The sequence below is a fragment of the Pelecanus crispus genome, chromosome 16, assembly GCF_030463565.1.
Source record: "Pelecanus crispus isolate bPelCri1 chromosome 16, bPelCri1.pri, whole genome shotgun sequence".
Lineage (NCBI taxonomy): Eukaryota > Metazoa > Chordata > Aves > Pelecaniformes > Pelecanidae > Pelecanus > Pelecanus crispus.
In genome coordinates, this window is record NC_134658.1 from 9,284,269 (window position 1) to 9,422,149 (window position 137,881).

Genomic DNA, 137,881 nt, shown 5'->3' on the forward strand with positions numbered 1-137,881 from the left:
AACGTCTGTCAGAGCTGGGGTGGACAGGACCTGGAGCAGGGAGAGGGGTGAGATGGCACCCTGGGGTCCTTCCCTTCCCTGGTTTTGAAATTCTTGGACTCTCCCTTGCTTTTTCCCACCCAGAAGCTGGCCTTGCCTGCAACACGCGACTGGGCGCTGCCGAGTCCCGCCTTATCCAGGCAGGCAAGTCCCATTTTCCAAGAACTTCCACTGGCTTGAAATAATAGAAACAGAATGAAAATAAGGCTTTAGGGATAACTCTTCCAGCTCCTGCAAAGAGCAGAAAGTTGGTAGAGAACAAGGCAAAATGGTTCCCAACTCATGTCAACACTCGGCTGAGACCTCACCGGAGCTTGGCTTCGCCTCCCGCTCTTGCTGGCAGGCTGCTTCCCAGCCCGCTTGGCTTGCTCCTGCCAAAGGGAAAGGAAGGAACTTGGAAAGCAAAAGTGGACATGCTCCCTGGGCCGGCGTGCCGGGGGAAGCTCCTGAGAAAGGTCTGCTCGGGTTTATTGCTTTCAGTGCACGGCCTGAGCTGTGCGGAGCTAATACTGCTCATTAGAAAAGACATTAAAACATGAATTACAAATGACTGCGGAGTTCCGCAAATGTCGCTTCCATCGAACTGTTATTCATTTATTGATTTGTATTAAACAAGTAGATAAGTACTTAATCTGAACAGCAACAGCGCTCTCATCATAAAGTGAATTAGCGTTTAAAGTGTGTCTGGCTCATTAGCAGACTCACTGCACTTTGTCACTGTTTCCAGGACTGCCAGCCAAACCTTTTAATTATAGGCATCCTCGGTAAAGCTCATCAGCTGAGCTCCCCCAGGCTGCAGGACCGGGCAGAGTTGCAGCGGAGCCGCAACCTGCTTCGCCCGGCTCCTCCAGTGCAGGTTTCCTCGGGGAGCACAGAAGTCTGGGGGGGACACAGCCCCTCCGTCTCCGCAGCCGCCTGAGGCCCCAGGGCAGCTCGGCGGGGTCACAGCCCGTGATTTCGGGCAGCTGTGCTCGTGGGGCTGGAGCAGGGGGTGCCTGGGGGCGTGGGGGCCAGGGCAAGCTCTGCCTCCCCCTCCGCTGCCTGCGCGGGGGCTGCTGTTGGGCTGCTCACTCGGGGGGCCGGTCACCCTCCGACCCACGCTGTTGTTTTCCAGCTCTGCTGCCACAGGCCCTGTTTATCAGCAGCTGCCACAGGGCTGGTGGCTTCGACACCTCCGACCTGCGCTCCGTGCAGACAATCGTGGCTGATTGCCACTCATGCCCGAAACCGTGCAGCCGCGATTACTCCCAATAGCCGGAAAATGAGAACGGGAGCCTCGGCGGTGCTGGTGCTTCCGGCCAGTGAGAAACCGTCAGACCTACAACTTCTTGTATTTAACGACTCAAGAGCAGAGGCGAGTTCAGGAGGCGAAGCTGAAACTCCCTCGCATCCCCCAGACCCTCTGCTGTGGCTTGTCTTTCCCTCAGCTTTCTGCAGCAAGATGGCAAAAGCTCCTTGTCACCCGCCCCAGACCTGGGAAACTCTGGGTGCACGTGACCCTCATGGGGGCCTCTGCTCCCCCCTTTTACATTTGACATTCTGCAAAATTACCAATCTTACAGTCAGCTCATATTTAGCCCAAAATTGCCAGTTCATAGATAAACAAACTTATTGTTAAAAACCCTGATGCCAACACACACATTCTTTCAACATTTTTTCTTAAAGAGGTAAAACTTTTTTCCAGTGGTTTTCAAACACCATGAAATTCAAATCAATAACTTGAAAATGAAATTGCCCTCAAACTGATTATAAACAAAAATTAACCTGGCCAAACTGCTTCTACTGAAGGTGGAATTGGGGCACCTTGTAGCTTGCCATGGAAATAGTGCCCAGGCCATGTGTCAGTAATTAGCTTAACGAAGTGTGAGATGCCAATATAAGGAAACAGCCAGGGAGAAGCCTTCTTGCTTTGTTTTGTTTTGTAGCTTCTCCATTCCAGCAGTCCCTGGATGGATTTGTGGCCTCTCACCCCCCCATCCTGGGGAGGCTGCGCAGGTGCCGTCGGGCTCCCTGCCTGTGGCTCTGCAGGGGGATGCTCCGGGCACGCCGAGCTGCTCCCCTGCTGCTCTCTGCTCCCCTGGATCAAACACCTCTGTGGCACCGGGGCTGGTGGAGGTGGTGTGAGCACGGCTCAGGCTGGCAGAAAGGCCACAATAAGGAGGCAGGAGAATTGTAAGTAGTTTAAAAAGGTAATTAAGACTTTGGACAACTTTCTTACTACAGGTGGGAACTAATATTGATAATGTTCTTCCTGGGCTATTCTCATGTGAAAGGAATTGCTGCAGAAAAGCAACTGAGCAGCATATTAAAAAAAAAATCCATTCTCATCATCCCCTTTCACATCCCATCTCCCTTCCCAGGGCACCTCCTCTCCTTCCTTCACCTACCAACAAACAGACAGTTTAGCTCTAATTACATAGGACAAGCATTAAAGTCAGGAGCTGCGAGGCCAGCGCAATGGATGGGCGGGATGTTCCCCTGCACCCTGGCGCTGTGTCCCACCACGTGGGGCGGGGAGCAGTCTGGGCTGATTTACTTTAGATTTCAGCTGGGAGTAAATTGGAAGACATGAATCATCTTGACGCCTACGCTCCTGAGATGGATTACCTGGCTTGGCAGCTTGTTCCTCTCTTTCCACAGGCTTGCTTTCTTCTTCCTTTCAGTGAAAAAGTTTTGTTTCCCAGACACAGGAGGGTTCCCACTCTGTGCCCGTGCCCTGGCATGCCTGGCAGCCCTGTGCTGCTCTCTGGCTGCTCCCATGGCCAGGCTGGACCGGCAGCTGCCAGCAGCGTCGGGCGATTCCCCGGCTGCCCGCAGCTCTGCGAGGGACTTGCCCTGCCAGGCTGGCCAGCGAGCAGGCTGGCTGGGAGCTGGTGTTCCCCTCCAAACCCAGCCCTGGGCCCCCCCTTTCATCTGGGGGTCATAAATAGCTTGGGCCTGAGATAGTGCTGATTAGCTCTGTCTCCCACATTAGTGGGTGTAAAGTGCTCATGACCTCTTTCTGCCCAGGCTGCTGTGGGTTCCCCAAACAGCTCCTCAGCACATCCCTTCCCAAGCTCTTCCTCCTAGGAATTGCCTCTTCTTTCATGACGTGGAGCTGAGAGTTGCTATGTGCAAGGAGCAAGCTCCTGCCTGGGGCTGGGCTGCTGCCACCCCTCGTTAACAAGTGACTTTTGCCGCCTCAGTTGGTCACCCTGTGGAAACCAGAGCTGGAAGCACACAAATAATGCTGCTCCGTATTTTATTCACTGGGCAGAGGGACTCTGTCCCACTGATCCCTGCTGCTCTGGCAAAGGGCAGCATGCCCGAGATAAATGCCCAGCTAGCTCACTTGTGTGATGCTGCAAGGCAGGACTTGCAGCCCCTGCTCTGGCCCAGCAGGGCTATATCGATGGTTAAATACATCCAGACACCTTGCCACCTTAAAGAATTCAGCACTTCACCCCACAAATTACGTGCAAAGCAGGCAAATAAGCCCCATCCCCATTTTGCGGTGATTGCAGCAATCAGAGTCCAACTCTGACTTGCTCCCAGGGGCTGTAAATCTTGAACTCTGCAGGCACAGCCCCCAGGTTGGTAACGAGTGATTAGCCTTAATTCCACCTCTTCCTCTTTTTTTAAGATGGTTCATCTGGAGCCCCCCACAGTGTTGCTAACCACACCGCTAATCACGGCCCCGTGCAGGAGCAGTGCAGTTGCCCGGGCGATGCATGGGGCGGGTGGCAGCATCACTGCCCTTCTGCTCCTGCTCAGCTGCCTTCTTCCTCTCCACCTTTGTCTCCTTTTTGTTGCCAGCTTAACTTCTGCTGGAACTGATTTTTTTCTTGGTGGGAGGGGATCTGGAAGCAGAGGGAAATCTGGGGAAGGAAGCAGCACCTTCCTGAAGGGTGTCCAGAGGAGCCCTGCACGAGCTGCCAGCCTGGGGCAGGTACATTTTGGGAGCCAACCTCTCCTGCCCCTGGCAGCATCTGAGCCCTGACTTAGGACTTTCCAGCTCTGCCCCGAAGCTGACGTCCCCAGACATCATCCTTGCTATTCCCCAGTGTTTCTACCTGGTCTGTGGGGCTCTGAAGCCTGTCTGAGGAATGTGAGGTAGGATGCAGATTTGTTTGCATTTATTTTTTTAAGAGGTGGTGAATTTTCAAGAGCAGCCTTGCTTCCTCTCCTCCTCTCCATCCCTTTCTCCAGCTCCCTTTGAACAAATCATTCCTTTTGCAGAGTCCCGTTGTTTAATTTTTCCAAGTGCTGAGTCTCAACCTCCTGTTAATTGGTTTTGCCCGTCATTTGTGCATTCTGTTAAATGAGAAAATGCCACACATAAAATTTTAATTTTGAAAGCAGTCTTGTTTGTTTTATATTGAAATTACCCACGCTGCTCCAGCCTGCAGAAACAGACGCTTTCTCATTTCATTAAAAACTCTTTGTGATGATAAAAAGCAGCAGAAACGAGATAAAAAAGTGGTGTTTCCTTAAAGGCACATGAAAGTGAGAGAGATAAATCCCGTGTATTGTAGGGGATCAAATCCAACGCAAGGCTGCAAAGCGCGGATACTGGCGAGGAGGCTGGGCTGGCGGCCGGCAGCGCGGCGACAGCTCCTCTCCCAGGACGATGCGGGCTCTGCCTGGCCTGGCCTCCGCCACGCACCCGCTGCTTCGGTCGGGGGACCCGCTGCAAAGCACCTGGGGGCCGTGGGTGCCTCCGGCCGTGTCCCTGGCCCTGCTGTCCCCTCCTGGCAAGCAGGCGTGCTGATGGAGGGAGACTGGTCCCTTTGCCCAGGTGCGAGGGCACGCGGTGAGCCCTGCTGAGGGCTGGCACCGTGAAACCATCGCCACGGCCTCAGGTCAGTCCCGAAGCTGCTCTGCCGTTGCACAGGCGAGGGTGAAATTGGTGCCCAAAGCGAGAAGGGCAGAGGGGACGTTTGCTGCTTGGCAAGTGGATACAGGGCAGAGGGACCGGCACCTTCCTTTCCAGCCCCGGCTTTTCAGACGTGGTCTGAGAGCACCCACAGCCGATCTAAGCAGCTTCTCGGGCAGGACATTCAGAAGAACCGAAGCCCTCGGCAGTCCCAGCCCGGCCACTCTCTACCAGCTGCTGGTCATGGCAAAGCTCCCTGTCATTGCCCACTTTGCTGTCCCTCGCTCTGGAGCAAGTCTTGTGACGGTGGTGTATAGAGCGCTGGGCAAAAGGGGGCTTAGGCCAGTCAGGGTTCCTGAGCACTGGGGATTGTTCACTGATCTGTTGGGGTTTTAGTGCTCCCATATTTATTCTACCCAATGGGACCTGGAAATCAGTGCAAATGAAGAACAAACTTCCAGCTTCACACTTCATTGACTCACTCCCCCCCATCCCTTAACATCAAAGTGAGATTTTTTTTTTATTTCTTGAGTTAAAATATTCTTTAGCAGTTGCTGAATTGCTATTCAGCTTTACTGATTTTTTCCACCCACTGCCATTTTAAAGGTCATTTAATTATTATTACAAAGAATTACAGAAAGACAGAGAATTGTCTAAATGCCTTAAGCTGCAACAGGTTATTAGCGTGGATTTTTTTTTTTATAGTCATGTTAAATGGATTAGTGTTTGCAGCTTTGCGCTGAGCACAGCTCGGAAGCCTTCGCACCAGCCTGCACCGTCCCACTCGTGGGTCCGCGGTAGCGCAGGGGCTGCCCTGCCGCGGGAAGGGATGTCTCCTGCTCCCTGCAAAAAATGTTTGAAGGCATCTCTCTGGGGATGGCAGGCCGGGATGTCTCCCGCTCCCTGCAAGCAATGTTTGAAGGCATCTCCCTGGGGGCTGCGGGCCGGGTGTCCCGGGCCGCCGGCTGCAGCAAGACCAGGGCGCAGCCCCTCGCCACCGCGCCGGCCCTGCCGAAGCTCCGGGGCTGCAACGCGCGGCTCAGCCCTCTAGGTGGGAGCCTGGGAGCGCGAATCGGGCGCTGGAGCCCCGCCGGGACCCCCCGGGACCCCGCGCTGGGGCGGCGCTGGGGGGTCCCGGGGGCCGGGGCTGAGCACCGGGCCCTCCCCGCAGCGCCCTCGGTGCGGCCGGGCCGCCGTCCCCCGAAGGGCCGGATTGTGCAGGCGGGTGTGACACGGGCCCCCCTGGGCCCCCCCGCGCCCCTCGTCCCGCCCGTGCCCCCCGCTCCCGCCGGGAAGCGCTGGGCCGGCTCCGCGCCCCCCGCAGGGAGACCCCCCCGGATCGTCGCCGTGCGGGTGCAATGACAGCAGCACCCAGGAACCGCGACTGCTGGCGAGCACGACGTCTCCTTAGAGATTTCCCTGAGGAAGCTGGAGCCTTTCCCAAGCAAGGCGTTAGGCTAGACCGCCGGGTTAACGCCGCGAATGCTGCTTGAGGAGCCGTTGCGTGCGCAGGCTTTTCCCTTCGTTGCAGCAGCACGTTAATGAGCAGAATCGCTGCTAAAGCAAACCTAAACGGAAACTGAAAGCCAGCCTTCTCTTTTCATGAAAACACGCTTTTTACCAAAAAGCAGTTATTGCTGGTAAACAGTCAGCTTCCCACCCTTCACAGGAACGCTGGGCATAGGTCGGGAAGGATGCGCTGCTCCGTCAAGTCTGCAAATAGGCAGGGTAGCAAACAGGAGCGTGGGAGAGGCACACCAGATTTATTTTCTGCTTTAAGCAATTGGAAGTTGTTAGTATTTACTGTGCAGAGAATTCAAGATTATAAACCAAAGGAAATACTTCCATTTCTGCGCATAAGGCTGGACAGACAAGCCCAGAAATGCAACACACGTTTATCAGCATGACTGGAAGCTGGGCCTTAGCCTCTCAAAAACCTACTTTCTGTATCATACCGTGCTTTTCATCCCAAATGCTCATTCCATGAAGCTGGGGACAATCAGTCAGAAAGGTTGGACTAAACTGTAAAACCTTGTTCAGTCCTCTAGGTGGAAGGCTGAGAAAACAAATCTAATTATTAGAAAAGGGGTAGTTTGTCCCAAAGAGCAAAACTAAAAGTGCAAACGCTTCTTTGCTCTCTTCACTTGATGTCAGACGTGAATCAGGCGTGTGGGTTGGGAGGACATTGTTGAAGGCTTGCAAGGTCTTAACTGAAATAGTCTGACAAACAGCCCTCAGATCCCACGTGCTTTTCCTGAATATTGTGTCTCCCGAGTCTTCTGCTCCAGATGCTGTTTTGCAATAAATGCATCACTCCTTTTGTACGCTGTTGTGTAAAAGTGGAAAGACAGGCTGGGGCCTGGCTGTGCTCTCCCGCTGTGGTACATCAGCAGGACTGAACAGACCAGGATCGGGGCTGGGCAGCGCAGGAGGTGGCAGGGGCCCAAGCCGCCGGCCGCAGCATCCCGAGCGCAGTGCTGTGCCAGGGGGAGCTCCCCGTGCCCCAGGTGCCCCAGAAACCCGCAGCTCCCCAGGAGCAGCCAGAGCCCAGCGCAGCTGGAGGCTGCTCCAGCTCCACACCAGTGCGGCACTCCTCGCGCCGGGGAAATCCCCAGCCAAAGGTAACGAAAGCGCGGTCTTGCCGCATGGAGACGGGCTGCTCTAATAGCAGTGTAAGTGAGGGAGAGGCCGGCCCTGTTTGCACTGCTGCATTGCGCGCATTGCACAGCTGCTGCGAGGTGTGCGAAACACGGAGCTATCCTCTGGTACCAGACAGAGTCCTTGTCTGCGCTCGCGGCCCTCTGCCAAACACTGGGTACGAGCTTTGCCACTGCTCCGTGGGCCAGTTAACACTTCTCTACAATTAGCCTGAGCAGGTAGGAAACCACCTCTCGGCCCCTGCCTGCCGGCTCTGCCGGCTGCCACGCTGACACAGGCTGAGTCATATCAGATCGGCAAACGGAGCGGCTCCCGCTGCCACTGACATCATGGGAGCCGCGAGGGGAGAGCTGTGCACTCTGTTTGTCTTTCTGCGCCGGTGACACACATCCGTCTCGTGGGAGGGCTTTGGGGCAGCCAGTGCTGTCCCACATTGCGCAGGCAGGCAGCGGCCCCCGTGTCTGGGGTCCGCGCTGACCCCACTGTCCCGGCCGGGAGAAAGAGGAAATGAGAGTTTCCTGACCGGCAATGTGCGCTGAGCTCGGTGCCTGGTGGAGCTGGGAATCCTGTTCCATGCAGCTTTAACAGGAGCACTGGGGAGACCCAACCTGTGTCCTGAGGGGCTCACAATGAGCCCACTTAGCACAAGAACTCCCAAAGTTGCTGTCAAGGAGTTTGTAGACTTCAGTGGGGCTCATAAGGGAAGGACTGGAGATGTCCTTCCCTGACCTTCTGGGTGCCTAGAGCTATTCCCAGGTGGACGGTCTTCCCTGTAATGCTCCCGCTGCACGGTGGCACCACCAGCGTGTGAAGCGGCTCGGGACTGGCCTGTTGGAGAGCGGCTGCTGGCACCTCTGCCCTCGGCTGAGGGAGCTGAGAGCACGTCCCTGTGATTCAGCGAGAGGTTCCTGCTCGCAGGGCTGGAGATGCAACAACAAACCACAGAGCAGACAGCACAGGGGGATGCGTGTCCCTTAGCTCAGGAAGCGTTTGATACCTCTGTTTTTTGCTACACGTCTCCGTTCATCCCGGAGACATGCCTACAGATGACTAACAGCTATGAGCCACGACACCGTGCTGTCTCAGCGCCTCGCTGCGAAGCCAGCCTTGCTGACCCGGCTCGCTCCCAGCCCACGTGCTGAGCTGGGGCCTGACGCCACCGCATGCCTGCACGCCGGAGACACACGACTGCCACGAGGCTGCAACGGGTACCGGGGCTCTCCCTTGGGACCTGCAGGGATCTCAGCCCTGGGCGGTTTTGGAGGCTTTGTCCTCTTCCTTGACACGTGCAGGGAAAGAGCAAACACGTCTCCCTTCTCCCTGCAGAGCGAGGGGCATCCCTAGCCAGCTCCTCGGGGGGCTGGGGCTCCGGAGGTGCAGCTGTGCCATCTCCCCTCTGCATGCCCAGAGCGTAGGCACGGTGGGCTCTGCATCCCCCGCCCCGAGGCGAGGTCCGCTCCATAGGATCCTCCACCATCCCTGGAGGGGAAGAGCAGGAGAGCTCCCAGCACTGCTGCCCTCGGCTCAGGCATGCTCTGCTTTCAGCTCCTTAGAACAAAAACTCTCTGCTTCCCAGATGGATGTGACTTCTCAAGAGGTATTTGCTCAGCAATAGGCATAAATCCTCTGCTCCTCACATTGCTCTGGGTGGGATAAACTATTCTGTGACTGTCTATTTAAACATCTTATGTTAATACCATTAAATGTTTGTTCAACTTATTCTTTCAGCGCTGAAGTAGTGAACGCTCTCAGGCATGTCAGAGTACAGCAAATCTGTGGCTACAGATGCTGCATCTAAACAGAACTTGGGTGGAGCAGGCAGCGATGTTTCTGGAGAAGGGGACAGCTGATATTTTCCGGCAGAGGGGCCGTGACTGGAAAGGGCTTAGTGAAACGGTAAATAGCTGCTGTCACAGACACTTGCGTAACTGCTTGGTTTTCCCCATCATTATTTATTAGTTGAGTCTCTTGCTTCTCTCTGCTTTTGACTCTGCTGTGGTAAAGCCAAGGTTACCTGGTAAGCCAGGAACGCTGCTTTGGAAAGGAGAGGGTGCTACCTGAGTGGAAATGCTCTGGGTACTTCTGTTAAACACGTCTGCTGGGACAGGGTGGTCACAGCAGGGAGAAATCACCCAGATATTGAGTCACTGATGCATCCTGAGCAGGGGCAGCGGGACCAATCCTCCCTGGCCTTGGTGCAGAGATGTGGGGGAACCTCTTTCCCAGGCCCAGCCAAGCCCTTTCCTTGCTGCCAGGCTGGTCGGCGACAGGGTTTCTTGGGAGCTGGCACCAGCCATGGTTTGTCAGTGTCTTGCTGGTGCGCGGGTTTACCTTTCACGGAAGACTTCAGGAGACGCACGCTGAGCTGCAGAGCCCTCGGGTGGGACAGACGGGGAGGATTCATTTTGCGGCTCCCTTGCAGGGTACCTGTCTCACCGTCCCTGGCTGGTCAGCTGAGCCCTCGCGCTCGTGCAGCACCGTGTGCTGCGTCTGAGACAGCCCAGGCAACGGTAAGGCTTCTGCAGTCTCTGTCCCTTCAACCCTCAACAATAACAGATTTATATTCAAAAAGGCCTTGAAAAGATGGCTCTTTCCTTAACAGAAGCACAATAGAAAAAAATAGTCAGGGTGTGCCCGATCCATCTGTCACTGAGGAAATAAGCCAGTCCACCTATAACTTAACGCCATCATTCACTAAGACCAAAGGTAGAGATCACGGCCGCTTACTCGGAGTAGTACCTAAGGCCATGTGTAGTCAGGCACACAGGCAGTCGCAGTGACAGCCAAATAAATTACTCTGGCACCGTCCCTCGGGAGCGTGTGCTCTCCTCCAGAGCAAGCGATCGCCTCTGAAACACATCTACTCTGCAAGGAGCCCTCAGGCTACACAGGGAGTAAGTTACTCTGCAGAGTGCTCATGAGGCTCTCCTTAAAAGCCAGGAAATAAGTTCAAGAGAGAATATTTCCGAGAAAAATCAGTCTATTTGTCTGCAGCTGCAAAGGAATCCCACAGTCGGGGATGAAGGCGGCACTGGGAAGACAGCTAGCAATGTGACGAGCACTGTGGGCAGACAGGCTCGAAACGTGAGTCAGTAAGTTCTGCAAATCCTTGTTCAGCTTCTACTCTAGTTCTCCCTTGCTACATTCTCCTTTTTCCTGAGAAGACCTGAGCTACCTTTTCCCCCCTTGAATCACTACGGCATATAGCACCGGGTTGGGAGGCCAAGAGCTCTTGCCCAGCGCGCGTGCACAGGAGCGGAGCTGGCCTGCGAGAGTGCCCTTCCCACTGGTGCCTCCGCTGGGCACGCTTCCAAAGCGGAGCAATGCGTCAGCTGATGGGTTCTCACTCTGCAACCAGCTATGATGCTGCCATCAGAGATGTCTTTATTGAAGCAAGCAAGAGAAGCAGATGGTGTCTCAGTCAGCATCTCCATAAATGTGAGTGGTTGCAGCTATAAAAGCAAGCTGCTATAAAGGGATGTTGCTAAGCTTTCCTTCCAGCATTATTGCTCAGCTTTCCTCATGAGGCATGGTGATCCTCTTCCAAAGAAAAGGCATAAATCATCACTTGTTTTTTTCTTTTAATTCCTGGATGTGCTGAGTACTGTGTAATAAATTATACTGCTCACTGTAAAAGAAAATTCAGATGCGGCTCTGCCAGCCTTTTGAATCCCGATGTCGCAAGTGATGGGAAGACTCAATCCACCTGGTATTGTTCACATCACCCAGAAGCACATGCTGGTAAGTGCAGTGAGACAAGCCATTAGGTCACTCTGCAGATGAACAGGGGATTTAGGATGCCAAACCTGTCGGGATCGCACAGATCCCAAGACAGCCAGCCCCAGCCCCTCCCAGAGAGGCTGTAGCCATGAGCCGAAGCTCTGAGCAGGTGCGGGTACCTGCCCCTCGTTGCTCGGGGCTTGTCTATGCAGCACTCTTAACAAAGTTAAATTGAAGTAACGAAATCTAAAGTGGATTAAAGAGCATTAAAATTCTGCATAAAACCCTCATTCAGAATTAAAGTGGCCTTAATTCAGTTTAATTTACTCCCAAATGTACTAAATAAGGCCATTTAAATTGTCCTTAATTAACATAAGTGGTCCCATATAGGCATTTATAAATGAGGTTTAATTAGCCCATTTTTAAAAGCGAGTCAGCTGCCTTGAGCTTCCGTAGGTAGGCATGCCAGGTCCACGGCCACTTTGCTGACAAGGCTCCTGACGGAGGCTGGTTAGCGATAGTTTTGTAGCGTTGGCATCTCTTCCCAAGGAACTGGCACAAGGCCGGCTTCTTCCCCACCAGCAGATAATAAGATCCTTGAATACCACCTATTTTGCCTGCATTAAATGTACGAGTGGGAGATGAAAGGCTTTGCCAGAGGACAACCTCTTCCTTTAAAATCTGGGACATGGGAGTGGTAATCCCTAGAAAAATCCCTAGAAAAATGTGATGTCAGGATTTTGCGAGACTTGTTCATCAGCAAGGAGCCAGGCTGGAGGAAAGCCCTGCTGTACACGGAGTCAGCAGAGAACTGGAAGGAGACGGAGGGCTGGGAGCGACCGAGCCCATCCCCGGGACAGGCGTCCTGCTATCACGGACCGCCTCGCCGTCACTGCTGCCCCCAGATGCTTTTGCCCCTTTTTTGCTTACCAGAAGCCCCGACTGAGGAAGACAACCCTTGGGCAGCACGAGACACGCTGCTGGCTGCCCTTGCTCCCCAGCCTGGAGCGGCTGGGCACATCCTGTGGTCTGGCATCTGGCCGTGCCCGCCCGCCGCCCTCCCCCTCGCTCTCACAAGTTCTCCTCAGGAAAGGCCCCGTGCCTGCGTGTGCTGTGGAGGGGATTTCCACCTCTTTCCTGTGGGCGCGGATATCTCGCAGCAGGACAGAGGCGCAAGCGCCGCTCGGCAGCCCAGCGGTGCCTGCGGCCGGCCTGTCCCGTGGCAGAAAGGGGATGATGCAGCCGCCCAACTGCCGGCACAGGGCTGCCTCCTGCTCAGCCCCGCCAGACCCCGGCCGAGCCGCCCCAACAAGCCCGGCTGGGCAGCTCGGCCCAGGCACCGGGTCTGCATCCCCCGGCACGCCGTCCGACCCCACCAGCCCAGCAGAAAGTCAGATCGCCGTGGGACGAGGGCCTGACCGCTGGTGCACAACAGGAAAGCTCAGCTGTGCAAGGCGCCTTTACCAAAACTAAATGGTGTTCGTGGGCGCCTGGATGTGGAAGCAGAGTGTCCAAGTTGGAAAGCACTTCTGCAAAGCGCCGTGGAGGTGCTCAGGTCCCTTATGAAATCCATGGAATGGGTATTGGCATGTCTCCGGCAGACTTGGTGCTGTTTAGGCTCCCCTGAATATGGCTGCCTTCCCTCAGACTGATCCCGTGTTCTGCAGCTCCGCCGGCGCTCCCCGCTCCAGGACAACTCACTGCTCCAAACTCAACGGCAGTGTGCTGTTGCGGTGGTGGTTTTCTGCAGGGTGCCGTTCCCCGGGCCGTGCTTTTACTGAAGGCCGCCTGGATGACAGCCCCGGGTGAGCAGAGGCGGGCAGGGGCCTTCGGGCGTGTTTGGAGGAAGCCGGACGGCAGCTGGTTCCCGGAAAGCGCCGCGAAGGCGGCGCAGCGGCAGCCACGCCGCGTGGGGTCCGGGGCCCAGCCGAGCAGCTGGTCGACGACTCTCCAGGCTGGTTTGCAGTCAGAGTTTAACCGCAATACCTCCTCCTCTGTGCTGTGGAGTGGAACGGGTTAATACGCTTTCAAATCACATCAATTGAGAGCTGGTTTCTTGCTCTGGAACTGAGAAGCCGTGCGAGCCTTTCTCACCGGCAGGCAGAGGCGGCGGCACTGCGGGACAGCTCTGCTCTTCCAGCCCCTCTCCCCGTGCAGGGGACCTTTCGTGTGCCTCGGGGAAGAAGTGGGGTCTCCCGCCTTGTACTGCCTTGTACGGGGTACTGACGGGCCTCGGTGCGCCCGTGGTCCTGGCAGAGGCTTTGTTCTGCAAATCCTCATATCCTCAGAAGCTGAAGCCTCCACAACAGCCCTTGCAATGCCAAACAATTGAAGCAAACTTTCTCTTCAAAGCAGTTTGCAAATGCAAATGCAGAAAAAAAAAAAAAAAATCAAAAGTAACCACTGAGAGTTTTGGGGTGTGGGCAGCATACGACCCCTTTTGACTTTTAGGGTGGAGAAGCCAACAGACCTTCTCTCTATCCCGGCTTCTCTTTTTAGCAAATCAAAACAGGCAGCATGCAGTTGCTGTCACTGCTTTGCATAAATCAGAAGATCCAGCTTTGTGGCTCTTACTTGGGGTATTTCCTATAAAAAGCACATCTGTGGCCATACTTTTTGGTGCAATAGGCTTTAGCCTGGAAGCAAAAGCACACAAACAATGCTAAATTCATGCTGACTGGAGTAGATTCCAAGGGAAAGAAGAGATGGGAAAGCACCTACTTAAGTACTGACTAAGGATATTATCTCTGATCTGAATCTAGCCTCTGTGTGTGTGTTACTGTTGAGTACACAGTGCGGTTTCAGACACGGCCAGAGACAAAAAAAAATTATTGTTTCAGGGTAACCACAAGGAAGATGAATGCAAATGTATTCCTGTAACTGGGAGAGTTCCCTTGCTCTTAAGTTGGGCTCTGGTACATGGCCTCAGGGAAGCAAATTTGCAACTACCTTCATTAAATTGTTTAGGAATGATTAATCAGAAGTCAGAGATGTAAAATTTTTGCACATTGTGAAACGTTGGTTCAATTCCTGCAGTTACGTACGGTCTGTAAGGGTGGCTTTAGCGAACAGTCAGGGGACAGGTACTGGTGGTTGATAGATGCTTCCTGTCGGCTCTTATCTCCTCGAAAAGCCGGGCTGATAAGCCTCCACCGGCTGAATCACAGCCACCTGCATCACATCGGGATGAAAGTGGTGCAAGAGTCGTGTGTCAGAGATTCCAGCCTCCTGCGCGGTGCGCACCCGGCGTGCAGCCTGCGCGGGCACCCTCCGGGCTGGTCCCCGCCGGCGCAGGAGAGGCCACCACGGCAGGAGATGGTGCGAGCACCCCGACCGCGCTCTGCCGTGTCCGTCCATCAGGCGATTTCAGCGTCGCCGTATGCTGTGTCCAAGCACCGGCTGCTGGGAGCGCAGCTCATACGGAACGTAAAAATACGCAGAGCACCGTTGCCGACGGGCCTGAGGCTTGCGACGGTGCATTCACACATTCCTTCTGCCTGAAGCGGCCTACAGCTTGAGCTCGGCTTAAACAGCCGCGGTGCATTCTCAGCGGCTCCTCGGTGACTGCAGGTCAATTGGCCTCGGAGCTGAAGCCTCCACAACAGCCCTTGCAATGCCAAACAATTGAAGCAGGACCCACCGTCCCCTGCCCGCTGTCCCGCCTCCCTCCCGGGCCGGTGCCAGCTTGCCGGTCTCCTCTGCTTTCCAGCTGGGCGCTGGGAGCGCCGGGGCTGGAGCGATGCTCTCCCGCCAGCTCCCAGGCCAAGGCCTGGGCTGTAACGCGGTGCGGGGCTGCACGCTGGCACCGCCTGGCCCCACACGGCTCCGGAGATGCGCTCCCGGGAAGCACCAAGCTCGTGTTTCGGAGCTCTGGGACTCGATCAGCGTTTGACATCCACCTCTGATGGTGTGGGGGAAGTAAAAAAGGGCCAGGCCCCGAGTTTCAATGTTTTTAACCTCAGAGTGACAGCAGCCAAGGACAAGCTGGAAAAGCCTCTGCGGAACCAGCTTCTCCACGGCATCGACCTCCTTGATGGAGGATTCGCCGCCTGCGCGAGCTGGGGGCTCTGCGCCGGCTCCTGCGCCCGCAGCCGGGGGTCGCGCAGCCCGAAGGCCGCGGGTCGCGCAGCGGGAGCCCGGGCTGTCCCCGCAGCGGAGCAGGAAGCAGAAGGCAGCATCTACCTACGGAGCGCGCTTGTGGGGCACATCTGCCCGCAGCGCAGCGATTTGCACACACCCAGGTGTCTGCAGCAGGGCCCTGGCCCGCATCTGCCGGGGTTACCGCAGGGGAGGCACCGGCGGGGCTGGGCGGGGGCCAGAGGCAACCGCAGGGGCCGGGGACGCGGCTCGGCCCGGCTCGGCTCGCCCGGCTCGGCTCGGCTCGGCTCGCCCGGCCCGGCCCGGCTCGCCCGGCGGCGCAGGCCCGGCCCGGCCCGCGGAGCCGCAGGCCCGGCGGCAGGGCCCGAGGCGAGGCCGCACGGCGGGGCCGGGCCGGGCGGGGCGGGGCGGGGCGGACCGGGAAGCAGCCGCCGCTCCGCCCCCGCCCGCTCTGCCCTTCCGCCTTGGCGCGGCGCTCTCGGGGCCCGGTATAAAGCGGCGGCGGCCGCCGCCCGCCCCGCTCCGGCCCCATGGAGACGCAGCGGCGGCCCGTCGGCGGCAGGCCGGTAAGGGGGCGCGGACGGGCGGCTTCGGGGCGGGGGCCGGCGGAGGGGGGCCCGCGGAGGGGGGCCCGGCGGAGGGGGGCCCGGGGCCGCTGCTAACGCCCGTCTTGGCCCGCAGGTCCGGGCCGTGAGCGGAGGCCGGGAGTCCCCCGCGGGGAGCCATGAGCGCGGGCAGCGGCTCCTCCGTCCCGGGCTGGCCTGAGGCGCGCCCGGCCGCCAGCCCGCCGGCGTCCCGGCTCGGAGAGAGGATGAGCGGCAGAGAGCCGAGCCGCGGCCCGGGCCCGGGCGGCCTGCCCGGCGCGGAGCCGCCCGAGGAGGCGGGGGGCCCCGGGCGGGAGCCCTGCGACAGCGCCGAGATGCAGCTGAAGGTGGACTTCTTCCGCAAGCTGGGCTACTCCTCGGAGGAGATCCACGTCGTGCTGCAGAAGCTGGGCCTGAACGCCGACACCAACACGGTGCTGGGGGAGCTGGTGAAGCACGGCCCGGCCGAGCGGGAGAGCGGCGAGGCCCCGCCGGAGGCCAAGGAGGCCCCGCTGGTCCCGCGGGGGGGGGGCGCCAACAAGACCCCCGCGCCGGCCCCGGCCCCGGAGGAGACGGAGAGCGAGAACCTGAAGCCCATCGTTATCGATGGCAGCAACGTGGCCATGAGGTGTGCGGGGGCTCTGGGTGGGCGCGGCGGGCGCTCGGGCGCTGTCGGCACTTGCCGCGGTGGCCCGGTGGGTTTGCCTGACCTCTGGCTCTGAGGCGCGCCGAGCGCCCGGAGTCCGAAAAACTCGGGGGGGTTTGCACTGCAAACAGCTACTGCTGGGTGCCCTGGTAGCGGCTGCTAATATTTTCCAAGGCACCTCACCAGCGCGCATAGCTCTTGCGAGGATGAGCATCGCGTTTGCAGGTGCAGCCTGCCTCGGTGGCCCCTCCCGCCCCGGGGCTCTGCCAGCCCATAGCCAGTGGGCACAGGGCTCCGACGAGAGCGGGTGTGCTTGCTGGCAAATAAAGACATTTCCTTCTAGCTTATGAGGAGGGTACTGAGGATACGTTGTCCTCTTACCTAATGGCTTTATGTAAGTTTCTGTAGCAGGAAGTTGCTCAATAAATAATTGCAGGTTTAATTAGAGAAGACTTTATAATACGGAGCTGTCTCCTGCATTGGAGACCAGTCTCCAAATTGTGACTCTTGTACCTTGGTTAAATTTCCGTACAATGTAGAGAACGGATGGGATGCCAAAGGGGGACTCTAGCAGATGGTGTCACCAAGGCAGGGCTGCGACTCGCCCTCGGCGTCCCAGGTGTTCTGGTGCTGATGGCGCAGGTCCTGTCGGGTACCGCAACCGGAGGCAGCCCGCGAAGCCGCCTGGGTTGGAACGGTAACTTGGGAGCGCAGGAGCCCTCATATCCCCCGAGCACCCAGAATCTCTGGGCTGGGGATTTAGTGGCCTGATGTCCCTCCTTTCACCTTGGCTTTTGCTCCCCACGATGGTGAGCGTTGCCTGCCCCAACCCCTGGTGCTGCGCTCCCCACCTCTACACGGCGGGGTCTGGGCTCCATTAATTTAATGCACCAGGTTTCCGAATTGGGCTTCGTCATTGCCGTTCAAAAGCAGGCCTCCTTCTCTGTGTGTTAGCTTAATAGATCTTGTAATGCGTGTCTGTGTACACAGACCTTTTTATAAAAATCAACAACCAACAGGGTGCACACAGAGCTGCTGCATGCATTACTGTAGACTTTGTCTAAGGTGAAAGTGCTGAGTGGAGATACGTTTGCAGGTGTGGTTTTCTCTAAGCTGTGGTTGACAGTTCTGAGAACAGGACTGAGAAAAGATGGGGTACAGTCTGCTGTGTGACCGACGAACAGAGCCTGTGAATCCCAGGGCGAATAAGGAATTCTGATGGCAACCAAGCGGGCCCAGAGAATAAAAGATGTGACCTGGGCATCTGCAGGAGGGCACAGTCCTGTTGCTGTGGCTCTCCAGCAGCTGTGCAGCCACTTGAGGAAAATGGCCCATTGTGAGACCTGGGCTGATAAGCGTGACTCTTGCAGTGAAGTTTACCTTAGGTAAGTGCTCAGGCTTAAGCGACAGAATTGGTTGTGTTTTGTGAATGAGGAGCCTCTTACCTATGAGAGTTATCCCAAAAAGTGCAGGAGAGATCACAGCAAGTGTGACTCAGGGCAGGCCAGGCAGTAGAACGCTGACGATAGGACAAGAGTTTGACATGAGAAAAGCAGTCTGGCTTTTTTTAAGCAATTTGCTAGAAGGGGAATTCCATTCTGAAACTTCCTGTATTGATGGTGTGATGTTCCCTGCTGATTCATTTGCAGTGTGTACAGCGGCCTCCCTGAACAGCTCTTGACAAACATATGCAAATCATAGTGGAAATTAGCTTTTACTTCCTTCTAAGGGAATTTTTTCTTGGCTGCTGCCAAATCAGATCAGCCCAACTAGCTACCTTCTGTAGATTTGAGATTGGTAGCAGGGACTCAAAAAATCTCTGCTTTTCTCATTTATCTCTAAAATACTGTAGTAGCCTGTATCTGGCTATCTGTAGCAAACCCAGTCTGACACTGGAGAAAACTTTTAGAGCATCTTTCTTCTGATTGTTAATGTCAGCCTTTCTGCAACTTGGGATTCTTAATGAAGATGTGTTAGGCGTCTCTTTAGGTGTTAGTTTTGGTGTTAAAGGTGTAGTTCTTACAGAAGAATAATTTTGGTCCAACTCTTCCGCTTTCTTAATAGCTTCAGAGAAGGGTGAGGACAGGAGGAGAAACGAAGTTTCTTTCTAGTGGTACGGCTGTACTACAGTAACAGCACTTCTTGGCAGTGCCTCTGCTGGGGTGTAAGGTCTTCAGTAATTACTTCATGGAGGAGTTCACTAGCATGCCAGGTGGTGGTGGGAGTGGAAATGACATTCAAGTGTAAATGGGAGGAGTTGGATTTGGGGTGGGGTAGTGCCCAGGTGGGGAAAATCTTACTGAATTACCAGACCAGTTATCTTCAGTGTAGTATATCTTACCAGAGTGTCATCCTGCAACGCAGGCTGTTAGGTTCCCCAGAATGACAAATTGGGCAGTAATACAGAAATGTTGAAAGTTTGCCAGAACCATTATCAACAGAAGAGCTGATTACACTGTAAATACTGGCACTCGTAAGCCGGGAGTGGTAGTTTCCTCTTAGAGGTTCTGGAAACTTATTGGTGTGACCTAATGAATAGCTAAGCAGCAGCTTTTTGCGTTGGTATGTAGCTTCTGATGCTGTTGTCAAACTTTGTTCTGAAACTGCCAAGTGCTGTTAAGACATTCAGCACTGATCCTGCTAGCAGGAAGTGTTGCTGTTTTGTGCAAATAGTGCGTTTGTAACTGACTTTCTGGGCCATAATATAATGAAGAAGCATCTTTCATCAGTGATGATGTCCTTGAGTACATAAAATGTCGTTGTCCTTAACGTTACAAGCAAAACACCTAGTGAGGGTACAGTTTACACTGGCAGAGGTTAGCCACTGGTGCTAGCTGGCAGCACAGGACAAAGGGTGTTCAAGATCACATTGTACTCGGGGCTAAAAATAAAGATCAAGAGTCCAGAGCTGAAGCAAGGGCTCTGTTTCAGAGCAGCTGCAACAGTTATGGCTGCTTTCTCCCTCCCACTGAGGATTTAGGTATTTATTGGTATACTGAGGTGCTAAAAGCAGCAGTAATTCTGCGAAGAACTTAGTGCTGCTATTTACACGAGATGAGCAACACACACTGATTGTGCTACTCTAGCACTTCTTCACTCAGGGTTGTCTGAATTGCTGGACCCGTTGGCTTAGTGTATTGCCTGACTACTCTGTACATAACCTGAATATTGAAATTCTTTATTTTCTTCTTTGATGCAGCCATGGAAATAAAGAAGTGTTCTCCTGCCGAGGTATCCTTCTGGCTGTCCAGTGGTTTTGGGACAGGGGACACAAGGATATTACAGTCTTTGTGCCATCTTGGAGGAAGGAGCAGCCACGACCAGATGTACTTATAACAGGTGTGGAAATATGAAAACCAAAAGTAGCTTTTCAGGCTTACTGCTTTGTCACTTAACAAGCTTGCAAAGTTCTTGCTAGTTAGTAATTAACTTATGAATGGAAGATCTAAGTAAGATCCAGTAAGCTGAGCTGACCAGTGAGAATTAGTCATTAACTTCTCCCCTAAGCAAGTTGTTGCCTGGATCAGTTGGAATAATTCAGAGAACAAAGAATGTAATGCTACTCTGCTTCCTAACTTCTTGTCTTATTACTTGCATTTTTCTCCTCTTTCAGGGACACATCTTCATGCTATGTATTTGGCTGTGACGTATGTGACACTGTAGACTGTACAGAATTTCTACATGCTAAAAGTTAAAACTTGGTAGGAGTTTAGTCAGAATTATTCAATTTGAGGGGAGTTTGCTCTGAACTTGCAAACAGCTGAGATTTGTAAGTAACTCTACTCAGAAATCTATGCATGTAGTATGGCGCTACAAAAGATACTAGCCTGCCAGTCTTAAATGCAAATCACACTTTGCATGCAAAGGATTATGTGGATGGGAGTTACTGTATTACAGCAGCCTTTGTGGTGTGCTCTGAGTGTTCTTGGGTGCCATGCAGGCACCGTGGCTAGGAATCCACCTCTGACAGACTGATGGGTAGTATAGGAAAAGAGATGAGAATACAGGCTGGGTTGTGGAGAGGTGAAATGACTTTACATGAATTCTGTCATTTATTTATGATGTTACTTTATCTGTGTGAAGGCTTTTGGGCTGTGTAAGTGTGTTCACAGTTGTGTTTGTTCCAGACCAGTACATTCTCCGTGACCTTGAGAAGAAGAAAATCCTGGTCTTCACTCCTTCCAGGCGGGTTGGAGGCAAGCGTGTTGTCTGTTATGATGATCGATTCATTGTGAAACTGGCACACGAGTCTGATGGCATTGTGGTTTCTAATGATACTTATCGGGACCTGCAGAACGAGCGTCCTGAGTGGAAGAAATTCATTGAGGAGCGTCTGCTGATGTATTCCTTTGTCAACGACAAGTATGTTCCCATTCTTCCTTTGTTTTTAAAAAAGATCTGTGTGAGCATGCTGTCTTCGTTTTAATGAAGCAATGGCAAGTGATGCATGAAAAGAACTTAATGCTGGTACAGAATGGAAAAAAAATCCTCTAGACATTTTTTTTGGTAGAAGGAAGTGTGGTGGGAAGAACTGCCCAGCTGTGGTGACATACAAAGGCGTAAAGAATCAGTCATCTTGATAGCTGTCCATGGTTTGGAGCCAGGAGTTTGGTAGTGGAGTTCCTAGGAGAGCTCCAGCACTTCATTTCCTCACAGGACAGTCATTAGCAGGCCCAGCATCAAGTGCTAATTCTGGTCACCAACAGAGCACAAAACCCTTCCGTGCCTGAAGGGAAGCACTTCATGCCAGTCTTTACTAGGTGACATGTCACTGCAATGAAATGTGGAAGCTTTTTAGGGCTCAGGTGGCTTTTAACCTTCAATGAAATGGGAGACTTCTAGAAGAAATGAAACCCTGACCCAAGAAAGTGAACTGCTCCTGATTGAGATTTATTTTTCTTTAGGTTTATGCCTCCAGATGATCCCTTAGGGCGACATGGCCCCAGCCTGGATAACTTTCTCAGAAAGAAACCTGTGGTGCCAGAACACAAGAAACAACAGTGCCCTTACGGTAAGACCTGCCTTCTAAACGTGAAGGCTGAGGTATCTGTGCAAGTGTAATTCATGCATTTAGTAAAATTCAGCTGGTCATTCCATGCTCTGCCTTTCCTTGCAGGGAAGAAATGCACTTACGGAATTAAGTGTAAATTCTACCACCCTGAACGGATCAATCAGCCCCAGCGCTCGTTAGCTGATGAACTCCGAGCCAATGCAAGGTTGTCTCCTACCAGAAGTGCCAGTGCCAAGGAGGAGAAAAAGGGCAAAAGAGGTTCCCAGGCAGAGCTCTTGTGCTCTGTGTCCACAGAGTGTGATAAAAGCTCTTTGCAGAAGGTCTCTGCAGAGAGGAAAAGCTTGACCCACAAAGCCAAGCCCAGTGATGTTCCGCTTCAGGTCAAAGGCTCTGTGTCAGGCAGTGTCCCTCCTAGCAGTGGGAGCCACAGGTCCTCTGACAGGTACCAGCAGCCTCATATGGACTCTCTGTCTTACATCTCTCAGGAGCATCTCGACTCAGGCATTGGGTCTTTGGAGAACCAACTGTCTGACATGTGGCCTTACAGATCCACCAGTCACTGTGATCATTCCCATGCTGATCAGGTGGCAGTTTGCACCTGCGGTAGTCAGAGACCTGTCTACCCGCATTCTCCCAGCTTAGAGCAAAATGGTCTGGTCTCTTACAAGCATGGTTCCCATAAATCTTCTTCCTCTGGTGCTAGCTTCTTGCAGTATAGTCCTGAGATGTCTCACTCGGGACTGCCTCACTCTTTCTCAGGCTATGGAGTACCTGTACACCCAGCTAATGCTGGGCAATATAGTCTGCCTAATGAGTATGATGCCCCTCCACCCCATTCTCGCGAGTACTGGTCTGAACCGTACCAGATGCCACCTCCTCAAGTGAGATCTACCAGCGTGCGAGATCCTCGTTCAGTGCAGAGGGCCCCAGGGCCGACGTATGGGGACTCCTGCCAGTGGGCTGTCCCTGACCAGTTCGCAGAGGAGCGGGCCAATGTGCATGTCAAGCTGTGTGGCATATTCCATCCCCATTTAGTTGATGCTGTGATGAGCCGTTTCCCTCGCCTTCTGGATCCCCAGAGGCTAGCTGCAGAGATACTAACGTACAAGTCTCAGAACCCAGGTGTATGAGGCAGATGCTGAGGGCAGCCAGGCATGTGAAAGGCTTGAGGGGCAGTGTTTGCGCTCTGTAGCTGCCGTAGATGCCTTCTGAGGGCTCCTCCTTCTTCTTGGAAGTACCAGGCTCCAGCTGGAGGCTGCGTACCACATGTGGTGTGCTCACAGCAAATCCTGCTTTAGACGTGACAGTGTGCTGCTCTTGGAAAGGCAGCCTAGGGTCCCCTCTGCCCCAGAGAATGTTGAAGAAGCTCTGGGTGCTGACCAGAAGAGGCTGCAGCTTCAGGATTTTTCCTTTGGGGTTGCATGGAGAGTCAGGCACACCCTAAATTCCTGCAGTTGTTCAGAACCGAATGTGACCTTACTCCTCCCATTAGCTTCAGTTTTGGGATGGCTTAGTGCATTATATAGGGAGGGGAGGACTCAGGGGGCCTTGTGAAAGATAAGGGGTTTGGGGTGTGGTGTGTGTTTTGGTTTTTTGCAGTGGTGTGAGGCATATTTGTGAAGACTGAAATGCATTGTCAAGGCTGTTCTTAGGTCTTAGCTAAGCCTCTTTACAAAAATCTGCGGAAAATGTTGAGATTATAAATCTAGTATGAAGCTAGGTTTAGCTGACTTTAATTTGGTTTTATTGGTGCACTTCTCTAATGATGCTCTCTATACCCCTCCCACTTAAACTTACCTTCCTGAAACAAGGTAGTTCTCCAGTATGTACCACAAGTGCTTAGCAAGCGGCTCAGCTTCCCGAAATAAGAGGAGCTAGGAGTGCAACCCCTTCTCAGAATGAGAGGCCTGACACTGCTCCGAAGCTGCATGCGAGTTGTGTGTTTGGCATTTGCTGAAAAATGCAGTTGTCAGAACACGTGGATGACCACGCTGTTGATGCTGCTCTAGAACATTAACCTTGGCTGGTAACCTGTCTTAGGCTATCTCTGTGCAACACTGACAAGGAGGATTTATGATGTTGTGCCTTTTGTCTTCAGACAGCAATAGTTTTGAGCATTCAGTAAAACAGCTGTAGTCATGTCTGGACTGCTGCCAGTACTGTTCCTGAGGATTCCTTAATATTTTTCTCTGTAAAGCTGTTGCTTCATCTTCCTTCTTACTCATACTTTCCTGTCCCCTTCAGCTTCGTCAAACTATAGCAGTATCCAAAAATATAGAATAAGACTTATTTGGTAAGACTGTTCCCCTTTCGTTCTCTCTTACTCTGTAAGATGTTTTTTACTGTAGATACTGTAACAGATTTTAAATATGCAAAACCAATTGCTGTAGTAATTGGTTCTGGTCCTGGAATTTCATTGTGCTTAGAATGCAAAGATGTTTCTTGCACTTGCAGGCCAGAAGCAGTTGATTTGTTGATACACATTGTATCTGTGGTTTTTGTTATGTTTTTTAAATATGTCCATCTTGTGGTTAAACCAAGGCTGTGGAGTGGCAAATTGTGAAGGGGAGAGTGGAATACAGCTGTTTCTGAGAACCCTCTTCAGGAAGGGTCTTGTCTGTTGCTGTTCTTCCCTCTGACTGTCTAAGGCGTGACCTACCCAGACTGGCACCATGTGCCGTAGAACCCACAGGGACACAGAAACCTGTATACCTGGTTAATTATGATACATTACGAACTAGTAATGTTTCATGTTAGTAAGCAAAATGCTTCTTAATTTTAAGTAACCTGATACTTTGCATATTTGTAAATTACAGGAAAAATGGTTTTTAATGTTATTGTCCAGCAACTTGCTGCTTGATGCTGTTTTTAATTAGTACTATTCTTGACTCAGCCATTGTGTTGTTACTTGGCGTGGTGTTTTTTGTTTTTCTGGCGGAATGCTGATATATGCTTCTTCTCTTGCAATCAGAAGGATTAACATTTTATACTCACAAGCTGACATTTTACTGAACTTTCTGTATCATTATGCAGTATTTAGTTTATGTACTGAATGGAGGCAGCCATGTGAAAGCCATGGCAAAGTAAGAATGTGTGTTATATAAATAAAAACTGCTGAGTTGAATTCTTTGGTCTCTGGTGGCTTTTTGGAAGACCATTCAACATTTCGTCTGGCTTCCCAGGAAAGTCAGAGAAATTGTCCTTCCTCCCTGGCGTTCCTCTGACAGTCTTAGATCTCCATACACACTCTCATGGCAGCAACAGTCTGATGGCTGGATATTGACAGGCTTGTTAATTGATGCAGTGTGATGGGTCAAAAAAACCCAAATTGCTCCAAATTGCCATAGCAGATAATAGCGTGTCCAGTGTTTACTGTTCATTTGGCGTTACTGAGGCTGGCTCAGAGGGGCACGCTGGCAGCCGAGGCGTGATGAGGCAGCGGGGTGCTGGCATGTGGCTCGAACTGCAGTATGAGAACTGGATGTCTCAGGTGCTAAACAGCATGATCCTAATTATTTTGGAATAAGTAGTGTGGGCTGTGCTTCAGTTTTAATGGCCAGTTCCACAGTACAGTCTGGAAATACATGCATGTTTTACCCAGTTACGTAGCACATCTGTGCCAGATGCTGAGTATGATAATATGCTAACTGTAACATGTCAAGACTTTGCTCTAAAGTTTTGTTATGAACTGGGAAGGAAATGCAGTAGGAATATCAATGCTTGCATTTCTGTATAAGAATATGCCCGTCCCACCTGCTGTACTGCAGTACAGCATGCTCTTATCTGACCTGTTAAATAACTTAATGGTCTTTATTCAAACTTGTGCTCTTAAACTAATACAGGGCAATGGCTATTCCTAGTTAATAAAAAACAAGGAAAGCAGGTGCTCCTGGAGATAGTGCTTTGTTTCAAAAGACAAATCTGAAACCTGAACCTGACAGTCTGAAAGGTCATTTATGGGCTGTGGGAGAGGAGCTCTCCTGGGGCTGGCATCTGGAGTGACAGTAAGCTTGTGCGGCTCTGCATGTGTGATGGCTAGGGTCTGGGCAGGGCATTAGCGATCTGTGATAGACTCGATCAGATCTTTTAACCAGGTGAAGACTTTTCTGCTGTTGGTAGTGGGGTCTGTAGTTGAAAAATGCTGCAGGATTTTAAGGCTGCTCTTCCAGTAAAATACCTTAATAGATTATTTTAGTTTTGCAGGATGGGGGAGGGTAGCGTTTATTTTTATTTCTGTCAAAGCTGGACTGATACAACTAAAGGAATTGGTGCAGAAGCACAGAGGTTCATTGCCATAAGCAGGGAGGGAAGAGCTGGTGGTGACTTGGTTTGGTTATGAAGCTAACTTTTCTATTGCAGTGACAGTCCTGGTGGCACACAGAGCAATTTGGGAGGGTCAGTCCCTAACACAAATCTGGTCAAAATTATTCCCACAAACTGCTGCTGTGCATGCTGCCATGCCACCCAGAAAACCCAGTGGAAATCCAGCTGCTGCTTCTCTGAATTCTCTCATTCTCTCGCACAAGGCTTTTGCTTGAGTGAACCTGCGCGTCCTGCCCGTGGAGCATCCTCTGTGTTTGAGCGTAAGTACTGCTTCCTCGTGTGCCCCGCATCCCGGTGGGCCCGTTCCCTGTGCTCCTCAGGAGCTTGGGAAACCTGGGGAATGCTCTTTGGGACTGTCACTGCTGAATATGTTTTCCCCCCGCACAATCGTCGACACCGAGTCAGAGGAGCCGCCTATCCACACGCTGCAGCCTGCTGCGCTCGGGCAGGCTCTCGCTGTGCTGTTACTGTGGAATATTCAAGATGCATCCTGTGGCTTACCGCTTCCTTGGGGTGCATCGGCAGGGAGGACCTGTCATGACTGCTGTGCGTTTGCATTGTGCTTCTTATCCTTCTAAAATAGGTTAGATCTTCTTGTCGGCTTACTGAATTAAGGAGGTCACACACAGGCACCCTGTTGAAAGTTTCCCTAACTTCAGTGGGGTTGCCCTGCCTTCACCCTGTTGGCCTTGTGCAGTTGGTAAAGCCTCGTGCCGAGCCCCGCAGGAGGCTGGCTCCTCTCTGAGCAGCTTTTCCTACCCTGACAGGGTAAGGAATCGCTGCTGTTCTCCTTGAAAGGGGGAGCTCCCAGGCTGAGCTGGAGAATGGGGTGCAGAAGGCTCCTGAAAAGTGTCAGGGCACAACCATGGGAAAGAGAAGGAGAACTGCTGAGAGAACACAAGGCTGTTTGCGTTGGCCAGCGGGGCCAACAGGAGCTGGCTGAATGGCTGTGAGCTCTGCGAAACAAGTCTGGTGAGCCCATCCATCGCTGTTTCCTTCTAAATCAAGCGTGCCATCCTTCACCCTCCAGCAGCGGTCGAGTCATTCTCGCTGTCATCTGTGGTGTTTCCTGCTCGAGCCGGGTGCCTGCTGTCAGCAGGAGGGGATCGCTGTGGCTGCATCCTTCTTGAAAGCACAAGGCAGTGTGAAGGGAACCAAGGAGGGTGGGTTGGGGTAGATAAAACTCTCTTGGTGTGAAAGCAAAGCAGCTGAGTGGAGGTGCTTGCAAAGAGGAATGAGGGGTCCACCAGTGTGTTTTGGGGGTAGAGGAGAACAGTCTGCTCTTTGCCTTCCCAGTTGTGCTAGAAATAGATGGAAAAGGTAATAAATGTCATCCACTGCACAACAGAAGGATGAACAGGCAGAGGAAGAGCCCTCCTTCAGAAGTCGGTGCTACAGGGTATCTTGACTTTGTGGGTGGCTTTTGTTTTTTTACATCAATACTCAGAAGAGGGAAGGAAAAAATGGGAAGCTGTGCTGTGGCAGAGGTCAGGGTAGAGTGCTGGATTCTCATATCTCCTTCCCCTGTGCTGGGCGATGAGGGAGGAAGGGCCCTGGGTGGGGTTGCAGCCCCCTGCTCCCAGCCCGGCGGGACCAGGCCCCCGGTGTCCGCGGGGCCCCAGCCTGCTCGCCAGGGTCTGCTCACCTCTCCTCTGCGCCAGCTGCCTTGTGCCCTTCTTGCTCGCTGAACTTTTGTCTGAACCCATCTGGTTCCCTCCCATCGGGGGATTTCCAGGATGTGGCTAGCTCAACTCTTAACATTTTTAAGGCGTTTCCAGAGGCAGGAATCTGACCCAAGGCTCCTGTACGGGCCGTGGGAAAGGAGCTGCTATGTAATGGAAGGACACGCGTGTGCGGCGTCACGTGGGGGGCTGCGGCAATGCCACCCATCCGGGGCAGGCCACCTTACAAGGAAGCAGTTTCAGTACCAAACCGCTGTTTTCAGCCCAGCTCTGAGGCTGCAGGGCTGTTTCTCTCCCTGCAGAGAGGAAGAGGTAACCTGAGCATGGCAGCAGCTCCGCACTGTGTGTTTCAGAGCCAGTTTTGGGTACGGTCTTGCTGTAAGAAAGAAATGCAGGAAGCGAGTAACTCCGCAGCGTAAATGTTGCACCAAAGCAGAGGTGCAACAGCTGGAGAGGGTCTGGGTCCTGCCAGAGGAGGGAAGCAGGCAGGGCCGTGGAGGCTGGTGGTGCGCTGGGGATGGCAGAGCTGCCTGTAGGTAGCTGTCGGTGCTCACCCTCCAGCCATGCATTTTTCAGTTCACCTGTCATCAGCCTTCCCTGGTGCCTTAGGGTTTGGGCCCTGAATATCCCTGTGCTCCCTAAGGCCAGGGTTTGCCCAGGGAAAGTTCTCCCTTAAGGAGTTGCACGAGGGCTGCAGAAGTGCTTTCTGGCTGTCTCAGTTTCTCCTTGAGCAAAGCTAAACCCCTTGGTGCAGCGACTGGGGTGGCAGCAGCCAGCTCAGCCCTCGGGCGAAGCCAAGAGCTAGGAGCAGCCCTGAGCTTCCCTGTGGCCCAGTGTGCTTCTCCTGTGCCCCCAAAGGCCTGCATTGCACAAATGTTTTGGAGCTAATACAGCGTCTGGTTGAGCAATAGGTCAGGAGGATTTGCATGGCGTGTTGGCCCCGGGGAAAGGTTTCTGCAGCCTGCGAGCCTGTTGCCTCACTCAGAGGCGGGGTGGTGAGAGTGCCACAGCGGGGGCTGCCCACCTGCGGGGGCTGCGCCGGTGGCCAGGAAATATTGGCGAATGTAACTCATGCTGCTTGATTTCACCCTCTACCTTCTGCATCCTGTCCATGGCAGAGTGGCTGGCAGGGTGCTTCCAGCACAGCCCGGTGGATTGCCTCTGGAGAGCTGAGCTGTGGCTGCAGCAGGCTGGGACCTTGTCGCATTGGTAAAGCTGCTGTGTGACACCACCGGTGCTCCTGAGGGGTCTCTGCGTGGATGCTGCTGTGATTCCTGTGGGAGAGGGGATGGCCAATTTGGGTCTGGGGTTTTGCTGCAGCAGGAGTGGCTCATTTGCAGGACCTGATCTATTTTGGTGTTTCTACGAAGCGTGGGGCTGTCCCACCTCAAACACCATGCAGGGGCCAGGTTGGTGCAGGATGAGTCAGGCTACTGCTATTTGCATTGCATCAGTTCCCTGACGGTGTGGGGTGTTGCATGGGCACGTTGGGAGGAGTGATCCCTGCTCACTGTAGGAGCCTGTCCCCAGTCCCTGCACCTGGGCAGCTCCCCGGGCGGGCATGGAGGCTGCAGGCAGGGCTGCGGAGATGGTTTCCATGTGGTCTCCAGGGCCCTGGGGATTGCAGCAGGCCGAGGGTCATGGCAGCTCTTCCGCAGCGTTGCAGGGTTAATTCCCAAGCAGCATCAGACAAGTCTGCCCGGTGCTGGCAATAAAACCAGAATGAAAGTATTCCCATAAAAGCCTTAGTGCTGGAGGCCAGTTCTCAGGGCTGCAGGACCACAAGGAGCTGAGTCGCTGGCTGACCCTCAGCCATGTGCCGTGGGGGGCTTTTGGCACTCATCCCAAGTGAAAATGGCAGCCCACAGCGGGCGCCAGCTGGAGAGAAGGCAGGAGAAACTGGAGTTTCCTCCGGTCTGTCCCAGAGGAAGACACCTGCCTGCGTGGTGGATCAGGGCATCTGCCCTGCTTGGGAAGGAGGGAGCCAGTTACAGGCACGCATTTGTTCAGCGGTTTGTTCCCGGCCTGATGCACAGGCTGGGGGCTTGGGGCACGGGCATGGTGGCATCACCGGGCGCCCGGCGAGCTGCGCCTGGAGGTCGTGCAGGCAGCGCCAGCGGGAGCCGTGTGCTGCCTGTGGCAGAGGGCCAATGCCCCTGTATTAGTGGCTGCCTTGACTCGGGGGCAGCTTCTGCAAAAGGCCATTTGCCAGGGAGTAGCTTCATTCCCCCTTCACCTGGCACTTGCTGGGAGTTAAGTGCCAGACACTTGTGGGGTCACCGCTGCCAAGGGTGTAGGCAGCTGATGGTGGCAAAGAACGCGGTGCCAGGGCCTGCAGGGAAGGGCTGTGCACACAGGGCTGGCGAGACATGTTTTGAGCAGTGGGAACAGTGATGAAAAGCGTTTGCCCATCTCTTGGCAAGGAGCGGCTGGTTTGCATAGCCTTCTCGCAAGGCAGGATTATCTCCCAGGCGGGAAGTGCTGCTGCCACACGCTCCCCTCAGCAGCACAGTTCACGTTCGCAGTGAACACTTCCCTGACTGAATCACCTCTGTGGCACACACCGCTCCGGGCCAGGCCCTGGGGTGGGGACCGGGCCCCTCTCTGCTTCAGCAAGAGCTTGTCTCGGCACACCCCCCCCAAAGAGCTGCGGGACCGGGGTCTTCGCAGTGTGGTGGTGGCACAGCCGTGCCAGCCGGTGCGGTGGAAAGACCAAGCAGACACAACCAAGTGGAACGTGGCAGCCTGTATTTTACAGCGGCGGAGCAGCGGCTGGCAGCCCCAGGGCCAGTCCGTGGCAGGGTGGGAGCAGCGCGCAGCCCCCTGAGGCAGGACCAGGGCTTGGGGCAGGGCCGCCCTTCACCCCTGCGCCTCGTGTGGGAGCCCGAGGCTGATCCGGCCACCCACGGGGGGCTGTGGCCATGCCAGATCTGCCTTCCTCCAGGCTCCCCCATCCGCTTCCTCTCCCTTTGCTGGGCTGGGGGCTGATGGACCCAACAGGGCACTTTGGAGGGGGCGGGGGGGGTTCTGCAGGTGTGCCCTATGCGCTCGGTGAAGCTCAGCGCCTGCTCCGCTCGGGGCTGGCACTCCCACAGCACAGCATCCCTGTCTGAGCCGTTCTCGGGGGCTGAGGGCCCCTCGGCCACTGCGGGAGAGCCAGTTCCCCCCGAGTGCTGTTGCAAGGAGCTGGCTGAGAGTTGCAACATGTGCGGAGCAGCTGATGGAGGGGACTTATCCGGCTAATGAGGAAGTAAATGGGGCAGTACTGGGTTTTGCAATCCATCTGTGGCCCCAGTGTTTCCAGCTTGTGCAAGGTGACCAGGAGCTGGCAGTGACTTTACTCCTTGCTCCTGGAAGCTCCCAACAAGTTGCAATGGATCAGGAAGATGGTCCTTGCTGGGCTGCACCAGAGCCAGCCTGCCCAGGGTGCAGTCAGCCCTGGGGCTGGCTGCAGGCACGGGGCGGCTGTGACCTGCCCTGGGCAGCGCAGGAGGCAGCGGCTTGCCCCAAACTGCCTTCCGGCTGATTCCTGCTTCTGGGAAACGGCTGCGGTTCTGCTGAATGGGCAGGACGGGGCAGGGCCCGGCTGGCACTGAGGGGTGGAGGCACATACGGGGACATGAGAACACAACCAGGATGGTGCTGTCCTGGCCTGTGTCCTGCGGTGCCCGGGCAAGGAGGGACATGTGGCTCCTTCCCATCTTGCCAACACCCTCACTTACATTTTCTGCCTGTCATGGAGCTGCCGGCCCCAAAAGGCTGCCTGGGGATGGCTGCCAGGGTGGCTCCATCCGCTGGTGTCCTTAAACAGAGCAAGAGGGGAAGTGATGGCCAGAGCTCTGCTGGGTGTGGGAGCACCCAGCCGGGCTCCCGGCGGGGATGGGTCACTGGTGCAGAGGCCTGGGAGCTGTGCAGGGGCTGAGACCTGGCGCTGGGGCGGCTCGGGGGCAGCAGCAGACCCCAGGCAGCTGCTCTCTGCGGGCCTGGGAGCTGCTCCTGCGCTGCTGTCGCTTCCTACTGCAGGGTCCAGCCTGGGGTTGGGCAGGCAGCACCCCGACCCTTCCCCAGCACCCTCTCCTCCCAGGGCAGCCCAGTGCCCACCGGTGCTGCCAGTGCCCAGGTGGGAGCTGGTGGGCTCCCAGTGCTGCTCAGAGCTCAGCACGGTGCCCCATCCCAGGTCTGGCTGCAGGTGGCAGGTCCCCCCCTCCCCGACCACTGGCTCCCCGTCACCCCCAGTCCCCAGCTGCTACCTGCCAGGCTCTGTCCCTCGCTCCCACTGGCACTTTGCTCCTCCGCTTCCCCCAGCAGCTCGGGGCTGTTGCCGCTGTCCCACCACCGCGGGCGTTCCTGCAGCTGGGACAGGGCATGAGGGTCCAGGGTACCAGAGGGCACCGAGGGGGCTGGGGGCCCCACGGGGGACTCACCCGCTGGCGCAGGCCTTGCTGCTCCTGCAGCAGCTCCAGGAACCGGCTGCTCCACAGCAGCTTCTCGGCGCCCAGCTCGGTGCAGAGGAAGCGGACGTCAGCCTCCAGCGCCTCCAGCCTCCCCAGCACGGCCTCGCTGGCGTCGCCGTGCCGCTGCTGCTCCGCCACTGCCCTGGCACCACAGCTCTGCTCCCGCCAGCGCCCCACGACACCCGCCCGGCCCTGCACCGGGGACACCCCTGCCCGCACCACTATGCTGGGGAACCCACCTGCCTGCCCTGACTGCAGCACAGGCGTGGAGACCCTGTCCTCCTCCACCTCACTCCCCTCGCTGCCACTTTCCAGCCTCAACCGCAACGCCGTGCCGAGCTGAAAGCCACCACGGACAGCAGGGGCTGACACATACGCGGGCAGCTGAGCCTGGACGGCCCCAGCACTGGCCCGGCCTGGGGAACCGTGCCACGGACTGGGGAACCGTGCCATGCTCTGGGCACCTACAGCCCCGCTGGCACCGCAGGGCCACCCAACAGCCCACGGCACCGGGCTCAGCCATGGCCCAGGAGCTGCAGCTCTCCACAGCCCCTGCGGCGTGGGGGCACATTGGGGTGTTACCTCCTCAGTCACCTGGAAGGCACCGTCCCAGCAGCTCTTGTAGCAGATCAGCAGGTACTGGGGGAGATGATGGCGGCCATGTGGTGAGAGCAGCCTCTGGGTCTGGGCATGCACCACATTTGGAGCCCACACAAGTGTGTGAAGGCCCTTGGGGAAGAGGTCCCACGGTACTGACCCACGCCAGCCTCCAGAGCCACTGCAGCCCCCAGAGCGTTGTCCTAGAGAGCGACAGGAGCCACCGGCACCCGGTGCGCAGGAGCTGCCTCCACCTTGGCACCAGCGGGCCGCGCTGCCTGCCCATGGGGACCCTGACAACCAGGAGACAGCGAGGTGATGGACCCTCACGCCCAGGAGCCACTGCCTCACGCACCTGCCACGCTCTGTGCACCAGAAGGATGCGTGGTGCACTGCTGCACGCCGATGTCCAGCCCAGCTTGAGTGCCAGGCTAGCGAAAGACGGGCGAGCATTTGCAGGGCCAGATCCCAGCACGTGGGATGTGCTCAGCAGGGCATCTGCGCCCCCTCCCCGGCTCTGCCCCCTTACCTGGCGCTGCACCACGCGTGGACCCCCTCCCTGACGTGGCTGCTGCCCCTCCTCCCTTGTGTCAGCTCTTGGCTGCGGCTCGGCCGCTTGCTTGGGCTCGCGAAACTCCTGCCTAATCCTCTTGGTGACGAGGCTGTGCGGGGGATTAGCGTTTCTCCTGCCCTACCTTTAGTGGCCATAAGGACAGTTGCTGCTCTGCCACCCCTCATTCGCTCTGCTCAGGATTCATCTTCTGCAAGCAAAGGACTTGTGATTTATTTTTAACTGCTACTTTTAGCTTTCATTGCCATTCAGGTATCAACCTGTGCAGCTCACTCTGACTCCCATGTCCCAGGCCCGGCACTAGCTATCTTTAGTCACGCAGGCTGTTTAGGAAGAAAAATAGAAGTCTTCAGAAATAAAATAGACATTTTAGGCACAACTGCCAGAGTCAGACTCCAGCATCCATCTCACGACACTCTTGTAGGCGATAGTGCTCATGCTCCTGAAGTGATCGGGGTCCCGGCCCACTGTCCTCCCCGCTCCTTCCACTGACACCACTGGTGCTGCAGAGCCGCAGCTATCAGGTCTTGTTCTGGGACAAGGAACTGTCCCCGCTGCTGGGGCAGACCACACCGGGCCCCACAGCCTCGTCATCTCACCCGTCTTGTGGCAGCCAAAGGGCTGCTGCCAGTCACCAGGACCTGGGAGGGAATAGCTGCGTATCAGCCCAACCCCGTTCCTTTAGCTGTGACCCAAACGTTTGCCATTTAGCTTTCTGCCCTGATCAATGCGCTGGCTCCCCAGGGCTGCTGCCATCAGACATCGTCCTCATCAGAACAGGCTGTCCCCTTCCTTTAGTGACAAACACTGCCGGAGGCTGGAAAGGTTGCATTTTCCCCTTGTCCCCACAGCACCCCTAATGCGTATCACAGGGAAAGCGGAGCTGATCGACACTTTGCTACAAAAAACCACCTACACACCAAGGACTCCGAGCTACATGAGCCCTTTGCTATTTCTCTGCAGGTGAATGTTCTGGCCAAAAAGGTACAGCAGCTTTCCTCGAGGTCAAAGAGGTGCAGCAAAGATTTTTACCCTCTGAAGTTCAGGTGCTCCTGCAATCCTTGCGTTGGAATGGCAGCAGTAGTGGGAGAAAAGCTGCTTTTGTACCAAAGCCCAGTAATCAAAAACCATCAGCTAAGACTTCTTTTTTCCAGAACTATGGAAAGGCAAGACCTTTTAGTTGATGCTGTTTCCTAGATCTTCCACCCCCCTGTATTTAACCTCTGTAACTTAAAACACAAAAAAGTAGGGCAGCTTTGCAGCTCTCCCATTAAGCCCTTACAATCCCGACCCCCCGCAGAAAAACGGCCGTCGGCCCCTGACAGCAGAGTGCCAGCCGCTCGCTCTACTGCAGGATAAGCCAGCTCCAACCAGGAACGCATACGGAGCTGCCTTGATCCCTGAACCAGAGAAGAGAACGAAGAACTTCAGTCCCACACATTTGCCTTCGCTCTCAGGCACCGCTCTGCATCGACTGGGTTGCCTGGAGGGAGCTGAAAAAGACCCCGAGACGCTAGGAAAGCAGAGGTGCAGCAGAACGGAATGAACGCTCCGCTGTAACCAGCGCACAGGCACGTACTGGGGGCTGTAAGCGATACAACTTTTCCCATGGCACTCTCTCCATCGGCAATGTTTAAGCGGACACAAACGCGTTACAGCACCGGTAACAAAGGCAGTTTATCGCTTTGAGAAAAGCAAAGCCTATTTCAACATCAGTATTGATATCTTGACCTGGCTACTGTGAAAAGCACCTGACACCCATTCCTCTGTGTACTCTGCCAGTGGCAATCCAGAGTGCTCATCCCTTATCTGCGGGCATCCTGCCAGTATCAGCAAGAAGTGATTTACATCCAAGTCCTACCTTGGAGCGGGATTAGTTGAACACAGCTCAAGATTAGTGCCTGGCACTCCTTTCAAGTACTCCATGTTACATCTACCAGAGGGAAGCGAGCACAAAGGAAACCTCCTAAGGGTCACGAGACAAGGAATAGCTACCATGCAAAAGCAGAATTCCAGCAAAGTCCTCAAAAGCAGATGGAGAATAAAAAGCACTAGGAGTCAAATTTTGGATGGAACAAAACGTGAGAAGAGAGACAAACATGTAACTTTTATTGTTTATGTACAAATGACAGAAGTTTGTATTAAAAAGAGAATCCACCCAACCTCAAAGATAGCAAAGAGCAAGATGGCTTTGAGCTCCAGCCTTCCCTGCATCTAAAAGCACTGCATAAATTTTAGGGGACGGTGTTTAAAATTAAAATTAGAGAAAAGGGTTAACCACCTTCTCCTCTGCTTGAGTAAGAATCAGAATGAGCTGTTCCACAAAATGAAGAACCTTCCACTCCACATGGATTAAAACAAAGAAACCAAAAGTCAATTTGTTAACTATATGCTTTGGTTTTAAAAAAAACAAAACCAAAACAAAACCAACAAAAAACCAAAACAAAAACAAAACTACAAAGCTAATTATCAGCAACAAAAGTAATCTAAGTCTTACAACATGGATGGGACATACTGAATCATACCGCAGTTCCAGTGGAAAAAGAAATACCTCTCCATGGGTTTGCAGATGACAGGGGTGGCAGCAGCAAGATCAGCCAATTTTAGGAAGTTCCCGACTGAGGTGGAAGCACAGAATAGTCAGGAATTCAGGACTACTACTACTACTACTACACCTTAGTCTTCCTGCAACTCAGGTGACTTAAAAATGATGCAAAGTACATGGTCCAAGATTTTCTCCCCCCAGCTAAGTTCTTTAGAGTGAGCCACTCCCATCTGCAGACACTTGGCCAGAGAGCTGCCATCGTGCTCATTCAGTCGACTGGCATTTTTCTCAGTGGGGATTCATGGAGACCTAAATCCCAGAAGCATCAGCACCGATGACTCTAGTAGTCCTGCAGGGAAAGGAAAGGACAGGCACATTAAGACCTTTCTACTTTCAATCCTGCTTGCAGAGCTGGGATTCTCAGTCTTCTCTCATTTCTACATACCATTAGTTGCAGGCAAAACAGAAAAGAGATTTTTTTTCTTGTAGCTAAATACTCAAAAGAAGGACCCTTCAAAACCTTAGTTCAAGAACGCGTCGACTCAAACCAGATGCTTTTAATGTTCCAGATCATGACAAGATAATAGGACGCAAAACAGCTTTTTTCATAAAAAGTGCATAGGACTTAACTGCGACCTAGCTTCATAACAAGCCTACCTGGGCTTATTTACTGTCAAATCCACAAGACAACGCTTATTTCATACCATGATATTCCTCAACCATGAAAACAAGATCTTAAATTACAGCAGAGGGAGGCTTTTTAAGATTAGGAGTCAGTCAGCCACTCAAGTCTACAGATGAGCAATGAAAACAACGACAGAGCACTGATACTTACGGCTCTTGGCTTTTTGTTTAACTTGAGATCAATCCTGTGGTTGGAAAGATAAGAGAAATGTCCATTTCAATACATTAAACCAAGACTAGAGTTCAAAGAACCAGCTACTGCATATGGCACAGGCTACAACAAAGACTATTTGGTTAATTCAATCCACATTCTCAATTCGGCTGAGCCAAATCACTGTCCCAATATTACTGGACAAGAGAGCAGCAAAGAGATGGAGAGTGGATTCTTTATTATTTGCCAAAATGCATATTCCGTCCACTCAAGAAAAGAGTTAATAAAGGTTCATAATAAAAATCACAGGGAAGTTATGCAGCATAAAGAAGTAAGGTTAAATACGCATGCTCTATGTTAATTTGTTAGGTGTGTAACTATGCCACAGGTAATTATTCAGACATAGTGGTAACAGTTATTTACTTGGACTAGAGATAGGAGTTTAAGACGACAGGGATTATAGGAGTCAAAGGTACTGAGTTTATTACATTTTTCCAGAAGGAAATATCCAAGTCTACACTAATCTCCTTAAGAAGCAAAGCCAGAAGAATCAGTTTGTAAACTAAGTTTTTAAGTTAAAAAGTTTATCTATTTAAAAATGAAATAGAAAGGTAAAGAAGAGTGAAGTTAATTTAATTTTGCTGAAGTTATTAAATAAAATGTTACCTCCATCACGCTTTTCTGTTTTTAAAAAAAACTTCCCAGCCTAACCTAATATACATACCTACAATTAAACAGATAAACTATGGGTTAGAAAGGTCTCAAAAGGCACATTGGTGTCTACACACTAACAACACAGCACAAGTACTAATTCAAGTCAAACTTACTCAAAGTCATAATCAAACATGCCAGACGGGCTGAGGGGCAGCATTTGAAAGGAAGAAAGCAATAGAAATTAATATACTAATGAATTAAATAAATTAGTTGATTAGCCACCCTAGCGAGATTACTAAAAAATAAAATAAAATAAAAAATAATAAAGCCAGTGTTCAAATGCCATAAAGTTCTTAAGATATCTTAACCAGAATTGGGCACAAAAAGCACTCCAGATCTGGCAATCCAGAGTCCCCCTCCCCAATTGGATTTCTGGGAAAAAGAGGTGTTAGAACAGAGGCAGAGTGGTTTTACGGAGGGAATTTTGGGTGCTGGAAAAGGAAGCTATCAGATACGTGAGAGTGCACACTAGCTCACAGGCAGAGAAAAACTGATTTGCTTGCAAAAACAAACGAGCGGGTGGTCAGAAAGCAGTGGCCTTGTCTAGATCATTACGGCAAAGCAAAGCTTGTTCAGGCAGAGGTGGAGACCACACAGAACTGAGTGGCCAACTTTGCATTCGAATATTCTCATAATGCACACGCACACACACATCCTCTTGCACTCGCCTCCTTTAGTGAGCTAAAAAGAGAACACGGTCAATTGGCCAAAGCTAATTAGAGTTTGGTGACATTCCCACCCCTCGTCTCAGCAGTCACACGGATAGCACAGCACTGGCCCTAGAAACAGTTCTGCCCCAAAGCTCACAACTGTATTTGTTGGAAAGGACTTATCGTCAAATCAGCTGTAACTTAGTAGCTTTTCAGCACTGAATTTTCTCCTGAAATGACTTTTTAGCCATGAAAATTGCTGATGACACAGAAAATGATCATCGTGGCCTTCCTGTGGTCTCAAAGAGAACAGTGGATGACTTCAATAAAGGCACTGTCACTTTGATCTGCTTCCCTGTTTTTAACTGTTCAAAGTTAAACTGCCTATTCACGCTGCTTCTGCCCAGTCTGAATCCCGCTGTCCACACTGCTCTCGGCAGCTATGAGGTAGAAAACCCAGTGGAGTCACCGCACCTTCAGGGTGCCTGTTCCCAACACCTCCCAGTTCTTCAGGAACAGGTGAGCAGAACTCAAACATGCTGGCAAATGGAAGAGCTTCTGAACAAAAAGAAACGCCAATATTTCTTTTTCCTGCCTTTTTTTTTTTTTTATTCCATGACACTCAAGAAACAGACATGTGGGTCTCTTCCTAAAGAGCACTCTGGGCTGCAATGCATTTTAAAGCACTTAGCTATGCTTTCAGTAGGCTGGGACCGTTCTGTTGTTTGCTTTTTTTAACCTAGATACACTTGAAAATTGTTTGGACCTTTCTGCCAAAATTTATGGGACAGTCAGTAACTGCATTTACAATTTTAACAGTGTTTCTACAACAGACAAACTTAATTATCTTCTTCTTTCAATTACCTATCTGGCCATGCTAAGCATTACAAAATAGTCCATTACTAACTGCGAAAGCCTTTCCGTAATGTAGATGTGTCTGATGTATCTCTTAGGATGGTAAGAATTGCCATACCAGATCAGACCGGGGCTCCTCACGTCCAACATTCTGTCCCCGACAGTAGCCAGCATCAGCTGCTTCAGCGGAAGGAATGTAGGAGAAACCCCAAAGCAACACAACCTGTCAGTAGGGCAGCTTCTTCCCAACTCCTGTCGCTAAAGTTCGGGTTATGCAACGGAGCAAAATAATTTGTATTATTCACAGCACTCATATTGCAGCCCACTGCGTCTGCAGTGGATTGGTTTGCTGTCCACGTAAGTGCTTAGCAGGATATTTTATAATTTGTTCAAAATGGCAATTTTCTTAAGCTGCACTTCAGTTTTACAGATTGTTTCTCTGAACTTGTTTACAGATGTAGTTCCTTGCGTTATTCCTGAACGTCCTTTGAATTGTCTACAGGCAAAGAAAGAGTTTTGAACTGCTTTGGATTCCCAGTGCATGAGGAACCAAAGGGACATCCAGTACTTTAGGATGTTTGCCCAATTAAGAGTGCTGTAGGAAGAAAATTCTGATCTAAGAATTAGACACACTAGCGACTCAAAACCTAACGAAGGAGAAAAAGTAGTTAAACATTTTTCAAGTACTGTACCTACCTCCATATCTCCCAAACCAACCTTCCCCCAGCAATCTTTGTAAATTTTTAACACTTTTCTGTAAAACATTTCTCTGTAATTGTATGGGAAGGTCCCTTAAAGAGGAAGGCCCATCCATACACAAAGCCAACAAGGTCAAAGTTAGCAAGAACTCTTGATTTTTAAAAGCTCCTTTACTTCTAATAATCTCTAGGTTCCAGCAATCATTTCCAGAGAGGTGCAGTTCTGCAGCGTCTCCTCTTTCCAAAAGCGTGGATTTCCGGGGTTTTTTTTCCCCTTAGGGTGTGACTCCACAGTGCACTGTCGTACTCTGGAGAAACGCTTGGGCTAGCTCTGCCGAGGGGCACCGAGACACGACTAAGCGGCAGCTGATGTTGGCCCATGGAAGGCAGCACTGTAAGGCAGGGAGTTTATTTCAGATTTCTGAGCCATCAGCCCGCCGTGCTGCATCATGCCTTAGGGGCATACCTTAAGGGGCAGAACTGGTCATCTAAATTCAACCCTAAAGAATTCAGAAAAGCTTTGTTTCACATGAATTTCAGGTCAGTTTAATAATACTTTGAGGTTAACCTGACAAAGCAACTCTTCCATGCCATAATCAAAAGAGACTCAGTTTGAGACACTGAAAACTGAAAGGGCTTGGAGTGGAAATCTTAGTGAAGAATGTCCACAACCCCCAAAACATTCCAATTTGCCGTTTCACCCTTCTTTTCCAAAGAAAGTACTGACATTCCTATCTTACTTGGTTCTGCAGAGACCAAGAAGCAAGTGCAGGAGGCCAGGATGGCAATCTTCCTCTACGGAGGAAGACAGCTTTATTCTCCTGGACAGACAGGAGTTGAAAAGGCCAGGTCAGAAGCACAGCTGTACCAGAGCTGGAGTTAGTACCCTGCGCCGACTGCTGCTTAACTTTCTCAGCATGCTTTCTCCTCCTTGATACAATGGGGACAATGAGTTCCTGATGAACGCTACAGGATGCATACAGCTAAAAACCAGAGAAATTACCAAAACATGTGACCTGAGCTGCTCACTGTTCTAACAAGTTACCAGTTCCTTTCACATAATAAATTCAACAACAGCTAACCATTCAGAAGGCATGACAAGAAGGCTGCTGGTACCACTAACCTGTGTCGATTTTTGTTCTTCCGTTTTTTGTGGCTGCTGTGGTGGCTTCCAGAAGAAGTAGAGGAAGCAGCTTTCTGGGGTTTCACCCCCTGCACAGACCCATCCAGCTCCTCAGCATCCTCCTGGTTGGGCTCATTCTCCTGATTGTGAAAGTCTGGAGAAGTGTCGCTTTCTGTGCCACTGCCTGGCTCCCCTAGAGCACAACAAAGACAGACAAGCACGACGGTCACCTCCCCGCAGCTCGCAGCCCAGGCTGCCCTGGCAAAGCCCTGCACGGACGAAGCAACCCCCAGCAACAGTACACGGGGAAGCAGAGCCATGCTGAGCCTCATGGCACCCGGAGGTAAATAAGAGAACCTGAAGAGTATTTCTGAAGGACAGCAAGCTACCTCCTCGGCCAACTGAAGCACACTAGAATTGCATCCCATTTGGTATTGACTACAAAACATTTTTACAAATCCTGAATGTAAGTGGCTCCCCGCCATGTCACTTGCAACTGACTGACAGACACACAAACAGAAACGCGTTGCTTCAGCTCTTCTCTTTCTCCAAAGAGCACTAAGTCCATTTAAATAAGTTTTATGCACAAGAAACCCTTGCTGAGCATAAAAGTTTACTCGAGAAAGGAAGCTCAACTTTACTTCTGTTTCTCACGTTGCCATTTTGCTGAATTCTGTAGCTAGAGGTTGTGCTGGGAGCGCTCAGGAGCAGGCCTAAGAGGAGCAGCCGCAGGTCCCTGGACAGAGCGCTGCGGGGGAGCAGCGAGCGCAGCACGGATCCAGGCAACTGGAGACAGAGCTGAATGGTGGGGACAAGTGTAATTCCTTCTAATTCTGAGAGAAATGAAAAAGTGACTTACGCTTCTCAATGAGCTGGTCCTGAACTCCAGCTAATGCACTGACCGCCTAGAAAACCGAAAGGGATGTTAATGAAAGCACTTACCACTTTTCAAATGTTCAAAACCACAGAGATCACCTCACAGAGAAAGATGCAACAGGCCTTTACTTGGAAGAGCTTGGGACCTAGCACCAGCATGGCACAGCAGAAGGGGGTTAGGAGCAAAAGGATGAAGAGACGGGTGGCAGTGACAAGCGTGTGGCAGGGGTGGTTCTTGACTGTGGTTCCCTTTCACCTCTCTGGGCACTAGGAAAAGGGTTTCTGAAAGAGGCTGCGACGTGGGATGAAGATGCTCGGGTTGGGGGAGATAGGGCAGGTACAGGGGCTTGAATGGGAAACGGCTCCTGCAGCAGCCCAGGCGACCGCCACGGGACCAGGTGCACTGAGGAGCACCAAGGGATGGGGACAGGGACGGGGACGGGGATGGGGACGGGGACCGGGATGGGGACGGGGATGCAGACGGGGATGGGGACAGGACGGGACGTCTGTCAGCCCCACCGGGGCCCGGCCTGGCACTCACCGCTGCCGAGGTGACAGAGGACTTGCTGAAGAGCCGCTCAGCCTCCTTGAACTTGCGGTTCCTCCGGTCGTTTTTGCTGTTGGAGTTCCTGAAGCAGAGAGAACCGACATCGCGGGGGCCCGGCGGGCGGGCAGGGCCCGGCGGGGGGGCAGGGCCCGGCGGGGCGGGCGGGGCGGGGGCCCGGCACTCACTTCTGGTTGGTGAGGTAGCGGTCCCAGCCGCGGATGATGTTCCCGTACATCTGCGTGTCCTCCAGGTAGCTGCCCTCGAAGGCGTAGATCTGCCGCTCCAGGTTGGCCAGCGTCTCCTGCCGGGCACAGCGCAGCGCATGGAGCGGGCCCGGCCCCGCGCCCGCCCCGCGGCCCAGGCCCCGCCGCCCGCCCGGCCCCGCCGCCCGCGGCCCAGGCCCCGCCGCCCGCCGCCCGCCGGCCCCGGCCCCGCCGCTCACCGCCAGCTCCTGCTTGCGCTTCACCAGCTCGGCCAGCTCCCGGCGGGTGTCGGGGATCTGCGGGGGGCCGCCGGCCTTGGCGTGCAGCGCGGCCATGGCGGCGGCGGCCTGCGCGGGCCGGGCGGGGCGGGGCGGCGGCTGCGCTGCCGGGAGGGGCCGCCGGGGGCAGCGCCGAGCCCGGCCCCGCCGCTCCGCTCCGCCCCGCCCCGCCCGGCGCCGCGGGCTGTCCCTCGCTCCGTCCGTCCGTCCGTCCGTCCCCCCGCGGCCAGCCCGCCGCGCCTGCAGGGCGGGAGCCCCGGCCCCCGCAGCTTCACGCTGAAAGCAAGGCGGCGGAGCTGCGGGCCCGGCTCAGGCGCGGCGCGGCCGCGGGACCGGGGCGGCCTCGGCTTCCGCCGCCCGCGGCCCCGGCCGGCAGCAGCGTTGCGCGGGCGAGCTCCCGGGCCGGCCGCAGCCCCGGTGCTGCCCCGGGGGCTCCCCCCTGCTCTCGGCCGGCGGGGGCCCGGGAGCCGCCCGGGAGGGGTCTCGCCGCCGGCAGCGCGCAGGGACGGGCAGGGGCCGGGGCCGGGGCCGGGGCCGGGGCCGGGGCCGGGCCTCGGCGGGGCAGGCAGCCTTCGCCCCCCTCTCCCATCGCAGCCCAAGCGTCCCCGCTCCGTGCCTCCCCTCTGCGGGGAAAAAGCTCCTTCGGGAGAGGCCGTTCCAGCCTTGGGTGCGTTTGTCTGACTAAACCCAACTGGTTTTTAGGCTAGGTTCAAGCTTCTGTTAAACTGCGTTAGTGTAAACGCTGCGCGGTGAGGCTTGAGGGGCTGCTTTGCCCTGTCGCGGCACGGATCAGCTCCGGCTTAAACCACAGCGCGATGCCCGTTCCTGAGCGAGAGCCCGTCTGCACCGGGGCAAACAGCCCGGACGCAGAACAAGCCACCGGGGCCACGCTCGGGTAGGAACGGTCCGAGCAGGGGGCGCGGTACGAACCCCCCAGTCACAGCCTCTCGAGTACACAATTCATGCCGCTTTTTTTTGTTTAAACTTATTTGGTGTCCTTAATACTGAAATGAGTACTGAAAGTTCATCTATTTCAAGGAACATAAAAAGGAACGGGACGCTAGAAAAATATTACAACTAAAAGTAATTAGGGCTAAATTTACAAATTCTTTATTTAAAAACCCCTAGAGTATATATAAAGGAGATCCTCCTAATCAAAACTCATTCTACCTACCGTTTGAAAACCTACGTCAATGCCCCATATTTACACCATAAATGTTCTAGCCTGTGTATACGATAGGCAGCCCTTGTATACACAAAGTATATACACAGCAGGTATGAATAGCTTGTGACCACAGAACAAACATCCAGGCTAATTAGTAAACAGTGGGGAAAATACACATTTCTTATACCGTAAAGCAAGGGGGAGAAGACATCCAAAAATATGCAAGATGCAAGTACTTTCAGTGAGTGGAATTGTTTTTTCCTCTTCCTAAAGCACTGTTTTCTTTTACAGGGGAGAAGGCTATTTTAAACAAGTGACTTGTAGAACTTTGTATAAAAAGAAAACTTAAATAGTGCAAATTCTGGTTAAAATGTCACCACATAAAAGGTATTTATGCATAATACAAACAAAAACAAGAAGTTATTCACGGGGCGGGGGTGGTATCGGAAATAAAGGCTCCAGCTTTAGACCCGGACACTCGACATCCAGTAACAGTTTCAGCATCGTGTGTTGGACACATCCTGGGCAGGCACGGACCTGGACCTCAGCCCCCAAATCACATTATCCTCACCTAAAATCCCAGGAAGCATTTAACTTCTATTTCAAATGACCTTGTGATTTTTCAGGTGATGTATTCCAGCGAAATGTCCGTCCCTGAAAGTTATCACAAGGCAAACTAACTACCCGAAACATACAAATACAAGAGGGGCTTTGCAATGTTTCCGCCTTTTTGGTAGCGAGCCTGGTAAATTCTCCTGTCTAGAACTCCTAACAGACAAAGGAATTTGGCAAACTACCAGACAAGACGTGTTACAAAATGCATTGGGTTACTTTCTAACTAATATTTCAGTAAAGTATCATTTTCAAAGGGCTCTGACAAAACAGTTAATAAAAATCATTTTAAATATGCCAGCTGTGTTTTACATAATTTCCTAGAACAGGACAGTCTTTCAACATTTGTTGAATATTTCCAGCATCAGAGCTTTCACATTCAGGTGCTCTTTTGCGTGTCGGGGGAAAAAAAAAAAAAAAAAAAAAAAAGCTGTATTTCCTGATATGCAGAACTATCGAAGATGAATAATCAGTGAAGTCCCCCAAAATAAACTATGAGAACAGATCAGCAACAGAAAAAGGACTTTAAGGCAATAAGAGGCATCAGTGCTGCGATGCTTCAATGTTTACATCCCAATGCATGTTCAACTGCGAAGAATTTCTCTCCCCTGCCCCCCCCCCAATTTCCTCCTCATCTGTTAACTGTCAGACTCTTCCTCCTTCTCCTCATCATCATCATCGTCCTTTGTGTTGGCCTCTGATTTATCTGAAGATTCATGGAGAAGAACGTATTCCCTGCTACTGAACCCAAACTTCAGTACATCCTTTTCCTTTAGTTCGTAATAACGCTGAGGTTCAATCCTCTGGTTATTTAGAAAAGTGCCGTTCCCAGAGCCCAGGTCGATAATGTAGGGCCTTACTCTGCGGCCAACGGTACCATCAGCACGAGTGTACTCCACGAGCCTAGCAAAACAAAAAAGACCGTTTCAATCACAACAGCGAGACAGGAAACGTACTCCAAAAGCAGATGGGTTGTCCAGCACGCGAGCCCCAGTGCAGTTCATACTTATCTGTACTTGCAGAGATCTGAACCGGTCTGATGAGAGCAATGAGAAACTGCGTGAGACTGAGCAGATTCTGACAGACTGCATCACCTTCTAAAACTTCTGATGATACAATACAGTAATTCCTACACCAGAACAGATGGCTGTTCCCTAAGAGAGCATCTTTGTCTTCAGCAGCAGGCAACCCCTGCTGCTTCAGAGAAGATCAGCAGACTTTGTTGTGAAAGACCAAATGAAAAAAAACCTCTCCCTGAAATACTTTTAGTGCCAATTACACCTGCCGGTTTATTCCAATTCAGATATATACACAGTTCTGTCTTTAACCCTGCTGTGTTATTTGTCTTACTAAAAGGCTGCTTGTGGTTAAATGAGAGGAATTACAGATATTTTTGATTACTGCTGGGATGATATGCAGCACTCAAAACATAAATTCCATCTCTCTCTAATGCACTTAGAGGAAACTGGTACCTCTCAACTGTGCATATCCAGGGCTTTTTTGTTTGGGTTCCCCCCCCCCCCCCGAAGTTCCTGAATAATCCTGTTTTTCACCCACAAGCAGAGTAATACTTACCGGTACTGAAACACAGCATGCTGCTTTGAGCAGGAGGGGTGGTCAATAGGAATATCTGCGATCCTGCGGTGCCTGCCCAGAAGATAAGCACTCTGCCTGTGAATGTACATGACTGGGAGAAACTCATCGTTTTTGAAAGGATAGAGGCGCCATCGCTTCTTTGGAATCCGAGCTTCGGGGGGCTCGCTGTACTTAATCACAACACCTCGGAAAGTGTTGGTATCCTCTAGAAGCGCACCTGACAGTTCAAAGCTTGGCTTCTCTTTGTTTGCAGAAGGTTTTTCTTTAGGTTTGTTATCGGATTGCCCGAGTTCTGGCTTCTGGTCAATGCCGCTAGCTTCGTTATTTTGTCGATGCTCTCGTCTTCGCTCGTTATAAAACTCCCTCTCTGCTTGCTGCTCACGGATGTTCTGAACATCCCTCTCTCGCTCGTGGCCTCGGACTCCAGGCCTTTCGTTTGGATTCTTCCTTCTGTCTGAGTGGTCTCTGTGTCTCTCTCTGTCACCACTTCTGTCTCTCCTGTGTTCTTGTTCTGACGGGTATCTCTGCTTTCGCTCCTCGTTTCCTCTGCGACAATGATCATCTCGCTCCTGTAATGAACAATCACTTACAGTGACGTATTCAGAATTAGAATGAATGAGCAGTGAAGCTACCTCAGCTTTTAAGAAAAATCACAATGCTACGCACGGAAAACACGGACATGGTGCGTGCCGATCTAACAAAGCGAGAGAAACTTATTTCCTTGCCAACCGATCTGGGTTCCTACAATTTGCACAGAATAAAGCAAGATCGAGAAACAGCGTGATGCATCACCTGCTCCGGGCACACAGAGAAGCTCGCAGGGACAGCCTGCGTCGGTGGCAAAGGCCGGGTTCGCACACGCGTGTGAACACCCAGTCGCTTACGGCAAAGCCCGAGGTGGGCAGCACGGGCGATTAGCGCACCACGGCCCTCCGGTTCCCGACCGGGCACGCTACAGGGACCAGAAGAGAACAACTGCCACGGGAGAAGTCGCTCTTTGTACCTGGCACGGCCGAGTCTCGCAGGAGCAGCTGTCGCGGCGGAGCCAGGCAGCGCGCAAGGCCCCGCTCACACCTCCGCCGGCGGGGCCGGGCCTTGCTGCTACCGACAACGCGATTTACCTGCTTCACCTTCACGGCGGCGTGGTGCGGGCTGCGGCTCCTCCTGCCGCGCGGGGACCGGCTCCTCCTCCCGGACTTGCTCCTCCTCTTGGGCGATCTTGAAAACAGCGAGAGGAGGGGTGAGCTGCGCGCCCGGGCCGGGCGCAGCGCGGGGGCCCCGCAGCCGCCGGGCGGCCCTACCTGCTGCTCCTGCCGCGGCTGCCCTGGCGCGGCCCGGCCGGGCCCCGCCGCTCCTCGGCCGGCGGCGACTGGCTGCCCCGCGCCGAGCGGGAGGCGGAGCGCCGGGGGCTCCGCTTCTCGGCCTTCACCGCCACCTCCCGCCGCCGCCGCTCCCGCCGCCGCTCGGCCCCCGCCTCCATGGCCCCGCCGGCCGCCACCGAGGGAAGTGCGCGCCGCTTCCGGCCCGCGCGCCGCCACCCGGAAGCACTTCTGCCGGGGGCGCGCCGGCCCCGGGCGCCTCTGCGCCGCGCATGCGCCCTCGCACGGCGGCCGTCGCCATGGCGACAGCGGCCGCGGCCACCATGATGGTGCCGCCGCCGGACTCGCTGCTGCGGTACAGCCCGCCCATGCTCGTCAGCCGCCGCACGGAGAAGCGCTCCCCGGGGGTGAGCGGGGCCCCGCGCGGAGCAGCGCTCCCGGGGTGAGCGGGGCCGGGGCAGGCCGCCCGCCCCTACCGCGCTCTGCTCTCCCCGCAGGCCCGCCCGCTGAAGGGGACCCCGCCGCCGCCCGCCCCCACCGGGCCCGTCCCGCCAGCGCCCCGGCCGGCGGCCGCCGCCGAGGCCGCGAAGCAGCCGCAGGAGATCCTCAACGCCATCCTGCCGCCGCGGTGAGCGGGGCCGGGCCCACCCGCGCCTGGCAGCGCCCGGCCGCGCCCGCAGGGCCCCCCGTAACGCCCGGTGCTTTTCGTGGCAGGGAGTGGGAGGAGGAGAACCAGCGGTGGGTGCAGGAGGTGTCCAGCGCGCCCAGCACCCGCCTGGACGTCGTGCACCTGCAGGAGCAGCTGGACCTGCGGCTGCAGCAGAGGCAGGCGCGGGAGACCGGCATCTGCCCCGTGCGCAGGGAGCTCTACGCCCAGTGCTTCGGTCAGTGCCCAGAAAGCAGCGCTTTAGTAATATTTAGCAATAATTTAATAGTAAGCGATGCAAAGAAACTTGAAATTCTCTTAGTTGTACTTAATCCCAACAGTTAATTTAACTTAAAACACTGTATAAGTGTTAAGCGTTCTTGCATACTCTGATGACGTGGGTTGGTCTTACAAATGCAAGAGATTGTCGCTGGTTTAAGCGCTATTCCTCTGGAGGCTCCTGACTCTTCTGGAGGCTTCCCGATAACTGCAAAAAACCATGACAAGTTTTTCGGTGTTTGCTGTTACAGCTTTAGTGGAACAGTATCACTGTTGTTACCGTAGGTTCTGTACCACCACTCTGCTTTTATTTGCTAGCACTTGTTGCTATAGCTTTAATGTAACAACAACAAAAAGATTTGTGACTAGCTCTAGTTTGTGGTGCAGAGAATAGGTAAAAGACAACAAGCTCTTGACCCCGTGTGTATCCAGCATTCCCAGATAAATGTACAGTAGCTACTCTAACTAGATTGTTGCACCCTTTCTTTGAAGATGAATTGATCCGTGAAACTACAATTAACTGTGCAGAGCGAGGACTGTTGCTGCTTCGAGTCAGGGATGAAATCCAAATGACAATTGCTGCTTATCAGACATTGTATGAGAGCAGTGTTGCGTTTGGCATGCGGAAGGCACTACAAGCTGAGCAAGGCAAATCTGACATGGAAAAAAGAGTAAGTTGGGCTGTTAGCCCCATAACGTCGTTTTCTGCACATCATGCAGCATAAGTGTGTTACATATAAAATTTTATATGAAATCAGTTATTCCTGTCTCCACTGGATGGCAGTAAAGATCATCAAAATACTTGTCTTACAGTTTTCCTAGGGCTTAATTGCACGTTGTAAGTTATCTGCTATTATATCTGGATCACTTTAAAACCTGTACAACATACAACTTTGTCCCATCTTAACTGAAAATTGATTATTAACTAACAAGACTTGAGAGACCTGTACCCTTTTCCAAGATTGCAGAGCTCGAAGAGGAAAAGCGGGAGTTGGAAAGACAAGTGAGTGAACAGAAAGCTAAATGTGAAGCCATTGAAAAACGTGAAAGTGAAAGGCGACAGATAGAAGAGAAGAAACACGCTGAAGAGGTTCAGTTCCTGAAACGAACAAATCAACAGCTGAAGGTCAGTAAAAACCCACAATTCCAAATAGTAATGATAAAACTTCTCATTTTGTTATCAGAACGATATAAAAATAATTTTCTCCTTATAGTTTTAGAAGTGTTAAATTTGTGATGCATTTATATTAATGTTCCACTTTCTTTAAATTCTCAATGAAATGGGAAAGTAGTACTTTTGCATTCTCTACTTCCTTGCTGTCAGTAATTGGTCATTACTAGTAAACCTGACGGTTCAAACAGCACGTCAGACTGATCGCATTCTGGTCATGCACACGTTTGCCAGGGAGAGATCAGAATTTGTTCAGAAAATGATAAATTGTTACAGTCAGCTGGAGAAGAGTGGACACATGCAGCTGAACCCCAAATGCAGAGCCTTCAAACTTGACTGAGACCCCAGGAATCTATTTCTGCGTAACTTGATTGTAAGGTTGTAAGAGTTAGCACCCCTTCTCAACGACAAAATAGAAAGTCTAGTGAAGGCAAATTAATATGTTTTGTTTCTTTGCTGTTGGCCATTAAAGTTGACTCCTCGATAACAAGACCCACCATTTAACATTAAATATTACCTAATAAGAACAATTGTGTACTTATGCAGTAGGGACTGCATAATTACAGGAGTAATTTTGTGCATGCTGCTTTGGTGAAAACAGAGCTTCTGCTCATTACTTTGCTTTTGAAAAGAAAAAAATCTCACATCTTTGAGTAAAGAAAAAATGTTACCATAAACAACGTTAAATGTTTCTGGCTACAGCTAAAAATATTTCCTTTACACTGAGCTGCTTTCCTTATCTTCCCTGCTCCTACAGTTTCTCCTTTCTAAACCATTAACATCTTCAGGCCATCTTGAAATGTTTTAGGGCACAAAATGGGAGTAACTGTTAGATCAAATGTGTTGCCACTGAATCCATGTTTCTTCCTTGAAATACAAGTATTCTAACAGCTGGGTATATACCACTGTTGTAGTTTACTTTGATGGCAGCTCTTGGAAGAGGACAATCTAAGAGTCCTGGAAGCTTCATGCGCTACGCGCTCCCCAAGCATGGGTAGCTCTCTGATCAGTCTACTAATTGGGCGTCAAGTTGTCTCAGGAACTGAAAAAATTGCTGTTCCCAGCTTCTTCTGTCCCAGAGTCAGAGTTTCTGTTCCAAATGCTAGAGCGCCAAATATTTAATTTAGCTAACACAGTCCAGCCTGAAATCAGAGAATTCAGACCACTGTTTCAACAGCTTTTATTTAATTTCCTCTTCAATGCTTTAGATTATAAAATGAGTCTTTCATTGTATGGAACCAAGGCCAGCTCTTCTCAGAATGCAACAAGTGTGTATGCCAAGAATGAAAAGCTAATTTATAAAACATGTAGTAAGGAATGGAATAGCTAGGGAAAAAAACCCTGGCCTGCTTCTCTTGAAGTATTGCAGCATCCCTCAGCTCCTTGCTTTGAATATCTAACAGACAATGTATCACTTTACAGCAATGTGCATTTATTTTTTAGGTTGAATCTAATTTGACTTACTGTCTCATTTGTTTTTCAGGCCCAACTTGAAAGCATTATTGCACCAAATAAGTAGATTTTGTTGTTGTCCTCCAGGCAGTGCTCAGAAGAGCTGTCAGAGCAAGAAGTTTACAATTAGTGACAAAGTTTTGTCTTCATAAAACAATCTTGGATTTTCACTTACCGGTAACTGAAGGCTCTGTAATTGTATTCTTTCTTTCTTTTTCTCTTGAAGAGTTGAAATTCAAGAGCTTCATTAATTACTGCACCCTCTTTCAATGCCATCTCAGCATTCAGCTACTTGAGTAGTGTCTGGGACTTTCCTGTTGGTAACATGCTAGCTGACCTTCAAAGCAATAAACTAATAAACGTTTTTATGTGCAAGCATCTCTCTAATAATATTACTTTGAAAATGTTGTAGAAAATTCAGAAACAATGTATAAGGTGTCTACAATAAATATAAGTCACATTCACTAAGAATCAAATTGCAGGTAGTTCTTGGACAGGTGCTTGGAGGGTATTTCCTTGAGTACGTGCAAGCTGGTGTTATCTGCACACCAAAATCCCTTGTCAGAACCATTGGCAGTAACCTAGGATGAGCAATACCAAAGCGCTCTGGGTGGTTATTTCTAATGAAACAAAGGGGTGCGATACCATTCCAAGCATCACTTCTCAGTGGAAGCAAATGAAATCTTTACTTGAGGTACCTGTGTAACTAGCTGGTTATACATAGCAAGCAGACGTGGGAAAGATATTTCACTATAGTCATATAAAAACTCCATAAAGCTAGTTTCCAACAAACAAAACCCCACCACCATGGAATAACACTTCAGGATATGTTTTGCCAACGCACTGTTTACTGGGCTTAGATGGCGATGTGGAAATATCATGATCTCCAACTGCATAAAAAAAAACTTTCAGACGATGCAGAAACAAAGAGTGAGATGCTACTCCTGGGAACAAGACAGACAAGTCAAACGAGGCTTTGAACAGGAACTACAAGTTTTATATTAAAAAAAGCCACTGCACACTAGAGCTGTTTTATGTAAAATTTAATAGAGTAAGCAGTTAGTGCTTATGTTTGTGTTTTTTGTGCTTTGATCTTTGTTCCTCCAAGCCAGTTTTTTTCTTGTTCTTATTCTTATTTTTCACGTTGTGAGTTTCATAATACCGGACTCCAACTTTCTTGGACCGCTGCTGCCGCTCAGCTCGTCTTCTCTGTAAATACACAGAAACCACATTAGCAAATCCACAGTATCCATAGCCTGAATTTGTTTGCATTCTTTCAAATGTTGTTCACTTTGCATTCCGCATGCCTTAAGTAAAATCAATAATTTCACACAAAACATTACTGATGTGAATATATGGACATCTATATGGAATCCACCCACCCATGTTCTTAAAATGTTACAACGGAAGATATGCTTTAATCTTTACAAAAGTAGTAAACAAGACACAAGCAGCAACCTGATGTGCACAGTCACATAAGAGGTCTTCAAGAGAAGACGTGACAGAACTTTCATAAACAGAATTCAGTCTTCTGCTCCCCCCGACAGTCCTCACGGTCCGCAGCAATGCTCCAAAAAGCCCTTGCTGCACAAGTTTGCTTACGAATCACTTTCAAAGTCCTACAGACTGTTTCACTTGGTATTTAAGCTATTCTAGAGGAATTGTTTAGACTGACTAACACGAACAGAAAATAGCAGCAGCAGCTCTCTTTGAAGACAGAATAGTACTGCCCATCTAGCTCCAAATTCTGCCATCTCCCAGCATTTAGACCCTGCTCTCTTAACAGCATCAGCAGGCAAGGCAGAACAGTTATCTGCAAAGGACTCTCCCCTTAACTCTCCTGCCATGGCTACCTGCTGGACCCTTTTATGGGCCCCCGCTCAGCTGGAACATGCCACTGTCACATCTCACATGGGCAGCAAGTCAGCCTGGCTTCACGTTCCGCCTACCTCAGCTACAGTCCCTGCACTCTCTCCCTCCTACTAGCACCCAGTCTCAAAGCTCTTAAGTGGTAACGGACAATCTATGTATAAAAAAACCCCAGCTCTATTACTCTGCTCATTTGTTTTACTACAAGAAATCACACTTACTTCTTTGGATGTAAGTTTCTTGCAAGGCTGTTTACCCAAATCGTCATCATCATCATCATCACCACCTTCCTCTTCTGCTTTCCTTTTTCTTTTCTTCTCTGGGCTGCCTGCAAACAGCAGAGATCACATACTCGGGCAGCTTCCCAAACACCCATCTGTTTGCAGAACTGGGTCTGATGGTGACTGGGGTCACCATCCCATCTACTTCAGCAAAGCACTTTTGGTCGTATTTTAATAGCTTCTTACCAAAACAACATGCATGCTCCTTACCGGAGAATCACTCGCTACTACTACAAAAACTGCTCTTGAGAAGCAGATTGCTTAAAGCCCCATCCAAGTCCAGAAGAATTTCATAGTCTTGTCAGAAAAGGGTTCTCCCACATGATTTTGCCCTTAATCAAACTTACTATGGAAACTGAAGCCACAGACTCTTGAAGTCACCACAGTAAAACCTATAGCCTGAAGTAGCTCTGTGCTTTTATAAGGTCGTAAAACCCTTCCACTCCCTTCTGTGTAACATGACACCATGTGGAATGGAAGTTGCTCAGACTGCGATCTGCCCGTAGCACCACTCTTCTGGAAACAGAATGTTTGTCTTCACTTTACTCTCATTCACTAGTAGAGGGACGTATCTTACTATACAGACAGGTGTTCTACAGAAAGGCTACAGCAAGGTCATCAGGCAGCCCTTAGGTTAACTATGGAACTATTTAAATAGCTTTAGGGGAAAAAGGACTTGCAATCGGGAGCTAATGAACGCTTCTCCCCCTAACTCCCTCTCTTCTCTTGCTTATGGGATTTCCAAATGTAGATTAAGAACATCTGCTGATCTTGTTTTACCTCTGTCTTCAGTTTCTTTGGGTTCTTCAGACTTCTGCATGGATTTTGCGAACACTTTTTCAGTCAGCTGCTTAGGGATTCTACAAAAGATAAAATAAGCAATAAAAGAATGTCATAACACAAAACGTAACCATCTCCGAGAAGCAATCAGTCTCCAGTAGCTCCCAGCAGCCCATCAGCAGCAAAGCCACAGCCTTTGCACCTAAAAAACATGCTACAGTAATCTTGTCTCTGGAGTTACTGGGCTCATGCACTGCACAAAGGGACAAATATAACACTTAACCTTGAAATCTTAGTCCTCACAAAGCTGATCGATGAGCTTTGCTAAAACTGGGCCTGCTGTAAGAGCTAGGATACTCTTGTACATGCATGGAGACCCAGTGGGTATATCCAGGTAGGACATTAGCCTTGGCATTGCTCAAGAACCCAACATCAAGGAGAGATGTAATATTGCTACGCAGAATACCAACAGATTCCTAATCCATAGCTTAAGAGGCAGCTTTCCAAAAGTGTGAACATTTTTAGTTATGTTGGTAAATAGGACTTCTTGGAATAATCTTTCAAAAAAACAAACTGCTGCTTAGCCAAAGTCCAAATATTTATGGCTAAACTAGATAAGCTGTGGCAACTTTTGTGTAGCAGCACAGAGAAATCAGTTGAGCAAGTCACGAATGGAGTGAAACTACAGCAGAACGACATTAACCCTTTCCCCCCCTGCAAAATATTTGAGTCATTGAACAGATTCAGATACCTTATTGCTGAGAATCTCTTGGCTTTGGCTTTATCCAGAAATTTTTTGTATTTTGCAATCTTCTCTTCCAAAGCCTTAAGAACTGCCTTAGAGCTCTCCCTGGCACCTGGTACAGCCAACTGAGATTCCTCCTCTACTGAATCTTGATGTTGCTCATCTTCCTGTTTCTCCTCTTCCTGCTCCTCCTCCTCTCCAGAAGAATCACTGTCTGTTTCATCAAAGCCTGGCACATCTACAGGAACCAGGTCTTCTTCTGAGAACTGAGGTGCCACATTAATCTTCCCAAAGTTCTGCCGAACATGTGACATGAGTTGCTTAATTTCAGTGTTTGCTTTATTCTTCTCTTCTGCTGGCTCCACACTTGATGCTACCGACTCCGAGATTTTCTCCTCGTCATTATCTTGGCTTGACGTCATGGCTACTTCCAGCACAGGAGGCTACAAGAAAGAGTATACCGGATATATTACCTACAAAGTCTGTCCCATCATCTCCCATTTCCATTGTATCTCTTTGGAAAAAGCCTAAGATGACAGGCTAATGATGCGATAATTACTGACATTTCTGGTAGTCAGATGAACGTAAAATGGCTCAGACATCTCTGCAAAGAGCATTGCTACCTGGTCCTCACCAAATTCAAGTGAATGTTACCTGAATCACCAGACTTAGGCAGAGCCTAACTTACATGGCACTCTGGGAAAAAAAACAGTAAGTACCATTAGGAAAACTGAATACTATGTGAGAAGAGGCACAAGCATCACACTCTCACCTGAGGACCTGTTTCTGCATTCGGTGGCTTCACAAAGAATGGAATTCTGCCTCTCTGCCAGTCATTAAGAACCATCTTGCTCACAGTTTGCATGTCAGGCTCACCACCCTGAAAGAACCCAGTAACAATTTATGTCCATGTTTGCAGGGCACACCACCCTTCTATTACCTGTAAGCAACAGAAACATGCGTATTTCTCATGGTCAGTAACAGGCCACATGCTCTTCCAGCCTGCAAATGCAGAAAGCTGTCACACCTTTAGCAGTTTTCCAGTCCTGCAAGCAAGTTTCTCAAGGAAGTCTTCTGTATCCCTCCAGGAATCAATTTTGTATGTCTTTCTGATGTACTCTGGTTTGGCTCTTTCCAGCACGGCACTAATATGATCTTCAGGGCTCTTAATCTTTTCAACTTGAACCTGAAAATGAATGGTAGAATATCAACCCTTTGGAAAGCGTGCATTCATTTCTTTGAACCCATCACATTAACAGCAGCAAAGACCTTCCAGCATTTAGTGCACATACATACCACTCCCTTCAGCACAATGTCCGTTTCTGTGTCTCCAGACGGATAAACTACACCTGGGCAGTCGATGAGAAAAATCCGCCGCATCAAGGTAATGTATTGCCACACCTGAAAGAGATCAGTAGTTCCCCATGTTACCTCCTTCCACAGACAGCCCTCTCTTCTGCTTTTTAAATGCACAGTTCTAATACACAGGATTCATCTTAGGGACTTGGTATTAACACACAGAAACAGAATATAACTTGGCATCTTTGTTAGCTAGCCAAGACATATTGCACCTTGCTCCTTCGGTATCAGCCGATGCTATCCCTAAGGTTTTGCATCAAACTACTAACTCACAGGACCAAGGTGAGGAAACTACAATCACAGCTCTTCCATGATCCTTAACTTTAGTGATATTTAGGAGTAAAATGAACAGGCTAGCAAAGAAGGTTCCTGTAACTTTGTCGTCTTGTTTACTGTCACATTCTTGAAGAACAGTTAGAAAACCAGCACTAACAGAGCCTGACAGCACAAATGTACCCGATCATTTGATTCAGGAAAGTGCAGACACTGAGTCAGGGCAGCTGAGCATTCAGGCCACAGCACCACAGCACAGGCAGAGTGGGAACTCAGGAACGCTTCCACAGCAGTGCTTCAGAGCAATGCCTGTTCATCAGCCACTCCTCAGACTCAGGGTCACATCGCCTGGCCTGTTCAAGTGCTAGACTTGAAAATGTCACTGAGCTAATTTTACATGAATTCTGCCTTTGACATGTAGGGATCTCTTCCTACCTTTGTTTCACCTGCAATAGGGGCCACATTGCAGACCTTCTTAGACCGTAACGTATTGATCACTGAGCTTTTGCCAACATTCGGATAACCAATGAAACCCACGCTGATCTGTTTCTTGTCAGAGTGTAGCTGTTAAGAAATAACACGTGTTTTTAACACCTCATAGAGAAAGACAGAATTACTACTACAGTGTGAACATTTGAGCAGCTACTGTTCTCACTATATTGGAAAGCAAAGGGGATTCCAAAGTACCAGATCAAAAAATGAGATCAACTCTTTTCTATCAGGAGAAACATATAAGGGCACAACCAACTTGCCATCCAAGAACTCCAAGCATTGAAGAAAAATATTTGCTCCTTCAAAAGGAAGATGTAAACCCCTTGCATTCCTTGTTGCTCTAAAATTACTTGCGAACACCTTATTTAGAAACTGTTTAGGTTGAGAAACCAACCAAATACAAACAGTAGCTGGGGACAGAATACAGATGTGGCTTGAAGAGACAGTAACTGATTTAAAGGCAACAGAAGGTGCCTTTCTTGGAAAAATGAAGACAGTTAAAAGGAGAATGCCTTAATAGAATATGCATACATGCAGGACAAACAAGTGTGAAATACGTTCCTTTCTTCTACACATTCAAATGAGACCTAGGAGTGTCAAGGGGACACTGTCTACAAGAAACCTAGGCCAGAGACTGATGGTCAAACCCACTCTTTCTGGATCTCCTCAGTTTGACAAATATTTTGAACATATTTGAAGGAATATTTTCCATTTTCTCTCCAAAGAATGGAGCTTTATTGATGGAGTTGTTGGCTGACAGAATGGCCATAGGAAAGCACACTGAACTCCAAAAGCTAACAAAAGAGAAGAGTCCACACTAAACACCCCCACCCCCACAAACAACAATATAAATCCCCAAAATTGTTCTGTACCTTTCCAAACTGCCTTAAAAGCTGTATGAAAGCACCTTTGCCAAAAGGGTTTGTGAGGCTGGCATGAAAAGCAAGTGTTGGATGCTCCTGGGAAAGGACAGCAACCCAGCGCTTCTAAAGAGGAAAACATTACTCAGTTAGGGATCCTGTGCTGCGGAGGTGGTGAAACAATCTGCTTATGAGCAGAAGTACACAGCATCTTCACTTGGGTCACAAATGCAACTGTCTATGAAAATTGCTATGTAAGAACCTTTGAAGCATTTCACCAACCCAACAGCTAAAAGGACGGAGTATTGTTTTTATAAAAGACAAACAATTTCCAAAAAACGCCTTCACTGCTAGCTAAAACTAATTAGTTCAACAATATAAAGCAAACCAGCTGTGGTGGATATGGATCTTAAGCAGACTAACATTTAGCATCCTCTGGAGACATCAGCTGAACTGTTAAATCCAGACAGAGGAAGTAGAGAATTTGTGGCTGATGAGTGTTGCTCAACTCAGCTAAACTTGGACAGATTTACATTGTAATTGTTACTTTTATAGCAGGCAAGCAGAGAGTTCCCATTGACCCAGTTACATTATGCCCTTTGAGACCAGCATGAGGACTGGCAACAGAATTAAAGCAGAGGCTACAAAAGGAACAAAGAAGGTCCAAGGAACAACAGGCAGGACTGTGCTTACGGTAGCCCAGGTAGGAACAAGATCACATTTGTTCAAGACAAAAATGAGATGTTTCCAGTGTTTCTCCTTTTTAAGATAAGATTCCACATGAGGGGAGCGAGTACCCATGGGATCCCTGGCATCAAGAACTTGAACAACAACATCTGATGAGTCGATCACCTGTGGGGGGAACCCCAACACACAGAAGGAAAGGATTTTACAGAAAGTTAAGACATCTATACCTCCAAAATGAAAACTAGTAATTTTCTAAACTACATCATTAATTTAAAAACCTTGTATGCTTCATGAACAACTGTTACTTCCGCATAGACTAGTAAAGCTCAAACTAATATCCATTGATCCTCCACTCTCTCTTCCCCTAACTCCTCTCCGCATGCAGGCTGGACAGCTGAATAGCTTTTACCTGCTCTTAGGTATCAGGAAAATGCCTGCAGCACTTGGGAAAGAAAACACTGCACCCAAACAGGAAAATTAATCGCTTCAGTAGACAAAAACAGCGTTCACCATCCATTCTGCAGCAATTCAATTCTGCCATTTCATAAAGGATCAGGATAGAAAGCATGTTTTCTGGATCAATATGAAACACACAACCAAGTAGGAACCTGCTGTTAGTCCACTAAGCATCTACAGCAGGGAGCTGTCATTTTATGACTTGCTTCAAGCCAAGTGAATTTGTTTCACAGCTATTTCCTGCATTTTTGGCAGCGTCTGACTGAAATCTGTTTTGCTCTATCGTTCCCAGCACTTTTAGATCCAAATGAAAAGGTTTTAAGCTACATTTGGAAATTCAGAGCAAAAAGACAACCAATTTCACACCTAACAGTCATCGAGAGTGCACAAACTGCTCTTACAACCCTAATTCATTCTCAGTCTCCATTTGTCTAGAACTCAAGGTGACTCACAGAGAACCGAGGGTCAGAGCCCTCCAAAGACGACCCTACCAACATGCCAGATGTTTTTAGCCTAAAGAAACTTAGGGGCCTCTGGTTTATTTGCGGTGAAGCCCCAGGAGTCTAAGAGAAGCTAATACCTTTGCTCTGCCAGTCCACCTTGAGATCATGTATTTTAAGATGTTTGTTCCAGTGGGACAAGAGCTCAAGAATCAAGCTCAGTCAGGCAGAGATTTGAAAATGAATCTCTCCTCTCTTCTACAGCTGGCTTTTTCTGTTCCCATTTATGTACCATATCAGTACCAGAAAAAGGGTGTGTGGTTTCAAGTCAGTCAGTGCAACTAGGCTGACAGGAGAGCAGACAAGGGAATGACAAACTCGGACATCTCTGCATGAAGAAAGTCACTGTCTTAATGTTTCTAACAAAGTTTACAGCAAATTCAATTGTATCAAATCTTCCCTAACAGAGCAATAAATGGTTTTCAGACCTTTTCTGATTATTGCTGTATAGGATTTCCAGTGCTGTGCTGGAGCACCTGACTTCGTAAAGGCCGACAGACATGACTCTGCTGCAAATTAAAAGCGTTGCTTACCTTGTAGAGCTCGCCCCAGATTCTTTTAGACTGTCCTTTCTTATATATTTCCTCTTGTGCTTCATCTCTGGAATTGGATTACCAGAGACATCAGCAACCACAATAACAGGGTTACAGTGTTGTCCTCTCTAAAGGCATTTAGCCATTTACAGACAAAAGAGATGAGGCCCAAGTAACAGACTGCTGGGATTTAGCCCCCCTCCCTGTCCTCCACCTTCAATCTACCCATTTCCAGAAAGATCCTACAAACATGCACTCTTTCAAAGACTCCTATCTGCCCACTGGTCAGTTCCCCGTCTAACCCCAAACATGAGTTTGGAGATATTCTGACATGCAACAGAAAACAAATTATGAAGATAGACAGAAGGGTCCCATAGAAGCAACAGTTTGATTATATACATAGGGACAAAACAGGATTAAAAAAAAATCCCAAATTCAGCTAATTTCACTTTCCTTACTCCTCATACAGTAACAGCACCGATGGATGTACTACATAATTCTTTAAAAATAAAGCTGACCTTTCAGAAATGTAAACAACAAATAATTTCTCCTTTCTATTTACCTTACGCCAGTGTCTTCTGTCACCAGGTCTCGGTCCTTGCCCTGATCATAAGATCCTGATGAGGCTTCAGCATTCTCCACCAGAGACTGCACATCACTTGCAGAAAGATTTGGTCTTTTCCTCTGTGATTTGGGGCCAAATGTTGATTCAAACGTTTCTGTGTCAAGAATGTGAACTCTGGAGGTCTAAGGAAAAACAGGTTGGTAAAAAAACCGCAAACAGTGTTTTTTCCACTCTCATGACACGCAGCGTACAAGACCTTAGTTCAACACAACTCTGCAACCTGTGACAAGAGTGACAGGCACTTCCCTAACCATGTTTGAGTTCTCCAGCTTAATCTTTGAGAAACATGAGTGGATATTTAATAAGCAACAAAACACACTGCGCTTGCCAAAGAACTATGCTTCAGTTCTTTCACCGTAAGCGATGTCAAATGTAATTAAAGCTACAATGATGAAAATTTAGCTGCTATCTTTGATCATTTCTTATTTTTCTAACAAGTGCACAAATCTCGCCAAATTCAGAGTTTTGTCAGGGATAATTACAATCAAAATTGTAGATTCTAAAGCCTGTAATGAATGCCAACTTTTCTTGGAACGGCATATAATTCATTGCTGAAAGAAGTAATTTGTTTTCGTAATGCACGTTTTAGTTTCTTATAAAACTTTTTTCCTTAATTTAGGTAACATTTTTATGACATAAACCTGGAAAGTTTCCATATGAAAAAATAGCTAGCAAGAGTCCACAATAACTAAAACTTGATGTACTAGAAATGAAGGCTGCATGCACAACAATTTCTGATTCAAGATAAAACACACATATTTAAGTTCAAATTCAACACATGAGAGCATTTGCAGTGTGAAGCATCCTCAGAACAGGTCCCTCTGTCACACAAGCTATTAGAAGCATTAGAACATAAGGTGGCAAGCTGCTACAGTTATCCTAAGCTGGTACGCTAACCTAGAATGTTTTAGGGTAAGTTTTCTATCAGAAACCGAAAGTTTCTAATAAACAATAGATCTTCTCACAAACTACAGGGAAGTAATACACTGCTTCTTTGCCTTCACATCGACATCCACAGTGATAGGCTCTCAAAAACATCTTTCCCCAAGTCATCTGCTCCAACTGCCCCTCCCAGAGCTTCTGGAACACATTTCACCAGACTGAACAGAGGCAGCATGATCACCCACAGACAAATAACATTCACGACACCTCTGGGCACAGAACCCAGCCTTCACCCTGAACGGGTGAATGATACTCACGTGTGGTTTAATCCGATCATAGAAAAGAGACATCGGCAACTTTTTTTGCTTCATGACCACTCTGTAGGGATCTTTCATGACGGTTTCCATCTCTTCTTGAAATTTCTGTAGGGATGATTGCTTGATCACACGAGTATTTCCTGCATGTAAAAAATAAGCAATGCACCTGACCACTCCTCATCTTACCTGCTTCAGAGACCCCGGGTACACTAATAAAATATTAATACTCCACCCGGAATCAAAAATACCAGTGACAGAAAAAAAGAGGCTTTTATTTGAAACAACCCCCAAATTAGCATAAATAAGCCAATCGCTTTCTTTTCTACCATTTAAAGAAAATTTTAAAAGTATCCCTAGGACGCTTAACATATGTAGGCTACAATGTACGTACACATGGGCAAACCCCAGAAAACAACCAAAGGAAACAGAATAACCACACTTTAGAGGAGTATGTGGAAAGCAAACACCCAAAGTACGGGTACACGCAAAGCGTGAGCCCGCACCCATGCCTGCGGTGGGGGTTCTTCACCTTCATTTTCAGTATCTGTCCCACACAGCACTGAGACCACAATTCTGAAATACACACCCTCCAAACATGCAAAGTTCAACAGTTTTTAAGCCTGCTGAGTCTGAAAGTTGAAAAAAACTCACCAAACCATTTAATATTTGGTTCCACTCTTGCAACTGTGCCTGGTGCCACTGTTGACTGATACTGTAGAGGCTTAATCACCTTACCGTATTTGTTTCTAAGTGAAAAATGAGAACACATGTAAATATGCAAAGGCAGCACACACCCCTCTAGCACTTCTGTTCACTAGACCAGAAGTACATCCACAAAATCCAGAAAGACCCTTCATCCAGTACTGGTGCCCCCGAGATCATTACTAGAGACAGTACTGCCTGTAAAGGCTAGTTAACTCAAACACTGGAACAGAAGAAGTTATGTCAGCCAGTGCACACTTCCAAGTCTCACTCCAGCTTGACCAGACTCTTCATGAAGGCTGCTTATGTCAAACCAGGAGTGGCTTACTGGGGTGGAAAAAGCACCAAAGTACAATTTCCTAGTAAACACTGCTTTCTTCTCTCATGGGCTCATGTGGAAATTTTTAATCAGCTCTACCCATCAGCTGGTGCAGAACACTCATCATAAGAAAATTTTCAAGTTGAGACCTGGCTTAAATTTAGCAATTTTTTTGAAATACGTATTTCCCAATCTGCTCTCAGAACAAAGTGAAATCTGGCAAAACAAAACTGCTAATCTGAACCAGGATTCTCAGAAGCCCCCACGGCATCTACAAGATGGCAGGCATGCGTGTTTACAAGGTGGGATTCTCAGGCGGAGCAAAGAGGTATCTCTCAGCGAAGGAGCCATATGGAAGTCAGGCTCTTCAGACATTTTGAGGTGAGCTTTGGAGCTATGCTGTTGTTGGAAATGAAGGAATTCTGGGTGGTTTTGGGTTCATGACATTACAGCAAGATCACATCAGCTGTTCTGTATCATGTGTTTTCCAGCTGTACTCCCTGATACGTATCATGGGTCCGTGTGGCTCGGGATAAGGCTTCCAAGCTCACGGTGTTGGAGCAAACCTGAAGGAGCGGCTCCACGCCAGTGAGCGGGCGTTTTGTCATCAGAGCGCGGCTCCAGCTGCCCTCAGTGCGGCTCCATCCGCCGCACAGGCCGAACGCGCTGGCAACGGAGGCCTCAGCGCTGGCCTGCACCGACAAACGCGCTCCCTGCGCTGCAAGGCCGCGGTGCGTCCCGCCGGGCACTGCCCAGCACCGTTACTGACGGCGCCTTCACCGGCGCCCGCTCGCTGCCGTGCTCGGCAGGAGCCCGGCCCGCGGGAAGCCACCCAGCGCGCCCGCCCCGGAGGACGCACGGAGCCGCCCGCGGCACCGGTAACGGCGGTGCGGCCAGGCCGGGTGCCCCGCCGCGCTCACCTCCGCTCCTTCTGCCGGTACATGTTGAGACGCCGGATGGTGGCTCGGTCCCGCATGTTGTTTCCTCCCGCGCCCCCCACGCGATCTGCGGAGACAATACAGCGTCAGGCCCGGCCCGGCCCGGTACGGTACGGCCCGGCCCGGCCCGCGGCCCTACGCGTACCGGGATTGGTGCTGGCACGGGAGGGGTTGATGGTGCTGCGGCCCTTGTAGCGTGGCTTCACCATCCTGCCGAGCGGAGCCCCCTGCGCGGGGCGAGGCAGCGCTCACGGCCGGACCGAGGAGAACCGAGAGGCCGCTCCGCCACACGCGCCGCACCGGACAGGAAGCGGCGGCACAAGCGCTTCCGGCGCGGGGTCAGCGGCATGACGCACTTCCGCTGGGTCAGTCTCCCGGCTGCGCAGGCGCTTCGTGTTGCCCTGGCAACCACGTGTGCCCCCGGTCGCCATGGCAACGCGTGGCGCTTGCCCGGCCCCGGCGCCCCCGGCGCCCCCCCGTGTCCCCGGCGCCCCCCGCCGCCCGCCCCGGCCCGCCGTGCCCGCGGGGCCTCCCGGCGCCTCCCCAGCCCGGGGCCACGCCGCGGGTGCCGCGCGTCCGCCATGAGCCGCCATAGCGCGGCGGGAGGGGCGGCGGCGGGAGGGGCCGGCCGGGGCGGCCTGTGCCGCGGGGCGCTCCGGGCCCTGGCCGGCCGAGGGTGGCGGGGAGGGGGTTCCCGCCCGGGAGCGCGGCCGGCGGGGCGGGCGAGGGGCGCTGAGCCGCAGGGCCCGGGCCGCGGCGGGGGGCGGGCCCTGGGGTCCCGGCCGGGGCGCCCGCCGCGGGCAGCGCGGGGACCGCAGGCCCTTTCAAAGGGAGAGAAGGCTGTAATAACGAGGGCGCTGGCACAGGAGCCCTCATTGTTTGTGAAATGTTGTTTGTTCACAGAAACATAATGAGAATCATTTGGGAGCTTGGCATTAATGCTTATTTCCATTTGCAGATGAATGCATGCGGTCAGCACACGGGTTTGTTGGTGTAGGGATGCTGGTGGGAGCACAGGCGTGGCAGAGCATGCTTACATGCGGCAGGGCAGCATTGGTGGGATGTTTATGGGCACACAGGGTTGTTTTTTCTGGGTTACTGGCAATGACTTTTTAAAATTAGAAATAACAACACTGGCGTTTTTGTATGCATGTAAAGAATTGCACGGACAGTGCAGAAACTTAAATTTAGGCAAATTATGTGTCTAAAGACTAAGCCTACATTCATGTTAGTGCCAGGTTTTAATATAAATTGGAGAGATCCTCACCTTGGGGGAATTACAGAGCTCCACTGAAACGGTGTTAATTTATACCAGAGATTGGGCTGGGGCCAAACTGCTCAGCACGTTGGGGAATCATTCCCCAAACGAAGGTCTGGCCCATCGTTTCTAAATACTTATGAGCAGCACAGCATTCACGGCTAGTTCAATTTCCTTCTAGTTCTGCTAATGCTCTTCTAAATCCAGAATAATAACAGAGCTTCTGAGATTTTGTTCTTTTAATGATTTTCAGCATTTCGCTTTTAAGCAGTGCATAGTCCCTGTTATACAATGGAGTCCTAATGAGTCAAGACTTGTGAGATGTTTTGTAAGATGGCGGTCTTGAATTTTCAGTCTGTTTTGGTTAAGCCTACGATTTTTCTGTTTTTTCTCTTAATAGAATTATCTATGCCTTGGGCATTTAAAAATACACATTGATGTGGGCATAAAAATTAATTCCAAATTGTAGATGATTGTTTAAGCTATCAGACTTGAGGCTCATGTAGAAGAGTTTTCCCAGGACAAGTGTGTTTCCTATTAGAGTTGATATCAATCTGTCAGAAGATCCTTTTGATTTTCAAATTTTTAGACTAAATAGTTGAGTAATACTTGCTCTGGTCTCCCCCACTCTTTCTTCCTTTTCCTTAAGAAAACACTCTTTATTGTTAGCAAGATACCTTGGAGTGCATCCAGAAAATTGCTGTCTCTTTCTGTGAAAGAACAGAAATACCTAGCTTTAGACATGAGGTTATGTCGTGGAGAACTTTTATTGGTAGGGCCTCTGAGTTAATTGTTGAATTCCCACGCTGAAAGCTTTAACACGGAGGTCTCGGCACCACTTTCCCCAGCCTTGCTTGCAGTGAGCCCTGTCGCCCAAACCGGAGTGGGCTACAATCCTGTATTTTCTGTCATAAGAAAAGATCATGCTGATAACATGGAAATTGCATTCAAACTGGAATAAATTCATCCTTTCAGCTGCACTCGCCTCTCTCTCTCATGTTTTTCCTGACCAAAATTACATTACTGGGCTAACGGTATTTAACTTGCAGTATCTCTGTAGCTGTGGTTGTTTACTTGTGTATCCGATAACACACGAGTCAGATATTTCACTCTACTAAAATAATATTTCTGTTGCTGTATGACTCACAAGCTTTTAATTTGCTATTGATGTGTCTTCCCATTTCAATTTTTAACTTTTTCTTCCTTTTTTTAAATTTGCTACAGTGGGATGTTGTCCATACTGCGCACCAGACAGGAGAGGGGGGTCAGTGATAGATGCCAGGCCTGTTGGATCTGCCAAACGGCCTCAGCTTCATTGACACCGCTAGCCTGACCATTGCTGAAATGAAATCATTTCGAATTTTATGTGGCCTCTTCCTTGTCAAAATCCCAGAGAATGTGGTTATGTGATGCCATCAGAATGACTCATTGCCATAATTACATATGTTCTAAGGGGTTATTCCCATTGTATTATTAAAAACTAGTGATGTTTGATTTTTGGCAGGGACTGTCTTCCTTGTATGATCTACAGATTTTGTCAATTACATGAAGGAAAAGTAGATTTCCAAGGCTTCAGAACAAGATTGAACTTGTACTCAGAGCACTTTTTCGGTGTGGTATTGAGCTACTTTGTTTTATTTAATAGGATAAAGGCAACATCAGCCATCTTACTCTCCTTGTTGCAGCGATTCCCTGCAGAGCGCAAGGACAGAAGTGGGTTTCGTGGTTGGCCTTCAAAGTCATCCCAAGCACTGCCAGGAGATACCATCGATGGTTTGTCACCACAGTAGTTTTCCCAACTCAGTTCCTCAGAAATAAGATTTCAGACATGTAGCTTACAGACTGGGGGGCAGGGCTCCTTGGCAAAAGGCTCCCCGTCTGACGGCTCCTTAACAGAAAAAACAAAAGCGATCCCAGATACCGTTGCCTTGCATCTGGAGTTCCCAAAATGGCGACTGAAAGCAACAGGGGAAAGCTGGAGGGAGCAGAAGACCGAAGTCAAGCAAAAAAGGCAAAAAGGTGAAAAAGGACTTTGAGAGCGTGGGCTGCACTGTGTCCAGCAGGGTCGAGCCCTCGGAGCGAACGTCGTGCTCAGTCCCGCGCCGTTCTCGCAGGCCTGCAGAGCCTTCTGCTCTCTGAACGTACGCCAGCGCTGCAGATCTCTCTCACAGGAATTAAGTGTTTACTAGCGACCTGGAAGCTAAAGCATTTCCATATAAATGCTTTACTTTTGCGATTTGATTTTGATAGTCATGAAAAGCGACTTCTTTTCTGGAAAGCTGCACGTGCTGCATCGTGCATGTCAGCCTTGCCTGACACAGGATTCGACGTGGCCTTTTGCAGGCCGTTTCCGCGGTGAATGGCAGACGAGGTTCTAACCGGGCGCGTTGGCTTGTGTTGTAAATAACAATATATTATCTACCTGATTGCCTCTTTTTTTTCCGCTAAGATCCAGCTGCTCTTCAAAAATCATGGAGATTCTGGCAAACAGCTCCATCTAAACTATGGTTTGGCATTCAGTTGGGTATAATGTATTATCATGTATATAAATGCCATCGGCGTGATTTATTTATGGTGACTGGTTAAATACAGCTGGTATTTCTGTCATTTTAATAGAGTTTTTTTTTTTTTAAATGTAATGCCTAACATCTCTCTCTGTGAAAACTATTGACTTAATAAAATCTGCAAATATATATAAAATATCCCTTTTAGTGTTCTCAGACAATGTAATCCAAATAATAGTATTAGGCATAACCCGTTTCACTATCCTACTCTATTTCCTTTAATCAAAGCTAAGATTTCTTCTGAGTGAGAAATCATTTTATAAACATGAACTAAAAAGTATAGACATTGCCTCCATCTCCATGGGGGTAGAAAGCCAGTAAATTATTGTTCAAGGAGTATGCGTGCACACATTTAACTTGACTGTAGCTGGTGAAAAATACAGATTTATATTACACAGAGAGGGTAAGAATATAATACAACCAACCTGTGTTTGGTGAAATTTGTCTGCTTTACCTCCTAAATCTCGGCAAATGAGGTAGAAATTAAACAGTTCCAGACACACGACTGTAAGCTGTTAATATATTATTCCTTGCCCTCCGTTCCCCATTACATGCGATGAATTACCCCAGAGCTAAGTAAACTGCCTAGGAACTGCAGATTTTGAGTAGAAGTCTGTCCAGTGAATAAACACCACTTTGTTCAACAGTATACGTGAAGACGTTTCCGATGCAAAGGAGTTTCTGACAGAGGATCTGTCTCCCTCTACACACCTAGCAACTACTTCTCAATTCAGCAGCTCTAGATGGTCAAAGTGCAGAACATGAATATGCGCAGAAGCCGGAGCAGCAACGTTTCTGTGCCATGATCCGTGTAGGTACATCTGGCTTCTGGACGGTAGGAGGTAGGCAGAAGATACGAGAGGCTCTCTCTTTCTAGACAATTTTGGTCAGCTGGGATTTGACTCCAGTTTTGGTGAATAAAGCAAACAAAGCTTGTTCAGCAAACCCATTTATTTATTTATTTAAAGAAGCATATTTTACAGTGATGCCATGGAGAGAACACCACAACAGATTTTATTTGGTGGGCTGAAAGAGAGCGTTCATGTGCATGGAGTTGAGATGACATCGACCTATCTAAGGAAATCTCTGGCTTGGACTGTTGAGCTCAGCATGCAAATCATGTTGGTCAAAGGCAAAATGTTTCTAAATTCGTAAATGAACCAGCACTCTGGGACTGGGAATAAGCACAATTCTAGAGCTGATTAAAAAAGAAATCTGATTTGTTTTTTTATATTTTCCTCCTAATTTTTCTAAAACAATTTAATTTTAAAATCACCCACACTGAAAAATCTTGGATTTTTTTAATATGCATTTTAAACTTGGCTTTGCCTTTCTCCCTTTGTCTTCCCATTTTGCTGTGAAAAAGGAAGAAAGAAGGGAAAAGACTGCAACAGAAAGAAGTTTGTCAGTTTTTCTAAAAAACTCTAGAAAGTTCTATAAAATGTGTTGATTTATTATATGCAGTTTAGTTTCGAAACAGTTGTGCTAATATTGCCATGAGTTACTGTAGGGAATCCAGTCAGTTAACAGAGCCTCCGTGTATAAAACCTTACTAATGCACTCTCGCGTCTCTCTAATCCTTGTTGAGAACTGGATTGAGATACTGCAGCAGGAGGGAGGAAGGAGTCGTTTATGAATTAGCAAGCTGAGGTTCATGAAAGGGTTACTGATTATTGCTGCTAAAAAAGCGGAAGGGAAAAACGGTTCTGCTTATATGCAACGCCATGGCACAAACAAAATACTTATCTCACAGGCTAGCTGGGGCTAGAAAATAACGTGAGATCTGATCTTTCAGCTGGGAGGCTTTCAGGAATCGTCTGAACATGATCCATAAACAACTCAAAGGATAACTTTTAAGAACCTCTTTCTCTCTCTGCTTGGTATGCTGGTCGTTTATCATTGTGCTGAAATGGAATCCCCTTTAAAAGATATAACGGCTTCTTGTTTACTTAAACACAAAGTGGATGATGGGCTGAAAGGTTTCGCTGCCAGCAGAGCCGTCACGGAGAGCTTGGTACAGCTCGAGCTGAAACAACTGTGCGGCTCCCATGTCCTGCACCGCGCCCAACCAGCCACAAAGCGAACGGGGCGAAGGGAGAGCTTAGGTGTCCTCTGCCGGAGCCGAGTCCTCGGCGGGCGCCACGAACTGCCGGCTCTTCGCAGGAGAGGACCAGGGCTGCCGGGCACGGGCAGGCGACCCGTTGGAGCGGGCAGGGGCTCTCCCACGGGCATCTCCGCACACTCGCTGGCTCTCTGCCCTCCAAAACCGCAGAGCAGAGGAGGTGGTACGAAAGCAAGCGCAGCGGAGATTGTATTTGCCAGGTTTAGCTTTGGGGTGAGCTTTTCCCTGCCCATCACCTTACTGGGGGAGCCAGGAGCTTCAGCAGCACATCACTGATGCACCCTGGCCACATCTCTGGGAGCCGCGGCACCTCCCCTGGCTCCGTCCCTCAGGACCAGAGGGCTTTTGCTGAACTCTAGAGGAATTAAATGTCTGCACATATTTATACTGAAGAAGCACATTTTAAAATAGAAGGGAAATTGAGCGGTATGCCACCTCGTGACGCTGCCGAGGGCAAAGCTCTGTGCAGAGAAGGCCGCGTTCACGTGTGCCCCGCGCGGGTCTCACTGGGTCTCTGTCCCGCACGCTCCTCGTCCCGGTTCCTCTGCCCAGGTGCCGGCTCTCGCAGAGCAGGAGCGCTTGTGCTGAATCCAGGGAATTCCAGTCGGTGGCATGCGGACCAGTAGTTTCTACCAAACTTAACAGTTTGCTTCTCTTCTGCAGAGCCCGAACTGCGCCTTCCCCCTCCCGCCTGCCTCCCCTCCTGCTACGCGCCCGGGTGGTGTCCGGGCGGTCGGACGAGCGCGGCCCTAGCCTGGGTTGGAGTCCCGCAGCTGTGACTGTACAAGTGGAGTCACAATGTTTCGGCAACCTGCGGTTTGCTGTAACCTCTCATTTTCTCAATCTGCTGCATGTTAACTGGATCCTTCAATGGGAAATTCCTCAGGGGGCTCCGTGGAGCACAGCTGGGGTCCTGCGAGCGCAGGACGGCTGATTTGTGGCTGCAGTGCAGCTGGCAACATTTTCTGGGATTTTCTTAAGCTTTGGTGAGTTTCCCTTCCACAAGTGAGTCTCTGTCCTGTGGGACACCAGCCTCCATAGGGGCCAAGGCATGAACCACACACTCAGGAAGCTGGTTGTCATTTTGTTTTTTGTTTTTTAATTCGAAATAACTCATTGAAGCAGATTCAGGGCAGATACCACTGACCTCTTACCACAAACGTTTAACATGTATTCGCAATGATAAAGTCATACAGCTTAAAACACAAAATAAAGGGTGGGGGGAAGAGAAAGAGGCCACTGCCCTTGTGTGAGTCCGGGTCCCAGGGTGGGGGGAGCGGCCGTGTGGGTCCAGTCCCGTCCCGCTGGCTGCAGCCGGGCTGCGCTGGGGCCGCCTGGCCGGTCTCGAGTTGAGGCCTTCGGTCACGAAGTCTCGCGCCTGGGTCCTTCGCTGACTCAGCACCTCTCCTCCCCGCAGCCGCCCCCGCGGAGCCCCGGGGAGGTGGGCTTCCCTCCGTGTGCGCTCCCACTCCTCTTCTCGGCAGCGTCCTTCCGCGGTCCTGGGTGGGGGGTGTGTGTGCAGCCTCCGTAAGTATTGTGTATGTGGTTTCTGTCGGGTCTGTGGGTCAGTCTGGGAGTATATGTCTGTCTTTCTGGACATGTGTACGTGTTGTGTAGCAGTGCTCTGGTTCAATAAAGCTTTCATATACATAGCAGCAATGAAGTCTTGCCATCAGGTGACGTAAAGGGGCAGCTACTGGGCAGGGCTAGCGGACGTCGTGGGGACCGCGGCCCCTCTCTGTTTGCTCTTCCTCTTCTTGGTGCCAGACTTAGCGTCTTTGGTGTCTTTCCGATTTCTGTTCCCATTCGCATTATCTTGCTTTCCTTGCTCTTCCTTTTTCTTCCTTTTCCCTGCAGTAAAGCAAAGGGGCACCGTGAGGCTCTCTGGCAGCGCGAGCTGGCCCGTGGCCTGCTGCTGCCAGGGGTGTCCCGAAGGGCCTGTGCCCCTCTCCACGCACAGAGGTGCCTGACGGCCGCCCGGCCTGCCAGGCTGTGCTTTGCATCGCAAGCTGTTGCCTAAACATAAATGGGGAAGAAGGATCAAATCAGGATTTAGCTTTGGAATTGTCGGTCTCCAGCAGAAGTGTTAACACTTGCATTTCTCCGCGGCTGCATACCAAGCCCCTTAGCTAACGCACGCTGCTGTGTGCATCAGAGGAACGGATCAGCCGTGTCTGCCTCCCCCTGCCCGGCTGTTTAATCCCTGTGGTGTTAGTCACTGCTCAGAACCGGTTTCCCTCAAAACACTCAACCCAGCTGCAATGACCAAACCACCATTCATCCTGAAGACACTCTAATTCCTGGGAAAAACACAGACCCAAGCATTCTGGTAGAGGAGAAGACAACTCCCCTCACCGCAGCACACAGGCATGCACCTTCGGCTGCTCAGCTGCCTTGCTGCTCTCCAGCCAGGGAAGAAGCTAGAATATCTGAAAGCCCATGGGACACGTGGCAAGCCGTGCTGAGCATCATCCACCCAGGGGTCCTTCTAGCTGCTGTCACGTTGTGTTCCCTGTACCGTAGAGGGGTAGTGAGATGTGCAGCACATTTATGATACTGGACAATTGGCTGGATACTTGTGCCTGACAAATAAAGGATGCTGGGGAAGGATGGTGAGATATTCCATGCCTGCTCACCTTCGGGGCACTGGTTCTTCTGCACAGTGCATCTCCGCACCTCCGTGGTGGCAGGACACAGGGACACGTCTCCAGAGGGAGCCTGCAGAATCCGCCGCGTTCGGTCTTCATTGCCCTTCTTGAAGCCACAAAGCTTCCTCTTCTTGGAGCAGGGCCCCCAGGGCCCCCACTCACTCATTTCACATTGTGCTGCCAGATAACAAGAGAGGCCAGCAGTAACTCTCGTTTCTCTGTTGCTGCCTCACGACTTCCCGGAGCCCTTGCACACCATCGCATCTCTCCCCCACTGAAGGCTTGAAGGGTACGTGTGTTTCCCCAGCAGCTTCCTAAGTTTTCAAGGCACCCCCTTCCTCGCCGTGCCGCACAAACTCCGAGTCACACTTCACAAACGCGGCAGCGACGCTGGGGTGCTGCTCCCCGTCTAGGTTGGTTTCCAGAGGGCTCTGCCCTCTGAAGGGCTGGGTCTGGCCTGTACCATCACCCACTCAACACGGGTACAATAAGCCATCATCTCTGAGGGGTTTGTTTTATCATCTAAACGAAACTGTAGCAATACACGTGACTGGACCCGACAGACGCACAAAAAGCTCAGTGAAAGGTGCCCGAGCATCACTTACCAGGACTGCTGCACTCCATGGTGCCGTTGGCAGCAGAATAGCCTTCGGGGCATGTGACATAACATCTCCCTTTGTGCAAATACAAACCTTCCTTACATTTTGTGCAAAAGTTTCGACTGAAACAGGACTCACAGTTCTCAATTTTGCATTCTGGGGGAAAAAGAAAACCACAAAGCCGTCATGTAGTCTGATGTGAGCAAAAGACTCGGGAAGCTCTTGGCTGCTAACTGGAGTTCACTCCTGGCTCCAAGGGGTCTGCCAACAGCCAGGGCAAGCCTCTGAACGCCCTGCCAGGCCTGGTTGTGCTACTCAGAAGTCAGTTTTCTTTGCACCGTTCCCTGGTACAGGACAAAGCCGCTGTGCTGCAGCTCTCATAGCCAGCAGCAGCCGCTGCCAGATTGAAATCAGGCAGGGTGGAAAAGGTTTGGGCTGGTGTTCAGCTTAAGCATCAGTTAGCCACAGTGGGACAGTGCAAAGAATGAAGTCCCATATCAACTGCTCCAGCTGCAGCTACAGTATGGGCTGCAAAGAAATGGAGTTAGATGGAAATCTGGCCATGAGGCTGCACAAAACTGCCAGGGAAGTGACTGTGTTTTTCCATGTCCAGCTTCTTTCTGGTGCTCTGGCTGAAAGAGGCAGCCCCAGGCCCAGGATCTCATTCAGAGAGCTGCTTGGCTATGGTGAACGGGCAGAGGAGGGAAGAAAAGCTGCTTGTGCAAGCAGGACCTTAAAAGCTGAAAGGATCTCCCTCCTCCTCCTTCCTCCCAAAGAAAGAGGGTGCCAGTCTGGCAGCCCAGGTAACAGAGCTTCCCAGGTGTCCCGCAGGATGCCCTGTCCACAGCATACTTGGGCGGTGCTGAGCACGCTGCGACGGGGTAGCCCAGCCCAGAAGGCTTCGCTGGTGGCCCTCTGCTCTAACAGACCACTGGTCCATTACCACCCCCTGCCCACAGCACGGAGAGACCCACAGAGACTCTCAAAGACCAGGAAGGCCAAAACTCAAGTCAAAACCTGCATGGAAGGGCTGATGTGGGGGCAGTGGATGCTTACCCAGCTTCTGAGGGCACGGTCTGGGCAGTATCTAGCGGCTGGTCAAAGGGAAGGAGCAGCTCAGCCTGGCTGCACGCTGCACCGGCTGCACAGTGCCGCGGCGGGGAAGCCCCTGGGCACCCAAGGTGCGTTAGCCAACATCGGCATAAATTATGGGGTTATTCCCTGGGTAGATCGCTGCCCTGCTCAGCACCGCCTTCTCCCCTTCAATACAGCCACAGCATCTCCTCTCCCCTGACCGGAGGCGGCACGATCCCCCGCAAAGCACTGCAAAGGATTACCACCCTCCAGCATTTCGCCCTTTCCCTCCCACCCTCATACTCACTGATGCACTTGTTCATGTCTGTATTGCGAAGGCCGAAGTATCCCAGTGGACAAGATGGTAGGCAAATCCCAATTTGCCGGATATCATTCCTCTCCAGAAGGATGAAGAGTTTGGGGGAACATCTCAGGCACCCATTGAACTCGGAGCACAGGTCGCAGCCTCTGGCACAGCCCTGACTCAGCTCGGTGCTAACTGGAAGAGCAAGAGAGAGGCAGTGGTTAGTGCCCGCCCGCACGGCCGGGCTCTGCAAGCATCGGCTTCGGCCCCCGAACACCGGCACCGCTGGCAGGGCAGGGACCGGGGCAGCATGAGGGCTGGGGTCCTGCTGCACTGACACGCTCGCTGTGGCTCCCGGCACTGCTCTGGCCAGGCGCCACGCCCCATGCCCGATGCCCACCAGCACCGGCACTGCACCGAGCACAGGCACGAGGGCCGTGACAGCGGCGGCAGTGAGGAGCAGGACGCAGAAGCAGCCACCAGCTCACCACGGAGTCCCAGCGCCGTCTCCCCACCAGCCCCTGCCTCCCAGCCCTGTCCATCAGCCCAGCCGCCGGCGCTGGGCAGGCGCCCACGAGGGACCTGTGCCCGGGTGGGCCGGTGCCTCCCTGCCGCGTCCCCTCTTGGAGCGGGCGCTGCCGCCCCGCCAAGCTACCAGCACGCTGCAGGATGAGCGGGGACCAGAACCGCGCGGTGCTGGAGAGAAACCTTCGGAATAATTCCGCACTGCACTTCAGGCCAGGCTGTGTCCCAAGCTAGATCTCGCTCTGACCCCACTTATGTTAACTATATCTGGCAGTGCAGGAGATTTCACTGCCCCCAAAATAGAGATGTGTTCTCAGCTCCTAAGTTCAGTCCAAGAAAAATACTCAATCCCATGTCTTGCGAGTTTTCTGCTTTTAATTATCATATAAAATGCTGCTTGTTTTGAAACCAATAGCATTCTTTGCAGGCTAGAATGCAGGTTATTTTTATTAGTTTATTATGCAAGCAGTGTCCTTGTTTATAGAAAAGCTGTGTATTTAAAAATGTATTCTTTTAAATACTGTGTTTACTACGCTTCAAAAGCAAGTGTGGAGTACCACAGTGTTCACATGCCAGACCAAGAGGTAAGAAAACTTTCCTCTCCCCCTGCAGTGACCCGAGACCCCGGCAGCTCCCCTGCTGCCTGTCCCAGCCCCATCGCTGGGTCCGTGGGCACGGAGGCTGCCGCAGCCTCAGAAAATGAAACAGAAAGCAGATGGGGGTCCCCAGCCCCCCGGACCCTCAGTGCCCGGCTGCCAGGAGGGTTTGCTGGGCCTGGACCGGGTCCTGCCCTCGGCATTTTGGGGCCTGTCCCCCCCCGCCCCTGTATGCAGGGACCCCCAGGGGATCCAGCCCCATCCCTCCCGCAGCACTGGGCCCTGGTGCCAAGGTCTGCCTCTATGGCAAAGGTATAAACTGGGCCCTCGCTGGAAATTGCACTTTATAGCATTAGCCATGACATCAAGTTTTCCTTGTTCTCACAGGGCTCAGCAGTCCCAGTTTTAATATAAAATCATTTTTATATAATTTAATTTAAAACCGTTTTAATGTAAAACAGTTCTAAAACTAGCTTACGTAAATGAGGGCAGACCCATGCGGCTGCTCTTGTGCCGATTCAGCCTGGTTGCCCCGCGCGAGCCCCGGGCTGGGACTGCCCAAGGACTGTCCAGGCTGGAGGGATCATTAAACCCCATACTCCCCGTGCACCTTGGGCCCCAGCATGGCCTGGCCGCCCCACGGCCTGGGGTGCATGGCCGCTGCCCGGGGCAGAGCTTGCCAGGGGGCTCCGGGCAGGATGGGGCGGCTGTGGAGGAAGGGATGGCACGGGGCAGGAGCCTGCGCAGAGCAGCGCTGGGGAGGCAGATGGGGAGTGACGCACGGCTCGTGGGCACACGCTCCCTTCCCTTCCCTCTACTGCTTTCTTCTCCCGGGGAGGCACCTGACGGTGGCGGGGGACCTGGAGGCTGCCAGCCTCGGCGGGACGTGCGCCGCTGCCCACCAGCTCAGTGCCTGCAGGGGCGAAGGTGGGCAGGGGCCACAGCAGCCAAGGCGCCGCTGCCATGGGTGCCAGCAAACCTGAGGGCTGCAGCCCCGGCGAGCAGCACTGGCTGGTCCCTGCCCCGAGCTGCAGCCTGCAGTGCAGCTCATCCCTGTCCCTGCCTGGCGCCGCCTGCGGGCACCGGGGCAAGTGCCTGTGGCTCGGGGCTGCGGCAGGTCCAGCGGGACAGGGTAGTGCACACCTCTGCACAGGACTGGGACTTGGGGAGCTCTGAGGGCTCGCAGGGCACCCTGAGCCTCTGCCCAGCTCTCTGTGTTGGCAAACACATTCACCATCTGCACAAACCATACAGCATCACGAGAAGAAGTAGAGAAGAAAAGCGTTTCATACATACTTCGTCTTTGCCTCTTGCCCTTCACCACTTTGCTGCTGCCTGTTAGATCCATCGAGCTTAGAAAAACCACCACCACAAACAGTCCAAGCTGCATAGTAACTCTCCAGCGCTGCAGCCCCTCCGTCGCAGGGTGGTCGGAGGAGCCCGCTCCACAGCTGGGGATCTCTCTGCTGCCGCTAAAACGTCTCAGGCTGGATCAGAGCTGAGAGTCTGTGCACGAAGCCTGGTACAGGACCATATCCACAAACTACATCAGCAACAGCGAGCTTAGGTAGCAGGTAACATGGCTCTACCTTCATCCCCGAAAGGAGCGCAGGAGCTTGGCTCTAGTCCCATCTGGGGGCTCTGGCAGCGAGCGTTAGCTGCTTGCAGTTTCCAAGTGCGCTCCCAGGAACTGCAAAGGAAGAGGGGAACAGATTAACTCGATGGTCGACATCGCTCCCGTAACAGCTGGGCTCGGCACTGCGGCGGGCGAGCGTGGAAGCCACGGGGTGAACTGGGGGAGCGGCGCGCAAGGGGTGCAGGCAGACTGCGGCACCCAGGGCAGCGTGGGGCTCATCGCCCTCCAACCTCACCCACAACTCACTGCGTTGCTTAATAACAGCACATGTAGAAACGCCTAACGCAGCTTTGCCATCTGCTGATGCTGCATACGGCCATAGCTGTAACTTGTTTAAAATAGTGCCAGTCCCCCTCGGCTGCCCCTCCTCGCGTAGCAGATGGCCTCTGCGGACTGCCAAGTGCACAAGATGTTTCCCATCAAGTGGGCACCTCTGGGGCTGGTAGTCGACCCGAGCAGAAAGCAAGCCTGAGTCCCAAGCCAGAGTCTGGGCTGTCTGGGGACAGGGCGGGATTCTTTCTGCTTGGAGGGAATTTCCAAACCTCCCAGCTCCCATTCCCCTGGAGCGGCAGGGAAGGGTCAGTGCTGCCTGCATGGGCAGAGGCAGTGCTGAGCAGGGCCAAGCGCAGGAGCTGCTCTGCCCAGGGCGCGACAGCTCTTGGACAGCCCTGCCAGCGGACGAAGCCGGCGTTCGGCAGCGAGCGTGGCTGTAGGTGCTTGCTGCCCGCACCAAGCGGCGGTGGTGAGTTGCCTGATGTGCCGGTGGGACAGGGCCAGGACGGGGCAATGCTGCGAGGACAGGGGGCAACAAACCAATTGCTCTGCGTGAACTTCTTGGAGAGAAAATAAAGCCCAGTGCAGCAGGAAATTGCCGGATGGCAGCCCAGCGTGCAGGGCTCCGGGCACAGCCAGCCCGGGAGCCACCATGTGCCCCATCCTCACCCTGGAGCGTCCAAGACCTTGCTCCTGCCGGCTGCGCTGCCCAAATCCAGGGGAGAGGCAGCGCAGGCAGGGCTGCTACGGAGCAGTCTGCTGCTCCCCTGGGAAATGTCCCGGGAGGTGGCTTTCCATGTGCCGTGTGGCTGGCACACAGGATGGGCAACCTCCGGGCTGCGCCAAGAGCTCTGGCACTGCCAGGCAGGACCACACTCTTCTCTCTGCAGCTGGCAGAGCAAAGCCCTGCCAACGGCTGCCATTGTGTGGGAATGAAGGCGACAACATTCACCCTGTGAGGTCAAATGAAACAGAAAATGGTTTTAATCCCTTTATAATAACTACGCAATGGCCGATGCCCCAAAATGGCCAGTGGCGATGGTGCTGGAATGAAGCCTGGCCACAGCCCGCGCACTGCCTGCAGGACAGACACAGGCCCCGGGGTGCCAGCCCCCTCCCGTGCCCACCGTGGGGTAATGGACTGGCCGAGGAGCTGCTGGCCGGAGCAGCTCCCCTGCCGCAGCCCAGCTGCAGGGTGGTTACGGCTATGGCAGCAAAATACCTGAATGGAGAGGGCTGCCCACGCCGGCGGTAGCCGGCTGGCAGCATCTTGAGTCAGCTGGTGCAGGGAGATGTGAGCCGGGTACTGCCAAGCCTTGTACCAGCACATGCCTTGATGCCAAGATGTGCCCCGGAGCAGGTAACTCACGGCAGCTTCGGCTCACGTGTGCTGGAGAAGCCCAGAGGCCATTGGGCACTGCAGAGCGCTGCCGTCATCCTCCTGCCCCGATGGCTTTGAACTTTTCACTGTGTCCCTGCTGCGACTCTGCTGAGCGCTGCTGGGGCAGGAGCACAGCGCTCCCCATGTGCTTGTCGTTACAGCCCACAGCTCATCCACAGGATTTTCAAATAAATAATTAGTCGCTTGTGTAAACACCAACTTGTTCTGCACTTCCAAGTCTGCTGCAAGCTGCTTTATAAACACTGTCAAGTGCTTAAGCTGGGCTGTTGGGAGTGTTTACCAGAGTGGAGAGCTGTGCAGAGAGGGGATCCCACCCCAGCCCTGCAGCCTCCCTCTGCACCGTGCTCGTGTGCAGGGACTTGGGCACGGCGCGGGGCTGCCCTGCGCGGGGGCGAGGGAGCCGGGCAAGGAGGGACCCTCCAGGCAGATGGGACGGCATGGTACGGCCCAGCACGGCACAGCCAGAGGACCCCGGGGATGCTGGCTGGCGTGAGCGGTGCAGCGTCAGTACAGCACGGTCCAAACTCTCCCCAAATTAGTGCTGAGCGCCAGCTGCGCTGGAGGGAGCACAGTGCCACCACCTCAGTCTGGCTGCCCCTTGATTTTAATTGCGGCGGGTTTGCAGGTGAAGCTCGTTCGCAGGAAGTACACGCTGAACCCGCTCCGCGTCCTGCAGTGTTTACACAACACTCACAGTTTAGGCAAAGTCCCCTCAGTGCGGGGACAGCAGCAGGGATATTCTTAGGGAGCAAATACAGCCCCAGCATGCCAAGAGCCAGCGTGAAGCTTATGCCGCTGCCACATACCCCATCTCTCAGGGCTTGTTCAGTGCAGGAGCAGGGAAGTGCCATGGGAAACCTTGAGGCCACGAGCACAAACCAGACAAGCACATGCTTTTTCCTCCTTGTTTCCTTGCTTTCTAGCCCAAAGAGAGCCTGGGCCTCTGGCCACAGCTGCCCACTCACCACAGAAAAGCTACTGGCACCCTGGGTGCTGAAGAGGCAGTGCCAAGGCGGGTCACTAGGACAATCCCTGTGTTTCAAAACCTCCCTGCAAAGCACACAGTGTCTGCAGCGTGCCCACCGGCAGAGGCTGCAGCAGAAGGGCTGGGCTTCCAGCTCTTCCCACCCTCACCTCAGGACACAAATTCTGATTCTTTCTGCTATTGCAGCCATCAGTCAAGCTCAGGTTGCTGCAAACAATTTCCAGTCTAAACATTAGCAGGATTTATGCCATTATCCCATCGACAGAAAGAATTTGGGGTAACCTGAATTGCTCTGAATTCATTTATGGAGAGACCTGGCCCCTGCATCTGAGATGACAGTAAGCCTTGTTTGCAATTCAATCAGGATAAATTGGTCCTTGGGAGCTCCAATACAAACCAGAAAATGTAAACCATCCAGATAATTTACCATTAGTCCTCCTACACGCAAGGTGAGAAAGACCAACATTATATCCCTGGGATATTCGAGACCTAATCCACAATAACTAAATTGCTGATATATTGCCTCTTGCTGGATGTATCAGGCTATCCGTAATGTAAACGGGCTCTCCAAAGGTTTACTGAGTCTGCGAGAGAAGGACCAGATGCTTGTGCGAGGGCTGGAGGCAGGACGACGTCCGATTACAGCAGCAGCAGTAATGAACCCCCGGGAACTGCCAGGTCGGTTGCCAACAGCCGGCTGGACATCGGCTATGAGTGCAGGGGATTTGGGTTTCCAGGTCCTGGAGCTGGATAGAGAATTTCAATTTCGTCTTGATAGTCTGTTTAGGGGGTGCAAACACACAAGGAGAGCAGGTTCCGGAAATGCCTTTGCCTGCAGGAAGAGTCACAGTTTTTCAGGGGTTCACCCGGTTTTGTTTGGTCTCTGCAGATTCCCAGCCCCGCGCCCAGCAGGCTCGGGCACAGGGGATGGCACTCGGGACAAACCATCCCGAGCCCTCCCCAGCCCCAGGGCAGGCAGAGTCCAGCTCCTGGGAGGTTGCTTGTGGCAGCAGCCAGCCCCACGCTGCCGGCAGATTCCCCAACCTGCCTTTGTATAAACTTTCAACAAGCCTGCCAAATAACGATAATGGCACCCGGATATCAGAGGCGCTGGGAGGGAAGCTGGAGGAGGAAGAGGAGGAGAAAACGAGAGTGGGCTGCTGAGGAGAGCAGGGCCAGGCGCGAGGATGGGGTCCATGGGGCATGCGGCGGTCGTTGCTCCCAGCACGATGAGCTGCTGCCTGGCGTCTGAGCCAGCCAAAGCAGGGCTGCAGGGGTGCAAATCCCAGCGGGTACCGGAGGGGAGATAAAGGAGACGCGCTCCTGCAGACCAGCGCCGGGACCAGCTGTCCAGTCAGAGGGTGGCACAGCTCCCTGGTGCCCACCAAAGCCCCCAGGCCAGTGTCAAGCAGCAGCAGGATGGGGCGATGCTGGTGCGGCACCCTGCGCCCCGCATCAGGAGGCACTGCTGCCACCGTGAGCCCCCCGCGCCCTCCCCAGTCCTCCCCAGTCCGGCACTGCCCCAGAGAGTGGCCGAGCTGCTCTTGCAGCACGGCTGAACCTCAACAGGTGGGATACAGCCAGCAGGAGAGGAGGCATCTTTCAAACAAGCAGAAGCCCACACACGTGTTTATCTCGCTGCATGCCTTGCCCTCCCTTGGCAAAAGTCTCCGGCAGGCAAAGCCTCCCCGAGACATCTAAAGCTCGCAGCCCCAGGTGTGGCTGTGCGGCTCCCCAGCCTGGCGAGGGAGCAGAGCCAACGGGCTCCGAAGCGCACATCTTCCCTCGCTCCCCCGGCGCCTGCCAGGAGACGCGGGTGTCAGGAACCAGCCCCGGGGAGGCAAGTGCCGGCAGGCGTGTGGAGCGGGAGCCTCATCCAGGCGTGGTCAGAGACTATCACCGGAGCCAGCCTCGGCGGGCAGCAGCAAGGAGAGGGGCAAAGAGATGAGCACCGACGAGCGGCTCAGTGCCAGCTGCCTGCCCGCGCCGGCTGCACAGCTGCCTCAGCACAAAAACCCTCCGGGCAGGAGGCAGAGGCAGTGGGCGAGGGCTGCACAGGCGCTCCAAGCTGGGGTGCTGCAGGAGCAGCAATACCAAACGCCCCGTCTGCCTGGGCAACCCTGGCAGCTGGTTCAGCCCTGCGGCACCTTTATTGCCATTTTACAGGCACACAGATGTGCCCATGGTGCTGGTGCTCCCCAAACCCAATGCCTCTGCTCTGCCTGTGCTGGGCGACCACGGCCAGAGCTCCGTCTGCTCTGCCAGCCCCGCAGCGGGAGGGAGGCGGCGCGGTGCTGCAGGGAGCAGGTTTGGGGGCCCTCGTTCTTTTTGGGAAAGTCTCTCTCTCCCTTGCTGTCTTTCCAAGGGGTGTTTCCCTGCTGGCAAGGCAGAGACAGTGCTAATGCTACATGAGCAGCACCGAGAAACCCTCCACGGAAGACGGTCCCACGCATGCAGGGCTCGGTCATTGCGACTGCCACAGGGTGTCTCACGCGCCTCCAGCCAGCAAACATGCACATGCAGAGCCACTTTGTTCTGCTTAATCCTTGAAGCAATAAAAGAAGGCTGCATTAAGTCAAATTTCCGAACCAGAAGGTCTTCATTTGATATTATATCCGAGTGCCAAGTTCTGCAAAATCCCTAACCCATAAACTTCACTGAAAAAATAAAATAATAAAAACCAATCTGGCAGCAGAGTTCTCCACAGCATTGTTGAGGTCTGACTCCTTCCACCAGCTTCTGCACTGCATTCCCCGGATCTGCGGAGCCGTGCTGTGACCCGCTAACAGGGAATAACGCGGAGGAGAGGCTCCTGCCCGTGGCCGCCCCTCTGCCCCAGCCTGGCAGCGGGGAGTCGCTCCGGGGCTCTGCCGCGGCAGCACCCCAGCCTCCCCGCCGGCTCCAGCCCCCCGCTCCGCTCAGTGCCAGCTCCTCGCCCGCCATGTGCAGTGCCCGGCACAGTAGCTGCTCCAAGTAATGCTGTGATTAATAGAGCCACAGGCCTCTCTCCGGGAGCACTTCTGTTTCAGCATTGTAAAACATCAGGAAATTTTTTACTGGGGGATTTCCATTACCCTCTTTCTAGCGCAGAGAGGCGGCATACTGGTCTGGAGGAGAAGGAAGCCGTGAAGCCCTGAAGCAGGCTGCAGGCTCGGTTGTGTGCTGCTTCTCCACAAAAACAGAGCAGCATCTGAAAATGCACTGGAGTCGTCCCAGCAGGCGCAGCTCCGGTACTGCAGACCAGGAAGCTGCCTGGGGATTTAGCTGCAGTCACTGAAAAAGCAAACCTCTGTCTATTAGGTACAACTTCAGGTAGGTTTAAGCCTCCTACAGATCAATAACTCACTTACCAAATGCCAACCAGGGACAAAATGCACTGGAACAGCAGCAACAAAAGCAAATTTCAGACCAGGAATTGCAAAACAGTCCATTTCAGACCAATGCAGACCAGGCCACTGAAAACCTTGCTCTTCCATCAAAAGGGCTCCTCAGCAACCCTAAAGGCCCTATTGCCGCGCAGGGATGTGCTCAGCACATTCCCCCGGAGGTGCAGAGCAGGTACACACCATGTTACTGCTACAGACCCTGAGTGTGCAGCGAGCAGGGGGGTCTAATGCAAAATGGAAACCACAGCCAGGGCTGCTAAGGCTTTTGTCCTACACAAGTGTGCACACGTTCAGCTCAATACCCAATTCCCCTCTCACTTCAGTGTAAATGTGTCCAAACAAGGGCTTACAGCAACCTTCCACAACTGACTCTAAATGCAGGCTTTTTAAAAACAAATTTCCAGGGCTTACAGGAGCCCAGTGAGTCACAAGCCGCTGTGCTAATCAGCTTCTCCAGGCAAAAACAGAGACGAAGCCCAGGGCAAAGACCCTAAACAGCACCTGGGGCTTTCTGCCTGGCCATGTGCAAAGGAAGCATCTGCGAAGTGTGAGCTTCCTGCAGGGATTCCCGGTGCACTGGCTCTCCCACGGAAATGTCACTGCCTGGGAAACATGAGCCCTGCAGAGCCAGGAGCAGCACCAATTTCAGCAGCAGAAGAAAACACGACTGGGAAAAATAACCAGCAGCCTCAGCTTTGGGCATCAGGCAGGACAGGATGTTTGGTTGGTGGGAAGGAGCGAGCAGGGCAGCCTGAGCTTTCTCCAGAGCAGCCACGGCTGCAAGCCTGGCACAAGCACATGGGAGTTCTGCCTTTTTGAGGGGTGACAGCAACCTGCACCACCAGGACAGGGGAACCCAGCTCTGAGCTCTGCAGACCCTGGCATCGCTCAGGATGGTTTGCAACAAAAGACATCCTGCAGCCCACACCACCTGGCTGCACACGAGCGTGTTGGGGAAGCTGCAATCCCAGAGGATCATCCTCAGGGGCAGGTTGTTGGTGGGTGCAGCTGGAAGGCTGTCTCTGTGTTTGCCAGGGTCTCAGGCAAAGACGGGCACTCTGTCCCTGGGGAGGTGACAGGTTGCCATCGCGCAGCCCCGAGGAAGGTCTCTCTGCCAGCCGGTCCCCACCTCTCTCAGCTGCGTGTTCCCCGCTTTCCCACTCTGGGGCTATCCCCATGGGCCAGGGAAGGCTGACCTGGCCCCCAGCTCTGGCATTCACTGCAGTCTCATGGCCCTGTAGTGCAGGCAGAGAGGTGCTCTGCCAGCTCAAGTCTAGCTCGGCTGACGGAAACCTGGGGTTTATGCTCTGCTCTGCTGCTGCCTGCACACGCCAGCATGGCTGGCTTATTTTGGCTGTGCTCGGGGGTCACATCTGTGCCCCTGCGGCCCCGGAGCGGGTGCCCCTGAACCCCTGGCTTGCTCCCCGTTGTGTCCCTCAGGGTGGTGCTGCTGCTCTCGCAGCGGCCACGCCGGGGCCGGGGAGCTGATCCAGCTGAAATGAGCCTTTTTTCCAGGGTGGTTTCCAGGCTGGTTGCAGCGCCGGCGTTCCCAGGCCCGTGGTGCTGCCGCCGTCCTCCCACCCAGCCTCTGCTCTCCTGGCCCCACAGTGGAGATGAGGTGATCGGGCAATCAGGAGCTCACTTGCTCCAAGGTCACGGATGGACTTTGGACAAAATCATTCAAATGGGAGAACGCTTCAGGCACATGTTTAACTGCAAGTGCTGGGTCCCCACGGGATCTCAGCATAAACCTGGCCACTGCAAACAGCACTGTAAGCGCTGCCCCAAGTTCACGGACCTTCAGGTAACAGGATTTTTTGCACTGGTACCCACCAACCCCTATGAAGGAGAGTGAAGGCTCCATGCCTGCCATGCCATGCAACATTTGCTTCTGCCAGTGTTACCCTATTTTAATGCCTTTTACTGCAAGACACCCCTTCATACCCAAATCGCATCACCTGAACACCCCCTCATCCATCTCCAAGGCCATTCAAGGGAACGTACACGCCTGAGCCTACAAGAAACGCCAGCAGTCCAGGGGCGACCATTCCCCAGTCACCCGCACTCACGTCTCGCAGCACCCTGGCTCCGTCAGCATGGAGGACCAGGAGGACGGAGGCTGAAATGTCACCTTGACCCGAGCCCTCTCTGGGGACCCGCATCCCTGCCTGGCTGCGGGAACGCGCTGCAGTGAGCCCCGAGCCCCTGCTAACCCACAGGCTCGGCAGCCCAGCGCCGAGATCCAGCAGCACTTCCCCTGCACATCAGCATGGGGTGTTAACACGGACGTCTAATTATTACCATGATCGCTGTTAACCATTTCCCCACTGATCCCCCATCCAAAAACCCAGGGAGTACATACTTACCCCGCACTCTCTGGGTGCCTGCTGTGCCCCCATGGGTGCCGTCCTCTGCAGGAGGCTGAGTCAGGCGCAGCCACGACAATATTGATACAGCAACTGCTTAACTGCCTTGTCCCCTGATTGCTCAGCTCGGGCACGCTCCCGTCTCTGGAAGTCAGTGGGAAAGCAGGCAGGGTACTGCAGCCAGCTGCACAGCACTCAGTGTCTGCGCTGCGGCCGGCGGGACCCTGGGGCTGGTCCAGTATCAGGAACGAGCTCCAGTGAACTGATCAATATTGCGACTAGCTCTCCGTGTCCCCTTCCCAGGTCTGGGAAGGTGAAACGGTGGCAGGGGACAGCGCACAGCAGCCCAGCTTCCCTGCAAAGCCCCACACACCTTGGGGGTGGGGGAGATGGGGATCCCAACAGATCGTGCTGCGATTTCTCACAGCTTTCATTGTCTGAACTCATTATCCACATTGCACAAGGCAAACCCGCAAGTCGGATGCTGACAAGGCTTGCATTCCTCATTAGCAGCCCACATTGCAAAAGCTTCATCTAAACAAACATGCATTCTGAAACCCTTACCTCTGACTTGTCACTCCCTCATCACTGCTGAAAAGACTCTACTGGTTTCTCAGTTTTAAAATACTACAAGACCAACTACAAAAATCCTCGGTTCCTCCAGAGAAAGTTACATGCACGTTTCTGTCAAAAAAAATGAAAAATATATTCATGGCGAGTTCATGGAGAAGTCTGGTGCATTTGGGTCTGGGTATTTTGTTCACTTGATTTTTAAAGCAGGTTTCTAACAGCTTCCCAGGTTTTGCGCAGAGAAACAAACCCTTCTGTGATGTGCAGGATTTCAGCTCGTAAAGATCGCCCAGGCTAGTTCATACTCCATCAGCCCACGCTGCTCCCTGCGTATGCAAAGCAGAAAGTATGTGATCATATCAGAGCAATTTGCACGTTAATAAATCCTGGTCTCAATGCCGTAGACTCCATCCCCATCCACCGGGTAGGGGCTTTTTATTATTATTATTACCAGAGTATCCAGCTTTGTAAAGGCATCTAGTGCAAACTCCTGCATGAGGGAATTCCACCCCACTAGTACCACCTCCTAAGACAATATCCAGCCAAAATATTGTGACTGTTGCAAAACCCGGACTGGAGCTCCACAAAGGACCTTCCAGCGTTGCATCTAGAGCCAACGGGGTCTCAGTAAATTACTGCAGAGTGACACACCATCTAGTTGTCTTTGTAGTCTTTTTATTTATGACAGTTAATTCCGAGTTATTACTAACATTTCAGTGGTAACTGGCATATGAAGTCATCAGCTGTCACAACTGCATCTGTTAATAAACATGTCAAATATTCAAAGCAGCTTATTATCCTCTGGAGGGGGGAAGGCACTAAGGCGAAGAGCTCAAAAGCCTGGTTATTTTTCCATCTCTGGCTTGCAGCAGGAGGAAACACTCACGCTCAGGAAAACAGCGTGACTGTGGTGAGGCTGTGCTGGGATACCTGCCCTCCCTCCATCACACCTGAGCAGCCCAGGAGCGCTCCTCCCCGTGCCGTGGTCAGCTCCCCTTCCCTTCTCCTCCTTAACTGGGGTGGCTGGGGGGGACGTGGGACAGATCCCTGCTTCGCGTGGGCACACAGGGGAACGTCGAGGCTCAGGCACCTTCCCCGAGATGCACCGTGCCTGGCGGGCTGGGCAGGATCTGGCCGGGGCAGCATCCAGCAAATCGCCCTCGCCAGCCTTCTGGTGTGTGGTGCCATTCCAACCCGGCTGCGCTCGGCAGCGGGCAGCCCCAACCTGCTTGTCCCCCACGGAGGAAGCAGAAGTGCCCGTCCCCTCTCATGCCCGCTGCACTGGGGGCTCAGGCAGGGAGCTGGTGCTCCCGGGTCATGCAGCCGTGGAGCTGTGCTGCGCCCTGCACCGGTGTCTCTCTGTACAAGCCATAAACAGGAATCGGTGTCTGTCTGCTTCCCGAGCGGCCATCAGTGCCATGGGGCCAGTAGCAGCGGGTCCCTGCACATGACCAACGCTCATCCCCAGCTCTTGCAGGGCTGATGTGGTGCCCGTGGCCATGGGGCTTTGCCGAGAGCCCCGGTGCCCCGGCGGGTGGTCCCAGGAGCATGGCTGTGTAGCAAGCTGCCCATCAGTCCCTCAGCGCACCGTGTCACGTGGATCCTGGCAGTCTCCTGGGGAGGGTTGTTGCTTCCTTTCGGTGCCCCTGAGAGCCTGGGGGAACATGGGCAGGTTGTGCGTTCCTGCTTTGTGGGGTCAGGGCCCACTCCCACCCAAGGGTGGGCTCGGGAGGACACAAAGGTGTTGGGGGGGGGGGCAGCAACATCTGTCCATCCTCCCTTCCTTACCATTTAAGACCATTATCCTTAGTCCATGAGGATGTAGTATGTCTTCTCCCTGCTTTGCTGAGCCACCCGCACTCTTGGCCTCTGCAGCTGAAGAGGAGGCTGCTGCTTCTTCACGTTCACCTTCCCTTTCTCAGGAATCTCAGCCAGAAAGCTTGCCCCTTTCTAATGTTTTCCTTGTCCAATTGCCTTTGGCTTTATCTCTCCAAAGGTAATTTGCAGGCTGTGCTTTTTGAGGGGTGCTGCAAAAAATCAATGGCAGTATCTTCTAAACTCTCTACATGAAGGTTATTTGGCCATAACACAAGGTAGTCTCCTTAAAGCCCAAACCAGTGACCTGCAACGGGCAGGAGTCAGGGAGCTGCAGAAGGAGATGCACTGAATCCTCCATCCTTACCTTCCCCTTCTTGTGGGTCAACTTCTCCAACCATCTGAACACGTTTCAGTATTTATTTTAGGTGTAAGATCCACTCGAGCAGATGCCGTAATTCTTCTGTCATGAGTAAAATTCTGTCTTGGCTTCCAAGTGTTCCTAGGGACATCACAGGACAACATGCTGATGGGTGGGACACCCGTGCCAAGCAGGGTGACTCACCCTGCAGTGCTTAGCAAAAGTCTTGAAGCAACAAGGAGCAGCATTATCTTCACTTGATCCTCCCCAAGCTTGCAGGGCTCCTAGCTGGAAGCCGGAGGTCACAGGCTCTTCTCAAGGCTGTGATGGGCCCTATGGTGGCTCCTGAATCCCCACCCTGGTCCCTCGCTGGGGGCTGGGCAGGTCCCCTTCGATATCCCACTGCCCATGAGCCACCACTGAAGGTGGGTCTCTGAGGATCCCCAGCAGTCACTGGCACGAGCCCTGGAGCTCTTTGCAGGACTTGGTTCGGAACTGGCAGCCCCAAGGAAGAGGAGGGCTGGGGTACGGGACATGGCATGGAGCAGCCCCCCAGACACACTGGGGTTTGAAGAGTCCATGGATCTGTGTTCTTCACACACTTGCAATCATCTCTGCTTTGCACAGTGCTTGGGTGGGGTCAGATATGAACACAAAGATGCAAAATAAGCCAGAACAGGCAAGAAGGAAAATACACCCTTCATGCAGCTTTTCCTTTGCATCGTGCTTGTGTTAATTCATGTGTATATGGAAGTTTTATTCATCCTGAATTTTCTTTGGCACCTCGTTAAATGTCCCTAGTTTCCTACTTGTAAACGATATCTTCTGAGATCATCACTATCTCACAGGAGCATTAGTGAATTGAATATTGGGCAGATGCAAAGTGGTCACTGTTTCAAGTCTCCATATTAAAGACCTTTTCTATTTATATTTGGAGGTTTTTTTTCTATTCTAGTAAATTCTGAAGTACCATCAAATGTTGCCCTGGGACAAAATCACTTAGTTGACTGTATGAGTGAAAAATGTCATAAACCGAAGGTCTTGTACTTTATGGTTGCAGCGAAGAGCCAAATCTTTTTCTTTCTAATCTCTCTCAGAGCACTGCAACTCCAGTTGACAGTTGTAGATCAAGTTTCAGTCTGGAGCAAATGTTTATAACTGAGCAATAAACCCTGAAGACAGGGCTCCATAATGGAAATGCTGACAAACCCAGCTGCAAGAAAAGGGCTACCGGACACATCAATAATTAGCGAACAGTGCAGTATCTCTGACTGAAGGCAAAGGAGGTGTGCTTGCCAGCTCCCTGGTGTTAGAAGGTATCATTGCAGAGGACAGTAAATCACACTAAATCCTGCCTTAACACCCTCCACAATAAATCCAGCATCAAGTCCCACATTTCTTCCCCTTCTGACAGGCAGCTAATTTACCGTTTTGTTTTTCTTTAGTTAATGGCTGTTGAGGCTGATCCTAAATTAATCCTAAACAGCCTGTTTCTCTCTTGTACAAAAGGACATGAAATTCCACACTTTAGCGGGGTAAAAACGCCAAACGGCTCCAGATTGGAAGCAGAGCTGCTGACTTGGGAGATTTTCCCTGCCGCCCACAGAAGTCCTCGCCGAGCAGGTGCCCAGGAGCCTGGGCTCCTCCGTCCGGGCCACGCAGGTGCAGCAGCACGGCAGGCGGTAGCGGCAGTCCCAGCTCCTGGTGCTGGGGGAGCATCGTCCATGGCCCGCAGCTCACCCTTGGGAACACGCTGTGCGGGGAAAGGGGCATTGAGATATTCCCGGAGTAGACAAAGGCTGCCTGAATTCACTGGTTTCGGTCGCATTAGGTGGAAAAGCAAGCGGCAGGTCTAGTCCTGCACTACAGGTATCACCCAGCCTGTTTGGCTCCAGCCCTTCCCCAGCCAGGGTCTGTGTCCCACTGCTCGAAGGCGAGGGAACAGCCTCACTCCCCCATTTCTGCAGAGGATGTTCCGACTCCCCCACATCCCTCAGCCCACTGTTCAAGCACATGGTTCTCCTCCCCATTAAAAACCTCAGTTCATCCCTCTCTGGTTCCTGCCCCGCATTCCCCTCTGCCTCTCTTGGCCAGGGGAAAGGTCTCTCCTCCATGGAAATCCTGCCCTGCCCGGGGACCACAGGGACTTCCCGGATGGGGCCGAGCTGCCTCCTGCCAGGAGCTTCATCCCTCAGCCTCTGGGCACAGCTGATGGCAGGGGGGCCCTGGGGCGCAGGCGGCGGGTCTGCATCCAGCAGCTCCGGCGCTGAGCACCGCAGCTTCTGTCAGACCCAGGGCTCTGCACCCTCAACATTAACCCTGTGTGCAGAGGCAGGTACCAGTGCCTACAAGTTCTTGGCTGGCACAGAGGGTGCATTACTCATCCCTGGTGCCTCATCAGCCTTTGATAATATCTCAGCATAAGCAAAAAGCAAAAAAGACGCTCGCCGAGAAAGCAGAAGGAAAGCAAGAATGTTCTGAAGTTGTCTCTGCTGCTCCTAGCCTCGATCTGCGGTGTGCTGCTTCTCTGCACCCTGCTTTGACACAGAGGTCCGCTTCTCAGAAAGCTTATCTCCTGCAGAATGATTGATAGCCTGGGCAATTGTTTTTAATAATATCTGAACACCTGCAGTCCTTGGTCCCCGGTAATACAGTTATCCCAAGTGCCTAACTTATTGCATAAACAACTGCTCTGGTTGCAAAGACAACTATCAAGTTCCTGACACAGGCTGCACAAGCCACGCTGGGGGGTCAGGCATGGGGGCACGCAGGATCATGCCTTCCACAGGGAGATGTGGGAGCAGGAGGAAGGGGAGCTGACTTTCTGATAGGATCACCCAGGCATGTCTCTTCTTCCCGGGCAGAGCAAGCAAGCCTGGGCTTTCGGCCGGGCAGCACTGCTCACCGGCCTCGCTTGGAGGGGGCGGCGCTGGCAGCCTGGCAGCAGCCCATGCCAGGAAGCGCGTCTCTGTCTGGGAGTGTCCCTGGGGAGGTCACCCCGGTTTGGTGCTGAGCAGCCACGAGCTGCAGAGCCATGAAAACGACTTCTGCATAAAACTCTTAGTGGGTGAAGGAAGAGCAAGATCCGCATGCTCCATCCCACCCCAGCCGTGGCACGGGCAGTCTGCCGGGTGCCTGCCTGCGTCCCATGCACCGCCACAGGCAGATCAAGAGGGTCCGGCAGGACCGACTTGCTTTGTGCTCGCCAGGCGTGGGGCAGGGAGGCAGAGTTCGAGTGGTGGACGAGTGTGCCCCGGTGAGCTGCCCTGCTTTTCAGGATCTCTCTTTCATGCCTGCCAGGCTTTCTGACACTGTGCCCCATGCAGGCTGGACATTTCGCCTCTTTCCAAGGAGCGACATTATGCGCATGTTGGGAAACGCTCCTTTCTCATTTGCTTCGAAGGCCCTTTTCCCCTGTTGTTTGAGGAATGCTGTTTGAATTAGCTCCATGGATTGCAAACAGACCCCGTTGTTTTCCTTTCCCAATGCAGGGAGGCTTCTGTTCTCTTTGGCCTGCTGGATTAACCAGGGGGCCTCACACACTGACCCCTCTGCAGCTCAGGGAAGCTAATTTAATCCCAATATTGTTACAGATCACAGCAGGACGGATCTCACAGATTCCTTGAGGCAAACCAGCACTGAGCTCTGGCAGAGACAGCAGCGCACTGTGTTTGTAGAGGCAGGAGCTGCTACAACTTTTTTCTGTAGATTTTCCTCTACAAAACTTCTGAGGCTGGGGAGGAAGTCAGTGCTGGTGGGACAGTGGGGCACGCTGGGCACGCTGGGCACGCGGGTCCCACTGAGGAGCTGCTCCACCTGCATCCCCTGGCATGCAGGAGGGTGGAGGGCTGCTCTAGATCCTGGCAGAAGAGAAGGAGATGCATCTCCTCGCTATTTCTTTCTCCTCATTATTTTTTTTCCCTTGGTACCTGCTCTTGGGGCTGGATTTTTGAGATGTGTTGTCATCAGGCCATACACGACAGCCGCAGCCAAGCCGTGCCTGCTCCCACCAGCTGGGACCTGCCTGGTCCCTGTGTCAGTCCCTGGGCAGGTCGTCTGGCTTCACATCTGCAAGGCGGAGCCGTCCCCGCCGTGCGGGGCACAGGTGCCTTGCTGCTCTTCCCCAGCATTGCTATCCTCGTGGGGGACGGCAGGGTTATGGCAAGGGGGCCGTGGCTCCATCCCCGGCCCTGGCCCAGCTGGAGCTGCCACGTTCCTCACACCAAGTGCTGGGCAGGCTGGGGCTCCCTCTACATTGCCCCACGCATTGCCCCACGCACTGCCCCATGCACTGCCCCACACATTGCCTTCTGCGTTTATCAGTTCCCTACTGTGTAAAAGCCCACCAGGCAGGCAGGTTTGCAAGCACCTTTCTTGGACAACTCAGCTCTTCACCAGCTCAGCTCCTCCCTGCCCGCCCTTCCCCACACATAAGACGGACCCCTCTGAGGTCGGTCACAGCAAAACCATTGGCGAACGCGGGCACTTCTGCCTGCAGCCTTTTCTGTCCCATAATGAGTCCTGTGGAAGTGGTCTGTGATATGATGCTGAGCCTGGAAAAAGGCATCCAGCACCTTCACAGTGGGACAATCAATATAAACCTCGCTTGTATTTTCATGGGGAAGATCTGCCTTCTCGTCGTGTGTGCAATGTTTCAGCTTTTTCCCCTTGCTCTCACAGCCGCACCTGAGATGCATCACGCTCCCCAAGATGAAAGTCCAGCTGTTCAACAAACCCAGCCAAAGCCCCGATCCATCACACAGTGCTAATGCATTTCCAAAGCACATCACACTTCTCACTCGGGCTGAAGCAGGGTCTGCTTTATGTGCCAGCCTCTGAGGGGACAACTAGCCCCGGCTGCCGACTGCAGGCACGGAGGGAGTCCGGCCCCCCGGAGCGGGGCAGGGCAAGGGGACACGGGAGCCACTGGGGTTCGTGGGGGAAGCCCTGCCTCTCCCAGTATCTCTCTGGGGGCTTTGATGTCCGGGAAAAGTAAATTGCTTTGAGACGCTATTAAAGACAAGTTTAAATGATGACACACCACAGGGCTGGGACTTCCAGCGTTTCTTGTAACTCCCTCCAGAGCTGGAAGTGGAAGAGGGCACTGGCACAGCCAAGAGGACACGAAACCAAGAGCCTCCGCAGCAGGAGCGGCTCCATGAACAGCTTGTCCCTCTCCAGGTTTCTTCCCCCTCCCTTCCACCTCCGCTGCTGTTGCGCCCAGCAGCAGCGGGGCAGGAGCCGGTGCTGCCATGGGGCCGAGCTGGCCCCACTTCCCTGGGAGCACGGGGCAGAGTTTGGGGAGTGGGGATGGGGTGCCCAGGGGAGCCACAGCACAAAGAGTCGGTCCCAGGAGGCTGGGCACAGGGATGGGAGCTGGGCATGCAGGCCCCTGCTCAAGCACATCCTCCTCTCGGCCACGAGCAACTCTTGGGAACATTCCTGCTGGATGACATTTCCCAGGGCATTGAGAAAAGAAAAAAAAAAAAGGCACTTTTTTCCCAATATAAATTCTTGCAACATTAAAAAACCCACACAATAGCTGTAAGCCCTGAAACGGCTGGGGGTAAAAAAGCTACAGCTTGGCATGGAAATAGCACTGCCATCCCCACCAACTGGTCAGATCCCAGATGTGAGACATCATGTGTGACCAAGCCCCAGAGAAGGACACGCAGGAAGCTTGTAATTGCTGTGGGCTCCCATCGCTGCATGGGGACGCAGGCTGGTGACCTCGGGAGGCCCGAGTCCCCCCGTCAGCAACCTGCAGCAGCGAGAGCAGGGAGCCGTGGCCAGCTGGGCCGGCTCTGGGACCCGCACGGGGCCAGGAGCTGCTGGGGCCAGGGCGAGCCCCTGGCTCGGCTCCTTGCTGCCCCAGCTGGGCCCTTGCAGAGAGCGGGCTGCGGGCGGGAGGGACCCTGGGGCGATTTGGGAACCCCGCAGGCGCGAGCCACAGGTTCCTGCTGACCCGCAAAGGGCCGCAGCACGGACGCTGGCGCTCGGTGTTGTCCCAAAGCGGCACCAAAGGGTGAATAGTGCCTGTCCCCATGTCCCCACTAATGGCGGACACACGTGCCCTGGGGAGGGAGCCACACAGGTCAGTCCAGGCCCACGCCGGCAGACAGGAATATCACTACTGAAACGAGCATAAATAAATCAGCTGAAAACACATGTTGAGGGGATCCTTCTGCAGCGAAAGCTGTAGAAATGTGCTTGCTCCGCTGCGTTCTCTGAGACATTTGCAGTACACCTATAATTATTTTAATTACAATTAAAGACTGTCTTCTGAGACTACGCTGAAGGAGCCCAGTCAGGGCCGTGCGCACGTCCTGCCTTCTGCTGCACTGTGGCTTTTCAGAGATTTCCAGTGGAGCCAAAAGCTTTTCTGGTGTGAATGGGATACGTCTACGTATTGTGTTTTAAACTATATAATTAATTGAATGCAGTGCTCTGCAAGGAGCTAATTCTGCCAAGGGGTTTTGGTAATTGTACAGACATCGAGAGGAGCAAGGCCCAGCCCCGTGCACTGCAAGGAGCTGCAGGGAGGAGTCGGGGCGGCGCAGGGGGCCGGGCCCTGCTTTCGGGGATGGAGGAGGCAGGGCAGAGAGCGGGGATTCGGGCTCCCGGGGCTGAGGCAAGGGGAAGGGGGAGGCCGGCATGGGGAGGATGAGGGGAAGATGAGGAAGCGAAGGGCAGGACGGCCAGCCATGCCAGGGCAGGCCTGGCCTCAGTCACCAGGCCCACACCTCAACGGGAGGGACGAGATGAAGAGCTGCGGCAGCTCTTCCCTCTCTCTCTTTCTGCCTTTTTCCCCCCTTTCCGTTTTTGCAAATGTTCATCATGCAGGACCTCGAGGTGAGGCTGGCCCGGGCCGCTGGCCTTGCCCGCATCGCCCCGCATCACCCCGTACTGTGGCACCTACTGCACACACCGTCCGCTTTAAATATCCCTGCCTGCACGGGAAGCGTTTGTACGTATTTTAAATATCTTCAAGATGACGGCATGCAGAAGAGAATGGATTGAGCCTGGCTCTAAAGGATGGCAGAGCAGAAAGCAATGATCTGAGGCGAAGGCAAGAAGGCTTCAGCCAGGCGTTTGCAGCGGGCTGGGCGGCAGAGCGGGCGCTACCGAAGCCCGTTGTGGGGCTCTGAAGCGCACAAGGTGCGCGTGGGAAGCACGGTGCCTCTCCTTGCTTTGCATCTTTGCTCCCCGAGGAAGACCTTAGGTTACGCTGGACAAAGCTGTCTCTGGCCAGCCACTTCCAGATCCAGCTCCAGCAAATACGCATTAGATGCTATTTCTTGAAGATGCCTTTTCATTTACAAGGGGGGAGAATAATAACGCTGCAGTGATTGCAGTGTCGGCAAGAGAGCTACCACAGCCATGACAGCCCCTCGTAGTGCCTGGGAGCTTCGGGGTTTCATTTCCAATTAAGTTTTTCATATGGTAACATTCAGAATTTTGATGGGAGATGAGGCTACTTTTGTCTAAGAGAGAACATACTTTCACTGTTGCGCCTGGCCCAGGAATGAGTTCTTCACTATTAAAATGTAATTTAATTTATCTCCATGGATTTTGTGATGACTAGGATTTGTTCTAAGGAGACCTTTAAAGGAGAACTTTTGCATTATTAAATGTATGTGCTAGGAAGTTGAGTTCTGGCATCCTCTGATAACCAAATTTCTTTTCTATCCTCCACTATATCCATCATGATAAAAGCCCCTGCCAAAGTCCTAACTCAAGCCATGCTTCTGGCATATCGTGAAACGAATCAGGAAAAAAAAAAAAGAAATCCACAAGATGCTCTAGTCCAGTATTTTTTTTAATCAAAGTTTCAAGGATATTGATGGTTTACCTCATAAGGTAAACATTTGTAGCCCAGTTGCTTTCCCAGGGTTAAACCAGAAACAAGTGGCTAGCTGAAACTGCAACTAATTTGCTTTGACAGACTCCAGTCAGCTTCAAAACGAGTTTTCTTAAAAATCGCAGGTCCTTTACACGCAGAGTAATGGCACTGGTACCTTCCCACTTAGGGCTGCAGGATGATCCCGTTTTCCAGGGATGAGCCCCATGGATGCCCGGCTCGGGCAGTGCCCCGGGGCTCCCTCTGCCCACGGGGGACCCCGCTCCACTGCCGGGGCAGCTCTGAGCCGTGGGGGCAATGGGTGACGGACCCGTGTTCCTTTGCCCCTGCCTCACCCTCCTGTCGCAGGAAGACCCTGCCCGTCTTTGCGAAGGGCGAACCCCAGCCATGCACCAGCAGTGGATTTCCCACCCTGGCATGTGACTGTGCCCCTAAGGTGCACACCCGGGAGCAGGGGGACAAGTGGGGCATTGCCAGGTCCCTGCTTGGTCACTGGCATCTGGGATGACCTGGGGCAGGTCCCCTTGTGCCGCAGAGCTGATCCCTCGGCTACGTGCCCCCCCAGACCCCTGCCATTCCCAGATACTGCCCAAGAGGCGATGGAGGGGGCAGCTCTTGTGCCAGCTGTACCTTGGGGTCATAGGCATGGGCACAGGACCTCAATCCCAAACCTGGGACGGGGGCACTCCAGCAATGCTCACGGTACACACGGCTCTCCCGGCAGGTTTCTCCTGCCAGCTTCCACATGGCGCGCCGGAGGGAACAGCCCGGGACAGGCAGTGCACCCCGCACTGTCCCATCAGAGCGGGACTTGGGCAAAGAGGTGCTGAAGGTTTCAGAGTGCCCCACAGTCTCCCTGATGGCACCACTTGTGCTGTCCTCCCGCGGCACCAGTCTTGGCTAACCCCAAACTGAGCTGCAGCGGCGCTGGTTGGGATCAGGAGCAAGTGGGTGCAGGCAAGCTGGGGTCAGGCTGGAAGGATCCAGCCAGCCTGTGGGGACACTGGTGCCTGTTTGGGCAGCCAGTGGTTAACAGCAGCATCCTACTGTCCTGCCTCCTCCAAACTGCATGCAGCGGCCTGAGGTGCAGCGCAGCTCTCAGGGCTGTATTTATTCTCCACTGACAGCTGGCTTGCTGAGAATGTCCCTGTGCCAGCCTTTTGCCTGGGCAGACCCAGGATTAGCACACACTGGTTCCAGCTCTATGTTCACTACCTGCTAACCGATGGGATAGATCCGGGGTTTGACTCCAGCCAGCACCTATCTATGCACTGACTCCTGGCCCCAGTGAAATCTCAGCACCTCAGAGATCTGAGTCCTCCCTGTTTTTGCAAACCCCCTTCAACCAAGGCAGCGCATGTGTCTCACTGTTCCTAACGGTATCCCCAGTGCTTGTCCAGCACGGCTGTAGAGCCTGCCACTCACCAAGCCGGCACACTGAGGCTCGACAGAGGAGATGGCACGAGCGATCTTTAACTCGCTTCAAGGCTCACGGTGCTGCTGTGCTCTCTGTTAAAACCTCCGTGCAGAGCATGAGCTTTCTGTGCACAAAGAGGAAGGTGCCTCTTTTTAGAGCCTAATTTTATTACTTCCCCAATGCATTAGCTTGTGGACCAGAGCCACAGCAAACCGTGCTGTGGAAAGAGCTCCCATCCCTAAGAGCGTCTCCAGGGCATAACAACGGCTCCAAAGCCAGAAGATAGCCAAGATGATTTCACCACCAAGGCTGGCATCGCCCCCAGGACTTGGCGCGGCATGCAGCACCTTGTTGGCACAGCTGGCGTGCCTGCCCGGCAGGTCGCCGCGCTGGCAAGGGAGGATGACGTGCCTGTGCAGTCCCGGCTGCCGAGCGCAGAAAGCTGCTGCTCTGCTTTGCGTATAAGTCAAAACCTGTAAGCTACTGGTTACAGAGACACTCACTATTTCAGCAGACTGAAGTGGGAGAAGGGAGAGAGCTGCCAGATCCCAGCTGGTCTCTGCTCCGGGAGCTGATGGAGGATTAGCCCAGCAGCATGTTTTTACAAATTGTCAGTTCTCAGAGTACACAAAACAAAGCTCTGAGGACTGAACGTCTCAGCACAGAGGCAAAGGCAAATACTTTGGGAACCTGACAGCACTTTCTACCCAGACACACAGATATGGGGACCCTGGCTTCCTGCGTCCCCGCAGAGTGCTGCCTGTCCCGCAGGGCTTCAGCCTCAGCAGATTCAGCGTTAGGGCCAGTGCAGATCCCTCCTGCCTGCAGCCCTGCGGCTGCCAGCCAAGCCTCTCCCTCCCCGGGCTGGTGCCCCACAAACCAGAGAGGGTTTGCAAAGCGACCATGGGTCCCTCCTGGCATGTCCTGCTGCGAGGAAGCCATTGCCCTGGAGCACAGGGAGGCTGCTGGTGTCACTTCTCTGCCCCACACAGCCTCAACCTTCTCTGCTAAGCGTCAGCCCCAGGAACTTGGGGTGGAGTGATGCCCCTGCGGAGAGCCCACAGACAGGCCCAGAACTGCACTGACCAAGAATGGTGCCGGGGGAAGCGGGCACAACAGGGCTGCTACAGCCCTCCCAGCCCGTGCTGCCCCGGACAGGGAGGGACATGCAGGGCTGCGCCTGCTGCTCGTGGCAGAGCTGCCTGTCCCCATTGCCCTGGGCTGACACCGTGGCACGTCCTGCTCCCTGTCCCAGCTCCTTGCCTGGATGATGCTGGGAGGCTGTGGCATGTGCCAGGTCCGAGCCAACCCTGTCCCTCTGCCTGCTGCTGCCCACGGGCACAGGGATGTGCCAGGCGCTCTCCCTGTGCCCTTCCTTCAGCCATCCCTCTCGTTAATCCCCCACCCTAAATACACGACTGCAGTCGTGCTGCTGGAAAGCAAATGCGTGCCAGGCTGCGGCAGGCATGGGGAGAGGCATGCTGATCGCTGCCTGCTGCCTGCTGCCCACTGCTTGCTGCCTGCTGCCCACTGCTTGCTGTTTGTTCCCTGCTGCCTGCTGCCTGCTGCCCGCTGCCCACTGCTTGCTGCTCGCTCCCTGCTGCCTGCTGCCGCCCTCCTGCACGGGGCTGGGGCCTCCCCGCCGGCCGCCCTGTCACACGCGGTGGCGGAGCTGGAAGCACTCGCTACTTGTTTCACGGGAACTTCCGACATTTCAAAAATTGTTTTCATTCTGGCTTGGAACGAAGACAAATATTTCAGAAATTTCCTGGATAACATAAAGTTTAAAATATCCTCCAAACTAAAATAGATGAAGCAGGCTATCTCAGCTCTTGCATTATGTCATATCATGCCAGCTCATGGCACACTGCGCAGAATTACAGATGACTTGTCACGAGGCGATGTAAATAAAAATAATGTCAACAAGACACGAGAAATGAAATGCTGAAATGAGAAATTCTCGAAAACGATTCTTTCCTCCCTTGTGCAAATTAATTCTCCATGGGAAGTTGCTTGGATTTTGTAAAAGAGCAGAGTCTGGCCAAAGCAGCTTTTCTATTCTCCGGAGAAGGAGGAACACCCAGCCAGCGCTCCCCACCAGCCCCATCCAGCCACACAGCCCAGCAGCGATGCCGCCGCAGCTGGGCTGGGTCCGCACTGTGCCCGTGCCCCTTGCCTGCCTGCCCCGTGCCCCTTGCCTGCCTGCCCCCTGCCCCATGCCCCCTGCCCCCTGCCCGCGCTCGACCCCTTATCTTGTTTCTGGCAAGCCAAGGGCAGGCGCGCTCCGCAGTCAGCCCAGCACACCCCGGGCCCCTGCTGTCTGCCGGCAGAGATAACGCCAAGATGGATAAAGCCGGGCGCTGGGGTTAATGGCGCGAAGCGGCGTCTCCGTCGGGAGCGGACGAGGAGGAGGAGGAGGTTGCGTGGTCCCGCTCTGCCCAGTGCTGGCCGCAGAAGGGCCACGGCTGGGGACGGCGCTTACCTTGGCTCAGCTGTGCCCAGCTGGGGCTGGCTCCTGCCCTCCCTGCGCCCGGCGCATCGCCCGCTCAGCGCCAGCACGGCTGCCCCACGCCGGGGCTCTGTGCCGGGCAGACCTCCGGGCACCGGCTGGCACCCATCCCCCTGTCTGCCCCGTGCCTCTCCAGAAAGGCACTGCTGGGAAGGAGCGCCGAAGCTCATGTCTCCGTCGCTGTATCCACCCCTTCCCACCCTCTTGGGGTTCGGTCCTGCCAGTTCCACTTGTGGGCTGTCCTCACCACTTTGGGCCTTTCTACCGCTCCCCTTCTTGTGGCTCCGGATGTCACCACAGACACGCTTTTATGAGAGTGGGCTTGTGCAAGGCTTGTATAAAGTGTTCTCAGAAATACGAGGTCCTGTCATTTGTAAAACTAATAAAAATGTCCAATAATTTTTACAAGGGAAAAATGAGTCATTGGATGGCACATTTCTCATTACTGGCATTTTACAATTAAAATGAGCATCTATTGAATCAATCCAAAGCTCTTATTGTTAGCAGACACTAATAACTTCCTGAGCTATTGAAGATACTTTTTTTCTGAAGAAACATGACCCCTGACCACGGCATTTCTCGTCGAGAGCGGTATCCAGCTGAGACCAGCTCTGCTCAGCTCCTGCTGGAGTGGTTTCAAACACATCCTGATGAGACTGGTGGCTATAACTGGGTGGGAAATTGTTTTTAAGCCCTCAAAAATGTTCAAGATTTCAAAATTTTTCCCGCTCCACATGGGGATGAATCCAGAATTGTTCAACATTTTTACAGAAAAAAAAGAAGTCCTCATGGAAACCAGCTCCAGAATAGCCAATGGCCATCGGTGACACTGAGCTGGGCAAAGCGGGGACTCCCGCCTGCCCTGGCCCACCGGCGGCTCAGACCGCCGTGCTGGTGGCTGCGCTGGCATGAGCCGACTTCTCCTCCCAGCGTGGGACACCCATCCTGGACCTCATGACCTTCTCTGGTGAAAATTGAATCCAGTGAAACTTTCCCGATTTCACTGCAGCAGTTGCGCATGCGTGGCCGAGTGCTGGCCTGTGCTGCACTCTGCCCTGCGCAGGAGCCAGACCAGCAAAGCAGAGTCATCACCACCTTCTGCCTTTGCAAGATGGAGATTTTTGCAGCTGCTTGTGTTTTCAAAACCCACGAGAAACTTCAGGATGACATAGAAAGGGCCTAATTTTCAACAGGCACTAAGCCCATCTGCTGCTATCTCCTGAAAATCAGCCTCCCTCCAGATGTCTCAGGATGGATCCTGGTAACCAGAATCGCCACCTGCTTTTGAAAATGGACACCCTGATAGAAAATGAGGGACGGTCTGAGAAGAGTTCAATGAGAAGCAGTCCCACAGCAGCACAGGGTGCAGCCAACGCTCAGAGGCTCTGAGTGCCCCCGGCCAGTCCTTCTCTGTCCATAAGGGCTCATTTCAGCCTCTTGAGATTAGTCCGACAAGAGCCAGCTTGACTGCAGGACTCATTTCTCAAAGCTTCCCTCAAGGTCCCTTCCAACCCAAAACATTCTATGATTCTATGAAACAAAATGGATTAAAATGCAAAGCCCACGTACCACCTACAGCAGAGGTGTCCAGGGAAAGTTCCTGCTGTAGGATTTAGCAGGGGGAGCTCCCGGTGGCTGTTTGGCCAACCACCAGCCAAACCCTCAGCACATGCCCCAGGGTGCAGCACCTGGGAGACGGTGCTGAGGACAGTGTCCCCGGTGCAGACCCGGGGGGTGCCATGGCCACCCGCACCATTTCCCAGGACACTTGCTCCCACCTGCCAGCAAAGCCCAATGAAAAGGAAATTCAGGTGGGCTTTGGGTGACCACCTTCTCTTTACGTTCATGCTGGCATCACGTTTGTTCTGAGCTTCCTTGCGGAAGGCATGCTTTAAGAGTGCTCTTTTCTGACGTGTGGCCACCTGCGTGTCCCCAAGGCAGAGGGAGAAACTGTTTCCCTGCCACAATGCCAGAAAAGAGAAGCCAAATTCTCTCCACGTGCACAGAGAATACAGTGAGTTTCTGGATGAGAACGGGCGTCTTTCCTCCAAAACCCCAACGGACCCTGGGCAGCCAGGCTGCTGTCACTTGTGGGGAGGTTCAGTCCCTATTCATATGATCAAACACGTGCAAAGCTGATGAAAAACTACCATGAAATCCCACTGCACAGCAGTAACAATGAGCAAGTGCTGGCTTCCAAATGCTGAGTGCCCTGCCAAAGAGCAGGCAAGTACATTTCCTGCTGGGCTGCGAGGGTCTCCAGATGCTGCTTTTGCCATTGCAGATCCTCTTCGTGCAGGTCTGCAAGAGACAAGCCCCAACCTAGCCGCCTCTCCAAGAGCCTGCTCAAGCCCTTTGCCAGAAATGAATGCCCAAAAACTAGCACACCTCCATGATGGAGACTTCACTCTGTCTGGAAGAATCCTTATCGGTGCTAAGCAGAGGACTGGAGCAGGCGCCTTGTGTTTGCTGGTTGAGCAGTCCAAACTGGGCGCATCAAAAGGATGCTGGGCTCTGCTCCCTGTGCACCACACTCTGGCCTCTCCTCTCTCTCCATCCTCCCCATTTGTCTCTGGAGGGAATGGTTCTTTCTCTTGGGAAAGTGCTGTGGGAGTGGGGATGCTGATGCTGGGGACAAACAGATGAAGTTGTTTTCCATTCTGTGTTATTGTGCAATGGCTCCAGAGATGGAGACACTTCCCACTTCTTTTCCTTTGCTACTGAACACGGGGGTTGGGACGACAATATGTATTGTCATTTATAAGCACTGTAAGACCCTCCTGGGACCTACGTGCATAAATCTTGTGTTTGCTTTAGCATTCTTTTTCTCTCTTGCATCCTTGCAACACAGCTTCTGCCTGTGCTGTATGTCTGTGAGACTGAGCTCTGCAGAAACCAAAGTCCTGCTCCTAAGAGCATCAGTCTGTGTTGCTGCCATACTCGTCTCCTCCTGCTCCAAAGGGAGGGCTGTGGGAACTAGCTGCTACTCCTGTCTGTCCCGGCCAAGGTCCCGCTGCGGCTGCCAGGTGCCTGAGTGCAGCATGTGCAGCGGGCATTGCCGACAGCCGGCAAGAAATGCCAAGAGCTTCCCTTTATGGCTCCGTATTTCCTGTTAAATTTTTATGGGATTTCCTCAGCATTCAGATTTATGAACACGCTCGCCTGGCTTAGGAGGCCCAGGAGCCTGGTGCGGGCAGCTGCCGGACGGTGGCAGAGCCGAGCGGGGAGACCTGCTGCCAGGAGGGGACGGGGCTGGGGGCCCGCCTGGCTCCCCGGTGCCCACAGCAGTGGTTGCCCGTGCTGGGAGGGCAGCCCCGAGCACGAGGGCCACCGGCCCGGCCATGCTGCCAGCCGCCCACCCGCTGCAGGGACAAATCCCAGGTGCCACGGCAGGCATTCAGCTCCCGGCCCCCACGGAGCTGCCTTGTGCCTGGCCCTGCAGTGAATTTGGCGTCCCTGCCACAGGGACTTATCGGCTGATGTCGCAGGATTTCCTCACCCCGCCGGGAGCGCACAATAGCGAGGACAGGCTGCTCCGCAGACACCCTAATCCCTTGGCGATTGTGCTGCGTTTCGGGGGGTGACAATAGCTCAATGAAGGTTTGCAAGGTTAGCAGGAACGTTAATCCTTACAGAAGAAAAATGTGACAATTATTTAATGCCGTGGCTGGGAGCTTTTGTGCTGCCCTTAGTACAATGTGTTTGTACTGGACAATGTCTCATCTAAAGTATTGCCGAGGACAAACGCTGCACAGGCTACCTGGGCGCTGGCTGCGTGGTTGCCAGAGCTGTGGGGTGTGGGTTGTGAAAGGGGACGGGCGCCTGCGTCTGGAGGCTGCAGCCGGAGCTGCCAGATGTCTGTGTAGCCTGGCCGTGCTTCTGCTCTGTCCCTTTGAATTTTCATACGAGCAAGGGAGTTTCTGCCATCATCCAATGAAAGCACAAATATGTACACAGCCAGAGCACACAGGGATGGCTCTTGGGAGCAGCAGAGTTTTTTATTGTCTGAATTGAATTTCCAGAAAATTGGGTGTCTCTTACAACTCAGAGATACTACAGAAGAAATGCAGCTGTCAAGCTCCTGCTCTCCGAGTGTACGCTGCAGTGTGGTGAACTGCAGGAGGAGAGCATGGAGGGCACACACCTGCTGAACTGCTCCGGGGAGCACGGTGGGGAACATGCTCCGAAAGGGGTCCAGAGACCTGCAGAGGAGGGGCTGGGTGGCATGGGGGTCTGGGCAGAGGGAGACAGAGGACCCTTGGTCACTGGATGGTGATCCCTAGGGCAGGCAGGGAGACTGCCCGTGCAGAGGGTCCCGGCACCCCGGGGGCAGCTCAGCAGGGTGGGGAGCACCTTCTGCGAGAGCCTGCAAGAGCTGCCGGGGGCCGGAGGAGACATGTGAGTGCAATTGTGCCAGTGCAAAGCCTTGGCCGCTTCCCGCAGGACAGCTCTTCTGGCATTAGCGAGTTGCTGGGAGGTGGAGGAATGAAACACCCTTGGCGCTGCCAGCCGGCTTGTGTGTGGAGAGCTGTGACAGCCATCCGGGGATTTCTCTGGCTGTAGGGACCGAGGGAAGAGAAGGAAGGGATAAAGCACTGAGATCACAGATGGGATCCCGCCTGCTCGCCTGGAGGCAGGCACAGAACCACAGCACGCCCCTCCGACCTGCTCTCGGCAGCGTGGGCGAAAGTGCCGATGTGCTGTCCCCGCCTGACCCCACACAGGTCCCTGCAGCACACCAATAGCCAAGGGCAGCAGGAACGGCCAGGTCTGGTGGCACTGCGATGGCCTGGGCATGGCCAGCGAGATGGCGGGGACCCTGCAGCGGTGCCTGGTGCTCCAGCCAGCCTGGGGCAGCATCTCAGCCCGGCCAGAGGCAAACACCTCCCCAGACATCCCCTGCGTGAGACCAGCAGCCTTCAGCCGTCCCAGCTCCCTTTGGCTGCCGGTGTGGCTGGGACGTCACAGGCAGCCTCTCCGGAGAGAGAGGAGCTGCCAGCCCCTGCCAGAAGGCAGCCCCAAAGCTCCCGGCAGGCTCCCGAGAGGCTTGGAGCAGCTCCCCCTCACCTGCCCCTTCCCTCCCTGCGGCTCCTGGCCACGACCGTCCCCTGGGCACGCCGGGCACGGCGAGAGGCCACCGAGCGCGGGGTAGTGGGGCCAGTCTGTCACCTGGTGCTGGTGGCGGGCACCATCCTCAGTGGGCAAGCGGCTGCCCGGGTTACCCATGCAGCCCCGCTCACATGGCTGCATGCATGTGTGTGCGCTCATATGTGCGTGTCTAAGTCATTGCGGCTCAGTGGATTTCAGGCACTGCAGGCAGAAAGTACAAATCTGCATCTGATTAAAATGGCCCTTTGTAATATAACCTATATGAGCCTGCACTTAACACCCATCATCCTGAGGAAAGCCCAGGCTCTCTTCCAGCCAGTTGGGCTGCGTGCCTCCAGGGCAGATCTCCCAGGGACATGAGACTGCCGGGGCAGGAACTTGGATGCGTTTCTGTGCGGATTCTTCCCCCTTCTAGAGAGGCACAATGGGGCTTTGCATGAGTGATACAAACATGCCAGTTGTACTTAAGGTTGACAAATAATGTAAACCACACAATCTGGTTTGAGGGAAACGACTTCACCACAATTTATTTTAGTGCTTTAAACATCACGCCAAACTCTGTAGTGAATTGCTAAATTAATGCCGGGCTGCCATCTAAATAGACATCTTCAGATCACAAGCATGTTATAGGGGGAATGGTTTCCTTTGAAATGGTTCCCACAGCTTAAAGGCTGTGCAGAGAAAAAATGTGCCCAGGATTCAATTGCTGCCAACATGTGGCGGCCACATTTCTCTGCCGCTATTGGCCAAGATGCACAGTAAAGCTGAGGAAGCATCATTTGAGGTGGATAGATAAACCGGTGATTGCAGAGAGTCAGGGAATGTCATAAGCAGCTCAGTCTGAGGAAAGGGATAAAGCAAAATAGCCTCAGTTCCAAGCTCTTAGCCTGGAAAAATGTGCCCAGCCCAGGGAGGCATCTGGTTGTCCCCATCACGCACTTTCTCGGCTGCTTGTGATGCATCAGAGAAGCTCAGTGAAAGCACAGTGGATGTTTCTTCCACTCTTGGTTTTCCATCGGCGTCTTGGCTGATGTAATCAGCATCACTGCACTCCTCTGCTCCCCTGGCTGCAGGCGGCCAGTGGCAATTTCCACCCGCTCACAGCAGCATCCCAGATCTCTTGAGAGAAAAGCCCATCAGATCCACTTGGCAGGGGAAGCCAGGCTCCTGGGGGCCAGAGCTTGCTCACTGGTGCTGGGAGACTGCACATCAGAACCACAGGGAACAAGAAGCTGGTTTAACACCTTCCTCACCCACAAGTCCACTTAGGGTGCAGTTTGGAGAGCTGCAAAGTGCGTGCAGGGGCTGTGGAGGATGCCCTGCAGCAGCGCGGCGGGGAAGGAGATCAGAGGTGGCCTTGCCCCTCTCAGGGCAGCCCAGCCTGGCGAGGGCAGCGGAGGGGAGAGAGCTGGGTGCGGGAGGAGGGCTGTGCTGAGGGAGGCGCAGGCAGAGCAGTCCCTGCCTGTGTCCCCGCTAGCTGTTCTTTGGGTGGCTCCAGCTGCTGGGTGCCAGGAGCTCACAGGACTGAACCCTCACCCCGAAGCACAGCCCGGCACTGCCCGCGCTCTGTGCTGCTGGCGGGGTGGCAACGGGACCACAGCAGCTGCCCCGTCCAGCCCGAAGGAGCCAGGGAGGCTCGTGGTGGGCACTCACACCACATGTGTGCTTCACAAATGCACTTCAAACGCTGGAGATACCCTGGCATCCAGCAGCCAGGCTCTAGCAGGCACTCTGTAGACAAAGGACGAGAAGACAAAGGAGAGGGAAGGGAGCTGTCACTTGGCTACCACTCCCACCCAGGCAAGTTGGGTTTTGTTTCCCCATCACCAGCCCGAAATCCATCTTCCATGCTTTCGTGGCTCAGTCGCTCTTTCCCCTTATGGTTTCCTTCAGCTGAGCTGGAGGAAGAATAAAGAAATGTCTCTCCGGGCCCCAGCCTCTTACAAGGCTCATAAATATGTCTCTGCTTAAAAACTCAAGGATTAATTAACTCATGAGTATCTCCTAACCAAAGTTCTGGGAAAGAGCACCCTCCTGCATGGGAGGCAGCACATCTGCAGGAGGTTTCCCCAGGGCCTCTCCCCTGCCCACAGATGCCTGACCAGGATGGACACGGGGCCGAGCAGCACCCAGCGAATGGGCCCCGGGCCCCGCACCAGCACTGCATGCGGGCCGTGCCATGCGTGGGCCCTGGTGCCACAGGGCACCCGGGTGGCCATCAGCATCGGGCTCCCAGGCCATGTTGCCATGTTGCCTTTACAGTGTTTTCAATTAGGCACTTGACAATGCCCAGGCTCGGTGGTCTGTCATAAATTTTGAGGGCTAACGGTGCCATGGGAAAGTTTGGACCAAGGGGGCTGGTGCCTTGGGGCACATCTCGGGTCCCGGCTTTCAGGACACACCAGCTGCCTTTTCCCCTGCGCGACCCAGCCCAGCCCCACGCCACTTCCAAGCCCCTCGCCAGAGCGGCTGCCCCAGCGCGGCAGGGCTGCTCTGCACCAGGCGCCCGCGCACCGCCAGCCTCCGTGCTGCCGGTGGGTCAGGTGGGCTTTGCCAGTGGCTTCCCCTCGTCCACACGCCCTGTCCTGCCTTGGGAGGTGCAGGCTGCTTCGGTGGGTGCCCCTTCTCCCAAGAGGCATGGGCAGGCACGCTCTCTGCATCACCCCTGCCCCGGGCCAGGTCCAGAGGGGTGCCGAGCCCTGCAGCAGGCGCAGAGCAAAAGGGCCCAAGGGTATTGTTGGAGGGTGTGCAGGAGCATGCCCGTCGCTTACAGCTCCCTCTGCCTTCATCACTTGCTCAGGCTCCTTGAAGCCCGGGTCCTCTCTGCAGCACCTACGCCTCCGCGCAGCAGCCGGTCTGCAGCCCGGCTGGCCCCAGGAGCCGCTGCGGGTGCAGGCACCCTTGCCGGGGAGATGGCCCACTCTGAGCTCAGCTGTGCCCAGCGCAGCCCCTGGGGAGGGCGGGTGTCTCCAGCAGCCGTCTAGTCCTTGGCACAGTGTGTCGGCTCAGTAATCACTGGTCTCCAAAGAGCGGGAGCTGCCAGCAGCCACTCCTTCCTCAGTGGGTCTGTGCAGAGCTGGTACGAAACAAACAACTTTTGCAACATATTTTGTTTTCCATCATTACATTTAGAAAGTAAATAAATTAAATCCATTTTGCTGCCACTTCACTATGTCAAGTGTAACCTGAGCGCTGCTTGCAGGGGAGGCAGTGCACGGCGCGAGGCCTGTGGCACGGCTGCCTGGCTCTGCCGGCGCTCAGGAGCTGTGTGGGGATGGGCTGGGACAAGCCGTGTCGGACCCGTGCCCATCATCCGTGCTGCCCTGCTCGCTCCCAGGAGGAATGTCCCCATCCTGCCCATCAGGGATGCAGGAAGCTGAAGTGCCAAGGCTGAGCAAGGACCGTCCCTGACACACAACTGCAGCTGAGGAGGCCTGTGCTGTCCCCCGGGGCTGGCATCAGGTCTCTGCTCCCTGTGCTCCTGCACCACTTCCCACCTTCACTACATCCACAGGGATGGTCCTGCCTGGCTCAGCACGGGAAGGAGCGAGCTGCACGTGTCCATCCCGGGCTGCTGTGCATCACAGAGGGCTGCACGCATGGAGCATCACCCAGCAAAGCACTGGCAGGGGCAGGAGGTGCCCCCCAAAGAGCTGTTCACTGTAATGCAATGGTCTCCCTCAGTGAGGTTTTTGTCCTGTCCTCAGTCTGGGTGGAGGAGAGGCCCCGGGGACAGCTATCTGCCAGTCCCCATCCCCAGACCACAGGGCTGAAAGCATCTCGCGTGGCCATGCTCGCCCTCTCCCAAGGGCAAAGGGACTCTGCACACTCGGTTGCCCACTGCCTGCCCTGGGCAGCCCCCACCACCTTCCCCAGCCCCTCGGGGCTGCCACCCCCAGCCAGCCCACAGGAGAGGCGGGAGGATGCCCCATCCCAAAGCGGCTCCTCCTTGCTGGGGCTGTCTGGGTGGTGGGGCTGCAAAGGCAGCACTGCTAGCCCCGGAGAGCGGCTCAGCGACGCTGTGTGCATGCCAATGGCAGAGCCTGCCTGCACTGCAGCGCACAGCGACGCACTCCAAATCCCCTTGCAAATATGGAGCGGGGAGGGGACTGTTTGCGCTGGGAGCACCATCCAGAGGCCTGCATTTTCTCCTCTCCACGAACACAGCTGTCTGCACCCGGGACAGACCCTGATTACATTGGCATCACAGTCAAAGCGCCCACTGATGTCATGTGAAGTGGAACTTGGCCCTTAGAGCGAGGGGAGTCAGTGCTGCTTCCAGCTGGCCTCCTCACTGCTTCTCGCACTGTCTTTGGGACATAATTAATTTGCTCTGTTGAAGGGGTAGTTTCCAGTAGAGAAGCAGGAATCCTCTGGGTTTACCAGTTGGTGAAAGTGGTTTCCAAAGCACAAGCCACCCTTTCTTCTCAAGAACTGGCTCGGAGAGGCAGTGGCAGCACCCCTGGTTTCCTGCGTATCACACCACCATCCTTCTTTTTTGCACAAGCCCAACTGTTGAGCTTTATCAGATACCTCTAGATACACTGTGATTTCTCTGCAGCGCTATGGCAGCTTCACTGCGTGTTACAAATCCGGGGCTCCCCGTGTGGGCTGGCTGGCATCAGAGAAGCCCGCAGGCTGGCCGCTGCAGGGACCCGGCTGCCCTGGGCTTTGGCAGGAGCTCCCGGTGCCGCCTTTGGCTGCACCAAACACGGGTGGGCTGAGCTTCGGCCTGCCCCGCGGGAGCAGCCGTGCCAGCCGCCCGGCACTGCTCTGCCCGGGCAGGTGGCCCATCCCCGATGGCACCCCGAACGCTGGGAGCGGCTGCGGGCTGCGCCAGCCGCTTGGGCTTCTCCTTCTGCAAAACTTTCCTCTGCCCCTGCACTGCCTGAAGCCAGGCTGCACAGCGCTGGAAAGCCAGCTGTACGTCGGCGTCCCAAAGAGGCCCTGCCCCTTGCGAGCTGCAGCCCAGCTGTGGGAGCTGGACGGTCGGGCACCCCAGGGTCACCCAGCCCTGACAGCGCCTCGGTGCCCCGGACGCTTGGGCAGCTGCCGGCCCTCTCCTATCTCCACCCCGGTACTTGCAGAGGTCTTTGCTGAGCCGTCTGTGCCTCCATCCCACCTCTCCCCTGGCCCACGTGTGCATGGCCAGGCCCCGTGTGTGCCCCCGTCAGTTTCTGGTCTGAGCTGGAAGAGAAGAGGAAACATTTCAGCAAACTGTTTTACCAGAAAACATGCAAGTGACTTTTTTAATAATAACATCCAAATGAAAACAATGTGGGCTTCAAAGGCTGTCCTCAGGATGCTTTGTGGTTCACAGGCTTTCTGACAGCAATACTCCTTTCCATCCGGGGGAACGCGCCCAGAACCACCGGCCCCTTCCCGTGGTGCTCGTGGTGCCCCTCACCGCTTGGCCACCCTGCGGAGCCGAGGGCCGGGGACCGGGGGCCGGTGGGGCTGCTGGCTGGCAGCACCTATGCTGGGATGTCTGGGATCCTGTTGCTGCACAAATTGGCTGTTCGGCAGCTTCCTCCTTCCTTCTCTTCACCAGTAATGCAGGCAAGAGCCCTGACGGTCAGCGTGGCCATGGCTGTGGCTGCTCTAAAAGCAGTCTCCTGTTACCAAAACGTAAATGTTGATGTTTGAGGAGGGGAGATGCTGATGGAAATGGAGCTGGCCCTGTTTGTTTGTTAAAGCAGCTATTTTAAACAAGTTCTGTTCACACAGCTTGCAGTTCGGAAGGAAGTTTTCCCAGCCATAATATCCTAGCTCAGCGCTGGGCAGACAATGGTTCAGCAGTTGCCCGGGATTAGCGTGGTGAAATCACCCTGCGCAGCCTGGGAAGGGCGTCTGGGAAAGGGCAGCGGTGGGTTTTGTGCCGGGGAGGCTGGGGGGGCCGGAGCTGCCCGGGGAGCCAGGGCGTGGGCACGGCAGTGGCAGCCCAGCTCAGAGCAGGGCACCGCGCAGCCACCCCGGCTGGCCCGGCTGGGTGCTTCAGGACAGCCCTCCCCGGGTGCTCAGCATCTCTGTGCCCGGCTTTTTTCCCAGGGAAAATGGTTAAATGCAAGATACGTTTTTGCTTAAATACTTCCCAAAGCAGTAAGCCTGAAAATGGGGCACCTTGTCAGCGGCAGTGCCAGCAGCGGCTTTGCCCTTCGGCAGCGCTGTGGCTGTGAGAGGAGCCGGGCTATGCCATGGCGATGGGGAGAGGTGCCCCCGGCCCCGCTCCCCGAGCCCGGGGGTGCGTGATCCTCTCGGAGCTGCCTCTGCCTGCGCCCCGAGCGTGGCCACGCACCGAGCCCCACGCCACGGCTGCCCAGGGCCTGGCGTCACGGCCGCTGCTCCCTGGTGTGTTTACTTCGGGAAAGCAGACAGGGCTCTTGGAGGGTGGCGGAGGCGGCAATGCCAATTCCTTTATTCATTACAGCCTTATATACAAATAAAATCTTTACAAGCTTGCCTTGAGCTTTTAAAAATGCCGTTTAGGACGTGTCATTTGTATTGTCTGACTTCGGCTCCCTTGCACCACGGCTGATCTCAGAGGCAGTAAAACACTGCTTCCACGTAAAACCCAAATGAGTTTATTTTATTTGCTGGGGCAGGGCGAGGGAAGCACTTACCAAGCAGCTTCCTTGGCTCAGACGTGACACCCTGCTGCCCTGGGCAGGGTCACCCTGCCTGCTGGGGACGTCTCACCCCAAATCCCCCTGCCAGTGCCCCAGGGTCTCAAAGGATGGGGGGTGTGGGGCCGTGGCAGAGCCTCTGCGGATGCTTCTCCCACTGGCACGGGTGCCTGGCCACGGGGCTGAGCCGGCCGCGCTCCCGCTCGCGTCTGCACAGAGCAGGATTTCCCGGACAGTCTCTGGCTGCTGCCTTGTCAGTGCCCTGTTTCTGGGGGCCCCTGCCCGAGCCCCCTGAGGCATCCCCGCCGCTCACAGCCCTGTGCCCAGCGGCTCGCGGGGCGTTTTCGCAGGGGGCCATAGGGCCGAGCCTCCCGCCACCTCGCACGTTTCCACTTGGGATGTCCCAGCGAGCGGCCCTGGCAGTATCTGCGATGCCACAAACATCAGAAGAGGATGCAAAAGATTAAAGCAAATAAATCTCAGCCGCCCCTTTGGTTGCTCTGCGAATGCTGAGGCGTGAAAGCTCTGACTCCGGAGGTGCACATGGAAATGCTCCACCAAGGGGAATTAATTGCAGGAGCACTGGCCCGTAGCATGAAGATTTTTTCATTAAGGGCTCAGATGAAGCTTTCTGTTTCTTCCTCCTCTTGGTGAATCTTATTGTGATTAAATTAAAGGAATTCTTGTTAAAATGTTAATATCCTTCTAAGACTGTTTGTTGTTTTTCTCAGCTGCCTCTGGTCTCTTCAGAGCCTTTGCTGCCTTTTCCTAACATTTTCCAGCTCTTCCTCCCTCTTCAGGCTGCCCTCCCCCCTTTTTCCGAGGCAAACTTGGAAATTTACAGTTGTGGTTGACTTGTGGCTGCAGGCGGTGAGTCACGCCGAGGATCCCCACTCACAGCTCGTAAACAGGAGGGATAAACACACGCTCCCCCCGGGGCCCGGGGCCCGGGGCTGCACCCGGGGGCCTCGCAATGGGACGGGAAGGGGACGGAGACGGGGAAGGGGACCGGCATGGGTCATGCCTCCCCACCGCTGCCCATGCCTGTCCTCGGTATGCAGGGCAAAACCAAGGCAAAGCCCGTTTCCTCGCGGCCGTCGCCGAGCCGTGGGTCACGGGAGAGCCCGGGCGAGGAGCTGGCCCCTGCCTGCGCCCCTGCAGCAGGCACCGTGGGTGCGGGGGCCAGCAGCCCCCCGCGCGTGTCGCTCCCGCCGCTGGCGTGTGCCCGTCCCCAACCTGCGCCCGTCCCCAACCTGTGCCCCCCGTTCACTGCCCCCGGGCCAGCAGCCGCCACGCGGGGTGACCGCACAGGCGGTTGCCAGTGACTCGGCAGCGGCACCTACAAACTTACTAAAAAGTTACTGAAAAGTAGAGAAATGATAGTTTTTTTCCACAGCTAAGGAAAAAAAAATGCTTATTTGCGGGCATTTTCCATTCAGGAGCATCCAATGCAAATACATTGTTCCTCTTTGAATTCCTAAGCATATGGTATTTTGTGCTGTTAGAGTTTAATATTCTTTTCATTACTGATATCTAATACAGACAAGTCTTGAGGGTTACACAAAACATATGCGGACCTAATTTGTTTTTACTGTGCCACATGTTTTTACTCCCTGCATCATTCAATTAGCTTTTTTTTTTTAATCACGTGATCAGCAAAAACTTAATGCTATTTTTAAGCATGGTAAGAAAGTGAAAAACACATTTACTGTGACTGCAGCGTAAGAGGAGTGTAGATCCCCCTCTGCAAACATAACTGTTGCAGGGTGATAGCAAAATGTGATACTGCTGCTGTGAAAATGGCATTTCTTTAGCAGTGCAACTTGCCAAAATACTGCACTGCTTGTGAGACAAATTCCTATGAATTCTGGGTTCAGAGTAATTTATCTGATTGACAGAGATGAGAATGGGCTTTGCAAATGTGTAGATCTGTGGCCAGCAAGCTACCACTGTCTCATGTGCCACGGGGAACTCAGCATCTTCCTGCCCTTCATCCTGCTCGGGAGACTTCTTCACCTTCTCTTCTGACATCTCTCTGGAGAGGTGGACATTAATTTATTGACTACCTCATCTTTATTGCTCCTTTTTTCCCCCTTAAATTAGCCAGGTGTTCACATAGGGTCCATATTCATACGGGGGATACAGAAGTATAAGTTAGTGGTGGTCACCACACCAGTGCTGATGAATTAGTGCTTTATTCTCTGCTCTGCAGTTGCATCCCCAGTTAGTTGCTCAAGTTGGAGTTGAGCTTATTTGGGAATTTTGGAGCCTGGAAATGAGGGGAGCAGGGAAAACAGGAGAGGTTGGGTTGCTGTGTGCAGGGCAGCTCTCTGCTGCTGGAACAGAAAGCATACGGAGATGTTGGCTGTGTGGGCAGGCTCAAGAGATGCTCGTTGCCGTGCAAGACAGGTTCCTGGACACAGGTCTCTGTAATGCAAATAATCAGTATTAAATCACAACCAGCCTTAGGTGTAGATGGGCCTTTAGTCAAAATCTGAGCTCTCTGACCTTGGTTGTTGTTGATCAGCAGGAAACGGGAGGACATTTGCTTACCCACTGGTGGCACAGAGGGAGGGAAGTGTTGCCCACCCACCTGATTCCCTTTCAGATGCTCGTGGCTGTACAAGCCTCCTCCATGCCAGAAGGGGTGTTCATGGCCCAGCTCCGTGCAGGCGGCAGAGGAGAAGCGAGGCACTCGGTTGGGATGGCAGTGCCATCCTGCTGCCGGCTGAGGCCCTGTGCCGGGAGCCTGCCCCAGCAGGTCTTGGAAACCTGAGCCCCGGCGGCTCATCATGCCGGAGAGCTCCAGACAACCCTGAACGCAGGAAATCCTGGTGCTGCCACATGCTGTATTCTCCCTTCACACACATGTGCCTTATTAGCAGTGTCAGAAGCCTCCAGCTTGTGGGTGACTGCTAACCACAACCACCAGCATTAACCTCCTGCTTGGGGGTCATTCGCAACAACCCACAGAAATGCCTCAGAATTGGGCCATGTTGAAAGAAGCTGGTGGGTTCCTAAAAAAAAAAAAAAGAAAAGCTTTATTATTTATTTATTTGGGCCTTTGAGAATTCTGGTGTACAGTAATAAAAACGCTGTGGACATCTGGAGCCTTCCAGGCCAGGAATCCCAGGGTGGCCATAGCGTAGGACAGCTCCATTCATGGGCTCTGCCTGCTTTGTCACAGATGTATGTGGGTCCTTGCCTACCCTCTGACGACTGAGTGATCTGGTGTCAAAACCATCCAGCCATCCCAGGATGAGCCTGGCCACAAGCCATGGTAAACCCAGTCACTACAGAGCATGCTAAGCGCATTGGTTATCAGCCCGAGTTGTTCAGGGCAGTAACGTGTATTGATGTTTGCGGTGGGAAGGTGGAGCCAGTTGGAGATCTCAGCTGCACAGACCAGAGAGGGACAGTGGAGAGGCCTGGAGACAGCACTTGGTGGGTCTGCAGAGCTTCAGGCTGCTAAAGCACAACTTCACGAGAAGGAGACAGCTGCTCCTTGGGCAGTGCTGCTTCCATGGGAAACCTTGACCTCACCTTGGCGAAGGACCTGCTCATTTCCCTGTGAGCCTGCAGTGATTCTTCGGGACAGCAGCCCCGCGGGGCAGGAACCACAGACTCAGGGCAGCATGTCCCCGGCACTCGGGGCACTGCCAGCGCCCTGCTAACTCCGCTGGTGACTCCCGTGTCCTGGGTTGTGGGTTTGCATGCTGTTCTTGAGAACATTAGCAATGCTCCACCTGCCTGTCCAGCGGGACCCCTGGGGTCCATGGGAGCCGTGCCAGGAGAAATGCACAGGAGAGCGCTCCCCCACCCCGATGCACTGGAGCAACATAGCAGGAGCAGCTTGCCTAAGCCAAGGAGAAATTAAATCTTACATTGCATAACATTACATCGCACGAAGGACAACCCAGCAGCTTTCCCAATGCAAATGTATCTGCTCCCTCCAGCAAGAAAACTCTAGAAACTGAAGTCAGGTGTCACCGTGGGACCCCCAGCTTGCACAGCGAAGCAGAGGCCGTGTTTGCTGCACACAGAGTGGAGAGGTTGGATGCCATGCGAACCATGGGGTGCTGCACCACACATCTGTGTCAGATACTCCCAGCATAAATAACCCATTGTGCTCGGGAGCCTGTCAGCCCTGCAGCTGGGTTCTCCTGCAGGTCATCACTCATTTGGCCAAGATGCTGGATCTGTGTCATGGAGTACATTGAACCTGAGCCTCTTTGTTATGGGCAGGGCCTGGTCTTCAAAGGGTTAAGGGTAATTTGAATGATTCCTTTTGTTTAGATTCATTTCAGGTTTCGTGATTTCTGTTATTACTGCATAAAATCACTTGCAGGCGCTCGAGGTGGGGGCTGGAGGGAAGGATAGCTGTAACAGATGTGAGCTAATTGGAAGCACAGCAGCAGCAACAGCAAGTGCTGCACGGCTCTTTGGGGGCTGAGTGCCGCCACAAAGGCTTCGTCACACCCTATTTGTGAATTGCACTGGCCGTGGGGAGAGACGGGGAGAGGGAGGATGTGCCAGGGTGGGATGGAGGATGCTAAATAGCAAGGCTCTGCACTTCAGTGGATGTTGAAGCTCTGCTCGTCCTGGGCCACCATCGGCTGTGGTAAGAGCACCAGGTGTTGCCCAGCTCCCAGCATCTCAGCTCAGCTTTGAAGTTGGATCATTCTCATTTCCATTCGGTTTACAAATAAAGCTGACTAAGCAAAAGCAAATAGGATAATTACAGCAAAAACCAGGCTGTTCTGATTGTGGCGGCTGCCTGGGATGTGGATAAGAAATGGACCTGGAGGCCTCCTCACCAGTGCTTCAGCGGATGGGCTGTGTGCTGCTGGACAGGGACAGCCCCAGCGCAGCCGCGCCGGGATGGGATGGGGCGGGATGGGATGGGATGGGATGGGATGGGACAGGACAGCAGGCATGCCCAGCTGGGAGCCTGCCTCCAGTGTGAGTCATTGCTTCTAACACGGGAGGCCACAAAAGGATTTTACAGAAAGAATCAGGGATAGGCACAAACCCTCTTTTCCCTCACTCCTGCAAAGCTGGCATCTGCAGCAAGGGCGGCACCTCTCCGTTCTGTAACCCTGCTCGCAGCGTGCGGCTGCCTCGTCTGCGGCCCCTTTGTGCCATTGCACGTCCTTTCACCCGTGTGTCCCACCCCAGCTCCCCAGGATGTGACCGTGTGGCATTTTCAGCTTGCGGGCTGGCCAATCTGCCTTTCACGGGAGCGCGGGCAACAGCACCAGGAGCTGCTAGACGACCCAGCCTCTCCGATCACTTACAGAGGCGGGTGCGAGGTGCTCAGCTGTCTGTCGGCAGCTGTTCCCTGGGCTGAGGGCAGGATCCGCACCTTCCTGCCATCCACAGAGGGGTCCTGTGTTAACAGACATAACTTACCCATGCCAAGCACGAGCTTGCTAGAACCTGTCTTGTTTCCAAAGATCAGAGCAGAAGCTGTTGTTTCTCTAATACCCGCAGAAAGGGTCCCATCATGCTGGGAGACGTGCTGGTGCTGATCAGAGCGGGGATGCCTGCGACCTGCCACAAACCTGCGCCTCGCACCGCAAGAGGGGTGAGAACCTAAGGAGGCCATACAATAAAAATTCAAAGCATCCCAATCCAATAACCAGATGGAGCTGCAGGTGCTAATGAGATTGTGCGTTGTCTGTTGTTCCCCAGCCTGCATCTGTCGAGAGCTTTCTATGCCCCACCATGGCAACATTTGCTTTAATTAAAGAATCTCCGTGCGGCACCAGAGGGCAGATTCACCCGACCGGGATTTGCTGCATTCACCAAGTCGCTAGACAGTCTGTCTCTCGCCGGGGATTAGGCTCCAGGAAACTCTCAGGCTGCTTGGCATAGAAAAACAGGAGAGCTTCTGTGTGTCTTTGAAGAACGTAGTTCAATTAACTTTTCTCACTCTCCCTTTGGGCCAGACACAGAGCGTGTCTGGGGGTTCACACCCCAGGCAGGTGACAAGGCTCAGGATTAATTAAGGAGCTGACATTCCTGGAGCCCCACTCTCCTGGGAAAGCAGCCTGGCGCTGGGAGCCAGGCTGTACTGGAAAGTCACATCCATCACCAAACCCGCTGGCGTGGCTGGAGAAACTGGACACGCTCCAGGTCGAACGCAGCCTGCTTGCCCCAGGCCTCCGTCACCAGGCGGATGCAGCTGCCCACTGGGACCCTCGAGATGGGGAACGGGGGCAGCCCCTGGTGCAGGCGCCCAGGCAGGGATCCCCCAGCTCCCCCAAAACCCACGGCTTATCCGTTAGACAGACATGCAAAGCTGTCGCCTGCTTGCAGCTGAGGTACTGCCCTGCCAGGGCTCTGTCCTTTCTGTCCAGACCCATCGGTCCTTGGGGACTGCCAGGACCTCATTAAATGCCAAGAACTGCCAGGACCTCATTAAATGCCAAGAACTGCCAGGACCTCATTAAATGCTGAAGGAAAGGACTGAGGGCCAGGGAGAGCCCGGGTCCAGGGTCTAACCCACCCCGCTTACTCTGGCCCAGCCTTCCTGCGTGAACGGCGTCTGGGTGCAATTGGCTGCAGGGCTGTGGGTGATGGATCCATCCTCAGGTACCTTCAGAGCATCTCACCTTCTCTTTGGCTGGAGCATGAGAAGCTTTCTCTGCACCATCAGGACAAAATTCCTGCAGCTTGTCATTTTCAGTTGTTCCTGCGGTAATTGGCCTTGTACCAGTAGGACAGAGCTTTTACCGTGTGTGGGAAACAATCCTTCAGCTCATCCCTCCTACCTCCTCGGCAGGTGTGCCTGGCGAGCGTGTCTGCAGGCAAAAGGCATCTGCAGCAACAACCGAGCCTCTGCACCGCCCGGTGCTGCCGTTCATCGGCGCTGCCGTTCATCGGCGCTGCAAAGGGCTCTTAACGACGCTCTCGGGGTATCCCCAGCTGCCGCTCAGCAGCACCCTGCATGGGTCTGGGGGCTCTCCTTGCCCCCCCGGCATTGCAACAGCACATGGGAGACTGCAGCGGGTCCGGGGCTGCTGTGCACGGTGGAGCCCGAGGGCGGGCAGAAAGGCCGGGAGGTAACAGGGGTAAAGCAAGAGCCTTAACTGCGCGGGAGCTGCTGGGGCGTGGGGGGCGGTGGGCATGCGTGTGCGTCTTGCTTGCATTTGGGGTGTTTATTTTTGCAAAGCACAAACAGTGTCTGCCTTCAACTTGGCCTCATGACTCAGCTTTTGGGATGGGAGCTGTTGGGATTCGCTACAGTCACAGTGCTCTTAGCGGCCAGTATTAATGAGCGCTGGAAGAGAACTTTGGACCAGTGATAGGGGAGGGAGATGTGTCTGCCCGTGTCCTGTCAGAGCATGTGGTTCTTCTTCTGAAATCACAGCAACTCCTGCAACCTGGTCGATTTAACCAAAATATCTTTCAAAAGAAATCTGGAAATAGCCTGCTGACACTATCAAAACATCCTGTTTTGACATTTTCTGAATGAATCATTTTGATTTTTTACTTGGAATGACCTCACTGCCTTTTTTGGTAGAGTGAAATAGATTATATTTATTGAAAAGTTGTAACCAAAACGAAGCGATTGATTTTTGCCTCAATGACACATTTCAGTGTGTCCCCCCCCTCAAAATTTGCTTTGAGGTTTTATTTTCTGTAGTGGAGAATTTCTAAATACTTTAGTTTCGTTCCAACTTAAAGCCAGATTTTGCAATCCCAAGACAAGCCCGCCGGTGTGGCCACGCAGGCTGGGACACATCCTGCCTGGACCAGCCCCTTGCGGGGCGGCACCGGGGGGCTCTCCCCTCCGGCCCCGGGGCACGCAGCCCCAGGGTGCAGCCCTGCCGGGGGTGGCCGGCAGCGAGCCCCCGGAGCCGGGCGGCCGCCGCGGCTCCTACCTGGCAGCCGGGGGATGTCGGGGGCTGCGGGTGACCTGGCTATTAGCGCTATTTGACAACTTGTTAGGATTAGAAAGCTCATCATAAAAATCTCCAAAATGAGCGCTTTTTGTGTGTGTGTGCAAGTTAAGCTTTTCTGCCCCAACCAGGAACAGATGTCTGAACTGGTTGATGAATTGGAAACATCTGAAACAACTTTCCAAGCTGAAGTACAATAAATATACCTTTCATCACGATCCCTGCAAGAGGGTTTTAGAGGCAAAAATCACTGAAGTGTTTAATATGGCCCACGGTGAAGAATCATTATAACAAATGAACCAAATTAAATGAGAATTTCTCCCCATTTTAGTGACTTTGCTGGGACTCCAGGTGCCACCTTTGGAGCTCGCAGTGGGAGTTTGTCCTGCCAGCCTTCCCAGATTGCTCTTCCTTGCCTTAATACCATCGTCTCCCGTAGGCAAAGGGAGGAGGGGGAAGCCGGGCCTCCCCCCGATCGCAGAGCCCGGGGGTGCACCCGGGGTCTGCCCTGGCTGCGTGGGCAGGAGCCGGGCACGTCTGCGCTGGGGTGGGCGGCTCTTGTCCCCTGGGACATCGGGATCCACACCCTTGGGCAGCGCAAAGGGAGGTGAGCGCAGAATCCCCAGGTGCCTCCAGAGCCCTTCGCAGTGCTTCAACATCTTCGGAGGCCGCTGGTGACCCCTGAGCTCTTCGCCCGCTGCCCCTAATGCCTGCCTTAACCCCTGAGCTGCCAGTGCTGCCGTAGCCCACCACCTCCGTGCCGGGACGGGATGCAGGTGGAGGCTGGGAGGGTCTCGGGCTTGTCCCCCCCCGGCGATGGCCAGCACCGGGCTCTTCGTGAGGGCATTGCCTGCCAAAGCCAGGAGTGCTCCCAGGGCTGCGCCTTCCCAGCGTGGCACGCGGGGGCTCCGCGGCTGCCCAGGAGCCAGCCTTGTCCAGACCAGAAGCAATCAGAAAAGCATCCTCGTGCTTTAGTGCCAGGAACATCTGTCAAAGCCACGGAGGGTTGCCTGCCAGAGTTCAAGTGGCTGCCATTCTTGCTGTTGATCCCATGACCTGGATAGATGAGAATCTTTCAGCAGGAGTTGTCAGAAAGAGTTTATTTTTCCATGTCTCCACTTGGCTTATTCCACTGAGCAAAGTCATGTTCTATTGATTTATTCTGAAATCACATTTATTTTCCTTTAAGAAATAATACCCAATATTTCTTCCTTCAAAATTCATGTGCATTGCACAGGATTTGAGGGTCAAATTTTCAAGCGTGACTACATCCATAAAAATCTCCTGCACTGGCAGGTAGCGTCATTTACACTTGGGAACCTGATACTAGAACATGTGCTGGCACTCAGCAAGCAAAGCGAGTTGCAGCCTTGCAGCAGGACTGCTGTTTAGGTGGAAATTCACTCCCATTCCCGTTCTGCAGCAGCTCAGGGCTTCCACTGGTGTCCTCGCTGGGGGACAAGTATTGCAGCCTAACAGGCACGAAGGATTTCGGATGCTGCACTGCTGAGGGCTGTAAAATAATGTGAGTAGGTGAAAACAGCACAGAGACTGACTCCGCAGTTTGGTCTGGCTCTGGCTGCCTGCTCTGGGCTGGCTGCATTCAGGGACCTGCAGTGACCCCTTCGTCTGGATGGAGCTGCCGGTGCCCCAAGCCCTGCAGCCCTGGCTGCCACCGCCGCGCCACCGCCCTGCCGGGAAGAGGTGGCGGGGTCCCGCGGGACTGGCGGGGGACACACACTGGCACGGGCACACCCAAGGGACAGGCGCACACCGATCCCATGCCGACACCTTGCCAGGGACCCTCCTGCCCCGGGAGTGCGGCGGGCTGCGGCATCCCTGCGGTGACGCTGTCCCCGTCCCTGTGAGACCAGGGAACATGCCGTGTTGTATAACAGCTGGGTACTGGTTTTATACAAATACATTATCAGAATGGCTAAAACATCCCCCAACACATGCTTTGACCAGAATGAGTCACTAGAACATGACTCATAAATAAAGCAGACACCTTTGATGTCTCCATTTTCAAACGCTCAGCGAGCCGGCTGGCGTGGCGAGGGCTGGGGAGCACTCGGGCTATCGCGCAGATGTCTGTAATGGGATACTTATGCTCGCACATCGCTTCCACGCCATAAAGTGATGGTGCCCCTTCTGAAAAGGAAGCATGTGCAGGGATTCATTTCCTCCAACTTGCCTGGCTGAAACTTCCCCGGGGCCCGTTCACTAATCCCCACCCATGTTAATGGAGCAGCTTTTGCTAATGGTGTGGAACAGAGAGCGTGGACGGGGACGTGAGACCCACACGTGCCCCCGCGGGCTCGCAGGTGCTGCCTCTGGCTTCGCCCCCGGCATCCCCTCTGCGCCGCACTCCCACGTCCCGGCAGCGCTTTCTGGACAAATCCCTGGGACCTCGGAAGAAGTGACCAGCAGCGAGGGGGTCTGTGCCGGGGAGAAGGATGCTGCTGTTCCAGAGCATCCAGTCATCCCCGGCGGTCATGAGCTTGGGCAAAGCCTCCACGGGCAGGGAAGCGGCTCCCACCCTCTGTGTGGTTCGTGTGCTGTCAGATGCCCTGAGTGGGCTCCTCTTCACAGCCGGCTGCACCTGGGAAAGGCAGCGGAAAAAACACTGCCCCACCTACAGTTAATTGCAAACGGAGAGATCCCAAAGCATCCTGCAGTCGCAGGGGAGAGAAGCTGGTTTGCGGTCTTTTTAATTTCAAGAGGTAATAGGCAGCGATGGGGTTCTGGTAGGAAAGCCTTTCCTGGGGCGCACACTGGCCCGCGAGCCCCGTGCGCAGGGGTGCGCAGCCCAGCCCGCCCGCCGGCGCGGCAGCCCACGGCCCTGCCCTGGCAGTCCCGCGCACCCCTCGGAGCCCCCCGAGCCCCTCCAAGCCGGGGGCAGACGGTGGCGTGCTCCCACGCCCCCGGCTCGGCTCTGCAGCCCCTCTGTGCTGAGCGACACTTTGCTGGGGCTCCGTTCCTGGAGCCCAAACGTCCGTCGAGTGACCAAACACCAGCACCGCTAATGACCTGCCAGCTCCCCGGCTGCGTGTTTGGTAGCTTTCACTCATGGAGCCGCACGTCCCTCCCATCCAGCCGATGCAAACCGGCATCTTCTCCCGTGCCAGGAGCTCTGCGCTGGGGACGGGGCAGTGACAATTAGAGTCCGTTGTGGTGCTGACTGAAAACTGGATATATTTCTTTTTAATTTTTCTTCTATTATGTATTCTTTTTCTTTTTAAAATTCTGTTTCTACAACTAGGAAATTCAAAATCCCTCCCTGGCCCCCATAATAGCAAGCCTACTGCAGATAGGCCAGTGCTAAGGCTGGCAGGTGCCTGGTATTAAGAGTATCTACACGCAGTTGCTATTAAATCTGAAAAACGCAAGTCAACTGGGTTGCTGTTTTCTCAACTGCGTGCCTTCCTCAGGATGCATTTTATTTCATTGCATTTTGTTTTGTTTTCTGGAAAGTTTTACCTGAAATGGTTCAGTTGCATCTGAGAATGAGACTAAGGGAAAAATTTTTACAACGTCTAAAAAAAATATTCTGGCAAACCCCTTCTTTGAGAATCCCTTATACTTTCATGCCCTGAACCAGAGGATTGAAATTTGGCAGAGAGCAGTTTTCATGTGAGGGATGCAGTTTCTGCTGTCCTTTTGAAAGAAAAAAACAACACCCATATTTGGCCAAGCTGCTCAAATATGTTGAAAATATCTGCTCACGCGCTCGTCCTAGAGATGTGATCTGCTGCGCTCCAAACCTCTATAAGCTCTGCCTTGCCACACCGGGCATCCAGAGCACCTCGCCGCTCCTCTTGGTAGGCAGGGGGGCGGCCCCTGCTCCCGCCGGCATCTGCAGAGTCCCCGGGTGCTCCAGCAGCAGAGACTGGGTGGTGAGCCTGCACCCAGCACCCTGCACCCTGCACCCCGCACCCCACACCCAGCACCCTGCACCCAGCACCTTGCACCCTGCACCCAGCACCCTGCACCCAGCACCTTGCACCCCGCACCCCGCACCCAGCACCCTGCACCCTGCACCCAGCACCCCGCACCCCGCACCCCGCACCCCGCACCCCGCACCCCGCACCCAGCACCCAGCACCCTGCACCCAGCACCTTGCACCCAGCACCCAGCACCCCGCACCCAGCACCCCGCGCCCTGCACCCAGCACCCAGCACCCAGCACACTGCACCCTGCACCCAGCACCCTGCACCCCGCACCCAGCACCCTGCACCCCGACCCCCCATCCCGCCCCAGCGGGACGCAGCTGCTGGGGCGGCTGCAGCCCTGCGGAGGGAAGTGATGCCTCTGCGGTGGCAGTAATTGGATCAAGGTGCAGCCGGGGTTTGTTTTCCAGCGGCTGCCTGGGTTCAGGCGTGGGGGCTCGGCCTCGTCCAAGCGCCCACATGAGAACCGGCATGATCTGAAGCAACTTTCTCATTTAAGAAAAAATATTTTGGAAGCCGCCACCTCCCTTCCCTCGCCAGCTAGTTTAGGGTTTCATAAAGCCCGCCTGGTAATGGGTTACAAATGTACCTATCAGTTTTACATTTGTTTTCATTCAGGCTCAGTGAACTCTCCACCGAACCTGGCAGTGGGCAGGGAAAGGGCTCCCCCAGCCCCTCGCCCTGCGCCCGCTCCCCCCCCAGCACACCCACAAGTGAATTGTTCTTCCATAATCTAAACCAACACTCCTCTCCGGCAAATTGGATTTCAGTTAAACCCTGTGACTTATGTGCAAATCCTCACAGCAGACTGCCTTGCGCAAAGCTCCCCGCGGGGCACAGAGCCACCACGGACACACGAAGCCCGAGTCTCCGCAACTGGTGTCAATCGGCTCAGCCCAGCGACGGCAGCGGGGCCACAGCATTGCACCCCTGCGTCCTGGGCGTGGCACCCCCGGGTCCTGGGCACTGCACCCCTGGGACCTTGGCACTGCACCCCTGGTTCCTGGGCACTGCACCCCTGGGACCTTGGCACTGCACCCCTGGTTCCTGGGCACTGCACCCCTGGGACCTTGGCGTTGCACCCCTGGTTCCTGGGCACTGCACCCCTGGGATCTCGGTATTGCACCCTCGGGTCCTGCGCATTGCATCTCCGGTTAAGCAGCAGAAAAATAATCCCAGCAATGAGAAAAAAAGCAAAGTCTGAGTTCAAAGAGCCTCATTTTGATGTCAGAAATTCAGAATATAAAAGTTATCGCGGTAAAATCACAGTTCTAGGCATGGCAGGCACTAGCTTGATATCATAAAAGATATCTTTTTTCTGAACGTTATTGAACTTTTGAAGATGTAATAAAGTACAGTTCCCAGATGAGTCAACCAAACAGGTCTTGTTTGGATCATGTGAAACTGAAACTAAGCAAAGTCACCCATTTCTAATTTAGTTACATGGTGATTACATGGGTTCTCAGCTGAAAAGCAACAAGGATTTTTATTTTCTATGATGAATGAACATCTTTAGTGTCTGGAGTAGCAGCTGTCACACAGCTTGTATTTTTGCCAAGAAAGTAACTCAGAGGGGAAAGCTAAATTTTAGCTCAACTTCCTTCTGATTTTGAGATTTAGGACCAAAACGTGACCAAAAAGCTCCCGCGTCCTTGGGAGCTAGGCGGGTGTGGGTGCGGAGCAGGCAGCAGGTGCCACCACCGCAGCAAGCCTCCCCTGGGGCTCGTGGGCACGGGGCAGGACCGAAGCTGGTTTGCCCCCCAGCCTGCTCCACGCTGCAGCACAGTCCGGGCACCTTCCCCGTAGCTTCAGTCCGTCGTCCGTCCTGCGCACATGGGAACAGCGGCTAGAGAACAATTAACCACCTTTGAGCACGTCTTAGAGCAGGTCAAATGCGACCTGGGGTAATACAGCCCCAAGACTTCCAGCCCCCCAGGTGGGATGGAGCTGTCCCAGCCCTCACTCGGGAGCGTTGCAAAACGCAGCATCTGTAAGGGAAGGCAGCAGAGCACCACACGCGACACGCAGGCAGCAGAGCATCGGACTCGCCACAGCTCCAGGGGTTTTGTTTGCCGTAGCTCCCTGATGTCTGAGCAAAAGCTGCAACGATTACTAAGATCCACTTCCTGCGCAATTATTCAGATATTACTGGGTCCTTCATGACCAACTCTGCTGCGGAGAGTTCTCAGATGGAAAAAATCTATTTAATTTTGTGGTCTGTTAGCAATTTAAGTTGAAGAAGTGGTGTTCAGTTCTATTGTTTTCAGACCGTGATGTTCGTGTGAAAGATTTCTTTGATTCAGGATGCTGCAATATATGAAGGATCTTGCAGACACTATACAAAAACAGAACATTTGTGAAAACATAGATAATTGATCAGGAGCTGATTGCTAGTGAGATACCGATGTTGTTGTTTATTTAAAGGGATGTCATCAACTTAAAATTCATGTTTGATTTATAAGTTAATTTGCATGCTAAGATTGGAGAGACCTTGCGCTGACTCCAAATGAATGAGATCAGGAATGGGCGTTTCTCTCTGTTACACCTGTCGTCTTTACTTTGTGCTTTTCGCCACATCTCGGCCATACCCCGCGCTCCCGTAGTGCACAGAGCCCAGTGGAAATACTCGCTGTAGTGAAACCAAACACGTGTTGCCGTCCTTGCCAGCCTGGGGCCCGTGTGCACAGTGCGTGTTCACGGCTTCCCCAGCGCCGGCATCGCCCTCGCCGTGTGCCGCATCCGGCGCTCGGGGCAGGAACGTTCAGCAGGAGGAGGACGTGGCTGCGCGGCTCCCCGGCTGCCCAGGCGGCGCAGGGGGGGTGAGCAGTTTTCATCCTCCCCCAGCTCCTCTTTCTGAATTTCATATCTGGTTTGCATTAATCAGCTCCATTGTTCTAATCAGAATATCTAGAAGACGAGCAGCAACGACGGCGTTTGTTCCTCTGGAGCTGCTTTCTGGGTGCCAACCCCATCCCGCATCCAGCCGTGCCCCCGTCCCGCCGTGTGGGAGCAGCAACCCGCACGCCCGCGCCGCGGTGGGGTTGGCCTGGGGCTGGAGGGAAGGGACAACCCGCACCGAGCCGGCCCAGCCAGCCAGGAGCGTCTTGCTGGTGGCAGAAACGTCGGTGACTCTTGGTGCATCTCCACAGAAATGTCCATGCTGGAGAGCTGGGGGCAAACAAGACCCCGGAGCCAGGGGCAAGCAGGCAAGAAAAGTGGGGTTCAGCACTGCCTCTGCTGCCTTCACCTCAGTCCTGGGGAGCTGGGGAAAGGGAGGTCTGTGGGCACCATCCCGGCGCACCCGGGGACGGTCCCCGCTGCCGTGAACCAGCCCTGCTCCGTGGCCCTGCGGAGAGGCGCCGACTGTCCCACGCGGAGCCTGGCCCCCCATCACCGACTGAGGGGTCTTGGTCTTTCATCTCCCGGGGCCGGATCCAGACGCGTTTAAGCCTGTAGGCTTTTCTTTAAGCTCAGAGGGACTTCTCGCATTGTACAAGCTCAGCAAAAGCAGTATGTTTGTGTGGACTGAAACCTCTGTTGAAGAGTGGCCCGGTGCCCTATTGCCTACAAAGAAATGATGAATTTATCACTGTCCCTGCAAACTCCCTGACCGGGGGGGCTGCTGGCGGGACCCACAGATGCCCAGCCCGTTCCCGGAGGTGCTGGTGCACCAGGAGCCCGCAGCGCAGCCGGGGCAGACAGGACAGGCCACGTGCTGGGCGAGCCGGGGTTGCGTAAGGCAATCGGCCGCTGAGGCAGGGCTGAGCCCCGTTCCCAGCCAGCGCTGCAGGCACAGCGCTCGGCACAGCGCTCTCCCTGTGCAATTGCAGTTAAGCAGAGAAAGATCTCACTTCATTCACCCCCAGCTGAATTGCTAGCAGCCGTCCTGGGGCTCTACTTTCATAAATGAAATACATGCTGTGATGACTGCTCCATTTGCCAAGAGACTGTTAATGGGTGACCCAGCGCAGTGCTCATAATCTAGTGTTTTCCTGATTTCACCAACCTCCTCCAGTAGTTTATTGATACCAAGTGGTACCAGAGCAGCCACAGTGCAGAGGAGGGAGGTAACCTTGTTGCTGGCACATGATAAACACAAAGAGGCTTTTTTGTGTACAGGCAAGCTCAGCTTTCACACGTTGCCTGGTTTGGCTGCTCACAGATCATAGTGTAGAAATGCAATGAAACGTGGACCTGCTTCCTCAGACACAGATGCCATCGATGCCTGGTGGCCGCAGCCTGCCAGGGAGCGACGGGAGCAGGGCTCCTGCACTGGCTGTGCTGGAAACCTCGTGGGGGAAGGATGCTCCGACGGCATTGTGTCCACCACATGCAATGGCCATCATTATTTATCATGCTTGAAGTATCAGCATAGACATTGATGTAGCCACTTAACAAGTCAAAGTGAACTTGGCCCACTAACTCGGCCCACTAACTCCACAGTGACATTAAGTAAATCTGCTTCTTATTAATATTTATTTTATCTGTTTAATGAAGCAGCAGGGACAGCTCCATAATTAAGGTCAAGCTGAGCATTGCACTCAAAGTAAAACCCTCATTGCAAACTCTCCCTGAAATGCCATCATTTTCAAAAGATTGCTTCTTCTGAAATTTTACAAGAAAATATCTTATTTAGGTTAGTACTTTCAGTGGGAATTTCCCTGAAGGGGAAGATTTTATATCCCAGGATCAAACGAAATAAATCCTCTCAAGTTATGAAAAATAATGACTAAGAATGTCTATTAATCCTGAATAAAAATTGCTGGGTTTTTTTAACTATCTGTCCTGCTAGTTCTGGGAAGGCAGAGCTGGGGGGGCAGAGGCGAGGGGCACATGTGCGTGGGGGCACGTGGAAGCAGAAAGGAGTCGCTGGCGCTGGCAGAGCTGAGGCGCAGCGGAATGCAGACCCGAGCAGGATGGGTGCCGGGAGGTGGCCCTGCACGGGTGAGACGGGGCTGGGGATGGAGGGGCAGGAGGAGCGCCAGGATTCTGCCCTGGGCACTGCCACCAGCGGGAGTGACCCCGTCCATCCGCCCCCTCTGCCCGCTTGGGCGCTGTGACAGCATGGGCTGCCCTGTGCCATGGGCTGCCCTGTGCTGTGGGCTGCCCTGTGCCGTGGGCTGCTGCGGTGCCATGGGCTGCCCTGTGCCATGGGCTGCCCTGTGCCATGGGCTGCCCTGTGCCGTGGGCTGCTGCGGTGCCATGGGCTGCCCTTTGCCATGGGCTGCCCTGTGCCGTGGGCTGCCCTGTGCCATGGGCTGCTGCGGTGCCATGGGCTGCCCTTTGCCGTGGGCTGCCCTGTGCCATGGGCTGCTGCGGTGCCATGGGCTGCCTTTTGCCGTGGGCTGCCCTGTGCCATGGGCTGCTGCGGTGCCGTGGGCTGCCCTGTGCCGTGGGCTGCTGCGGTGCCATGGGCTGCCCTTTGCCGTGGGCTGCCCTGTGCCGTGGGCTGCCCTGTGCCATGGGCTGCTGCGGTGCCATGGGCTGCCCTGTGCCATGGGCTGCCCTGTGCCGTGGGCTGCCCTGTGCCGTGGGCTGCTGCGGTGCCATGGGCTGCCCTGTGCCGTGGGCTGCCCTGTGCCGTGGGCTGCCCTGTGCCATGGGCTGCTGCGGTGCCATGGGCTGCCCTGTGCCGTGGGCTGCCCTGTGCCGTGGGCTGCTGTGATGCCATGGGCTGCTGTGGTGCCATGAGCTTGGCTGGTGCCCAGCTCCACCTCAGCCCCAGCCCAGCTGCTGGCTTCCCTCCGTCTCCCTCACCTCCACAAATGCTCCTTTTTGCAGCTTCATCTGGAACCAGCTGCTGGAAGAAACAAAACCAAACTGGCCTCTTGCCCAGCTGGCACTGGCTGGGGTTTGCGGCACTGCCGGCACTCAGGGAGGGGAGGGATGTGGCTCCTTGGCTGCAGCAGTGCGAGGACGTGCCAGTGTTGCCCCAGGGAGCCGCGCTGGACTGCCAGCTGCCCCTGCCTAAGGACGGGTGGGAGCAGACACCATCCATCAGGGCTGCCCAGGATGAGGGCTTTGCCCCAGTGTCTCACCTGGGGAGGTCAGGGGTGATCTCAGCTCAGCACTTCGGAAAGGTCGGAAGAGTGCAGGAGGACCACGGCACACCCAGTCCTGCAGCCAGTCACCCGTGTGCCCAGGGCCTGGGGCAGCTCTCGCTGCTGGGCTGGGGTCCCCGGTGGGACCCCCACGGCCGTGGTGGGGCAGTGGTGGGGAGCAGCAGCACAAACTCATATCTATATGTCTCAAAACGATTCCTAGCCTGGAGGCAGGCAGCGCAGGCGGCGGCGCCGCAGCCGCATGACGGGGCTCCCTCTTGCAGAGCAGCGCGATGTCCCACGCACCGGGGACTGTGGGGTTTCCCTGGCTGGGAGTGACATGATTAATAGTCTCATTACTGCAGCTTTCACTGCGCTGCCTGACACACGCTCTCTTGCTTGTACACAACTGTTGAGTCCCTGCTCTCGGTGCCAGCTCTGATTCATATGTCAATAAACACAGTGAAAGAAAAGTGGATTTCCTTGCCAAACTAAACAAACAGTATCTTTTTGGTTAGGACTACAGCTTCCCTGTGAAATTGGCGCTAAGGGGCATCGTACTGCCATCATTCTGCGCTCTGCCGACGCTCCCTGTGCCATGCCAATGGGCCAGCAGCCCTCGGCGGGTACAGGGCACCCTGGCCTGAAACATCCTGGCTCCCTAAGGGAGCGGTGTGCTCCTCTGGCCATCCGCTGCCAGGCACCTTACGGTGAGAAGTGCAAAGGGATGGGGGAATGCAACTTTTAATGGCACTTTTATTAATAAAAAGGAGAGTTATATTGGCCTGTATCCCTCCTGAAACTTTAATAAAAGTGGAATGATAGTTTTTTCTTCTCTCCTTTTTCATTTATTTCTAATACAGACCTGCACTGGGGCCAGATCCAGAATGCTTTTAGCCTCCCAAACAGGCCTGGTGGAGGCATGCCCGGGGGCACGGCGTGCAGGAGGAGGCTCTCCCGCAGGCACGCTGCCTTGGGGCAGGCTGCCCGGTCTCCCCCCGCCGCAGCGGCCGGCACGGGCACTGCATGCAGCAGCCTTGCCATGAGCCGCCTTTGCGACCCCGCAGCTGCCTCTCCCGCAGGGACGTGCCACCAGCCCCATGAGGTCCTGCCACGCTTTCCCCGTGCTACCCCTTTCAGCAACTGGGATGCCCCTGTGAAAACTGGTTTTTTTCTTCCTGGAATTTAGATTAGTTGTACTTGGTAAAGATGATGAGATTTAACACAATGTAGTTTTGTAATTTTAATGAAGTACAAAGATCTACCAGAAGTCTGGAAATAGATAGCCAGAAATGGGCTCAAAGACTTTCAACAAGCTTCAGGAGCAGGACGTACACCCCCGCCGCTCACACAGCTCTGCCTGAGGTCTAGCGCTAATTCTCCTGGCTTTCATCAAACCCTTTTGCAACACCAAGATATTTTCCCCGCCTCATTCCCCATGCGGAGTTAGCAGACTCGTTCCCTGCTAATGCGAGTCCCAGCCCCGCACAGCACCATCCCGCTCCCGAGCAGGGAGAACACTGCCAGGAAACAATTGCATTGCAGCTTCAGATGGGATTAGTCGTAATCTGTTTGCACTGGCCTTACATTTTCTGGAGGAGCTTCAGCCTTAAATGCAAACTGGGCAGGGGCCTTGTGGCACAGCCCGGGCAGCCGGGGCAGGGACAGCTCTGCTGCCAGCTTGGGTCTGAGGGGACCTGAATTACCAGGGTGCCAGCACGGGGAGAAGGCAAAGGGGAGGCACGCTTTGAGCCTGAAATGACCAGCAATTGTTTGTGACTTAGTTTCTTAAAATTCAAGCATGCAGCTGAACGTTCAGCCACCTCTCCTGGACTTTGGGAAATTTTCCGCACCCTTTTTTTGCCTGCCTCATAGTGCGCCTGCCTCTGGCTCTCTGATTCATCTGATAGGAGAAATTTTTAAGCTGTCGTATTAAGATAAAGAGATTTATTTGTTCTTCGTATCACCCGCCCCTCTGCAGTTTTTTTCTCTCTGCCAGAGGATTTCTCCCCCCACCCCCGGCCTGCGGTGTGCGAAGTCTCTCTCATACTCGGGTTCCCACTCCGTGCAGCCGCTGAAGCCAGAGCTGGAGCTGGCACAGTTGTGTCCTACAATCTGGAATTTCCATTTGGTGGAAAACCGCTGCTTTCCATAGTGTGTGAACTAAGAGCAAGGGATAGCACTGCTGGGTGAGCTGGCATCGTATTTGAATCCAGCTTTCAGAGCGGTATTATTTTCATATAAAAATGTCAAGAAAATGGGACAATAATTATTCAGTGGGATATAAAGACACTCAGGTTTTGTTTTTCACATTCTTGTCACCCACTTTGCAGTGAAATACTGGAATTGCCAAAACAAAGTGTCATTTGCAATCGTATCTTTTCCCAACTACAGGGCTCTTCTTGGATTAGCCAGCCATTCAGCTGGAGTTAAAGGTGCTGTTCTTATAAGGCCGAGAGCTACACGTTGACTCACATCAGACGATAATATGGCTCAAAATTTAGGTCCTTGCACCTTGCAAAAATCGGATAGCACTAAGCAGGAGAGCAGAGTGACAGACACCGGGGAAGTGAGGGGATGCTGGATGAGCCTGGGATTAGTGCACTTCTCGGTGCTCTATTCTTTTTAACACTTCACACTCAAAGGCTGGCCATGCAGACTCTTCCAGATCAAATTCCACATTTCCTTGGTGGAAACAGCTGGATTTGCCAAAGGATAGAGGAAAATGTTTTCCATTAACACATCTAACACCCCCATTAGTGCATTCTGGGTTGTACGCAAGTGCTAATGAGATTTCACTCTGACACCATAGGAGGAGAGACAATAATTGGGGCACGTTTCATTTTCACAGCTGGAGCAGCTGAATTAATTGACTGAGATTAACCCTTCTGCAGGAGACAGCAGCTATCTTAGGTGGGAGCAAGGAGGAAATTAGTTAATACTCGAGTGATTATTGGCTGGCTGCTGACAGGTGCAAAAGCAGGTGAGAATGAGCAGTTCTGCAGCAGTGCTGATTTGGGTGTCCTTGCTGGGGAGAAGGGCTCAGGTGTGGAGAACAGAGTATGTGTGGGTACGTTAAAGCAATCTTAGCTCATTCTTTAATTCCCTAAAGCTTTTGCTTATGCTGTGCCCTTTGTCCAGGGAGTACCCAGCTGGCTGAAGGTAGCTCTGGAGGGGAAATTCATGCCCAGGGCAGGTCCCCCAAGGGTGGCTAAGGGGTCGCAGCTCCCACTTTCCCCTTGCACCGCCGCTTTGGTGCGTGCTCTTCGTGCCTGCAGCCGCAGCAGCGCAGGGTCGCGTCCTGGCCTCGGCCAGCCCTGGCAGCCCGGGATACCCCACCAGTGTCTCACCACGGTCGTGGGAGCCCTCCCTCCTGTGGCGCCTGGGCGCTTGTGGTCCTGCCGCCACAGCTGGGACCCGTGGGAGGGCAATGGGCTCTGCAGCCCCGGCCCCACCGAGCAGCTCCGTGTTCCCCTGCGAGAGCTCACGTCCTACCAGAGCTGCCCAGGGATGCGCCGGGAAGCCTTCCTGGTGGAATGCAGCTATGGGGGGAAATATTTCTTGTCTTAGCAAATGAGAAAAGGGAAAAATAAGGTGAGCAAACGTTTTATTTAATGGACAATTTAATTGCTGACATCTGTGATAAAAACTGTTTTTTCCAAACTGAATTTGTTTCTAGCTCAGGATGAAGCAGGGATGTGGGGGCAAATTCTTTGGAGAGTCCCTTTGAGTCCCATCCAAGGAGGACAGGGAATGAAATGTGGCACATGCTAAACATGTAAATGAGGTACTGATTTATCTGTTTCTCGCATGAGATCTTCTTTGGCTGCATCAAAATTACTGTATTATTTATAAGCCTTAAACATTTAAAATTAGATGTGTGGTTTTAAAACAAAACATCAAAACCTTCATGCAAACCACATTGTTTCAATAAGAAATTAGATTAAAAAAAGCAAATTCAAAATGTTTCTGTGCTGGATCAAACCTGCACCTCATGTGGTTCACATCCACATTGGATCCATTCTGTAGGACTGCGTTCTCTTTGCAATGATTTGCAACAGTGAACTCAAAATAAACAGATCTGGTTTCATTCAGGGAATATTTCCTTGTTATTGAAAAGCATCATTTTGTGCGCTGTCCCTTGACATTTCTTGGGGAAATCCTGGAGGCTCGCAGCTCATCTGAGGCACCAGGACATCCTGCCGGCGCCAGCAACGCATGATGCGCAGAGGCAGCTGCTCTCCCTGACACGCTGCCGAGCGCTTGGGAGCTGCCACTTCGCTCTCTGCAGGCTGCGACAATCTCTCGAATGGCAAAGTACGTTCCTCACGGTAGCTGGCCCTTGCTGGCCCATTTGATCAAGGATTTGGAGGAATCTGCAGACCAGGGCTTACTGTTGCTCCCATTTCATCCCGCAGAGACGGTGTTGACCAAAGCAACAAGGCGGTGCTCTTCCACCCTCTCCAAAGACGCTGCTCTGGGCTAACGGGCCCGGTGCGAGGGGTGCGTGCTGCAGCACATACCCAGCGGAGACCCTGCCTTATCCTCCATGCTGTGCAAGCAGTCACCTTGACACCTACACCATGGCTCAAATTGTTCACAAGAAATGCAGTAAATGCTCTGGAAGGATAAATCACTGAATCATGCTGCAGCTTGAACACCAGCAACACCTCGGCCCCTCTGCAAACCTCGACGTCTGGAGAAGACGCGTGGATGCTTGCAGCTCACAGACCCCTCCATCACCCTCTCCCTTTCCAAAAGCAAGATGAAATATAAGAATGACTGCAAGCAGCAGCCTGCTGATTTGCTCGCTTGCAAGGACTTGGCCTGCCTTTCCAAAGCCAGGCTAGACCTGCACCTTGGTGATGTGAAGAACAGGTCTGAGGCTGCTGTGGTCCCTATTCTTGTGAAGCAGCATGAATCATGCCTCGGAGCATCATGGAGTCCTGGATTTAGTTGTACCACAACTTCCAGCTTCTGGCTATTTGTGCAACTTGTGCGTTCTTCAAATGAGAAAAAAATGCTGACGTCTCTCACTCACCCACAGGGGCCGTTGCCCCAGCATCATCACCCTATAAACACGTCAACAGTGAAATGCGAACCAAATTGCAGCAGAGAAGTGCGACCATCGTCAGAATCACATCAGCCGGTTTGCCGCTTAGTCTGTAATTGCACTTGCAACAAAAAGTTGAGAGAGAATGAAGGACTCCAGGGCTCCACATCATGGGACAAGGCTCGACTCAGCAAGGAGACGCACTGTGAGCTGTGCTGCACTGTTCTGGGTCACATCGCAGCGGTTAGTGTTCTCAACATCGGTAGCTTTCTCCCCATGAGGTTGGGAAGAACCAACGCCCCATCTGACCGAGGGGTTGAGTGATTTGCCCAATGCGAGGCACAGGGCTGGCATCACGCATGCTCGCTGTGCAGTCCCGCGCCCTGCTGTGAGATGGAGACAACAGGCAGAGCAGTGGCGCTGAGCTGTCCCGTTGCAGTGGTGCAAACAGCAAGATGAACTATCAACCCATAAAACATAGAGCAGAGCAAAGAGCGAGCTGCTGCTCTCCAAGCCACCAGGCTGCCCTCGGTGTACGTCTTGTATGCTGGCGGGTCACAGATGTCACTGCCTATTGTCATTGTGGGGGTCTCCTGTCATCCGCTTCCCACTGATCCTGATATATTTTTTTTCACTCCCGGCTTTGGTGTCTGTCGGTATGAGTCAGCGTTACCCTATACAGCTCTTCCCCTCCATCCTTCTCAGCACCCACTCCACACTCAAAGATGTGAATCTTACTGGAGGACAGGAAGCATTTGCTAATGCCCCATTTAATGCACATTTTTCTAACAGCAATGGAGGAGTTGAGGGAAAAAGCAAGAATTGCAAGAATTGCTCATTTTATTTCCTGTGGTTTCATAATTTTGTTGCTTACCAACTTTGAATTTCACGAAGCTTGTGGTTTCCCAACAGCCTTCGTCTGTGGGGAGGATACATTTCAGTAGCATACTGAACTGACATGAAATCCCAAACAAAAATAATATGACAGCAATTGGCATTCTAAGCTATGTGAGAAAGAAATACAAATACCCTGCTGGCTGCGTTTGGCCCAGACAAGGAAGTAAAGCAAAACACCCCAGTGTCAGCCGGTCACCTCCAAGTGTCCGAAGCAGAGGTCACCTGAGACCCTGGGTCCCCGTCTCTGTGCAAAATGTACCCAAGCGTGGGCCAGGGCCTCGCAGCCCCACTGGCCTGCGACTGATCGCTGGCTTTTGCCAGCGGAAAACGCCCAATTGCATGTTTGAAAACCATCGCATGTTTCCACTGACTTTGGGTGCTGGCAAGGGCTGCGCTGCAGCGGGTGGCAGGAGGGGAGCAGCGGGGGCTCTGGTGGTTTTTTGCCTGCAATCCCCAGGTTTTGCACTGGCTCCCCTTGGTTTGTTTCTCTGCCTCCCGGCCCCCTCGGGCTGGCCCGGCTCAGCCTGGAGCACGGCCTCGCCCCGCCGGCAGCGCACGGCGCCTCGCCAGAGCTGCCCCCTCGCTGCGGCACATCCCCAGCGATCGCAGGGGGGAAGAGCGGGAGACGGGGAGACTGGAAAAGAGGAAAATGTCTTCCGAATTAAACAGAGGAGCAGGACGCCTCTGGCGCCAGCCTCGCTCAGGTGACGGTTTGCATCCGTGCGAGCACAGGCAGCAAGGCCCAGACAAGGAGAAGGCTGCTGGCAGGGTTCAGTGTGCTCCCAAATCACCGAGGGGCGAGCGGTCGCTCCCTGCAGCGGGTGCCCCCGCTCCTGGGGCGGGGGGAGCAGCCCGCCACTGCCGAAGGCTGAGCATGGGAGGGGAGGGGGCGAGGTGCCTCTCCCTTTCCTCTTCCAGCAAATCTCTGGCACGGCCGTGCCGGGGCCGGTGCAGCTGGAGCCTGGCTGGGGGGCTTGGGGTGGGCAATGGGGAGCTTGGGGCGGGCAAGGGCTCCGCTCGCCGCCGGGGCTGGCCCGTTGCTGGAGCCTGGCTGGGGGGCTTGGGGCGGGCAGTGGGGGGCTTGGGGCGGGCAAGGGCTCCGCTCGCAGCCGGGGCTGGCCCGTTGCTGGAGCCTGGCTGGGGGGCTTGGGGCGGGCAGTGGGGGGCTTGGGGCGGGCAAGGGCTCCGCTCGCAGCCGGGGCTGGCCCGTTGCTGGAGCCTGGCTGGGGGGCTTGGGGCGGGCAGTGGGGGGCTTGGGGCGGGCAAGGGCTCCGCTCGCAGCCGGGGCTGGCCCGTTGCTGGAGCCTGGCTGGGGGGCTTGGGGCGGGCAGTGGGGGGCTTGGGGCGGGCAAGGGCTCCGCTCGCAGCCGGGGCTGGCCCGTTCCCGCGGAGCCGGAGCTTGGCCTCTGTCAGAGCAGTTAAGCGGGAGCACCAAAGAGGTATTTGTCCTGTTGCAGTTTAATGGAAAGCTCAGGGATGCCAACAGAACGAGTCCTGCTGCCTCCGGTGGCCTCGGATCAGGTCCGTAAGGGGTGAGCCCGTGGCGATGCTCCCCCGGCCGTGGCAGCTGGAGGTGAACCTTGTGCAACCGCACGGCGCTGGGCCAGCACGAAAACGTGTCTGCAAGTATCTTGCTGGAACAATTCACGGGTCGCAGTTGATTAGATACAGTAATAGCTGCTAACATCCTCCTCTAGAAACTGTTGGAGAGTTAGCTTGTGTTTATTGAAAATAAACCTTCAGAGGTGAAGAGAAGCCTATTGGTGAAGAAAATACGTTTGTGAGCTCAGAATTTACAGCCTGCCTCCATAAAGCTGTCCAGAATCCACGGATCTCTGCTTCAGATACTCATGTTAAAATAATTTTCATTCTGTTAAATGAAAAGTGCTTTAAGTTTGGCAGGGCTGTGCTGCTCATGCTCTCACCACTTCATAAATAATACTTTATAATAACAGCTCAGAATAAAACAAAAAAAAGGGGAGAGGGGCCAAGGTCTGCGCTGAGCTCTCCTTGTCGGCTGTAAATACCTCTCGCCATGATGTCAGCCGCTCTGACAGAGGATCTGCCCAAATCACTACCACATGTGTAGCCAGGGGATGGGCTTTACCTGGACTTTCCACTTACTGAGTAATGTGGCTCGCAGTCTTGGCAGTGCTCTCGCATGGCCTATGGTTGCAGGCTCCTCTATATTTTCCTGTTAATCAGTTACTAATATTGGACAGCACAATTTCATCAAATCATCTCATTTTTATTTCCCTCACACTTTTTCATCTTTTAAATAAAAATTGCTTCACACTTTCCTGAATGTCTCCGATACGATTTAATCCAAAACATGCAGTCACGGAAATGGGAAGAGGATGAAATCTCCATTCGGACAGAAACCAGAGCCCATGTGAGGACAGAGTAGGTTGGTCCCATCTCCGAGAGGGCGGTGAAGTAAGTGTCAAGAAACAAACTCCTCACTGCAGAAGATATACCCAACTGTTTGAGGCTTTACTGCAACATTGCAAAATTGGATCTGTGGCCTGAGATGCCCAGCTCGTGTCCCGCAGACTGCCAGCAGGCACCCGGCGCAGTCTGCGAAGGCTGGGGACGCTCAGTCCTTCCCCC

General features: G+C 53.4%; 6 protein-coding genes across 14 annotated transcripts; 2 read left to right on the top strand and 4 right to left on the bottom strand.

Annotated features, from left to right (window-relative positions):
• Positions 1–16,094: 16,094 nt before the first annotated feature.
• On the top strand, positions 16,095–24,717 carry ZC3H12A (zinc finger CCCH-type containing 12A). Its single transcript, XM_075721890.1, has 5 exons — positions 16,095–16,582; positions 19,800–19,939; positions 20,728–20,962; positions 21,505–21,611; positions 21,717–24,717. Exons 1-5 carry the CDS (start codon positions 16,095–16,097, stop codon positions 22,739–22,741), a joined length of 1,995 nt encoding a protein of 664 aa, XP_075578005.1. The 3' UTR covers positions 22,742–24,717.
• A 10,611-nt stretch (positions 24,718–35,328) lies between these two features.
• MEAF6 (MYST/Esa1 associated factor 6) lies at positions 35,329–42,619 on the bottom strand. 6 transcript variants are annotated; one of them, XM_075722013.1, is made up of 8 exons: positions 42,524–42,619; positions 42,267–42,382; positions 42,076–42,163; positions 41,518–41,563; positions 40,659–40,851; positions 37,446–37,475; positions 36,619–36,652; positions 36,092–36,132 (listed from the first exon to the last, which is right to left on the bottom strand). In XM_075722013.1, exons 1-8 carry the CDS (start codon positions 42,617–42,619, stop codon positions 36,124–36,126), a joined length of 612 nt encoding a protein of 203 aa, XP_075578128.1. In that variant the 3' UTR covers positions 36,092–36,123. The 6 variants fall into 6 exon arrangements, 5 of the variants coding, with proteins under 5 accessions (XP_075578127.1, XP_075578128.1, XP_075578126.1 ...); XM_075722011.1 differs by lacking the exon at positions 37,446–37,475; XM_075722014.1 differs by lacking the exons at positions 36,092–36,132; positions 37,446–37,475 and adding an exon at positions 37,285–37,342 and having other exon boundaries at positions 36,618–36,652.
• Positions 42,620–44,970: 2,351 nt separating this feature from the next.
• Positions 44,971–47,415, bottom strand: SNIP1 (Smad nuclear interacting protein 1). The gene is made up of 4 exons (XM_075721956.1): positions 47,237–47,415; positions 47,057–47,153; positions 45,915–46,504; positions 44,971–45,242 (listed from the first exon to the last, which is right to left on the bottom strand). Exons 1-4 carry the CDS (start codon positions 47,413–47,415, stop codon positions 44,978–44,980), a joined length of 1,131 nt encoding a protein of 376 aa, XP_075578071.1. The 3' UTR covers positions 44,971–44,977.
• Positions 47,416–47,553: 138 nt separating this feature from the next.
• DNALI1 (dynein axonemal light intermediate chain 1) lies at positions 47,554–51,179 on the top strand. Its single transcript, XM_075722006.1, has 6 exons — positions 47,554–47,661; positions 47,752–47,882; positions 47,969–48,138; positions 48,672–48,850; positions 49,141–49,305; positions 50,834–51,179. Exons 1-6 carry the CDS (start codon positions 47,554–47,556, stop codon positions 50,867–50,869), a joined length of 789 nt encoding a protein of 262 aa, XP_075578121.1. The 3' UTR covers positions 50,870–51,179.
• Positions 51,180–51,836: 657 nt separating this feature from the next.
• On the bottom strand, positions 51,837–63,688 carry GNL2 (G protein nucleolar 2). 3 transcript variants are annotated; one of them, XM_075721814.1, is made up of 16 exons: positions 63,566–63,688; positions 63,403–63,487; positions 62,113–62,207; positions 61,462–61,601; positions 60,200–60,384; positions 59,638–59,704; positions 58,155–58,313; positions 57,474–57,587; positions 56,545–56,673; positions 55,774–55,878; positions 55,505–55,663; positions 55,250–55,357; positions 54,484–54,920; positions 53,733–53,812; positions 52,893–52,999; positions 51,837–52,011 (listed from the first exon to the last, which is right to left on the bottom strand). In XM_075721814.1, the coding sequence occupies exons 1-16, from the start codon at positions 63,627–63,629 to the stop codon at positions 51,862–51,864; spliced, it is 2,184 nt and encodes a 727-aa protein (XP_075577929.1). In that variant the 5' UTR covers positions 63,630–63,688; the 3' UTR covers positions 51,837–51,861. The 3 variants fall into 3 exon arrangements, with proteins under 3 accessions (XP_075577929.1, XP_075577931.1, XP_075577932.1); XM_075721816.1 differs by having other exon boundaries at positions 55,244–55,357; XM_075721817.1 differs by lacking the exons at positions 56,545–56,673; positions 57,474–57,587.
• A 7,369-nt stretch (positions 63,689–71,057) lies between these two features.
• Positions 71,058–76,500, bottom strand: RSPO1 (R-spondin 1). Of its 2 annotated transcripts, XM_075722033.1 has the most exons (5): positions 76,407–76,500; positions 73,993–74,184; positions 72,618–72,767; positions 72,001–72,189; positions 71,058–71,215 (listed from the first exon to the last, which is right to left on the bottom strand). In XM_075722033.1, exons 1-5 carry the CDS (start codon positions 76,498–76,500, stop codon positions 71,058–71,060), a joined length of 783 nt encoding a protein of 260 aa, XP_075578148.1. The 2 variants fall into 2 exon arrangements, with proteins under 2 accessions (XP_075578148.1, XP_075578149.1); XM_075722034.1 differs by lacking the exon at positions 72,001–72,189.
• Between the last annotated feature and the right edge of the window lie 61,381 nt (positions 76,501–137,881).

Excerpts from the sequence above, each read along its gene's own strand:
- ZC3H12A (XM_075721890.1), top strand. The coding sequence starts at position 16,095 with ATGAGCGCGGGCAGCGGCTCCTCCGTCCCGGGCTGGCCTGAGGCGCGC. Across the intron at positions 19,940-20,727 it reads ACCAGATGTACTTATAACAG|ACCAGTACATTCTCCGTGAC; the intron begins GTGTGGAAATAT and ends TGTTTGTTCCAG. Across the intron at positions 21,612-21,716 it reads GAAACAACAGTGCCCTTACG|GGAAGAAATGCACTTACGGA; the intron begins GTAAGACCTGCC and ends CTTTCCTTGCAG.
- MEAF6 (XM_075722009.1), bottom strand. The coding sequence starts at position 42,619 with ATGGCCGCGCTGCACGCCAAGGCCGGCGGCCCCCCGCAGATCCCCGAC. Across the intron at positions 41,564-42,075 it reads CCTCTGTCACCTCGGCAGCG|GCGGTCAGTGCATTAGCTGG; the intron begins GTGAGTGCCAGG and ends TCGGTTTTCTAG. Across the intron at positions 39,096-40,658 it reads AAGAACAAAAATCGACACAG|CGACAGGAGTTGGGAAGAAG; the intron begins GTTAGTGGTACC and ends CCCGAACTTTAG.
- SNIP1 (XM_075721956.1), bottom strand. The coding sequence starts at position 47,415 with ATGGAGGCGGGGGCCGAGCGGCGGCGGGAGCGGCGGCGGCGGGAGGTG. Across the intron at positions 46,505-47,056 it reads CCGCCGTGAAGGTGAAGCAG|GAGCGAGATGATCATTGTCG; the intron begins GTAAATCGCGTT and ends TGTTCATTACAG. Across the intron at positions 45,243-45,914 it reads CATGCTGTGTTTCAGTACCG|GCTCGTGGAGTACACTCGTG; the intron begins GTAAGTATTACT and ends TTGTTTTGCTAG.
- DNALI1 (XM_075722006.1), top strand. The coding sequence starts at position 47,554 with ATGGCGACAGCGGCCGCGGCCACCATGATGGTGCCGCCGCCGGACTCG. Across the intron at positions 47,883-47,968 it reads AACGCCATCCTGCCGCCGCG|GGAGTGGGAGGAGGAGAACC; the intron begins GTGAGCGGGGCC and ends TTTTCGTGGCAG. Across the intron at positions 49,306-50,833 it reads GAACAAATCAACAGCTGAAG|GCCCAACTTGAAAGCATTAT; the intron begins GTCAGTAAAAAC and ends TTTGTTTTTCAG.
- GNL2 (XM_075721816.1), bottom strand. The coding sequence starts at position 63,629 with ATGGTGAAGCCACGCTACAAGGGCCGCAGCACCATCAACCCCTCCCGT. Across the intron at positions 55,358-55,504 it reads GGACTGGAAAACTGCTAAAG|GGTGGTGAGCCTGACATGCA; the intron begins GTGTGACAGCTT and ends GGGTTCTTTCAG. Across the intron at positions 53,813-54,483 it reads AAGAGATTCTCAGCAATAAG|AATCCCTAAGCAGCTGACTG; the intron begins GTATCTGAATCT and ends TATCTTTTGTAG.
- RSPO1 (XM_075722033.1), bottom strand. The coding sequence starts at position 76,500 with ATGCAGCTTGGACTGTTTGTGGTGGTGGTTTTTCTAAGCTCGATGGAT. Across the intron at positions 74,185-76,406 it reads GGGCAAGAGGCAAAGACGAA|TTAGCACCGAGCTGAGTCAG; the intron begins GTATGTATGAAA and ends TTGCTCTTCCAG. Across the intron at positions 71,216-72,000 it reads GAAGAACCAGTGCCCCGAAG|GGAAAAGGAAGAAAAAGGAA; the intron begins GTGAGCAGGCAT and ends GCTTTACTGCAG.